The sequence below is a fragment of the Drosophila elegans genome, unplaced genomic scaffold, assembly GCF_018152505.1.
Source record: "Drosophila elegans isolate 14027-0461.03 unplaced genomic scaffold, ASM1815250v1 contig_208, whole genome shotgun sequence".
NCBI classification, from domain to species: Eukaryota; Metazoa; Arthropoda; class Insecta; order Diptera; family Drosophilidae; genus Drosophila; species Drosophila elegans.
Genome location: NW_024545578.1, coordinates 1,696,831 through 1,818,726, shown reverse-complemented (window position 1 = coordinate 1,818,726; position 121,896 = coordinate 1,696,831). Strand labels below are relative to the sequence as shown.

Sequence of the window (121,896 nt, the reverse complement as noted above, 5' to 3'; positions counted from 1 at the left end):
TTTTACTGTGAGCCCATTCATTTATAACGAAATATTATTATTATCAATCGAAATATTTATTAAAAACTGCTGATTGTAAATTTATAAAGGCAGATAATAGTTAAAAATAAATTACAATTATTTTAAAAAAAGCTTAAGGCTTGTATCTAAATTTTTATTGCTTGTTTTTGCTGGGAGCTAATTTCTAAGTGAATAATATATGTTTCACATACATCAATATTAATATTTTTTAGGGTATTGGTGATTGATGTTAATAATTTTATAGACATACAAATAATTGCCTATGTGTTTAAATTGCAACAGTTTAAAGAGCAATATTTATAAAAGCAGGTACCTTATAAAATAAATAGTGTAATTATTTTGAAATAGTTTTTATTTATTAAATCCTTTGCTTCTAAAACCAGTGCAGTGACATTATTTTTAATAGCTTTTCGCTTGATGAGCATTGGCCACTTAACCTTTAGGTGACTTTTAGCACTCGACAGAGAAACAAAAAGTCAAGATCAAAAGTTGCAATTGCCAATTCGAAGAACTGGGGACATTTAAGACCACTGCCATTGTATTTTTTGTGAACCAAAGAAGGTGTATTGTATTGATAAAGATGGACGGCCAACAAGGAAGCTACTCACCAGCGGATGGTTCGTTGAAGTTCGTTGATGGATGAGCTCTGGTTAAAAAAGTTTTCTCGGCTCGTTCGATTCGATTCGATTGCAGATAATGCAGATAATTTGATTAGAGTTTGTTTTTTTGGTTTCGGCACTGCTCGCTTCGGTTCGTTTTTGTTTGCTTTTTGGGGTTGATTGAGTTGTTTTGTTTTTTTGGTGGCAACTGTACTTGATGAGCTGCCTTTTCGTTAATTGATTAATGGCACAATTGAGTTGAATTAAAGTATGGCAATCTCAACTTTTATTTATTTGGCCGATCTAAAGGGGTGATAGCTAAATATTACAAGACCAACAAACAAAAAACACTTTCACTTTTAAGAATTAAAAATTACACATACGCCTGGTTAAACGCTAATTGCGTTGTGTCTTTTGTGTCTGGGAAATCAACTACACAGCTGACTATATATATATCGGTTGTATATATGTTTGGTGGATAGTTCTGCAAGTGGAATATATTTCTCGGAGATTGCACGTTGAATGCAGCCTGACTCTCGTCCAGTGACTGAGCCCAAGTTGCACGACTTTTGCATCGGAGCTGCAGCCTCGGCCGAAGATGGCCGACAGGATGTTCGTTTTTTGGAGGGGAATCCCCATTCGTCAGCCGAAGTCCCCAAAAAAGCACGAAATGTGTGGGCTTCGTGCGCTTCGTGTGCTTCGTGTGGCATTCGTTTGCGATATTTCCGATTTCTGCAGGACTAATCCTGGCTCCTGGCTGCTGGCTGATGGCTGCTGCTCCTGTTCCCAGAGCTCCCAAACTATTTGCATGGCCCACCCTCCCATTTGGCCGACACCACCAATGGGCGCTCGGCTTTCAAGGTCATCCGTTTTGACGGCCATTTTGAATGCACCCACTCACACACGCCTGCATTTCCTGGCCCAATGAGCTGGCCTCTACAGCCCACTCAGTTGCCTTGGCAACGACCTTCGGTAGGCGTCGCCTCGACATTGGCATTGGCAATGGCAATGGCATTGGCAGTGAATTTCCACTTGGGGGTTGTTGCAATTACCCCCCCAAGGTCATCCTTTCGCCATCAGCTGTTCGGCCAGAGTTGCCCTGCTGCCGCATAAATTCAAAACTTACCGCTAACCAAATGAACAGATCACTCACAGGCACAACAAAATCATTTCATTTAGTGCCCCATAAATTAATCAGTGAAAACAATAAAGATTTCAATATAATTTCCAACGACATCCGGTCGAAGGCGGCACCAAATTTGGCGGAGAGCAGCCACTTCGCCAAGCTCCACATTTGGTTGAGACACATCAACATATCTTTATATTCACACATATATACACAGACATATAGATTTAATTGGTAGGTATAAAAATGGAGCCTCAGAACGTAGAAAAAAAAATAATTAAGTCTAACAAGAAAGCTTGTGACTTAAGTGGCTTAAAAATGTTTACAATATTAGTAAAAAAAACAAGTCTTATCAGAAAACTATTTGCTTAGATGCTTTTTAAAATATAATTATGTACAAAAATATTTTCTAACTTTAAGGTTCATAAGCGAAGCGTTAGGAAGCGAAGCGTTAAACATATTTGTAAGTCTTACATTAAGGTAAGAAATATGTAACATAATATGTTTACATTAATCGAAACTTTAGCAATATACTAAATATTGCAAAAAAAAATTATACAACTCTTACACTGACTACAAGTATTTTTAATACTTATTTTTTTTAATAACCCATCCTCCTAAATATGAGTATTTAAATAATTATAAAATATTATACATTTATGTAAGAAAAATGTAACTTACATATTGTACTTAATATTAGAAAATACAATAACAAAATAAATTAACAAGCATTTACTATATATATCAATATATTTGGGGTACCCAAAAAAGTCACGATCAAATCAATTGCCTCAACTTACTATAAAATAAATACAGATTTAAATGCAATGTTTAAATGTCTATAATTCCGCTTATAACGATATATTTAACTCTATTGTAATGGTTAAAGCATTTAAACAAGAAAACGTGCAATAACAAACAAACCCATCCCCTAAAATAAGAATATTTCGATTGGAATTTCATTCGAATTGCTGGAGAGTTGGGCAGCTGGACAACTCCCATTGTTTGGCCCGCAAATTGAAATGCCAACAAAATGTGAATCATCTGATCAGATCGAACTGGCCCAGAAAAAGTGGTCTGCCATTCAATAAAGACACACAAAACATACACACATATATGTATGCCGAAACATTTTGGGCAAACATATACAAATATATACGTATGAATGCCACAATGGACAGAATAAAAATAAATGAAATTTCATTGTGGGATTTCATTGAACGCAAAATGCTCAATGAGAGAAATGTATGAATGTTGTTAGCTTTGATGGCTTTTTTCGTGCAGCCACCCAATCCGCGATAAATTTTCCACCCCAGACCATCAGTTTTTCCTGCCTGACGTCACAAGTGTCCTAGATTATCGCCGCAGTGGCAGAGGTAACACATCGGCCTCGAGGTGAAACGTATAAACATGAACTTTGGGAGGCGATTTCAGACAGTCAGTCCAAAAAAAAAAAAAAAACAAAATAAAACCGAATATCACAGCAGCACAAGTGGCAGCGAAAAGCACGTGCAAAATATATTTATTTGGAAGCCGTCTGCAATTGACGTCGCTGCTATTTGCTATTTTCGTTATTTTCGCCTAAGCAAATCCGTTCCCAATCCCACTTCCGTCCGACGATTGATATTGATGGCTTCTGCCAATTACTCGGAGTTTTAATTTTGAATTTCCGGAAAAAAAGTTTTTTCTTAGAACCAAAGAGGTCAGGCAATTTAACCATTTCCGATTATTTTTAAACTTTTGCGCAATATTGGGAGGTCGCAAATGTTCCATGCTAGATTAAAAGTAATGATGAATTAGCTGAACAGCTAATCAACTGTTTAAAAGAGAAAGACAAGATAAGCTGGCTTCATATTTAAAACCATATTTTAATTAAATTTTATTGCATTGATAACATTAAATAAGGTAAATAATTAACGTGCTTATAATGGTAACTTTATTCACAAATTTTCAAAGATATTTATACTGTTCAACAAAAAATATACACTTAATTTTCTTACTAAAGCTTAAAAAGGAACATCACAATTTTAAAATTAATTAAATTTTAAAAATTTACAACATTACAAGCTAAATATAATTTTAAAATTGTCCTCCAGACTTGAAGACATTTATACTATTAAATATAAGTTAAAGCTCAATTAAAATAAAATTAAATACTTTAAATCAATGAATAAATTTATTATTAAAATATCGTTCGAAAAGGACATAATTGTAATATTTTTAAACCAACCTAAAAAACTACTTAACATTGTAATGTCCATTTTTCTTTCTTTTAAATCATTAATTTAATATTGTGTAAATACTTCGGTCTTTGTAATCCTTTGTAAATCACATTTCTAACCTATAAACTACTTCAAACTTCAACATTATATTTTTTTATCTTTTAAATTAAGAATGTAAAGGCATTTAAAATATTGTATAATTACTGTACCTTTTTAATTCTTTAATTAAATCACATTTTTAAGCGGAGTATAATTTTGAGCATAAGGACCATGTCAGTTTGTCATTTAACTTTTATTTCACCTCATCAGAGAAATCCAAGCAAGGGCATTCAACTGACCATGGAGTCCCTCGCCAGGCGATTCGTTTTTCTCAATGAACCAAAAGCCGCCCACGCGAAAAACACATCAGCAACACGAACAGCAGCAGCAGCAGCAACAGCAACAACCCGCAGCAACATCAGCAACACCAAAGGACGTAGGATAAAGGATGGTGAATGGTGAATGGGGCGGCAAATGGGGGCCAACACTTACCTACCACAGCCGCAGAGAATGTTGCCCTAGTTCCACACACAGCCCGTGCTTCGTGTGGATGCCATTTTGGCCGTATAGGTTCGCCTTGTGAATGAAAATCCTTGTTCGCTTTCGCACAGGAGGGTGTATTTTCCTTTTTTAGCCACGACGGACGGGGAATGCCATTCTTGAATTCTCCATCCATCTTCGCGCATGTGTGTGCGTGTTTTGGCCAAGGCAAAAGTGGCAAAGTTGGCCAGGAAAATCAATGAATGAACCACAAACGAGACACGTAGCCAGCGAAGGATGTTTATATGTTTAGATTTCTACATATTTTTCCTCAATGAACGTTGAGTTTTACTTATAGCAAAGAAAATCTAATTTCCTTAGCCATTTTTACAGCACCTCTTGCCATTTAGAACGCAATTACGTGCCAGAAATAACGTAATGCGATACGAAGGCACTTGCAAACTTCTACGAACACTAGGTGCTTTGAACTTTATTGCACTTTTACGAGTCGGTTTTGATTAATTCATTTGGGCAACACATCCGGTCATTTTTATAATTCCTAGAATCGGTTTTTAGCAGGTGAATTGGATATAAAAAATTATCAATTGAAAGGCACAATCTAATAGCAGAGAAATTTGCAAAAGTTGCAAAAGAAAAACCATTAGCACTATTTTAATTATTTCTTAGAATATAATACTGCTATTGATTGCACTTTTATTGTTAAATGTAAAATTTTTATAAGATGAAATGAAATATGTTAATAATATAACTATAAACTAGACTGATATGTTATTGTGTTAACGATAAGATGATATGATATAAGATAATGATAGCAGTAAAGTAAGTCGCTTAATAAAATTTTCTGCGCTGTGGCTTAACAAACCAACAAAATTAATAATTACAATTTTTTTTTAAAGATTTACGAGGAATTGTTAAACAATTCTTAACACAACAAACATAAAAAAATCTTTAAATCAAAGGTCGATAAAATTATTGAATAATAATTATTTATACTGAGTTTATTACGCGTAAAGAATGTTTCCTATAGTATTAATATTAAATTTCATTCATCTATTGTAAAAGAAAGTCGTTTTATTTTTAATATGATTACGCTTAATATGTCATTAGTTCAGCTTACCTTAGTCCTTAATTGACCCGCTTAAGTAGCTTATCCCATTTCAATCGACAGTTTTTCCTTGACAAAGTCCAACCCCTCCGGCAATAGCAATATCTGCCTGAAGTTGGCACTTGAGAGAACATTACCACGAGGACGAATGGATGCATATATCCTGCAGCAGAGCACTTGGAACTTGGAACTCAGGGCACTTGAGCCCATTCAGCCCAGCAGTTTGAAGGATACTTGCGCTGGCAGCATTTGCGTCATTCACAAAACTGCGGCTCGTAACTTTGCCACATACATTTAAGAGTATGCAGAGTCCTGCGACACAATTGTCCTTCCAGCGGCAGTCGGGTGAATGAACCTGCTCGGCGGATGACCCAGTTTTTTGGCTGCAGTAGCAGCAGCAGCAGCAGATTCTCCTCCATTCATCGGCATCCTTGTCGCGTTCAATGACACAAAACACAAAACACCAAGCACAAGTTGCGCATGCCAACTAGGTCAATATCCTTTGCCGTGACGTCACCAGTGACACAGTTAACCCATCCCAGCCCAACCCAAGCCCGTCTGCATATTTTACTCATTTCTTTATCCGTTGTACAACATTTTTATGCATTTTATTCTAAGTTGGCTCTAACAAAAATCGCAGGCTAAAAATGGATATTCGCCATAAAGCGTTTTACAAAAATTTGATTTAAAACCATTATAACAGAGTTCTTCAAGCGACAACTGCGATATGACAATATACGGCTACACAGCTGTAAACCATAAAAATGAAACTAAGCTTAAGAGAAACGATCCTTCCTCTTTTCTTTAAAAAGAAGGACACACCACAAGCGCACAGTCTGTAGTTTTTGTAGATTAGTTTTCTTTTTTAGCGAAAATCTCTCGTCCCGTTGTACGTTTGCAAAATTTGGCAAGCGAATTCGCTTATAAGATCTCGAAGAGCTTCTTCAGCTCCACCATCAGCGACCAATCGGCCTTTATTAGGTCATCGCGGAAGTAATCCTTGCAGGCATCAATGCTCTGGCGAGAGATCTGCAAGGGAAAAGACAAGAAAATGATGTAAAAATGTTGAATATGAAATTCAAATTCATAAACTAACAACTTAAATGTTGTCATAGAAATTTTATAATATATATATTTTTATAAGCACCACATAATTTATGACAATCTTAGATATTTTGTATTTAACTTAAACCAGCAAATACTGCTACTTAATATTTAGGTTACGCAATTTTCTACGAACCATGCTTGCTGATTGTCAATTTGATAAAATCAAAATAATTAAAAGTCCATTAAAACTCATGAAGACAGACCCAAAGTGAAATTGTAATAATATGCATATTAATAACACGCTGTGCTACACATAAATCATTTGCATTTTGAATTCAGCAAAAATGTATAAAATTGGAACGTGCCAATTGTCGTAACTCCAAAGGGAGATTGGGGACCGGGGACCGGGGATCGGGAATCGGGGATGTCTGCTCCATCAATCAAACCACGGGGCGGCACGTGTCTCCAGTAGTTTTTTTACCCCCTTCCCCCCGCAAACCCGACATATGGCGCATAACAATTAAAATCATTTTCAACAATACTTTTTTTCAACTTATTTCATATCCGATTCAATCCGAATTTATATACTTTATGCGCCCCTTGGCAACGCTTTATCGAAGCAATTTTAGTGTCGCCATTTTTTATGGCGCCTTTTTAATGCGTTTTTTAATGCCTGGCATTTATGGCCTGAAGTCTGAAGACCTCATGAATAGTTCCACTTTCAGGCCCCCCAAAAGTCTGATTTCTGATTACAGCACGCCCTTGATAAAGACAGCACTCTGTCCTTTGTCTGTTTTGTTGTTGTTCCCCCGCTTAATTATTATTTTTATTTTCATTCTTATCCCTTTTTATATTTCGATTTCTGTTTCTTTTTTTGGCGCAACGCATATTAATTAGGCTCTCGATCAATGGTTTTGATTATTGGAGCCGTATATATTTATGTACAAAAGATTTCTCTAAACGATAAGCGCGGAATAATGCCGCTCAAGGAGTCCGCATTTATGGCCCTGCATATTAAATGGGTAAATGGCTAAATGGCTAAATGACGCGTATTTTGTCCGCCGTCCCAGAGTTGAAGGATATCGTTAAAGACAGAGCCTGAATTTAAGTAGAATTGATTGGTTATCTATGCCAGAGAATGGCAGAGTCTAAACGGAAATTTATTTGACTTGCTGATTTAGTTTTACAGCCCATCAAGTTCTGGACTTCAGAAAATTTTTTGCGTAAGAAAAATACATATGATACTGAAAACATAAGTAATTAAAAAAGCATTATTTTTTAATTTTGAAAGCATCGTCCTTAATAATGATTTCAAAGTTACAAAAATATAATGCTTTTTTAATACTAAACAACATAAAAATATTACATCTATTATAGCAGATAAATAAAAAAAAGATCGTAAAGATTAAATGAAATGAATAAATTAATAATAATATTATTTAAGCAAAAAAATTATCACAATTTTCTAAATATGTACTACAAAAACATCATTTTTTTAACTTTAAAAGTAAGAACATGATCATAAATTTAATGTGTACAGCAAATACCAAAAAAAGACAGTCAAAATTCAAAATCTTAACTTAAGAGATGATTAATGTAGAAATAAACCATTGCCTTTTAAGTGTTAGGAGTTTGCTAAATTCGAACTCATATTTTAAATGCTAATTAATAGAGAAATAAACAATATCCGTTAAAGGTTTATCACTGCAGACTTGAATATCAAAAGCCTTTCTTATATAGAACAGATTTTTCGCATTAAAAAATCAAGATTATTAATAGTAACAACTATATAAAAAAAATTCAAAAACTAATACACTTAATGCAGAAAAATATAGAACAAGATCAGAAACTTTAATAGATATATTGCTATGAAACAGGAAAAATTAAAAATCATAATTTAAAAGAAAATGAAATGAGAACTAAGCCATAAACATTTAAAGGTTTATCCCTGCATAATAGGACTTCAATGGCCTTTTCTGCATAATGGATGCATTTACTCGATTCCAGTGAAATTTACCCCAATTAGTTTCCACTGAAAGCCCATTTAGTAGAGCTCCCCCCCGCACAATCCTAATCTCGGCTAATTGCTGCTATTTTTAGCTCTGGCCAAAGGCCTTGTCCAATTTGGCGAGTTTAACCCGCAGCCGCAAGGCCGAAACCAAAGTCGTCTATGGTTGACCTCAGCTCCAATTTTCAATGGAGCTTTGGGGGGATTGGGTGCTCTGCACTATGCTCCATTTTGGGTCGCCGAATGCGTCATAGCTGATAAAAGGCAAGTAGTGCACAAATTAAAGCCAAAAAAAAATGAAAAAAAGAAAACCGAACCCACTGCAAAAACACACACAGCTCCACACACACAACAACTGGGTCGACATCCGAGGAAACTGGGTTAGCTCGATGATGGTGACGATGCTCGGAACTCAGAATTCAAAAGGTCATTGAACTATGCAAGTGCATTTCGTCGTGGAAGGTAAAACGTGACGTCAGCGGGCGACTCGACTCGGGTCAAATACACACCGCTATATATACTATATTTATCTGGGTGATGGGATCTGGGAGACATGGCCGCATGCATAAGTTCGTATCATCAGGTCAGCCATGACATAATACCCTTTCATGGCTCCCAGGTTCTTGCCAAGGCATTAAGTTCTATAAATAGACGGGGAGTGTGTCAATTGGGTGGTGGCTGGTTTCTGCTGGTGGCATCCAACTTGATGGCTTTTGACGGAGGCTGCACTGCGAAGACCCCAAGAGGTTAACGACAAGACCACAATCCAGCAATAAGCCACAACCATTGAATAATACAATACATTATCGAAGCATCATTTTAAAATTTCCATTAATTAATTAATAAGGAATATTAAACGAAACTATTTTTAGGAATAAGGAATTATGGCTTCTGTGTTATTTATACCCATCTGCACAAAACACATAACTATTAAACTGTATAGGTATTTTTACAATCTACAAGATGCAGCTAATAAACGTAACAATTTTTGGGCAGTGCAAACTTTATCATTCAATTTGTGGGCCTAAAATACATCTATTCATCTTTATTTTTACGCAGCATTAATTGAATAAAGCGCGCTGGCTGGCAACTCGATGGGCAATTAGCGACGCCTGGCCTTTTGACGTCACCGATGTCACCCGCTGATAAGGGACGAAAAATAAATCGAAAATTAAGTTAGCTATCGATTTTGGTTTTCAGCGAAACACCACCACCCTCCCTTTTTTTTTCCACCCAATCGCCCACTCTCATCAGGGGCGCTTGACGTCAGAGCTGGTAAGTAATTGTTAATCAAATGATTGAACGAAAGGAAGTTGCAAAGACCTTTCAACGCCACTTAAGCGAGTTAAGTCATCTCGTCGAATGGCAGTTGTCGAACGGCATTCGATTCGATTCGATATTGTTGCCACTTAACACTTAACACACAACCTGGCCATGTAATTTGATAAGCCAAACTGGCCGAGGTGGAAGTGCCCAAGGTGAGGTGTTTTTGTTTTTGGAAGTGGAGTGGGCTTGCACCTGGCCAGCGATTCCACCCAACCACCAAAACCACCCATTCACATTCGCCCTTCCAATTGACAACTGCTGTTGAACTTAAGTGATTTGCACTCGAACTTGTACCGAATATTAGCCAGACCCTCCCAGCAATCAAAGTAAAATGATGGTAATTGGCTTTAATTCAATATTATTCTTGTATCTATTTCAAATTTGATAGTAGGACTTCTTAGTCAATTGGCCTAAATGCACTATTATTCTAACAAACGTTTTAATTAATTTGGAGAGTGTTTGGTTTCTTGATACATTTATTGCAAATTGAATGGGAAAATAAATTGATTTAAGTGGAAAGGTTATTGAAAAAGGTTAATTAGAATGCCAAGTGCATTTAAACTTCTGAGGGAATTCTTTTAAAATTAAGTAAACAGGCATATTTGATTTTGTCTGATGAAAATAAGAGTTTTTCTAAATGTCATTCATCTGGAGATATATTTATTGGAAATTGATTGGTAAAATTAGTTACTTAAAGTGTGAACGCTGAATAACGATTGTATTTGGAATCTTGAAAAAAGTATTGAGTATAAGAACATATATTTTGAATACTTAAAAAATTGACCAACAAAGCCGCTAAATGAATGTAATTGTTTTTCCCAATAAATTATATATCTCAACCAACTTAAATGTATAGAATATAACACTCTTTTTAGCTAAAACCATTAAGAAAGTTCTATTTTTAAACTAGAATTTACTCATAAGCATTTAAAAACCAATTACCCACTGTTTGATAAACAACAAAGCGCTGTAATTAAAAACGAACAAAAATGAGGTTACAACAGCCCCACTCCAGATATCTAATCCAGCCATAAACATCTACCACATGCCCCACAAAGCGATGATATTGCCGTTCCCAACTTCCCGACAATAACGCACTCGAGTCGAGTCTATCTTGAGTTCTAAGTTGATTCTTCCGCTCCCGTATACTAATAAATTTATTGCCAGTCTTTGGTGGTTTTGTTTTGCAGCCAAGGAACCTCAAGTGGCTGGCTCTTCAAAAACGATTGATATTGATTTAAACTTACCTTGCTGATCAGCATGTCCTCGGCCTCAAAGTGGCGACCAAACATTTTGGGCGATTCACCGGGAATCGGATCGATCTTGACGCAAATCTCTTGACCCTTGCGCGCCGATTCGATGTTCTTATGATTCGATTCGATGGAAGTCACAATTCCAATGTCCACAAACTGCAATCACATAAAAAAGAAACAAAGAAAGAAAGAAGAAATTAGTCAGAGAAATTGTGAAAGTGTTTTGCATTCGTGGCTTAAGGGGCGTATTTGAAATATAGCGGCAAACTAGAGAAAAGGGGGTTTTATGGGCTGGGGACTTCCGCATGTCATCTACTGAATCGCTGATAAGTTTCGCCAGCTCATTTCATATGCCAAAGCCGTAAAATAACTCCACGTTAAACGCTAAATAAAAGGTTTGCAAAAAAAAAAATGGGGAAAAAAAGTAGAATAGGCCGAGTGGGTGGGTAAATGGATGGGTGGGCCTTATCAGCGCATCTGGCGCGAGTTTCATGTGCGGTGACCTCTTCCTCAATTCCACTGATAAACTTGTGGGTGGATAGTTGTCTGTACACTGCTCTGTTTCAATGTATTTTTTGTGGAGTGTAGTTGGGTTAACTAGATAGCATTTAAACCAAACTCTGCCAAACTCACTGCTAAAAAATCTTAAATTAAAAAAATAGTAACAACAAAAATTGGAAACAAGATCAATTGAAAATAAACAAACAATTTAAAAAGTCTTTGAAAATCTAAGCAAGAAATTTGTAAAATAACATTTGAAGATTTGAGAAAATTTTTTTTTAGTCTTGATAATATAAGTAAAAGCTGAAATGAAATGAAAATATATACATTTTAAAGGCTTTATTACCAAAAATAAATTAGTTCAATGCTCTATAAAAATTAAAGCAATATATATTTGTATTTTAAGCTTAAGTTAATTAAATGCGTAATAACTATAGACATTTTTTGACTACTATAAATAAGTTCTAAATTCTTTCTAGAACCAATAGTTTTCTCAATGTGCATTGCGCTCCTATCACGATGGCCTAACAAAGTCATTGAACCAAATTGTAACATGTTTGTTGTCGTAACCCGTTTGCACTCGACAAAAGCAAAAAGCAAAAACAAAACAGGAAACTGTTGCCAACGTCGCGTTTCCTGTGGGCGCCCCAATGGCGGTCGACGTCGCTGTCGCTGCCCTCGTTCGTAGTTCGTATTTCATTCAAACCAAATAAATTATTGAAATTTTTTTCTCTTCTTTTTTTTTTTATTTGTTGTTGTTGGCCTGTTGCTATCGGTGCAAATAGCTACATAGCACATTTACACACCCTCTAGAAGGAGGGTGAAAGAGAGGGGGGCAGCATTTGTCACCATTTCCTGTCGTTGATTACTCATACGCCCCGTTCCACGTCTTCCGCTGCTGTTGCGACGTCTTCGTGTTTTCGCGCGCGCTCTCTTCGAAAAATTTTCATTAAATGTGTTAATTTATTTCCATTTCCACACAATTTTTTTCTTTCAACATTGCGCTTCTGCGGTGCGAGCCGGCAATTTTCGTCTTTTATGAGAGCAACGAAATCATCCCAGTGGGGGATATTTATGATATACAGATAGATATGGTGTATGGCGCGTAGGAATGGGGTGAAAAAACAGCCCGGTCCATACCAAAATCGTACGAAATGATGAGAGGAGAAATTGATGGGCCTGTTGATGCAAGTGGCAAAAAAAAACGACTTAAAAGGAGATATATTCCAAATTTACTACACACATTTAATTCTGTACTAAAACAAAGGAAAAGTATTTAGGTTTTAACGACTCTAAATAAATAATTGACTATTAACAAAGCACAACAAAGCTTTTAATAGAAAATATTTCTAATTGATGATTTACTCTCAAAAAAAATTAATTAAGCAGACTAAAAAAAAAAATAAAAATAATGCCCTTTTTATTTAATTAGTCTGCTTTAACCACAATTAAGAATACTTGTAAAATAGTTAACGATCCTCTTTGTATATTTTAATTATCAAATAAAATAAGTTTTTAGCCCATTTTTATTGAATTACTCTATTTAATCACAATTTAGAACAACCAAAAATAGTCCAACTAAATGGGGATATATTTTCTGATTTCGATGCCAAAGAAAACAAATTCTTTATTGGGCATCGAGAAAAAATTCGATGGCCGTCTCGTGTCGCCGAAAAACCCAAACAAGTTGACTACGAAAACAAGATTTTACATGCAGCTTTTTTCGGTTCGTTTCGATTTTGTTTTTTTTTTTTTTTACAACATTCTGGCCGGCAGATCGTTTGACTGAGTGTGTGTGTGTGTATTGGCGTTTATCTAAAAATATGATTTATATATTTGGTGCAGACCGGATGTCGTCTATTTTCGAAAAAGCGCTGCCTTGTATGAATAAACGTATGAAAACAACAAATCGAAAGCGAACACAAAACGAGATTGAAAACAATTTGGCTTTTTGTGAAATGTGTGATAGAGGGATTGTCTCTGATATCATTATTTCTTTTTTTTTCATTTTCGGGTAACGCTAACATTTTAGTGACACAATTCTCTGATTTCTTTGCAGCTTGTTTATGCTGTTGTCAGCAGGAAACACTAAATTAGTTGACCGTAGAGGGAATTACCCCATATATATATATGCACACATTTATATGTGTCAAAGACGAAAATTCGCAACATCCGTCGAGCGGGGTGGCTCCAAAAAATTATTATCTTTTTTTTTTGTCATGGCCTTTCAGTCTGAGCAGCTGCAACTTCGAGTGGCCTCCGAAGAAAAAAAAAGGAAAAACAGTAGCCACATCAATTCTTCCAATCTCGGCTGCCGGTCTTGGATTTTACCCAACCAACTGATCTACGCTTTTCAAATGAGCCCACAAACTTTTGCCTACGTCATGCTTTTCAAAGGAACAGAGGGAAAAAGAACTTGTCGAGTTAAGCCCGCAAGCCCCCACAATTTGAGGAAGCATTTATATAGTCATCATCTCTGTGATCGCCATGAACATGATCACGATCCATCCGTCCACGGACCACCAGATAACCCCACTCATCTGGCTGCCCACAACATTCGAAGGAGGAGGAGTTTTCAGATGGCAGATGGAAGATGCAAGACAACCTGGTGAGATCTTGGTAGCCGAATAAGTTGGCAGGGGAAATCTCGAAAGAGTAGGTGTGCAGCAGGGCTGCAAAGTAAGAAAATATGATAGAAATGCTTTCCATATTTAAATCTGTTTGTGTCGAGGAACATAAAAACGTTCAGGTATTTGAGCTGTAAATATATATTCAAGAATAATAATTTAACTAGTCATTAAACATTTCCAAATTTTAAAAGTTTTCGTTATCTAGTGTTGAAACGTTTTTAGTGGTTCAAGATATTCCAGTATTGAACAGGGGAAAGAAAAATGAATTAATCCTAATCTAGTGTTCAAAATATGTTATTGATAAGAGATTGGATGTTTGCGCAAGCAAGTCATTCATTAAGCCTTAGAAAATGATAAATAAAAGTTAAAGAGTCACCAGAGTTTAGTGTTGCTTAACTCTCAATAAAAGTATTTTCGCAACTATCCTATTTTTAAAAAATGTCAAACAATCTTTTTACTTTTAAGTTTATATGAAAATAAGTCTGTAAGGTATTTCTGTCGTTATCCATCCCTAAGATACTCCCAAACTTGGCAGACTCGACCGGAGCCCATCTGGAGTCATGCAACGCCCAGCGACATGGCTTTCAACGGCAATAACAATGCCAACAACACCTACCAAATGAGCCAAAACAGACCACTCTGAGCCATCCATTCAACGCCATCATCGTCATCGTCAGCAGAAGTCTAGTCATGCTCATTAGCATCTCGAATCTTGAGTCTCGAATCTCGAAACTCCAGTGCAGCGGACGCCCACAATCAACACTTGGTAAGCAAAACTCGTAGGAGGCCGAAAAGAAAATCTTTCACTCACAGGAAGTTGGTGGGCAAACCTCATCATCATCATCATCATCATCATCGTCATCGTCAAAATTCAAACCTAGGCAAATCCCAGGTGGGTGTTTTGTTGCCAAGGTGCTAAAGACCTCCGCTGATTAGAAATGATTAGCGGACGGAGTAGAGTATATCTGTATCTGGTTGTTGTTATTAGATTCGTAGTTTGCGCCACTCGAGAAGCGAAAATTAAAGCCCATTGATTATTGTTTAATTTGTTTGGGTTAACGCCGTGTGTTATCGGACATCGGAAATACTTGATAGATACAGGCCAGCTGCGCGGCATATGGCCATTAATCAGTTGTGTCAATAAAGTGAGCTCCATCCTCTAGCCTCGCCTCTATGTATATTAATCCGAGTGCAAAACAATCAATTATGCGGCCAGGTGAATGAAATTGATGCATCAGTTTGATGAACAGCGATGGCAATCGAACAAAGCATATATAAAAATACACCAAATGCGATAAGAAATCGTAAATGCAAGTCCAATTTGGACTCTGCTCTGGAGGAAGTGAATGCGAGTAGTTGAGGTTGAGTAGGTGAGTTATCAGCCAAATTCGTATCAAGTTCAATGCCTGACTTAATGGCTATTATTAATATTTTCCTGATTGGCTGGCCTAGGAGTCGTCTTCAAGGTTCTGGCGCCTCACTGAGCGACCATAAAATATTATTCCATCGACGGTTTTTTCCCTCCACGCCATATAAAATAATACATCAAGTAGATTTGCCCTGTTGGTTTAAAGTAGAGTGTGCGGAACTTGCTTATTTCACCACCCACTTGAAGTTGAGGAAACAAATAGTAAATTTTGTCTGGAGATTTAAGGAATTTTTATAATAGTATTTATATCTAATGGAAATTTTATTAATTAAAATTTCAAAAATTTAAATCTTACTATTTAATCGTGGGATTAATTTAATATTCATCTTACTGAGAAATTTTTAATTTCCAATAGTTAAAAATTCATGTAACAATAGTTTAGTTTCTATAACAATTTTTTTTTGGGAATACCCTCCAGTATTTGTAGACAATTTCTTTATCCTGACCTGTACTAACCCTTTTATCTGTCAACATAATCGGCCTTCTCAAACAGATGTGAATTATTACGACAACTGAAAGGAAATCGCAATTCTAGAAAAAGTCATCAGCTGAATCTTGCCAGACAATTTGTCAGCCCTTTTCTGCTGCCGGTTTATTGTTCCACTTAGTTGGGAAAATTTTTGCGTAGGTGTTTTATGTCTGTTCTTTATAATATTTCTATTTTTCATTTAGTATTTTTTTCTCCCCACACCGAACGCTTTTTATTATTTTTATGGCCTGCAGCCCGAGAACATTTAGCGATTAAACAAACGTCAATTAAGTGTATTTATTTTGGGTGCGCGTGTAAATGGGTGGAAATGGGGAAGAAGCAGCTGAGAATATGAACGTTTATATGCCAGTTTTCCGTCGGTTTTTGTGCAAATTCAGCATTTCCGGCCAAGAAAAACTGAAATGTGACGAAGGCGACCAACTGACCGAGCAAAAGCGAAATAAAACCAACAGAAAACAGCAGAAAACGACGACGTCAATTTCCAAGCCGCAAAAACAAAGGCAAAGACAGAAAATACAAAAAAAAAAAAAGAATATAAATAAAAAAAACAGAGAGCACCGAGTAATTTGCTAATTACGCTAATTTCTTTTGTTGTTGCTGGTCGGTCTGCTTTTATTGCAATTGCCATTTGTAATCGCAGCCATTGTTGCTGTTCCTCTGCCTGTTTATTTTCATAGTAAAATAAATATGTAAGGCAAGCGTACACAGAAAGAAAAAACTTATATTATAAGTTCATAAATTTGATGATTTTATTTATTTAAATCTGAGAATATTAAAAGATTTAAATAAAATATTAGGCAGCAGTAGTGTTCGAACACGTCTTTCTTCTAAAATTCTTTTAAATTTAAATTCTTTTGTTCTTTAAAATTTTTTTTAGACATATGTTATTTCGATTATATATTTTAAAAATATACAAAAATATCAAAAAAAATTTAAATATCTAAAACTTTCTTAATATTTTGATTTGAATTCAACTATCTTTTGTCTGTGTAAAAGCAGACACATGAAGACGGGGCGAAAAAAAAGCGCGTATCTAAGCGGATTTTACTATCTTATCGTTTTGCCTGAATGCTTGTATGTGTATCTGTGTGTGCCGTTTATCCTAATGTGTGTGCATGTGTTTTATGGCCGTCAAAACACGAAACTCGCCCCGCCACCCACCAAAACCCCCCACATTCACAAATGGCCTAGGCAATAGTCAAGGCAACAACAGGAAATAAGCATTTTTATGAATGAAACGAAAGCGAGACACAGACAAACAAACAAACAGAGAGACACACAGAAACACACTAATACACACACCTATTTGAACCCATACATGGCCAAAGGCACTTACAGCTATGCGCAAAATATTTAGCTAAAACAGAGTAGGTTACAACTTAGTATGAAATGGTATTTGTTATTCATTACAATCATGAGTTTTTTAGAATTTAAATAATTAAATTGTAAAACAATTTTTAGAAATTTAAAGAAACATTTTAAGAAGCATGAAATTTAATATTTTCCTATTTTTATTTTCCTTTTATTTCCATAAATCGTATTTTAAAAACATTTCTTAATAAAAATCAATCCTAAAATCCCCGTATCTAAGTATGGCAACAAAAACTTAAACACACTACCCACTTTTGCCACTCCACCCAAACGATATAATTTTTTTTTCCATTTTGGGAAAATACTTTGTTGTATAATTTGTATTTGTAGTTTCCATTCATGAGTTGCGGGCGCTTTGTCGTGTTGTAGCTGCCACTATTTGTTATGGTCTGTTTGCTCTATTTTATATTAAAAGCTTTTATTATATCCAATAGATACAGGCGCACACACTTTCAGATACATTTTTTTCGGCACGGCAGAGTGCGCCCACATGTCTTCCAACTGTTCTTCTATTATGAAATCTCCGACGCTGCCCCTGCTTATCATAATAAGATACAAATGTATCTCGTAGCTGCTATGAGAGCCGGGTTGGCCGCCCATTTCCCATTCATAAAAATCCGATTTCATTCATAAGCAGAATTTCCGCTTTCCCGCCGTTTCGGCACGTTCACGTTCAGAGGAGCACACCTGCCTTATCTCGGGGGTAGTTCCTCTGCCCATTCACTTACCACTATTCACCGGCATTAGGTGGCACTTCCTACTCGGATCCTTCCTGCACTTCCGATTGAGGATTCTCCTGACCCCTGACACCCGAACCCTCGACTCCGACCAGCTGGCAACCTCAGCACACTTCTGCCATGAGCACTGAACTCCGCTCGCTATCTTTACCTATTTCATTCATAAAGTTGTGGGCATACACTAGGGAAAAATACGTATAAAACTAGGGTACAAAATGCTATATTTTTATTTGAGATCATCGTCTCACAATTGACAATTGTTTTAAATGTTTTTTGTTTTTGTTCTGTTTTCCTTTAATTTATAATTTTGTTTTTTCTTTCGATTTGAAATGTATAATGTAAAATTAGGAACAATTAGGACAATGTTGTATAATATCTGTTATTTTTCTTGGTGCAGCCAATTATTTTGTTCCTACGTGCGGAAGTATTCACTTCCGTTCTGCTTCCGCTCTGCCTCAGCCAGCTGAAAAAACTGGAAAAAACTGCAGCTGGCTGGCCGTCTTTGGAACGCTCTTTCTCCATCTATAGTACACTTACCCACCCCGACTTCTTTTGTATTTAATTACTGGTTCCGGTTCTTAGCGCTGTTTCTATCGCTTCATCACCATTCTCGCACTACCATTATTATTATTACAGCCCCTTGTTGTTGCATTGTCTAAAGTAGTCTTTTGTCGCACACGTATCCGTAAAACCGATTTGAATTCTTAGCAATCCCAAATGGCGAAAGATGACGCAGTTCCCAAAACCATGGCAAAGTGTCCGGAAATCATCGATTGTAATCTGAATAGTGAGATACTCCTCACGGGTTCTCAAGTTCGATGGTTAAGCAAATCTTAAGAGATTTTGGGTTTCCAAAAATAAATAAACAAGATGTTATCTTAAGTGTTATATTGAGATTTATATTTTTATTTGTTGGGACATTACAAAAACTTGTACTTCATATTAAAGTTAATATTATTTCAAAAGATAAATTAATAAATTTAATTTGGAATTGTTAGGATATTACAAAAACGTTTGAGGTATACGTTAATAGATAGATAAAATATTACTTTAAGTTTTATAAAGTTGGAATAGAAACAGAAACTTGTAACTAAACTATAATTTCTAAGAAAAGATATTTGAGATTTAAGTTATTTGCTAGTCTCATAAGCTCCGCAAAAAAAAATAATTTTAAGTTTTTTAAAGAAAATCTATATTTAATGTCACAGAAAGCCCACCTAATACCATTTTCCCCCAATACAATGCCAAAGCTTATAAGACTCTTTTCAGTCAGCGGAGAATCATTCATTCACAGAAAAAGAAACTCGTAGATCAACTCGGTTCTTATTGCGGCGACAACGGAAGTCGTAAGCCATGATGGCTCAACAATTGAGGCGACCGGCGAAATAAAAAATAATACTTAAATCTCGCACTTAAATGCCCCAGCAGGTCTGAGAAAAAGAAAAAAGAGGGGCAGCACAACACCCTTACCTACTTAAACTTAACTCACAGCCCATAAATTAGGCAAGATCACAACAGAATGAAGAAAAAATATATATAAAATGGGCGGAGGCAAGGCAAACTGCTACTATAAAAATATAAAACGTGTATATAAATCGAAAAAGTGCAAGAGCCCCGAGGCCATTTAATTAACAAAAACCAGCAGTAGCAGCGCACTGAATGAGCTTTCATTTCCGCTACAGCAGCCAACCACTGGGGGCATGAATGAAAATATTAAAAGATATCGATCGCTTTTCGATCTCACTCTCCTCTCCACTCCACTTCACTCCACCCGGTTGCAACCGAAAACTCAGACTCAAACTCAAACTCTTTCTGCCACCAGATTTCTGGTTTCCCTGCGGTTTGGGCAAAATAAAAACAAGAAAAGCAAAGGCAACATAATATCTATATACACATATGCAAGACGATCTGCAAGTGATCGGCCAGAGTCTGTCTGCCCGGCTTTAAAGACCGTCTTTAGGAGGCAACAAGATTGCAGGCAATTACAGTGAAGACTCTACACGGAAAACGAATATATTTATTTTTCAAAATTATATTTTACGACTTCTAAAAGTATATATTTTGTATATTTTAATTATGTTTCAAATTTTATAGGTCTGAACTATTTAAAAACTGATTAAAAAACTCTTAAATAGCGGTCCATTTTGGTATCAGAAAAACAACATAATTAATACTACAATTTTTAAGGCTCAAAATAACTTATTAAATAAAATAAACTTTGAATTTCATGTTATTATTATTTTGTTGACAATAAAAACAAAGTTTACTCTACGAAAGAGGAACTGTAAAACCCTTAGCTAGATGTTTTTCCTGTAAATCAAACATTTGCAAGATAAAATCCACAGATATATTTATCTTTACGAAATCACAAAACCACAAATATACACCTACTACTTTATAATACTGTATTCTTGAAGCTCATGCTATTAAAATTAAATAATTATCGAATCAACTGACATTTTTTATTCCTCGGATCTAATTTAATGATTTAGAAAAAACAGCTTTATGGAGTTGGGACTGTAGTAGCCTTAGCTAGATATTCCCCCGTATAAATTTCTCTACGAACACGTACACACTCACATCGCAACGTCCATATGTTAAGTGACTGACGGATTTGGATTTGGCGCTGGGTAACGCCTCCAACTTCCGTTTGCTGTTTTGGTTTTGGTTTGGCTTTGCTTTTTGGTTTTAAGTGCAGGCAGGCAGTCGCGAAAGGGAAAAGCGAAATAAATGTATTCCCCGGTAGATGGAGATGCAGATGATCGCTGATGTTGATGGTGATGGTGATGGTGGTGGTGATGGTGATGGTGATGGTGAACCTCCATTCGGCGGTGGTTTGGATGATGGTGATGTCAGTGGGAGCGAGTCGAGAATCGCGAATCGCGGATGAGGATGTGCGAGAGTGGGGCGTGTTTGGCTTAGATTGTGCCTTCGATAAAGTGAAACTCTTTGATGTACGAGCACGGGGGCTGATCGAGGCGCATCTGATGGTACCGGAGGATAAACAACGACCGCAAAGGTATTAAAGAGCAGCCAATATACCCAGATACTCAGATCGCTGCTTAATTAGCCACGACGACCCTCAAGGCTAACGTAAAGGTGGGCATGATCATGAACAATTGGATTGGCAATCGGGGGAAAAGCGGTACACATTTTAATTGAATTCAATGGGGAAGTTTTTTGTAATAAAAAAGAGGAAGCGATCCTGAGATCATCATTATTTCCCTTAACATTATTAATCAGGCAATGGTTTACCTTAAAGTGGGGAACATTTTATAACAAAAAAAAAATGTGTATATATTTTAGATATACCATTTTAATTGAATTCAAAAGGAAATTAATTTTATAAAAAAAAGGAAAACGATCCTCAGACCAACATTTCCCTAAACACTATGTTTTTTGTTTTTGATTTTTACCTTAAAGTGGTGGAAATTTTAACAACATTTAAAGTGTTTACTTATGAAATTTGTTTAAAATAAAAATATACCAATGAGATTAACTATGGAGAAAAGCTAAAATTAAATCAAATTCGATGAGTAAGTTATTTTTGTTTAAGGGAAACGATTTTTTAATGATTATTACTTGCCTACTTACTTTATGGCATTATTAATTTTGTAAATCTTGAATAAAGAAGAATAATAAATCTTGTCTCTAGAGTTTATGGGTTTTTGTTTAACTTATTAAAGATTTTACAACTTTTCAGTGAAATAATGTTACTTCTTAGAATTTTTGATACATCAATCTTATTCTTAAATAAACTTCCCTTAGAATAAGGTTACTTCTTGTTACTTCCCCAGCCTAACCCCAAATCCAATGAACCCTCTGACCGACCATTGATCCCTCACCCTTAATTTAACCCCATTGAACCGTCTGCGGGCATATCGCGTTACCACATTTTGACACTTGCAGTCCCAATTCTCAGGGGTTAAGGGTTGAACTGGTCACCTGGTCAACTGGTCACCTGTTTAACCCCCGTGGCCAAAATGTAATGACAAACCCCAAAACGGGAAGTGGAAGTGGTTTGGATACGTTACGGATGTTTTGGCCAGCTCGAAACAATTACGCGGTCCGTAAAGACAAAGGCCAGCAAAGCAAGTGATCGGAGTGGCCTGCTATTACAGATTTAATTATATAATTAATAAATGTAATCAACGGCCAATGGCAAAGACAAGGGCCAAAGACTGAGACTGAGACTGAGACCAAGACCATCTGGTGGAAAGACTGGCACGCATGCGCAGCAGAATCGAAAGGAAGTTGTCGCCGGGAGAAAAGACACTGGTAAAACAACGGTAGTAAGTTCAACCATACAATAAAAATAAAAGAAAATTTCGGTTATTTTAAAAATGGAAATATAACACATGGAGATTAACATAAAGAATAGCATAATTTATCTGACATTCAAAGATAAGTTAATTCCACCGCATATGCAAGATATAATGATGCTTCTTTTTTTATGTTTCTATAACCATAATTATTTGCCAGAGCGTAAATAAAATATAATAATTTATTTGCAACTTCAATTTAATAAAAAAAAATTTATTTTTTTGCACCATTTTTGTTATTTTTACTTTACCTCGATACTTAAAAAATACCTTTCCCTTTTTTATTTATCTACTTATTCATATTTATCAAACATTATAATATGCTTCGTATTTAACAATTTTAATAATGAAAAATTCAGATTTTTATTTATACTATTCCATTTTTTTTATCAGTGAAGATGGTTTTGAAGAACTGGATGAATCCCCAACCCTTTCGAAGAAGAGCTCCCCCAGCTGCAAGTCAACGGAAATCGCAAAGGCAAAAAAGCAACTTGGGCAAAAAGAGGCAAAACGAGGCAAAAGCGACAAAACAGCCACGACGACGATGGCCCAGCATTCTTGGGCAGAAATGAAGTGCAGATCTAAAGTAGAATTGGATCAGGATGGGGGGTTGGGTATGGGGATTGTGAATGGGAATGGGAATGGGTATATGGGTCTGGGGCAGGGGTTAGCATACGATCACATGTGTCTGTCCGCGGAGTGTAAGCACAGATTGTGGGGACTTGGTGGATGAACTACCCTAGGATTAAATAGAAAATTTCTGCTTAACTCAGGGTTAATTCAACTCCTAGGCCTTTAAAAAATTAAGAGAAAAAATATACTCATACAGATTTTCTTAAAAAATGAAAAAGAATCATTAAATAATCAGGTCACTTAACTCAGAATATAAATCCCCTTTATAAAAAAAACCAAAACAAATAGCAAAAATGGAAACAGTATTATAGATTTCTAACATTTAACAAATGATAAGAAAAAAGGATATTTTTACAGATTTACTGTATATATAAATGGTCAATAATTCATTCAGAATATCAATCCCTTTAAAACCATCTAAATAAATAACAATTTAAAAATCACACTATATATTTTCCTAAAATTCTCTTTATCTAAAATTTTTTTTTTAACTATACAGAGATCTTTCTGAACAAATTGTAGTGTATTTCCTGGACAAAAATTAATATTTAAAGAGGTGCAAAGTTTGAGCAAGTAATAAATGTTCTTTAAAAACAAATATATTTCTTTGATAATTGGATGAAAAATTGTAGTAAATATTAATTCTGTAAGCAGAATTAAAACACATTTTTAATGAATTTTAAATGAATAAGTCGAAACTATGCAAAATTTGTATTTATATCTTTTAGTTCTTTATAAACTATATAGTTATCTATCTTATCAAATCGAAGGGTATTTCTTGGACAAAAATCAGTATTATAGCTGGACAAAAAGTGAGAAGGAAGACCCCATTTGGTAGTGGGGGGGGGAGAGGGAGAAGGAAGACGTTAAAAAGAATGACGATGAATGACGGGAAGCGCACAGCTTAGCAGCGCTTCTCTTGGATAATTGAGGAAGTTATAATTGCCAATGACTCCTGGTTGAAAGTCAAGAGCGGTACGGGAAGCAGAACATAAACCCTTTTGCCATTTGCCACAAGATCGAAGAAGCGACAAAAAGCGACTGAGTTGAGGTGGAAAGGAAACAGTTGTTGTCTTTGGCAAACGGGAAACAGGACATGTCGGCGCATAAATTGAAATGAGTGTCGTCGTCGTTTCTTCTTTTTTATCCCCATCAACGGAAGGACAATAATTGAAGGCTGGTTGTTATTACGTTGGAATTCAGAAAACGTTTTGCGACGCAATTCGTTCGGCCGATGAGCTAATAACTATTTGTGCATCACGCACATCACACATCCAGAGAGAATAATATAATAATGAATATAAAGCCGCACCACCTGTGTCAACAATGAAAAGCTGCCCAGCCAAAGGTAGCAAATCAAACAAACAACTCATCGTCGGGCCTCCTCCTTCTTATTGTGTACCTAAGAATACTTGACACGATTTCCAAGACAACACACCATATATCCATAATATCCAGAGACAAGGACTTCCATTGTGCGCATAGAAGAACCCAGGTCCCCAGCAATCGCGATCTGCAGCACTCCTAAATAAATGTGTGCCTATTGAACGGAACCTTTTGTGGATGGAAACGCGCAGAATAGTCAAATATTTGCCAGCGAATTGCAGCCACACAGGAAGAACATTGAACAATTTAATAGATTTTTATCCCATTAAATATGTTTCTCATAAATAAGTGATTTAAACAACAATGGGTTACAGAATACCACAAAGATATTGTAAACAATATTTGTTAAAAAATATTTCAATAAACAAAAAAAATAAAAAAAACAGTATAACTAACTTTAAGACATAAAAAATAATTAAATAAATCTAGAAATTTATTTTATCATATTAAAACTATTAATTTAATTAAATTAAGACAATATGTTTTCATGTGAATATTTCATCCTTATATATATTAATCTTATTCGATGACTATCACCATAAAAATTATTTTTTAAACCATTTTATAATTAAACACTTGCTAAAGTACTGATATCTCCATTTAATCTCCATTTTAAAAATATATAGAGTATATTGCCCACCAACAATACTAATGATACAATTTTCAAATCTCGTAGGACTTGCAAACAAGTTGTGAAGAACGTAAAATATTTGACATGATTATTTTAAAGTATGTATTCTATTTTTTTGAACAAAGCTGTTTTTATGGTACTTATAAATATTTCTCAGTGCACTTACCTCCTTGCTGGGCACACAAATTGGAGTGCCCACTTTGACAATGCCGTTCTCCACCATCACGCCCATCACGATCGGATCTCGGCTGTTGAATATGAACTGTGGCAGTATCTGTGGGATGGAATCACAAAAAGATAGACACAGAGTACGGAGAATTAGATCAATGACTGTTAGATAGACGATGATTTTGTGGGGTATAACTAATAAGCGGCTCAATCGGGAATCGGGAACGATCGATAACGATGGGCCGGCTCTTAACTACTTTTTAAATAATGCCCGATAATTATGGTGGCTTAGGCGATGCCAGCAACGGATTTTGTAAGATAGCATAACAACTTTATGTCAGTTGAAGTACTCTAATAAATGGGGTATTACGTTTTATGGGTCTAATCTTGAAAATTGAAATGCAAAATGGATAAATTTAAATTTTAGACGACCAATTCATACATGAAATGAAAGTACATGTTTTTTATTAATTACTTCATATTTTAACTTGTTTCTTATATGAAAGAAATAATTTTAAATATTAAAATGGATTTTTAGTCCTTATTTTGACTTTACAAGTTGGAAGCCATTTTCTATTATTAAATTAAAAATTTCTTAAAACATCTTTCATTTTACGTTAACTTTACTTATCTGAAAAATTCATTTTCAAGCTTAAAAAATATTAATTTTGAAAGTGAAAACATTATTCAAACTTAATTTCAATAAAGTTCCTGTTTTTTAAAATGAAACTCGATTTTCTAGTGCATTTTCGTATCGTTGTGGCCCATTAATAGAGTGCACAAGCAACCTCCGACTAAAAACAACTTTGACTACGCCAAGAACAACTTAATTTCCGTTGCGTCAACTGTTGAAGAAGGCCTCAAATGGGTTGCCGCCTGCAGCAGCAGTTGAACAGTTGAAGAAGCGGCACAATCAGAATCAGCCGGCATGGAAAATGGATCGTACGTTGTCGGGAAAAACGAAAAGTGGCCGAGAGAACACGTTTCTCCAGCTTCAAGCTTCAGACTCAGCTCCACTTGCACATGACCACATTTCCCCAGCTCCACAGCTAAAACTCCTTAAGACAGAAGGCGAGTTAATAACTCAAACTAAACAACGTCATTGTTATTACAAGACCTGCGACTTAAACTCCAGAGAATCTTTGTTTTTTTCAGATGGCAGTATGCACTAAAAAAAAAAATTCTTGAGCCGTAGGCGTTATTAAATTTATTATTTAATTATTATTTATTTTATTAAATTTTAAAATATACGGAAATTTACTAATCAGAAAATAAACTTCAATGTTCATTAGACTACTTGGCATTGTAGTAAAATAAGCACAATTAAAACGCGTAGATAAAAATTTTAATAGAAATTTATGTTTGCCCATGCTAAAACTGTAGGAATACAGTAGTTTTTTATAAAAAATATAAAAAAAATTTACGTTTATATTAGATTAAATTTTAGATTCTAGAAAAGTTTAACAGTTGTGATAAAAACACCGACTTTTTAAAATCAACAAACAAATAATTTGTAAACTTTTTGGAACAAATTTTAGTTTGATTCTTAATAATAACAATAGGAATGACGTTTTGTCCATTGTAACCCTTAAAAATATTTTGCTCTAAAATGATTTAATTATATGCTTTTAAAAAGGATACTAGAAAGGTAACAAAATTTCGTACAATATTTCAATACTCAAAACGTAATAGTTCAAGTGTAAAAGATCGAACGAATGCTACTAACAGCTGTGCGCTGTGTGTCCAATTACCAGCACAGTGGGAGCCCAGTGGCTAGAAGTGGTCTAGAGTGGACCACAGTGGACCAGAGTGGACCAAAGTGGCCCCGAGTGGAGAGTGCAGAGTCGAGTGGAGTGGAGTGTGGCGTGTTGGGTCCCAACATTGCATACGACCAAAATCTAATGATTGCCTATAAATCAAATACGCTGTTTAAACATTATTTGAGCAGGAAGTGTGGACGTGATGCAGGCGTCTGCTGGGATCTAAGGCTTTAATCGCTTGTTGAGTGGATGTCTTGGCCTGGCTTATACAGTTTACATCGTAGTATATCGTAGTAGCCCCCAAGCCCGGACTTTAGGCCCGCTCCATTCTTGTTGGTCAGCATCATTAAGCCAACGTCAAGACGAGACAAGCCCCAGCTGGAGATCCATTCTGGCTTGAAGTTGCAGGCAAAGTCTCGGTCTCAGTCTCGTTCTCATTCTCATTCTTATTTTCCGTTCGCGGCAGATTGCATTTTACACCTGTAGCTTTCGGGGGTAATTGCAGGGAGGAAATGGAACACGAACATGGGCACATTAAAATAATGCCCATAATGACACCGAATCTTTTTAGTTTCCGTCCTTAATTCGTAACAACTGATACCTACACCTAGGAAATTACTGCAACTTTCGAAAAAAAAAAACAAAAACTATTCAATTGGCAATTAGCTTTTTGAAAAAAATAATTCTTTTAGTTATCCAGACTCGTCTAATAGTCTTTAATAGAAATTTCTTAAATAAAAACTGGGTCTAAGCCAACATAAAAATTATCCTTAAGAAAGCAATAATTCTTTAGTCTACTTTATCGCATTAAGAAACAACATTTTTAAAAACTTAATTAAGTTAAGTTAAAGCTTTTATATATCTAATATAAAAGATACTACTAAGTTATAAAATAAACTTTATAGTGCACTCTTAGCAAAGCACATAAGCCAGCAAAAAAATATCGTAGTAAAGCGAAAGTTCCTCGGATAAAACCCGACCTCTTTTAGGTATTTAATTAATTTTGGAGTGTACTTTCAATTTAACATATATTTTAGTAAGCAACCAATATAAAACTTTAATTAAAGCTCAAACGATATTAGATACTATTTAGTTCTCAAATAAATTCTAGAGTGTATTTTAACTTTAAAGACAACATAATGTAGATGCTATTATTAATTTGTTTCCTAAGTTTCCAGTCTAATTACCGGCTTATTTATTTTTAATAATTTTTTAATAACTTATGAATGTACTTACTCTTAGTTTGCAGGGAAAGACGGCTACGGAGCGGAACTCTTCGCGCTTCTTGGCCTTGAGTTCCTCGCGATAGGCGGTGAACTTATCGAACAGGTGATAGATAATGTCCGCTTGGAATATTTTGACGCCCAGGGAATCGGCCATTTCCTGCGCCTCCCTCTCAATCTTAACGTCGAATGCCAGAATTGTTGCATACCTATGGGTAGAAGATTAATACAAAAAATACAAATAAAGATCAGTGATTTAAAACAATTAAAAGTATATGCAATCAGAGGGAGGGGGGGCGATCATCCAACGAGCATAATAATAATAACAATAAGCATAATGACACTGCCTCGCCGCGTTCTTGGTCTTCCTGTCTGCAGAAGAGTTGAGTTGGCCTAATGATCGGGCCACATGGCGATCCGTGAGGCACCAGGAAGCGTTAATAATTGAAATCACAAACAACCAGCAACGCAACGCAACGCAACGCAAGATGTTGTTTGTTTAGCTTGGTTAACTTTTGCCGTGTGGGGCTTTTTTTCTCAATGACAGGAAATGGTTGGCATTTCGAGAATCGAAACTCTGCGTCGACAGGAAAAGGGTACCAATCCAAAGTGGAGTCAGCTAATGAGGGGCACCACTTTTTGGGATCTCTCCCATAAATACTCGTATATAAGAATGAAAATGGGTTGGGTATTAAAATTTATTCGGGTAGAGGCGAAAACAGTTTAGGATAGAACCCACGACTAATCGATCTATGAATTATGGGGCCATTTGTGGAGAGAGGGGAACTAATATGGAGAAGATTAATAAAAGGAGAACTGAGAACACTATTAAATTGTGATATATGGGTTGTCTTTTAGGTATGCAGAAAGGTCTCGGGTGCAAGGGAACACCTCAATTTGTTAAACACCTTTCAATTAAAAAATCGATTATCAAAAATAGTCTGAAACATGGTTTATAAAATGAGGTTTTCATTTTGTTAACAAATTTATTAGTCATCGAATTCATAGATACCTATATTTCCCAAATAATTAAAGTAAGAGAAAGATAACTGAAAATACTATAAAATGGTGATACAAGGATAAAGGGAGCAACTTAATTTCTAAAATGCAAATTAAAAAAATTGATTAGATATTTTATAAAATATGGTTTATAAAATTGTACAATCTGAAGCGGTTTTCGTTTAGTTAAAATCCATTTACTTTCGTGTAGTTTAGATATTAATGAGTAATATAATTTATAAATATCTTTTACGAGGATCGATTGGGTACCTCTCAAGTGGTAATAAATAGCCCACCTTTGTTGGATCAGACCACTTTCGAGTGGACGATGCATAAAAGATCACATAAAAGCAGTTAAACATTTTATGGGACTCGTAAATGCGACAGAAGGGAGATACGTATGCACATATAAAGTAGAACCCATTGAAGGCACTCATTTTGTTTCCCCCGTGGGACAGACGATTTTTATGGTCACTGGCTGGCAGCGTAAAATGCGAAATTTTATGGTTCGAAAATTCCACACGCGTAAAAATCATAAATAAATGAAGAGCAGCCCAGCCACACATAGTAAAAGATAGTGGGGCTTGCATAAATATTTCAGATGGGCGGATATGTGCCTAAAAGTGGACATAACTTAAGGGAAAAGTCACGCATGCGCAAAAAGGGCCGGAAACGGAAATTCTCTTAAATTTCTTAGGCGCAGATACAAGCATACGCAGATACAATTGCACCTACATTTCTATTCGCGCTTGTAACAGCGTAATTTGAGTGGGCCGTTAATGTATCTGTATCTGTATCTGCATCTGCAGCTTTTCTTGTTGCCAAGCAGAGCACAAAAATAGTTTTGCAATTGGAGACCGGCAAAGTAAAAGAGACAGGACTGGGACTGGCGGTAGAAAAAAAAAATAAAGATATAGATACTCGGACTGGACTATTTGGCACCACTTAATGCCCGCTAATGAGACAAAGCTGCCGGCCCAAAGGTTTCGCTCTCTACAATAAATCATGGGCATCCCGCTTAGCTTTATCCCCCCGGTAAAGTGCATTTTGTGATTGCCGCTGCCGCTAAATGAATCACTTAACCCGACCATCGGCATCAGCTCCTTCCTCTTGGTCGGCTAATATCACACACAATCTTCAAAGATCCGACCATATTGCGTTGTTTATCGAGTGGCGGGTGGAATACGGGGCGTTCCGTGACGGGGAATTGTGTTAATGAAGTTAAGCGGCAATAAAATTGCATTGTCCGTTGTCATATATCAAAAAGTCGTTTATTCTCGCTGTCTCGCGGACCTCTTGCTGCTTTAAGTGTTCGAATATAAAGCGGCAATGGCCTACAATGTAGACAAAAATGGATGGGGATACTGCGGGTACTACTAGTGTGTGTCGAAGTGTATGTGTGCCATTGCAAATGGACAGGAGAAGATGTTACATGTAAGTTGGACACGTTCTTGAGAGGAAGTACTAAAGATATACACCGAAAAGGTATAAACAAAATATAAGGGTTCATTGAATGGAAACCGAATTTGTTGGAAGTGTACAGCAAAAAATCCTTTTACTTGGTTTTTCATAATTTTAGAAAGAAATAGTAAAAGTGTAGAAAAAAGCCTTACTAATTCTGTAGGGGACTATGTTTTCATTTAAATTTAAATTTTAAAGTTCCCGAAAATCCATTTTTTTCAAGTAATTAATAATAAGCTGAAGAACTTTGACTTTTTATTTCCGTTTGATAACTCGAAGAAATTAATCAATGTTCGGTATTACCCCGATTCATATTAATGTTGATTCATAATAATTAGAGTAAAAAAATAATGTTTTCCTTTGTTCAAATTAAATTACTGATAATGAGTTCAAGAACTTTAAACTTTTCATTTCCGTTTCTTAACACAAAGAAATAAATGAAAGTCCGATTCATAATAATGTTATTTCCCCTACTTTGGTGTAATCTTTTAACCAGGAAGTTCGAATAATTCTGCTGAATAATTTTTAAAAGAATTTACCACTCATCACTTTCGTTTGCCATTCATAGAAAAGAACCAGTGGATCAATTTCCCAGCTGTCGACACAATTTCTGTTTTGCGAAATACCCCAATGGAGGAGTTCAATAAACCCCCCTCGAAAGTGAAATTGATAGTGGAAGTTCCACTACTCCGAAGTCTTTTTTTTGGAGGGGGAACTCGGCTGTACAAATTTCCGCATTCAGCAAATTCCCAAGAACTCTGATATTGTATAATTTCATATGACACATCCGCAAACAAAAAAAAAGAGGGGGAAAGTGAACATAGAAACGATAAGTTTGGGTTTACTTACTGCGCCTCGTGTTCCAACATTGTGGAGGCCTTCATCACATCGCGTTTCACTACGGGACCAATCCGAATGGCAGAGTACTGGAAAAAGTAAACAAAAAGGGTTTGGATATGTTATAAGTGCTGGTTTAGAGTAAAATTTAATAAATAGCTTGTTTTCAATTTTAGTAAAACAAATTAAACACTTGTCATTCTCTAGAAAATTATTTGTTTTATAAAACAAAATTCCAAATTTAAGGTTGGTTTAAGTTGTGGTTTATATTCATTAAAGTTAAATTTTAATTTTTAATTTTTAATTTTTTTTTTTTCCTTTAATGAGTTCAATAACTTTTATAACCATCGAAAACGATTCTATAACTAAACTTTTACATATTCTTTACAATTCTTTTCTTATTTTTAATTTTACAAAATATTTAGTTGCGCTTGTTCGTTCGTTTAATGATTTCAAAAAATTGTATTACTATCAAAAACGAAAAGAAATAATGGTACTTAGTAAGAAACATTTATTTTCAACATTATTTTAAATCTTCGGATGGTATAACTCAACATTTAATCCTCATATCTTTCTTTTTTCAGCAAATGTACATTGTGTTAGTTACTTATAAAAAACTTTATTCATCAAAAGGCAGACATGTAAACATACTTTTGAGATACTATGTTGTCAACCATGTGTGGCTGCAAAGAGTTTTCTTTTTTTATCTGTTCTTCCCTCTCTTTTTGTTGGCCCAAAAGCATTTGACCCAAAGAAAACTTTGGCTATTTTTAGTCACATGGCCATATAAAAAATAAACAAAATAGAAAAAATCGAAAAATCGAAAAGAGGAACACAGAATCTAAACTAAACAAGCAGTCCACTAAAGTGAAACATTTTTAAAATGGCCAGGAGACAGTAGAAAGAGATGGGAAACCATGACGATGGGTTCATTCACATCGAAGATGTTCAATTTTTATTTTATTTGTTTTTTTTTTTTGTTCGTCGCCAGATGATTACAAATGATCATTGATAAAAATAACAGCAGTCTGACATGAATGAATGGATGGATGGTCGGCTGGTTTGGATGGTTTTGAATGGTCTGAACAGTCTGTATAGTCTGTATAGTCTGTATAGTCTGTATGGGATGGATGGTTTTGGGAGGGGTCTCCAATGAGTGGGGCAAATGGAATTTGCTGTCGATAGCGACTTAATTGCGCCACCGGATACGTTGATAAGACCAAAATAATGAGTGGCTCCCGCTTGAACCCATTAACAACTGCAAACACACAGTGCAACTCGTTTTACTCTCTCTTTTACAGCTGGCTGATAAATTGAAATGTCAGCTTATCGGCTAGATTAATCGGATTAATTTAAATGTCAGTTTATCGCCTGGCATAAGTTAAACATTATTATAAGGCTGAAACTGAATGGTTTAATAAGCATTTGCCTAAAATGAACTACTGGTTGCAAGATACAATATTATTTAGAAAAATAAAATATGCATTTTCGATTTTTAAAAATATTTGTTTATTTAAAATTGTCAGTTTGCGGCTGTCATAAAATAAACATTATTTTAAGACATTTATTTTTCATAATTACAGATCGATGCATTTTTAATTGGATATTTTTAATAAAAAAAAATAAATATGTATTCTTAAGCAGTTTGTTATAACACCCTTAGCCTGCTAACAATACTCTTATTTCTTTCTTTTTTCTTTCAAAGCCTTAAAAATTTTTAAAAAAAATATAGCGAGACTCCATTGATTCTCCGCTGACGTCATATAAAATTGCTGGCTTTCTGCTGAAGTGTTTCGATTGTAAATTGAATTCAATTACAGCTTAACCCATTCATGAGCATTTCATTCATTACTGCGAAACGCCACAGCTGCTGACGCTGTTATAAAAGAAATTGTGTGTAACTAACGGAAAGCAAATAGGAAAAAATAGGAAACAAAAAATGCGAGAGAAAGAGTTTTGCAATCAGCAAAACAATGAATGAAATCGGAAGTTTATTGTTGTATGCAATTGTGGCATACAGTAGCAGTAGCAACAAAAGCGAGCAAGAAAACTCATAGTAATTGAGGAGGCGATAATGGGAGAGCAGTCGTCGATTGCATGTAAAAAGCGGAAAACGGGTGCAAACGGAAGTGATAGCCAAATGGCCCCATTTCTGCACTCAAATATTTATTTTTACAATTATCACACTTTTTAAAAAACAAAAAAATACATATTTATACCAATTTTGTATTAAGCTCACTGTTGTTTTTAATTGGAATTAATATTCTAAATAATATAAAATTTCAAAAGTTCTATTGGTCAAAGGTCAACTAAAAACTGCTATATCAATTTTAAAACTATTAAAATATAAAACTCTTCAAGAAATTTCAAATAATTTTAAAGAAAAAATGTAGCATAGCTTTAAAAGAATAATACAACATTTCGGAATAATTTGCAAAGTATGAAACAATTGAATTCATCAAATACGATATTTCCTATTAAAAAAATGTTTTTTTGAAAAAAATAATTCCCTTTAAATAGACACAATTTATTTCCCGAAAATAGACAAACATAATAAAACTATACAACTTTTAATTTAAATTAAAAACGCTCTACTAAATAAAAAAAACTTGGTAAAATTAAGTCGAATTTCAAAGGTATAAAATTACAAGAAAGATCGGAATAATAAAGTACAATATGACAAAATTGGGAAATAATTAAATGATTTATACTTAAAAATATGTTAAATTAAGACATTTTTACAATTTTAATACAATTCTAAAACTAATTTTAAAAGAATAATAATATTTCTTTTTAAATTTCAGAAAGATTTGAATAATAAAATAAAATTAAATAATAAATAATTCCCCTTATTTAACATCTTTAAAAAAAAATTAAATTTTACTTGATTTAATTTTCAGTGGGTTGCTAGGGGAGATAAAAAAGGTGTGGGTGTGTGGGCTTTCCACGTGGCAGCCGGCGTTCGATTTTCAGCTGAATATCGTTTCGCACGAACAATCAGTACGTGCGACTGTGACTGACGCAGCAGCATCCACAAATCCACATTTCCACAATTTCCCCAATCGGCATCAGCAAAACGGGCAGAAAAGCCAGAAATCGGAGATGAGAAAAATGGGTTCGCCTGTGCTTTTGCGCATGGATTTGTGGGCGGGAAGTGCGTAAGTGGCAAATGACAACGCAAACGAACGTTGAGCTAATTAGGAAAGCTTGGAAGCCAAAGGTGGAAGGCAACGCCCACCGCCCACCACCCACCTGCCGGCTCCTTTTTTGCTGACGTCAAGTGGCAACGCCACTCAATGTTATCGATGACACGGGCGAAAACCAAAGACAGGTGAGTACACTTAACAAAAAGTTTTAAAATAAGAAAGTGTAAATGCATTTTAATGATAATATCTTACAAATTATTTAGTAGACCAATAAAAATACCAAATTTAAACATGAATAAAATTAAAATAATAATACATTTCTTTGACCAAAAAAGGCTTGGAAAGAAAATTGAACCCACTTTCAAGAATAATCTTTTAACATAATCCAAAAAGTGTAAAAGTTAAGTTAGTGGGACTTTTTAAAATATCCTTTATGAAGATTAAAACGTTTTTGCATTTGTTTGAACCCACTTACAAATACTTTGATAGAATATTAATAAAACATATTCAAAACAGTGTTAGAAATATAAATAGTGGATTTCTTAAAATATTCTTGATAAAGATTAGGGCATTTTCTTTTTCGTTTAAATATATATGATATAAGAGTCTACTTCCAAATCAGTAATTTAACTTTTTCTTTAGCAAAACTTATTTTTTTAAGTGCACAAAACGATTGTTTATAGTTTTTTTGGTAAACGCCGTCAATGATGCCAATTTTGATGAAAATCAACTAAATTAATGGCATATGTCGACGCGACTGACTGACAGACAGCCTAAACAGCTGATTAATGTCGAGGGGTAGCCTTCGTTACGGAATTGGAAAATTGGAGCTCATTTCGAGAAAATGCCGCACGTTCCTTGTGAACTTCCGTTTTGCTTTTGGGTTTCTTAAATGCAAACACATATCTATTATTTTGAACTTCCTTAGCTTCCAAAAAAGAACGCGGTCGCGACGTGTTTATGAATGAAAATTAAGCAATAAGCTCTGGAAAGTATCTGAGAGATACTCTGTGCATTTGTGTGCGAGTGATAGTGTAGCTGTGTGTGTGTGGGGCAGGAAGAATTGCTTCCGTTGTTGTTTTTGTTTTCGCCTTTCCATTTATACATTCACTCATTTACTCATTCACTTGGGTTCACTCATTCATTCATTGTTTTTTTCCGTTTCTTCCTTCCTTCTGTTTTTATACTCTTAAAGAGGGTATTATAGTTTAAGTGAAAGGTTATGTTTTACTTAACAAATCATATATATTCGCTATATTCGATACGCAAGCTATTCTCTCCATTTTAAAGCTCTAAACATTACTATTTTAATTTATAACTTTATTAATCAATATATATATATAACTTTTAATAGGATTTAAGCTACCTGTTTTAAATTTTTTTTTAAATCTTATGTCTATATGCTGCATTTGCTACAGGAAAGATCTGCACAAGCTTAAATAACAAACTTTTAATTTTATTATATTTAAAGAAAAGCTATATATTAGATATAATCATTTTAAGTCATCAAAAAAGAAAATTTATAATACCTTTTTGGATGTTATAAAAGAGAAAAAAGGATTGTTTATTAATAAAATTATTGATTAATTTTTCTTATCCCTTTTGTTTGTTTACCTTTGCATTTAAAATTATTTACTGTATTTGTAAGTATTTTTAAATATATATTATCTAATTCATTTTGCAGGGTATAGAAACTTCAGATTGCTTCCTTCCCCGACTTATTTTTATTTTTTTCTTTTCTTGCCTGGGGGCAATTTGTTTTTGTTGTTTTTGGCAACTGCGTCGCATTAATGAAAACATTGGCATTGTCTGCTTCTTACCTCACTTCCTTCCTGCCAAACCGCCGTAATGCCCATCTAGTACTACGAAACACGCTAAACATGAGAAAAAAACAAGAACCACGACCGCAGCGAAATTAAATTCATTCATGAAATTCAACGAAGAGCGTCCAAAAAAAAAAAAAAACAAAATAAAACATAAAAAGGCGGAGGAGAGGGTTTAGCACCCAACAATGGACATTTTCTGGGTCCGGTCTTTTCTTCGGGGTCGCATTTTACACCCCTCTCCGTCGAACTATTCATGAATGGGCCTCCGAAGACGAAGACGTCACGCTACTCGATCTAGCCATAAGGCATCCAAATGCCTTCAATTTTTCCCAAGTTATTTGCGTGGTATTTTTGTTTTTTGCTCATTAATTGCGCAGTTTTTGCGCCATATAAAAACGTAATTTAATCAGCAAAAAAACAAACACTTACTAGGATTATGTAAATTCCTAAAATATTTTTAGATTTAATCATTTTAGAAATAACAAGAGTAGAGTTGTCAATAAATTAAAAAACGCAAGTTGAAACTCATTTGTGTGATACCAAATAAAGTTATCACTATAGAAGAACAGAATAAAAAACTTATTTAAAATATATTAGATAATTGTATTAAAATTAAATGTATAAATATAATTCATAAATAAATATAATTCATAAATAAATTTTTATAAACGCATAAAATTGATATCGGTTAAATTTAGTCATTTTTATTTAAAAAGCTAAGATTTCGGCTACCGAAAATCAGGTCCATTATTAACGCACCTGCTGCGATGTAATGTTTACATAAATTATTTACGAAGTTCTTAAAACCCTTTAAACAAAGAAACTTACATTTTTGTAAATTAAAAAAATGTATACAAATTATTTTTTAAATAATAAACAAAGAAACATTTAAATAATTTTCTTTTGAGAAGAAAAAGTTCCATTTAAGCGGTAGAATTCGCAAAGAAAACTGTCCAATACGGCTAATTATTTCCACACCTGCTGCGCTTTAACATTGATGTCCACCCAGACGAATGCGAATATGCCGGCCAAAAAGTGGCTAATTATCTTAACTGCAGAGCTTCTGCAGCGAGTGGGCGAAAAAACCGCAACCGTTGGCAGTGGATTCGCATAGTTTCGAATAGTTTTGCGTTCTGCGTTTGGCATTTTGCATTTTGCATGCAAACGTGCAAGTGCGGTGCCAAATGGCGGCCCCAAACGGACGACAAGTCGCCGAGCATGACGAGCTGTATTTGCGAAACTTTCTGTTGTTTACTTTTAATTAAAATGCATGTGGGAATCAAATTACGTTGGCCATACACATTTGCGGCTGACTGAGGGACTACCGCGTAGATCTGTCTGCCCACCTGTCCCACCTACCAAAATCCGATTCCGAATACGTATACGACTACGGATCTGAATCTGAATCTGAGCCCGAAACCAAAACCAAATCCAAAGCCAGCAACAACAAGTGGCACACAATTATGGCAAAGGCAACTGCAGCACAATGAATGCATAGGAATAGTTGATGGCCACATAATTACATTTTCACCCAAATGCAGTTATAAAGCATCTGGCAAAGATGAGGGATATACATTTAGATATATAATTGAACATTTAGTTTAAATTCATAAAACGTTTATAAGAAAAACTAAATCTTTTCAGAATTTTGTAAATTCTAAAATACGTCGGCTTTGAAAATGTTACAAATTGAGTCTTTTATTTTAAACCTTAGATAAATTACAAAAAGTTCTAACAAGCAGCTTAGGATGCTTAAGAATTCGCGTTAGGCCAGAAAATACAACTACTTTATAAATTTACTATTATAAATTAACTATTTTTAACCTTAGATAACAAAAAAGTTGTAACATGTTGCTAAGTGTGCTTAAGAATTCGCGGTATTACAAAAAAAGACAACTATGTATATTATAAATTAGCTGAATAAAAAATTAAAAATATGTGTATGTAACTTAATGCAAAAACCAGATTAATACCTGAACTTATAAAAAAAACATATGTCTTCTTTAAGTAATGAACTTCACGAAGCACTAAAAATAAAATGCATCTCCTTTCGGCCTTAAAAGTTGCCAACACTAGTGGCAGTTGAAAAAGAAGAAGACAGCCAGAGTCTAGCCAATTTTTGAGTGCGCAATTTTTTCATTCATGAAAAAATGCATTGAAGAAAAGGTGCAACAAGACAAAAAAGAATTGCGGGAAGCATTGTTGTGCAAAGAAAATACAGGTAAATGTGAGCGAGTGGTGTGTGGATTGCAAAATTGAATGAATGAACATGAACCCAGCCACATTGCGGGTGTACAAAAACGGCAACAGCAAAAGCAAATGCAGCCTGTTGTATAAGCCAAATAGCAAGCTAACCAACTGAGAGAGTTGCACACACAACAGCCTTTTTATGAATGGCAGACAGCAGCAACACCGCTATATTTGGCCGTTGATGGCTACGAGGTGCAAATGTTAATGAAGCCAACACTGCAACATCAACAGCAAACAGCAACAGTGATGGTATACAACATTAATATATTTTATTTTTATTTTATTTTATTTCGAGAAAATGACTTGAAGAATTTAATTTATATAAGCCAACAACAAGTGTTTAACAATTGTTGTACTTGCTTTCATTGTGTTTTAGGTATTTATTACTCCAACAACAAATTATAAAGAAAAACCAGTTCTTATATATCAATCAAAAATGCTCAAAAATTCGCGTATTTCTCCTTCAAGAAATAATAGAGAAATACCAATCCTATATATCAGTCAATCAAAAATGCTGAAGAATTTGCGTTCTTGCTTCAAACAATTTTAAAAATTGAAGTTTGTTGGCCTATATTATTATATAGGTTTTGCCATCTCTGAAAACGGATAAAGAAGTTGCAGGCCAAATGCATAACGGTGTTTGCAATGGCCCAAAGAGGGAGACAGGGTGATTGGAGAGTGGTAGCAGCCTAGCAGCCGCTCATTCATGTCTTTGGCTTGCTTTTTCCGGCAGGCGATCATAAAAATGTGCAGCCAACGAACCATAAATCTGGCGAAAACATTTTCCATGACGTAACCGAGGAATGTCTGTTGACTGGAGGCGGAAAAATGCATTTTAACATGGAGTTTTTATCGAGTTCTGTTATTTGGCCCAGAGAATACATTTTTCTTGCACATTGTTATTTTAAAGCAAGTCTTGGAAAACGCCAACACAATTTTGGTCTTAACGTCTTAAACGTTTAAAAAGCTGATAATTTATATGGTATATATGATAATGTGTATGGTACTGCATAATTTATTAAATAAATTTAATTTATCAAAAAATAAAAAAACATAACATGACATTGAGAAATCGGGTCTAATTTCGTTCAGTTATCTACAAAATTTGATATGGTTTGGATTTGATGATAATCTGTTATTATTTAACTTTATTTTTTAATTATGACAGAATTAGACATTAATATTCAGTTTCCCAGTGGGTAGTCTGGAAACTGGACAGATTTTAAAGACTTTTGGATAAGGTTACATTTTTTAATACGAAATCCAATTGAAAATAATATAATATGTTCCAAATAAAAAAGGAGGTATACAAAAATGATGCTGATGAAAGATGGGGTAATGGTTAATCGTGATTGTGACGCACACTCTGCGCAAAACACATGGCCACGAACTGCTGGGCCAACTAGTGCAATCAATTTTTATGAATGAATCGAAAACGCGGCATTGATCAGTTGCTCTTGTTGTACTTTATTTATTGTGTTTGTTGTTATTGCTACTGTTACGCCCTGCTGTGCAAAGGGGCTAGAAGGGTGTATTTAATTTATCGAAATGTATAGCAAATGTTTATTTGATCAATGAAATGAATTATTGTACGAGCACATATGTATGTGTATGTTTGTGTCTCTGTACAATGAATGAAACAACAAATAACAACTATAGATATAACACATCCATAAATGCAGCTCAATATGTGGGATGCAATTAAAAACAAAAATAAAATAAAAGAGGGAGAGCACAACACATTTGTAATTGATTTGTTTTCCATGCAATTCATTGTCTGGTTTGTTTTTATTTTTGCTCTTTTCGGGAACTTGTTAGGGTTTTTTCATACTCTTACTTATTTTTTTTTTTGCGGCTTTATTGTCCCATAATTGAATGCACAAATTAAGCAGGCGTACAAACTCAATCAGGCAAACAAATAAGGTTATAACAATAAACTGAGTTTTTTTAAGGCTTAAGGAAAGTATAAATTCAAAAACATCATAGAACCAATATAAATAAAAAATACCTATTTTTTAGAATGAGCTTAACACAAATCTTTTTGTAAAAAGTTAAAAACTGGTCGTTTTTTGAATAAAGCTTTTCTTAAAATAACGTAAAGAAATTTGGTAAGCAATATTTTACATTTCAATCTGCCTTACATTTTCATTTCCCATTTAGACTTAAAGTGTCTTTTTTAAAAACATTTAAAACAAAAAAATTATTCTTTAGATATTTCAAATAAATTTTGTAAAATTTACAATTGTTTGACCTTTTTATGTCCCATTTGGAATGAGTGGATTTATTTGACGCCTCGGATAACGTTAAGGGTTCAGATCGGTTGAATACCAATTAATGGAACACCGCAAGCGTAAGATTGATTGCCAAATCGCCAATCAACGCAACCTGCGACGTGTCAGAAATTAATGGGCTAAGCGAGACAAAACTTTTGCGCGGTTTTTCTAGACATTTTTTGTTGTTTGTTTGTAAAACGGCAGCAGCAGCGACCACTCAAATGACAATTTCCGGCCGTCAGTTTGGCAGTGCCAATAAATTGGCAACCCTGCTCGTATTTCAACGGCCACGCAAGTAAAAAGCCAAAGCAAAAGCACCGAAGCTGAATCTGAATCTGAATTTGAATCCAATTCCAAAAGGCCGTATATGTGGGTGCCTAGAAAAATGACTCTGGCAGCGATAACCATAAAGTTTTATGGCATTTTACATAGCATTAGCAATAGTCGGGGTCCAAAAAAAAAAAGAAGGTAAACTATGAGAGTGTCTGTGAATGTTGTTAGCCAGTTACTAAATTTGGCTTAAATGAAGGCGAAACTTGTTACGTAGCCGACCGGTGGTCGTCGATTTGAGCCCACATGGTCAGCATCTCTGGTTAAAATCATGAATGAATATACAGTCTGTCACTCTGTCCGTTTGTCACTCATTCACTCAGTCAGTCAGTCACTCACTCAGTCAGTCAGTCAAGTGAGCTGGCCATAATTGATTTTCGAAACGAGCGCAGTAAACATGACGGCGACAAATTTTTCGTCCAAATTGTGACAAAATCGGTGGTGGGGCAAAAAAAAAAAGAGCAAAAAAAGACAAAAACGTCGCGGCCATATGGACAACATGTGCATGCGACTGCAGAAATTGTTAATTCATTCATTAAGAGTTCAAGTGGACGTCCACCAAAAAACAATACCAAATCTAATGGGCGCGACTCAGAAAAACGACTTGGAAATTATTTCAGTGGGCCGCAAAGACAAAAGGAAGCTAAGATGGTCCAAATTTAACTGGAGCGGAGCTTGGTTTTGTAAGGGTTTGTGAAAATCGCAAAAAAATTAGCTAGAAATTGAATTAAATTCAAGTTTAAGCTTCTATTTTATATAAATATATTAATTTTTGCACAAATATGATTAGATAATTTAAAAGTTAAAACTCTTAAACTCATATATAAAAGGTTTAGAATAAAATTATATAGTTATATCATTAAAAAAAGTATAAAAATACTCAGTTGAAAGCAATTCTTCAATGAATTTTCTCTCCTTTCAAATTGTATTAATCAAATTTTTACAAATATATGCACAACTGGTCCAATGTAAATTTTAATATTTCAATTTATTCTGTATTGTATTATCTTATCTTAGTAATTTCCACAATAACTGGCATCTTGTACAAGAACATCTTAATATCAAAACAGTAAATGTAAGACCTCTTTAGACAGACTGCGAAGGAGTATGCATTAAAATGTTAATAGCCAACTTCCATTAGTCCACTTAATAAGCCACCTAAAATACAAGGTGTTACCACAGACAGATTTAGAATATATATATATCTGAAAGATGACCCCTTTGTGGCTTGAAACGTCCCTGGCCTCATCTCGTCGTTCAGTCAGTCAGTCGCTCATTCATTCATTCAGTCATTTACTCATTCAGTTCACAACCACGCGCCCTGTGGCTGCATTTGGTGGCTAATTTGCATAGTTTTTCAGCTCGGTGTGCTTTATATTGCGTTGGCGTTTCGGCCCGGATCGTATTGGTATCGTATAGGAACCTTAAGGCCTGGGAAAGTGTTGCGGCCTGCCGATGATAATGATGGCAACATGGAGATGATGATGACACTGTGGGAAACCTTAGCAAATGTGGGCTGCTGTCGCTAATGAGCTTGTAGTTTCAGCAGAAACAAAAAAAAATGTAGGTAGGGTGTTTAGTTAATACCACTAAGGTATGAATATTAACAGTAAAGTGCCGAATCACAAGAAAAATGCTTAAGAATTCGTGAGAAGAATCTTCCTTTATTATGCTAACTAAAGATTTAATTAATTGATTTCAAAACTAAAAAATTCGTGTAAAAAATAAATTCTTTATTATAATTAGGTAAGGAAATGAAAGACTTAGAAGAATCTTCTTATAACTTTTTAATTAAAATAATGCTTAAGAAATTCCGGATCTATTTCCAAATAAGAATTAAAAACAACTTAATTGTATGAATTTCAATTTAATATTCATTTATTACAAAAGAACTGTCCCTACTTTTATTTGAAATAATCTAAATAAACACCCTAATAGTGTGTGGCAGAAAAAAAACTTAACTGGAAAACAGAAAATTGCTGAAACAACAGAACGCTCAAATATCGGGGTCTTGGATCAAATGGCCCATATGTGTTCGTCTGTTTATTGTTTTGTTCACTTTATCCGCGCTTCCGTTGCAACATTTCCGCAGCTGAGGCAAGCGAAAAAACAAATTAAATGAAATAAAGCGAACACTTCTGATTATCTAATTCCCATTAAAAGCCAAGCAAACTCGATTAATTCATTTCATTTAAGGCGTGTGAAATTGATTAGGGGCAAGAAGCGTTGCTAGAAAATAAATATTTGCTAAATTGGAATTTGAGTTGTCATATCCGCTGCTGCCATATATATACACCGACGGAATATAAATATATATATATAGGAATAAACATATATCTGCGAATGCGTGTGCGTATCTACATGGTGGCTATATAGAGCGGCCAGTATTTTTAGTTGGGTGTTCAATCTTCTCGAGACTTTGAGACTGGGGGGCAGACAGCGAAATGAAATGGTTACAGTGCGTGTTCAGTTGGCTGGGCGCCCGCCATTCGGCTTCTTTTGGCATGAATCATACCCATGATCATCATTATCATCACCATGATCATCTTGGTGGCTAGAACGGCCGGGTTTGCATTTTACAAAAATACGCATTTTTATGTTTACGGCGTAGTCTGCCAGACAGGAGCATAGAAATCTCGTCGTCGTCCCCGCCTTCTCACGCACTCATAATTCCCAAATCCAAAATAGTTTTTTGGCCAGCGACAAAATTTACAACTTTGTCGCCACACCAAAACTCAATTTACCAGCTATCGAAAAAATAGCCAGGGAGGGAGCTTAAGAATTCGCAAGAAAAGTCGTCTTTTAAATTGTTAACGATTAGAATGCTAATAAAAATTGCGGATTTATTTCCAAATACAAAATCTAAACAATTTATCTGTATGCATTACAATTTAATATTTAGTATTTTGGCCAACTCAAAATTTAGACATTTTCATTAGCCAAATTAGCCAAGGGAGGAGCTTAAGAATTCGCCAGAAAGAGCTAAAGAATTCGCGAAAAGAACCTCCTTTTAACTGGTTAATTATAAAAATGCTTAAAAATTGCTTATTTGTTCCACATAAGAAGTTAATACAATTAATTGGTAAGCAATAAAATGTAATATTATAAGTTTTGAACAAAACGCTTTATATAGCTTAAGAATTTGTGTGAAGAATCTTTTTTTCATGGTTTATAATAGGAATGCTACAAAAATGTACTTCCAAAAAAGAATTTGACACAATTCATTTGTATGCATTTAAATGTAATATTTATAGTTCAAATTGACAACTTTGTCGCCGCCCCAAATTCCATTTGCCATATAGCCAAAAAGTAGACAGGGAAAATGGGTAATTTTCCGATCTGCGTACTAGTTTGTTTTCCCGTTTCTCCGACTAGCTACTAGATTTTGTTTATCGCCCGACTTACGAGCTGTTAGAAATATCCCGCCATGGGCAGAAATAAATAATGTGTACATAAATTGCAGAGCTCACCTATTAAAAGGTTATCTCTCCCTCCGTTTTTGGGATCTATGTGGCTGCCCCGAAAATATTCTTTTGGCTAATTGTCTAAACAAACGGTGCTAAATTATGTTAGCGCTTCGTCTGAGATCTTTCTCTTGGGGCGATTTTTCTTTACACCCATGTTTTGGTTATTATTCATTTGGGACTTGTTGCACGGGCACGTGTGGTCCATTATTTGGCAGGGAACAGAAAGGTATAACGATGATTTAAAAGGGCCTCCACCAATTTATCAGAAAGTAATGCCAAATCTGGTTTGCATCTATATGCCTTTTGTGTAAATACAATTTTCGGAAGTTATTGGCAATCCTAGTATGTGTTTATTTTTAATTTAGAGCAAACTTTTGCGACTTTATATATAACATACAGCTTAAAAATAAGTAAATGACTCTTAAATTGTTACAACGGGAAGAGGAACTTTTTTTACTTAAATAAATTAAACAAGGTAAAAAAATGTGGTGCATATCGCACCCTTAACACACAAAACTACTGATCCCAAAATTTTGTGAAGAAAAATATTAAATTTTTTTTTTGACCAGAAGGTATTAAAGATTTTTGCATTTAGACATTTTCCATTTTTAAGTCTTGTAGTAAAACCAAAGTATAGTGTTGAAAGTAGCAAATTACTTACCGGAATTTTAGATGTACGCAGGAACTCCAAAAGTGCCTCCAACGAACCCAGCGTGGAAGCCTGGACATGAACGCCTGTCTGTGCAAGTTTAATGTGGCTAAGGGCGCTCTTGAGCTCCCGGGCAACTTCATCTCTGAAAAACACAAATAAAGAAGAGCAAGTAACATTTATAACATAAAAAACTACCAAAACCAAAATTATATCGATGGTAAATAGCTTAAAATGTTCTGTCATAATTAACTAAATAAACTATATATGAAAAAATACAAAAAAACGTATCTTAATAGGAACAAAAATTGTTTGAAAAATAGCAACATTAATAATTGTATACTACTATACTAAATATTTTCTAACAAAACATTTCTACAGTTCTAAGAACAAGCAATACAAGCACCCCAAATTAGAAGTAAATATATCAAGTAAACGCACGTGCAAATCTCGACCTCATCCGGCTTGTGGGCAATCAGCAGATTGATGCCTGCAATGGCCTTCTCCAGATCCTTGGCAGCGATCTTGACGCCCTGCGCGGCCTTCACCTCCTTGTACTCCACATAGGCGTTCTTCACGCGCAGCTCCTTCATGGGCTGTGGCATCAAAAGCGAACGGATCTGCGTGACAATGGGTCCATCTGTGCCGGCCACAACCATAGTTTGGCCCTCGCGCAGCTTGCCATTGATCAAAATGGCATCGATGGTGGTGCCCAGGCCGGGCAGTGCCTTCACCTCCAGCACGGTGGCCTGCAGCTCCTCGGAGTACATCAGACGCTTGGCCAGCATGTTCTGACAGAAGTCGGCGATCATGAAGAGCAGATTGCCCATGCCCTCGCCCGTGATCGCACTGGTTGGCACCAGTGAAATATAGGTCTTGGGATCTGTGTTCTCGTAGAAGAGGGCCGCATTCAATCCCTGCTCCGCGAACTCCAAAATCACTTTCTTGGTGCGCTGCTGGAACTCCAGCTGTGTGTTGCTCGCCTGCTCCTTCAGGACATCCCTCACATCCCGCCGGCCCAGCTGCTTCCAATCATACAAACGATCGATCTTGTTGAGGGCCACTATAAATGGGCACTTCTTTTTCTTGAGCAGCTGAATGGACTCGATGGTTTGTGGCTCCAAGCCGTGCATAATGTCCACCACCAGGATGGCAATGTCGCAGAGCGAGGAACCTCGGTTCCGCAGGTTACTAAACGATTCGTGGCCAGGTGTGTCGATGATCAGCAGGCCAGGCAAGCGATGCTCGAAGCCAACAGCGGACTTCACATATTTCGTCTGCTCTTTGATGGCATCGATGGGCACATTTGTGGCTCCAATTTGCTGTGTGATGCCACCCGCTTCGGAGTCCTGGACATGAGTACGCCTCAGCTTGTCCAGGATCTTGGTTTTGCCCGTATCTACGTGTCCCAGGACACAGACCACTCCTGCCCGCAGCTCATCGGTGGTTCGCTTCTTTTCCGCCTCTTCCTGACGCTTAAGGATTCTGGCTTCGGCGCGTAGTCTTCGTGACTCCGGGTCATTGGCCAGTGCCGTTTCCTTTTCCTGCGAGTCATCGCTTTCCTCATCGGAATCATCGCTGTCATCGTCATCCTCATCGTCATCGTTATCCTCGTCGGTGTCCTCATCCTCTTCGTCGCCCGCCTTGCCATTGTTGGTGGCCTGCGAGGATTCCTCCTCGGGTTCCGGCTCCGCCTCGCTGTCGGTGGCATCCCAGCTCTCCTTGACCACCTCCTCCTCGACTTTTTGGGCCGCAGCTGCAGCGGCGGCAGCGGCAGCCGCTTGGGCCTCCGCCGCCTTGGCCTCCTCCTCGGCGACCTCCTCTTTGGGACCCTTTTTCTTGTTCGGACGGATGCGGGTTCCTGGAAAGGATTACTGGGTTAAATATGGTGACAAAAAGCGGGAAAATATTATGTTTACTGAATTGTGGTATGTTGTTTATAAAAATAAACTAACATACTTCTTACTAAAAGTTAAGTTTAATAACAGATTAGTAGTTTTGGTTTTAAGTTATAAAAAGATTAAAAAGCAAAATAATATAATACAAAATAAAGACATTTAAGTAAAGATATTTAAATAAATACTTAAAAATACGTTATTAGTTTAAGCTTTCAGTCAAAAGAGGTTTCTTTAAAACTTGAATGTATAAAAAATTTTTATAAAAGCCAAAATTCATATGACATTTAAATTACTATTAAATTACCATTACAATAAAAAATGTAGCAGTTTAAACACGGAAACAAAGAAATCAAGAAGAGCCGACAGTTGCATACAAATTTAAAGAGAAAGTTTAACTATTTATATAAAACGTGTTGCACAATTTTCTACTAATGTTATTCAGTTTATGAACATATGCAGATTTTAAATATAACTTTCACTACCAAATATAACTAAGTAAAAAATCTAATGATGGAGATCACTAGCAATATTAATAATAATATAATTATTAATTACTGGCTAAAAACCCAGATCACAAAGCCGTAACAAATTGCAATTTCCTGCTTATAACAAGCGCAGAGTAAGCCAAATCACCTGGTCGCGTGGGTCGCTTGTCGTTGGGATCGGGAATCTCCAATCCTTGGGCCTTCAGAGACTCCAGCAGAGCTTGTGCCCTGGCCCGATCCTCCTTCTGCTTCTTGGTGAGCAGTTTGCCCTCGGCCTTCAGGCGAGCCTTGCGCTCCGCCTCGCGCTGCTTCTTTTTCTCCTTCTTCTCCGCCTCCAGACGCACTGCCTCCAGGCGGGCCTCCTCGCGCTCATCCTCCAGACGTATGCGCTCGGCCTCCTCGCGCTCCAGGCGCTCCTCCTCCTCCTTGCGCTTCTTCAGCTGCTCCTGCATGGCGGCCACCATGGCAGCGGACATGCCCTTCTTCTTGGTGTCCTTTTTCTCCTCCTCGACCTCGGCCTTTTTATCTTTTTTGCCCTTCTTCTTCTGGGTCTTGCTGGTCTTATCTTCCTCATCGCCGGGTACCTCCACTGGGATTTCCTCGGGAGCTGGAGGTTCTGTCTCGGGAGCTGGTTTCTCTACAGTCTTCACTTTGGGTTCCGTGGCTGCCTTTTGCTTGGCCAGAGCAGCCTCCCTCTTCTGGCGCTCCTTCTTCTCCTTTTTCTTCTGGGCAGCCGACTTCATGGTGCTGCCCTCCTCATTATCATCGCTGCCCTCATCCTCTCCAGCATTTTCCGCGGCAGGAGCTTGCTTAGCCTGCTTCTTGTTCTTTTTCTTCTTGGAGAACTCATCGGCCAGCTCTTCGGGGGAGACAACGGTGGCAGGAGTAGCCTCTCCAGCGTATTCTGCTTGAAGTTCAGCCAAAACCCTGTCCAGATCTTCATCGTCATCGTCTTTGCCCTTGCGTTTGGCCTTCTTGCCCTTCTTTTCCTGCTTCTGCGGTTTGGCAACCACTTTTTCCTCCTCCTCTGACTGGCTTTCCTGGGCAGCCGGCTCATCCTGATCGTCGTCGTCCATTAGCAGTTCAAATGCGGACTTTTTGGCGGGCTTACCCTTAGGGGCCAGCACTTCCCCGTCATCGGAGTCCTCATTCTTGGCTGCCTTGCCTTTTCCCTTGACACTGAGCTTGCCAACACCTTTGGTCAATGTTTGGACATCATCCTGGCCGGCCTTGTTGCCCTTCTGGGGCTGGTTCTTCTTGTTGTTGAGGCTCACCTGGTCGCTGTCCACATCGGAGCTGAAAGAAATGCAATGGTCTTTAGAAAGTTTGCCAACTTGGCAGGTGGTTGGCAGACACTCACATTTCATCCGCCGAGGAGCCGCCTTCGACCTTGGTCAGTATCTCTTTCTTGCCCTTTTTAGCTTTAACCATCTTCCCGTTTGCGACTGCAACACGATGCTCCTCCGCTGGCCAAAAACCAAGAACCCTGGGTTATTCACTGCTGAAAGTGACGCCTTGGCAGTCAAAAAGAGAGAAAAAAACTGAGGAGTAGGACTTTTCTGCTGGATGGGTGCTCCTAGTTGTCCTGCTACTGATCTGCTGATCTTCCGGTCGTGATCCCAATCCTGCGGTTCGAGGCACTCTAATCCTGAATTTGGCACGGTGGCTGGCCAATTTTCAAGCGGTTTTTATTTAACCGTAGAAATTTTGCACACAAACACGTTGGACGAATGGGTGGACGCGGGGGGGTTTCAGTGTGACCGTTCGGTGGTTCGACTGAAAATCACAAAACAAGTTATCGATTATCGCATACCCTTTGCTGTGCACATGCGAGGTATATTGGATTTCAGAAAGCTATGTTACAAAAGTGTATGACCCCCGATCCATCAGGTCAATCCTGATGGGGTTAAAAAATCAAAATTTCATAATCCCTGAAGAAAATTTAAACAATTTTAATTACAAGACCACATATGGTTATTTGTTTGATTTCACCCACCTATTGGTATAGCTTTCTAAATGCATCATTTATTTATGTAACTGTTAGCCCCGACCTCATATTGCGTTGAAAGAATATATAATTTAAAAAATTCACTTTGCAAAAATAGAAGCAAAATGTGTTGTAAAAATTGGGTTACAATTTTTTTTATAAAAACTTTGTTAAAATAAGTAGAAGTTTTCAATTGTATATTGGGGTTACTCTAGATCTATGTTTAAATTAAGCTTTTTATTATTTACCGTCGCTTTTTAGTTGTCTTGGAACCAGATTTGCCAAGGCGCCGGCGTGCCCTTTTTAGGGTGGACCATTTATCGCCGTAGTAAATATGTATTTCTATTCATCACAAATATTTAGACGACGTCTTGAGTTGTTGATTCACCAATTTATATGTGGATCGGTTTGAAAATATTATTGGACTTCATTGACGACTAAAAATTATACGGCGTGCAATCTATATGGTGGACCATTTATTAGCTTTGAATTTTTATATATAATACATTCGTCACATGTGTCGCAGAGGTCTCTTACGAATTTAATGGTCGGAAGTTTTAAACATAATATTAAATTCTTAAAATCACATCGATGGTATAAGTTTAAATAATTTGGAGTATAATTTTTGTTTTTCTGACAGGTTTTTGGTTATGCATTAATGACATTTAACTGATTGTAATGTTTGATCCTAAAAGTTATAGCAAAAAGCAAAAAAAAAACGGTATCATCAATTTATGTTGAAATTTGCACAAATAATATATGAAGGGTTATAAAATTCGTAATAACATTTTTTAATTAAAAACAGATATGCGGATATTTAGCACAGCTTAGTTGTAATACCCTCATTAAGGGTATACAGAAGTATACTTTTTAAGTATATACTGCAAAGCCGCATAGGTATTTTCTAGAGTTCAAGATGGGGCCACACTAAAATTCCTTTGCTTAAAAAGTTCGCGGAGAGGAAGACGGTTTGCCCTTAATTTCTATTCAGAATTTTTTTGAATGTGCATTTATTTACTATCTGATTTATAGTAAATTCTATAAAGGTTCATTCATTAATACAAGAACGTTGCAAATTTATGTGAGTTTAAAGGAAGAATGAAAAGCCGGCAGTAAAATCGGCAAAAGCCGGTTGGAAACTGTAAACTTTCCTCTCTTCTTTAAGTATAGCTTGGCATTCCAGTAGAATTGGGGATTGGAGGATGTCTAGCGAAGCGTCTGGAAGTATTACGATTAAAGAAGAAGCATCAACGAGTGGTACGGCGTCCAATATTCCTGTAGAATCCACCGAAACGGAGGTTTGTTGTTGTAATCAGTATGTTGCTGTGTGAGTGCGAAAGAGAAGACTATTGAAAGGGATAACTGTAAAAGCGGCAGCATTGATATTAATTTTGAAAGTTTTACAGTTATCTTAATTTTACACTGAAAATTAAATATGGTTTAAATCTAAACAAAGATTTTATTTTAAACTAAACACGCGACTTAAAAACAATGTTGCTAAGTTTTAAATCTCTAAGATAACACAAATTGCAGACCCGATTCAAGTAGTTAAAAGCAAACAAAACAAATTTTGAAAAGCTTAATTTAACATATTTTTAATCTTTCGATCTTTCATATTTTGTAATTTTTGAACAAGCCCTAATGTTTTAAATGCTCTTTATATTGCTAACTTAATACATATTTTGTGTGATCCCTTAAATATGCTTAGTATAATTACCAACTAATTGATTAAAAAATCTATGTTAAATAAAATTTTGTAGTGATATCTACTGTTTGTTGACCCTTCCGATTCCCACACTTATTTTCACTTTAATTTGATACCGAATGATTTCGGTCCATAACTCAAAGTACCCTATTTCGAAGTCTCCATGAAAAGCTATTATTTTTGAGATTAAAAATTGTGTACACCTCAAAGGCCTTATATATATTTTATAGCATTTCTTAAGTGGACGGATCATTTTTCGAACCTTAATGGCGATTGTAAATTCGAAATATCCTAGAATCGATTATAAGATTGAAAACTGTAGGATACTTGAGTGTTCGGTTTCCGAAACGTCAGTGTGCAGAGCCCCCACAAATGTTTATAATAACTTATGTCCCCAATTTCCCCAATTTCAGGCTAAGAAACCAGAGATCAGCGCTGACAAGGCGCAACTGAGCGAAGCCGAGGGCGGAAAGGAGGTGGATTCGACAGAGAGCCATTTGAAACGTCTGCAGAATCTGCGCAAGGAATTGGGCTACCTCAGCGAAACGGACTGGATGTACGACAGTCTGGACAAGAAACCCGCTCAATAAAAATAGAACCCAAAACCATAAACCCTAAACCCCAAAATGTTGACACTCGTTCGCAAACTTTTCGCCAATGCGGATCGCGAGCGGGAGTTTCTTGAGGAGCGTATGGAGCAGGAGAATCGCTTCTTGGACCAAAAGCTATTGGAAGAGGAGATCGATCGGCAGCGTCAGGCGAATCCATCCGAAATGGATGGCGTTATTACCAACAAGATGGGTGAACTCACGCAGGGAGTCGCACGTATGGAAATAGGAAACTGTTCATCGAGAAAGGGAGTGATCACCAGTTTGACCAGCAACAGTGGAGCCATCGACAAGGTCCATTTTTTCGATAGTAAGGTGGCAGAGGATATATTTCTGGAGTTGCATGTCGGTTGTGTGGTGGAATATCTAACCTATCAGCAGGAGCACGAGGAGAACGTACGAGTGGTCAAGGTGAAACGCATCCTGGAGCAAAACTGGGAGGATACAAACCATATTCAGGTGGGCACTTCATTTGAATAAACCCAGAAAGCAAATTTAAAGAATCCTTTTCAGATCGATGAAGCTGTGGACAAACTGAAGGACGAGAAGCCCACCTATTTCAACACCCAGATAAGAAGCGTCCTGGGCCTGATTCGCCAGCGCCTGGCTTCCTCCATCGACGTGGAGACGGAATATGGACAACTCACTGTGGAGCTGGACAACATAGAGATGACCTTCATTCCCAAGACAGGGGATCGCGTGCGCCTGGAGTGCAACATTCAATTGGACGACGGTTTCGTGGACAAACAGGGTGAAATTCTGCAGGTGACCAAGGTCTTTCCCACGCGCATCGAAGAGGCTGAGAAGTGTGTTGTGGAGCGCGTTTACACGGATCTGGCGCTTCTGGGTCCGGAAATTTACGTCCTAAAAACGGACCTGCCCACGGGAACAGACCTCCACTTGGGTGACTTTGTTCTCGCCGATCTCATCGAGTGTCAGTATGTAAGTTGCAGGAATAATAATTTAATGCCATAAGAATTTTCTCCTTAACTAAAGTATCTTTATTATTTTCCAGTCCAAATTCACGAGACGCGCCATTAAACTTAGACCCCTGGAGAAGAACTTTGGAGAAACGAGGGTTATGTCCCAGGGTAGTAACTCAGGATCTTCGAGCAGCGGACATGCAGTCTCGATAACAGGAGCAAACCGCTTCATCACCACTGAGCTCTGGCAGAAACACACAATTTCGCTGAAACTGAGCAACAATCTGAACAGGATGATCCGCCTGGAGAGCATCGTTGTCTCGAACGACAGTGAATCCCAGTTGAGCGTGAAGGAACCGCTGGAACCCATGGAAATTGAATGCGGCGTCGAAAAAACAATAGTCTTCGAGATTCACACCCAGTTTATGGGCGAAGCCAACGAGAAATACGAGCTGAACTTTGGTCGTTTTAGAGTTAAGCGCTCATTCACGGTCATCGTTTGCGAAACCAAAGAGGCAGCCGCCGAGGCCGAGAGGCGACTAATAGCCGCCGAAAGTCTGATGGCAACCGGACGCACGATCCACCAGAGATCCCGCTTCTATGCCAACCAAGTGTGGTCCAACAAGATGGATGTGGTCCCGGGCGAACACGTGGTCACCAAGCGCAGATTTTTGGCCCTGCGCTTGGGTTTCTTTGAGGTGAGTAGGTCTCAACACAAAATTTAAACTCAGAACAAGAATTTCAGACCATTTTTTACGTTAATAACCAAGCACTATAAACTCTTCTTAAAAAATCTAGGACAGAGTGTCATAAAGTGTAAAAAAATGTTTAAAAAAGTTGGGATTTATTTTGAGAGAACTTGTTTATTATTGTATTATAATAATAATATACCCAATAATATACCCAAGAAAATTGTACGCAATGTAAATTAAGATTTTGATTAAACAATTTTTAAATAATTTTTTTTTTTTTGTGATAATTTCAAGGTTCCTGAGAAGTTGCGTAAAATCTACTTGACCGTTGAACGGCGCCAGGAACTGTGCGATATTCTGGAGCAGCACTATTCCAGCATGAAGGAACCGCTGGACTTTCGCAACTATGTGCAGCGTTGGGGTTTGTTCCTGCACCTGGAGGAGATCGAATGCTTTGTGAGCTTCCGCAACTTCGACCGGGATCGAGCCCATTTCCAGCGAGACGGGGAGTTCCTGTCGCTGCAGATCGAGAATCTGGCCGAGCGTCGTCCATCGCTGGTCGTGGGCGATGTAGTGCGGGCCATAAATCCCTGGGCGGATGCCGATTCCAAGGAAAACAAATGCTACGAAGGCATCATCCACAAGGTGCTTTTCAACAGGGTACTGCTGAAGTTCAACGCCAGTTTCCAGCAGAAATACAACGGAGAGGATTACCGACTGGAGTTTTATTTCTCCCGCTTTACTTTTCGCAAGCAGCACCATGCCGTCTCGAAAATTGGCAGCGTGATGGGCGAACACTTTCTGTTCCCCAGCAAGGTGACCAAGCGCGAGAATCCCCAGCTGGAAGTGCGAATGGAGGGTGAAGATATGTACCTGTACGATTCGAAATTGCCCTGGTACAATCCATCGCTCAATATCATCCAAAAGCGGGCTGTTTATAATATTTTAAAAGGCGAAGCAGAAGACATTCCTTATGTGATCTTTGGCCCGCCGGGCACTGGAAAAACGGTGACGCTTGTGGAGACCATACTGCAATTGGTGCGGAATCTACCAGGTGCTCGGATCTTGGTGGGAACTCCCTCGAATAGCTCAGCGGATTTGGTGACCAAGCGATTGATCGATTGTAATGTGTTGCTGCCGGGAGATTTCATCCGTCTTGTGTCGCACAATCAAGTGGAGAGGGATGCAATCCCGCCCGAACTGATGAGCTACTGTGCCACGGTGGACCACGGAATGGTCGGCAGCTGCGAGGACAGTGTGAGTACACCCAGAAAAATATCATGCAAAGTCAAGCACTAGAATCTCTAACAACCTATAGAATGTAGGTAATTGCCATTAAAATATAAGTTTATTAACAAAATTCTTAAGAACACAGAAACATAGTAATTGTCCAAATCAGTCGTTCTTTAACTATTCTTTTCAAAAAAATTTTTTACAAGTCAATTTGTTTTTCCTATTCTAATGGCACAAATAATAGTTCTTTTTTAATTTTACAAACTGAAATATTGTAACATTTTTTCTTTGTTGATTTTAAACATGTTTTTTTTTCTGTGAGTAGTATATCCTTTTGAAATGACACAAACTATAGTTTACCATGTTTTTCCGCAGATGGTGACCACCGAATCGGGACTGAAACTGCGCTGCCAGATGAAGTTCATTGGGAGTCACCGAATCACCATCTCCACATGCGCTACTTTGGGTAACTTTTTGCAAATGGGATTCCCGACGGGACACTTTACCCACGCACTTTTCGACGAGGCTGGGCAATGCACCGAACCGGAGACAATGGTGCCCATTGTGATGCTCACCAAGAAACGCAGTCAAGTCATTCTGGCCGGAGATCCTCGCCAGCTGCAGGCCGTTGTGATCAATAAGTTTGCGGGCGAAAGGGGATTTTCGATGTCCTTTCTGGAGCGATTGCTGGAACGTTCGCCCTATCGAAAGGATCTTCAGCGATATCCCAATAGCTCGGGCTACAATCCCGCCGTGCTGACCAAGCTATTGTACAACTACCGGGCATTGCCTTCGATTGTGAGCACTTACAGCAAGCTCTTCTACGACGACGAACTGATACCGATGGTCTCCGAAAAGGATTCGCGGGAATGTCAGCTACTTTCCAAACTACGTGTGGTTTTCGAGCCCGAAAAGGATATGCCGCAGGCGCATGGCACGTTCTTCTATGGAATCACTGGCGAGAATAGGCAGGAAGCGGACTCTCCATCCTGGTTCAATCCGCAAGAGGTAAAGGAGGTGTTCCTCATGACCATTGCCCTGTATCGCGCCAATGTGACGCCGGAACAGATCGGCATACTCACGCCCTATGTGAAGCAGGTGAAGATGCTGCGCAACATGTTCATTGGCACCGATGTGGCCATGCCGAAGATTGGCTCCGTCGAGGAGTTTCAAGGACAGGTGCGTCTGGATCGGGGTGTCGGAGAACTCCTGAATTTGCTTCTTAACAAGCCCATTTTCTAATTTCCAGGAACGCGACATAATGCTGATTTCCACAGTGCGATCGACTGAATCAATCCTGCGGATTGATGCCCGTTTATCTCTGGGATTCGTACGTTGCAACAAACGTATGAACGTGGCCATTTCCCGGGCTCGAGCCATGATGATTGTCTTCGGAAATCCTTATCTCCTGGCCGTCGACGAATGTTGGCGGCAACTCATCTTATTTTGTGCCAACAACAACGCCTACTTTGGATGTGAACTGCCACAAGCTGTCGTTAATCAGGAGGATGAAGATATCGACACATTCATCCCCTAACATTATTGCCAAATATCCTTAAGTCTACCAGACAAGTGCATATTAGACAATAAATTTTTTCCAATTGAGTTGGATTTAATTGAAACAAGGGTTTTGTTTTGTTTGAGAAATCAAAGATATTTGCCGAATTTATATAATACATTTTTAAGAACTCAAAGTGACCTCCGATTCCAAATAAATATATATTTATATTCGAAAAAGGTTGAAAACACAGTGGTTTTATTTCGCAGCCAAATATTTTGGGGATTATAACTTGTGTACCTAAAGTTGGCTCGTGGATTGGTATACCTCTCAGTTTATTGAGTACGTCAGAGTGGATTCAACAAATAAAAAAAGGAACATTTTGAAATTTCTCAAATGATAAACTCATTTTATTGGGGTTTACTTATTCACAATACCCTATTTCTATGCTTCTATTTATACAAAAAAAGATCGAACGAGCATATTAATATTATTAAATTTTAATTAATTAGCTTTGTACTATTTTTATTTTTTTGTAGAAGTTTTAAATATAATTTTTTTGTCTTTACAGTTCCTTTTTCAATTTATTTGGAATTTTCATTTAGAAATCAAAGAACAAATTCGCTTTATTTCTTCAGTCGAACGCATATACTTGAGTTTGCTATGTGTCAACGGTCATCCCGCGTTAATTCCGATAACGATAGGTGTAAACAGGCTTTTGCGTTTTACTAACGCAATATTGCCATTTTGGAAATTAGGTTATATCTCAAGCTTTCTTAAGTCTGGCAACTCTGCACTTGCAAGCGCCGTTATCCTCGCCATATTTTTACGTGTTTTGTTTTCTCTTCGTTATTCGCATACTTCTTGGTTAAATAGTGAAATAATTAAAGATTAATATCAGGAAATTGCAAAAGAATGGACCAGAACCTGGCTGCCGAAGAAAACATCTTTGTGGTCAATGAAAAATCGGAGAAGAATCGCTATCAAATTGAAAACGAGGTAAAGGAATTTAATGGAATGGTATTTATTCCAATGGACTTACACATTTTCATTAACTTTAGCGCCTGGCAAAAACCCATTGGCTCAGCGATTATGCCCGGGATATATTTTTCACAATGAGAGAGCAGGAAAAGCGTCGGCTGCCGATGTATTTTCTTTCGCCGCAAATTGATGAACGCCAAAAGATGCTGGAGTTGCTCCAAATGGTGGCCAAAACACACAAACTCAGTCGATGTGCCTTGCATTTGGGTAAGCCACTACAGTAGAGCCTCCCTAACGGGAAATATAAGAGATGTCTAAGGAATATTGTTCGGTAAAAGCGCTATAACTTGAATTGCTGTAGATCTTTACCAAAAGATTCTTCTATTTTCAAATAACTAAGAAATTTTAATTTAAATTAAAATTTAATCATTTTAACTGTTAAAAAGCTTGAAGAAGTACAGAAAAATCTTAGTAACTGCACTCTTAAAGTAGTTTATAGAAAAGAAAATAAAAATGTAAACTCAATGTTATCTAAAATATCAAATAGGTAAAATTCCTTATTGTGTGATAGTGATATTCTTTCATTAAATTAAATATTTTGTAAAACAAAAGTTACAAGTTAAATTGCTGTGCTTCTTACTTATATGTGCACTGTACTATAGAGCCTTCCTAATTCCAAATTTATTAAATATGGTCTTTAATAAGTTAGAATATCTCAAATTGCCGTATTTAAAGATTTTTTAAAGTTCAAAAACTATTGAATTCACCGTGAAATTTATTTAAAATGTCCTGATAATTCTAGGAATGTACTACATGGATCGCTTTTCGGACCACTACAAAATCCGTGTGGACAAGCTGTCTTTGGTGGCGCTCACCTGCCTCCATATTGCAGCCCAGATCGAGAACACCGATGCCTTTATACCGCGCTACAGCGAAATGAACCAGCTGGTGAGGAATGCCTACACAGCCTTCGAGTACAAGGCTGTGGAGCGGAAGCTGCTGTGCTTCCTCAACTTCGAGCTAGTGCGTCCCACAACGGCCAGTTTCGTGGAGCTCTTCGCCTGCAGTTTCCTCACTCGCTGCGATTTCGCGGCCTACACTAGGATGCTGGACGATTTCGAGAGGAACCAGAATCTCCATCCATATCAGCGATATGGAAGCTTCGAACAAATGTTGGCCAGTTTGGCGCAGTTGCTGCTCCGCATGGCGGATTATACATTGACCAGTGAGTGGATGATTTACTGTGAGAAACTTATAATAGAACACATCTCCCCTTAGTTTTCAGATTTGCCAATGAACCACCCTCACTTTTGGCCGCCGCCTGCATTGCAGCAGTTCGACAGGTGAGCGGGGTGAAGCGCTGGTCGGGCTACCTCATCGGATTGACCGCCTACACCGAGGCCCAGGTGGAGCCCTTCATAGAAGTGATAGCCGGCTACCATTTCTACCAAACCATCCAGCCCATTTGCGAAATTTCCTCCTCTGGCCAAGAAAGCAACCAGAATTTATCTAGTCCCGACTCAGGATTCGAGCAATCGCTCACTGAAAGCACGGATTTGGTGGTCTCCGATGAAGTGGTCAGCGTGGGAGTGGGCACCTATAACATTATCACTGTTCAGATGCAGGACTCAAGGGCTTCCGAAGCTCAAACGAATCTTAAACGTTCGCGGATCGAAGATAATGGCGAAACACAGCCGGCCCTAAAACAAGCCAAAGTTGATTATGAACCCATAGATTAGGAAACCTTAAAAGTCAAAACCAGTTTCAAGGTGCCTAAATAAGAACGTAAACACACAAATATTTCCTTGCTCAATTGATTTGAACCCAACACCCTAGATTAGTAACCTAAAAAACTCGAAACCAATACAATTTGGAGCTAAACCAAATAGTTTTAAGGTGCCTTAAAAAAATCGAACAAAGATATGTCTCCGTTCAATTGATTTGAACCACCCAACATATCTCGTAATCGTTATACTCTGCTTTAGTATATTATATTTAATATATATTTGAAAACTATGTTATAAACTTATGGATACACAATGTCAAAAACTCAACAAAAAAGAAGCATTATCAACTAAAAACAATAAAGACATTATTTATAATTTGCTTCAAAAACAATGGCCCTTGTTTAATTGTATCAGACATTTTGTGAGCTGGTCAAATTCAAAACTTTCTATAACTAAAAGAGGGTTTACAGTTAAATTTTGCGATTAAGGAACAATAAAAAGGTCTTTAAGGCATTCTTATTTTTACATAGGATTTAAGACTTAAGAGGCGAGTTTTTACGAACAAAAAACGAGATAGTTTTTGGGACTAAAAGTCGTCATTGGACAAATGTTATTAATTTATGAGTCAAAATTGAAGTGAAGTTTAAAATAAGTTGCAACAGATTTATTAAATTGTTTCATATGTATAGAAAGTGGAAAAGGTGTAATTTTAACTTGAAATTTCAGTAACTAAAGTAAATGACAGTATATTACATTGTCCAAAGATAACATTTCGTCCCTTGGAATGTTTTTTGTACCAGGATAGCTCACACTTTTCAATTTGATATATATGTCATAAGTCTAGCCTAGCTGCCAAATGCACAAAGCGGCAATGCGTGAAGGGAAAATCGTGGAAAATCTCAAACTAACTGAATACTTAAACCTGCATTGCTATCCCAGTAGTTTAGTAAGTAGTTTTCTCGTGGGGAAAGTGGCTTTGTAAACATAGAGTTCGTTTGAATTTATACAACATTTACAGGGACATGTGAGCAGCGAGATCGGCTTTCATCGCTGCATGTCGCGTCGTTTCAGCACATCGAAGATCACATCGGAGGCGTTCTGTTTGCTGCTGTTGGGATCATGACCCGAATCGTCCTCGGAATCGGTTTGCTCCAGCAATGGCACCGTCAGCGTGGAGTGCGATTTCACATGGACACCCACAATGGCACTGCCGCCCTCGTTGAATTTGTACTCGCCCGGCGATGTGGACTCCTCCACATCGTTGTCCGACTGCAGGTCCTTTTGCAGCCGCTGAGTCTCCTTCATACTGGTGTACTTGTGCAGCAGGTGGCACACAATGCCCGCCAGGCATATGACCAATCCAATGTAATTGATCACACTCAAGTGATCGTTTTTGAGGGTCACAGCCAGGGCCAACTGGCAGATGTCCTTGAAGATCCCCGCAATCGAGAGCGTTAGGCTGGATGTCTTGCAGAGAACCAAAAACTCCGAGAATTCCATTAGGAAGGCCAGCAAAGCGCCAGCTGTAATCCTCGAAATGGCCCAGGTTATCTTAGTTGAGGTATGATTGTGCAGATCCGCCAACACTTCTATAAGTTTGGGACCTGTAAAATGTACATGGAGTTATTAGATGCATATTTTCACTATTTATATCCAATATATTTAGCGATGAAAAAAATACTCAAAGTTGGCCTTCCTCGTTCTTATCAGCTACATAGTAAGACCTGCTCGAAACCCACCTTCGATTCCCATAACCAGAGGCAACAGCGAGGCAATCATCCACGGCTGCATGTAGTATATCATGTCGATGGGGTTGTGCAATCCCAACTTTGACTTCTGCATTATGAACTGTGCGAAACTCCATCGCAATCCGCTGCTCAGCGAGGCAAACAGAATGAAGAAAAAGCCCAGGGCATTGAACTGCGTGGACTTGTAGGTGAACATCACCAGCCCAGTGCCTATCAGGCCCACAATCGACACCAGATACCAGCTCTGAAAGTAAATAATGGCATCAATCACAATCATCTTTATGGGGGTGCGAAAAAATCACATTCGCTGCAACGCATTTTGGAGAAACCTCACTATACCCCTAATAAGTTTAAGTCACTTTTGAAATCTTGGGAATTATCTCAATTATTTGTTGGATTTATTTATAATTTTTAACTTTGTATAATTATTAAATGCTGCATAGGATTTGAATAAACATAATAATAAAGAGACATTATTAAGGTTTTGAGGAATTTTTACAAATAATGAAATATTGTTATATTGATTTTAAACAGTTGAACTAAATTAAAACTGTTTTAAAAATAGCAATAATGTTTTTAAGATCATAAACCTAACTTGATTTGGATAAACACAATAAACATAAATCCAACCTGTTTAAAGCTATTTATAACCATTTTGTATAATCTAGCTGATAAGTATATGCATTAAAAATAAAAGCAACATCACCCCATGGTTATAAATTAATAAATTATTCCTTATCTAAAAGTAAAACAAACTTGTTATATTCATATATGAAGTTGGTAACAAATATCTGGTAATCAACAAAAACACTTTAATACATATTGATTTTCATTTTATCTTTAGATAATGATTACTCATTAATTGGAATTTTGTTTTGATTTAGAAAATAACAGCAAGATAGAAAGAAATATTTTATTGGGCTATCAATATAATTAGGAAGAGCATGTAGTAGTATTTAGTTCCAAGTCAATAAGAAATGTATTACATATCATACCTGTTGAACCCACTTTGAAAAAGTTGAGTTGACACACAAGAAAATAATCGTTAACATTTGATAACAAGCTTAACAAATTGTGCAGTTTTATCAGTTCTTTATAGATATGGGGATTTTTTTCATTAATATAATTGAAACCAAAATGATAAAGGTAATTGTTATACAGAAAAGCGTATTAAGCTCGACGAGTAGCAAGATATACATTTATATGGGTTCATATCATTAAACGTTCTCAATAATTCAAAAACACTGTCTATCTATATATACATTAAAATGGTTTCACATATTATTATAACTTTAAACAGTAAATATTAGATAGTTCTTCTATTGAGGCTTATAAAAATAAAAAACATAACGAAATATTATTATACTTATACAACTGAAAGTTCTCTATAATTAAATCTTCTATTGTTAATGGTCTTCAGATTTGTTTTTATATTGAAAACAGAACTGTTAAGATAAAGGTCTACAAAAAAAGTTCTTCAACTCGAAACTTTAAGCTATTTAAATGGTTATTCTTGATATACTATATTATTATTATATCAAAGTTTCAGAAAGTTTATATCCGAAAGTTTATGTATGGTAAAGGGTTTCCAGGTTTGCTCACCTTTTTCTCCAGTCCCAAAGCGATGGCGAAGAGCAGGATAAACACAATGGTCGATGACTTGGTCATGGTGTATAGCGAAATGGGCACCAAAGCCAGTCCCCAGTTGGAGAATCCGATATCGATGGCACTGGCGACACCCGTGGGTGCCATTTTCCTGAGGGACACCCGCCAGTCCAGTTGAACCCTTGACCTGCCCATCCACATCCTATAGATATTTCTGGCCAGGGCGGCCAACAGGAATTTAACAACCAGATGGTAGGATACAATGGCCAGGGGAAATGGCATCTGCCGAGTGATGTCCGTTTGGTAGAATGTCAGCGAAATGGACAGCGTTAGATACAACAGTATGAAGAACAGAGTGCCCACAGCCATTTGCATCAACATGTTTTCTTGGGCCATAGTTGAGGCTTCCCTGATTTCCGGACCATTTCCCGATCCGGATTTTGCACCATTGTACGTAAAGTTGCTCGGCCGCACGCGATTTGCATTATTTAGCTGCGATTTCTGGGCAAGATCGAGCTCAATTTCCTCCTCATCCGCATCGCTGGCATTTCCAAGGGCACCAACTTCACCACTGGAATTCAAACGCTCGTATTTGGCAGCCACCATTATATGATATTGGATACACGCTCGGGAATTCCTGGAATAATAATAAATACTGTTAATACATATGGAAAACGCAAACGCAAACGCAAACGCGGCAACTTTACTTCTTTTTTCTTTCTTGTTATCTTGAAGTCTACGTCCATATGTTCCGGATATTTTACGCCTTTCCTCTTCTTCGTTTCTTATCTGCTACGTTTCTATATACACATGTATATTCCCGGTGGTTTGTGCAATAATGGAAATGGTTTTAATGGGTTTTACCCTGCCATTTCAACAAAAAAAACTTATGTTTTTCGGTTTCGTTTCTTGCCAACTGTTTATACACAGGCAGTGGTGGCGCGGTGGCTAGGTTCTAGCTGGATTTGGCTTGCGTGGTTGCGCGAGTACAGCGAGATTAGCTAGAAGTGACAGCTCTGGCGGCTGGTGGGTGTGCGGTCATCGATATATATCGATTGCGACAACTTCGCAGTTTATTTAAACAGATTTTGTGAACAAAGAGAGTTTCTTCATTTTTGTTATTTACATTTAACCCTACATGGCATTTGGCAGCTAAAATGTTTAATTTAATAAGATTTTGTTTACCGGTTATTTTAGATCTTCGATGATAATAATGAGAAATCCTGAAGTAATAATAAATTTTACTAGAATTTGAAGCTTTATTTGCTTTTGTTTTATAAATTAAAAAAAATAAGAATAGAAAAATGCATATTATTATATTGTCATAGAATTCTCTTCCTGGATTAGGATCACATTAAAATATCAGAATCGAATTGTTTCTAAATAAAAATGATCTATTTTGACTAATTAGAGGACGATAGATAATGTAATAAAGCTTATAATTTTATCTATAGAATTATAAATAATAGTGTTATGTTGTAAGAGGAGTCATTATTTTAAAACGTCTGCTATTAAATAAACTTCACTTTTTTATCATGAAAACTAAACACCAATGGGTTTTGAAGAAGGTATGTCTCGTTTTTATTCACTTTCTACATTTTGTATAACATTATTTTTTTTAGGAACGTCCTTAATTTATTCCAAACTTAAAAAATGCCTTGATTTAAACGCTATCCAATTGCCAAAGTGCTTTTAAATAAATGCAGTTTGCGTGCCAGTTGTTTAGCAATTTACCAAACTTGCTTGAGCAACTAGATGTTTGATAACTTCTTGATACAGTTAAACTCCTTTATATAGTTAATTTTATTCCTATGCCGTATTTAAATGCTGTAGGACCACAGGAGCTGTTTATAATAAAGAAAACCACTGTTTAGTAAGAAGGTAGAACAATTTACATAAGAATTGTGATGTACCCAATCGAACAGCTGCGATTATAGCTCCAAAAAGGATGAAATTGAAGCGGACTTCGGATGCAACTCGTTTCTGCTCTTCGGCGGGATCGGGCTGGGATTGTTGCAGACGAAACATCTTAGTGTTTTATGAATTATTTATTTATTTACAAGAAAAACGTGCGGCACGACGGCACTGAAAAATTTAGATATGACCGTTGCTTAAGTGCTGAAATATACCATGCGGCAATATACAAAAAATACTAAATCAGAAATATGCCAAAAACTAAACATTTGTAGATTTAAATATATTGTTATATATTTGTTTTGTATTCTTATTTTTTTTTTATTTATTTATTACAATTTTAAAATAAAGCATTATTTATATGTTAGTTATTTATTAGGAGTGTAGCCATAGCTGCTGGGATTTTCGGCTGTATGTTAGTTTTTGTCAAGAATATTAACAAAAATCAAATATTTGTCAGAAAACAAAATAATATAAATAATAGGGTAATTTTTTCAAATAAAAATTTCAAAATACAAAAGGTTCCAGAGCTAACGGTATTGTATCGATGTTTTCCACCTAAATACCTCCTTTGACACATTTTGGTATATTGTTTAGGTTGGTCACACTTAACTTTTAGGCAGGATACAAATCCGTGAGTATCCTGCTCGCCAAAAAAAGGATTTTTAGTTGATTTCAGCAGCAGCAACTCGTCGGATTCGTTGCGTATCTTAAGTTCGCGAATTTCCCCTTAAGCTCGTACAACTAAAATCGAAGCAAAATACAAAATAAAAAACAAAATGCGGTGCGGTTTAAAAAAATAAATTTTGTAATCTTTTTAAAACAAAAAGTGCAGAGAGCACAGCGACAAAGTGAGACAAATTTCGAGACGTGCAGTAAATAAAGAAAAACATACATCAAAATGTCGACAGTTGTTGAACAGGTGAGAAGAGAGAAAATAATACTTATAAAATGAAGGAAAAGGATTATTCCTAGAACCCTCTTTATTTTATAATTTCTCGAGCTTATATAAACGAAGATTATCAGCCAATTTGCAAAATGTTTCGGTATTTTGCCTACAAGACCGCCGACTGCGTAACATTCAGTGTCAGTGTCTGTCAGTCAGTGTCTGTGTTTCTGTGTGCGTGTATGTGTGAGTGTCCTTTAGGGTGGCTCAATTCCAAAGGAACAATAATAAATGGACAAATAAATAATCAATAAAATATGTATATTTTTAAAACTTAAATCTGATTTGAAAATGTTTAGAAAGTTACCAGAATTTGCCGAGTTCAAAATAGTTTTATTTTTAAAACATATCTTAAGTCTTAATTGTAATTCTTGACAATGTGGTTTTTAAAAAAGTGGTACATGTGTTAACATTGAAGAAACTAATAATATAGACAGCATATGCATAATTAATTGAGTTATTAGAAATGTAACTTTTTAGGTTTTTACAAATTTATATCAACATAAATCTCAGAGTTTGCCCAATGTTTATTTGGAGTCACCCTAATTCGCAGGATACTCCCGCCTTTGTGTCTTAGTATGCGTGCGTGTCTGTGTTTGGTTGTTTTTGCATTTCCATGGCAACGTAACGCGAACTTCCTGAACGCCCGCCGCTTTCGATTTGACAGTAAAATTCGATTAATTTCTAATCGGCAGAAATCAGTGTGACAAGTGCAGACGACGACGACGGCGACTCCTGGCCAAATATAAATAGCTGCCACTTTGCAAACCAATTTCAATTCCCCATTCACACATCTATACACAGTACAAACACAGTGGCGCGACATAGCATGCAAATTTGGTTTGCTTTCGGTGGGGTGTATGGGTACATGGGTACAGGGGGTGAAAGTGTCCTAGTGTCGGTGATTTGTCATTTTGTTGCACAAAATCCTTCATCCTTCACCCTTTCAACTGTCGGTGAGCGCCTTGGGCGATTTTCAAGTGCAGGCACACTCTCCGATCGACGTCATAATTTCAATACGAAGCGGTCGCAATTTTAAGTACAGTGGAGCTTTGATTAGAGCATCACAGTATAGTTTTACAATTTACATTAGTCTGCTAAAAATTTTGTTTAGATAAACTGTTAAGTAGGTTATTTAAAATCTGACATTGATATTCTTTTTAAAGCGTATGTTTTGAAGATTCCGGATAAAAGTAATTGGTTTTCTATTTATCAATCAATAATTGAACAAAATTAGTTTTAATCAAAAAAGCTTAATTTGCAAAAAAGATTTATAGAGGAAATATTATGAAATTGAACAAATATTTTTTCATTTCCTAAAACCAAACACTTTTCCCCTTTATTTGTAAATAAATGCATCAATCAGCAAGGGTTTTTTTTTACTTTGTTCGAAGCAAACAGAGAAAGTCTAAATATAAACAAAGATTTAATTAATTGAATACATTTTTATCTGACCCTCCATGACCTCAATTGTTATTAACATTCATTTAGTGAAATGGCAAATGCCACAAGCTTTTATTATTTAATTTCCATTTGATTGCATTGCAGCTTCTGTATTTGTCATTTATATTAAAGAAATATATTTGCCGTAAAGGTCAAATTATCTTTGAAAGTTATGTTGAATAAATATACTATTATGTAGTTCTTATTAAGTTTATTTATGACAGTTAACCGAACCACTTGGCATAACAATCAATGTTTTATAAACAAGTAAATCCCATTACCCCACATTAGCGTAAAATCATTGGTGGCTTGGTAAATTACCCACAACCTAATCTGCTTTAAAGACTTCCTTGTGTGTTTGCATTGCGTTCAACTTTTCCAATTCCTGCCACTGGTGGCTTTAATCAATTTGCCCAGCTGGGATTCGTGTAAAACTTAATATTTTCCTGCTGGAATTTCCCAGAGTCCTGTGCGCTCTCCTTGATTTTCATCCTGTCAAGTCTGAAGTCAGTGGAACTTTTGTTGCATACTTTTCTGGGTGTGCATGTAGCGCGAGTCATTACGTTTTATGGACTTTATAAGAAGTTTCTTTTCGTTTATGCAGTTTGCTCAAAAGTTTTCACCTAGGCAAATGCATGTATGTATCTTACGAAATTGTGGCGGCAAGATAAACATTTCGGCGAGGTTCCTTATTTTTTTTATGGCCAGCCATTAAAGTTTTTCCTGCCAACAATGCTGATGGATGTAAAGTCGAAAATCGGGGCGATTTTTCATGCCAATGTGTTGAAGCCATAACATTAATTTTCAGACAAGGTAGGTTTTGGGATCGACAACAAAAAACCACTTCATAAAAGTAGTTTACAAAAGTAGGATTAAGGGATTAAAAGCTTGCCTTTAATAAATTATTGTCTTTTGCCAAAGCAAAGTAATTAAGTACTTACAACAAGTATTTCAATTATGAAACTAAGGTTTTAACGCTTTTAAGGGTTCATGATTTATTTCGAGGATTTATAGAATACTAAAAACTTCTGAAGGTATCGAGAAATAATAATTTATTTAGAAATCTCATTTAGTAATAATAACAAGCATGAACCCTATGTTCTAGAGATCTTAAAAAGATAATACGTTTGAAAAATCCTGTAATTTATGTCTACATTATTATTAACAAAAAATTCTGTTATTTATTTAACATGTAATCTTGACTTATAACTTTGACCTGTTTGTGTTGCTCAACCTGGAGTTTTCGGGATACCTTAACTTATAACAAAACATTTCCATTCGTGATGCTTTAATTTATGCGGTCATAAAGGCCAAGCTCCTGTTATACATATATAAACATAAATACATAAAAGTAGCTACCCCGTCAAGTGCAACACATAGGCTAACTATGCGCCTCTTTTTGCCCTCTTTTTATCCCCCTTTTTGGCCCCCTTTTTATCCCCCTTTTTGGCCCCCCTTTTACCCACAATTGTATCCACCTTTTCACCCCCATTGACGTGACGTGAGAGACTTCTTTCCACCCCCAATTTTTTTTTGTGTGTGCGCCATTTTGTCAGAGCATAAATTACAACTTCAGGTGTAGTTTTTCGCAGGAGGAGAAAGGTGAAAGGACTACTACCGTCTGTTGCTGCTGTCACAGTCGCCGGTTGTTGTTGTTGTTGCTTACATAATGTTAATGATGCTGATGCCCCAGCCGGCTGGGAAAACGAGGGGGGAAATCAGGGGGGTTTTCCACGCTCTCTACCAAAAACAAAAGTCTAAAGAAGAGCAGAAACTGTCGCTTGTGACCTACGTGTGTACAATGGCCTCTAGTTTACAGGACCTGCATCCTCCGGCTGGATGGTGTCCTGCGTCCTTGTCGTTGTCATTATGTTACCATTTTTATACTTTTTCTTTTAAGGGCTATTCTGCCAGAGTCAAATATAAAATAACTATGGCTTAAACAAAAAAACAATTGTGTATTTACCTTTCTTTAAAAACTTTTAATTTTCTAAAATTATATTATATTTATACTATAAAATATTAAATAAAATTTCATACATGTTTTTTTTAATTCCTTGTACATTTACTATTTGTTAGTTAAAATATAGTTAAGAATCTGTTGTTCTAAAATGTCTAGCTTAATCTATTAACATAAATAATTATAAAGACAGAATAAATACATTTTGAGCTTCATTAAAAAGTATTCAAATATTTTTTAAAAATATGTATAAATTATTTGTCTAATTAAAATGTATGGTAGCTTCATAACCATAACTAAAAATTATAATTTTTTCATTATTTAGCTTTACAACAGCTAATTGTTTAATGCTATTTAATAAAAAGGCACAAACACATAAATTGTTTAAGAGAAAACAAATAGTTCACTTTTATGAAGAGATAAAATTCTAGGTCTGCAGAAAATTCTGCTTTTCTGGCATTTATTAAAAGCCACATTTCCGTGAGTATAAAAACATAACTTCCCTTTTTCAAGCGACCACATCACCCTTAATCCTTTGGCCTCACATCCTGCTATAAGTGTATATAGTACATATATAGCATCTGCTGACTCATGCTTTTTCATCTCTAGCTGCTCGCTGCTCGCTGCTCGCTTCTCCATTTCCTTTTCATATTTGCTGTCCCTTGCATATTATTTCAATTTGGCGGTGCAACAAAAGACTTTTCCCTCCATGTTTTCCGTTGTGAGTCACATAGCGTATGCGTAATGCAAGAGCAAGGCTGCATCCCAAACCAGTTTCCCCAAGGATAATGCAGCTCGTTATGCTTATTTGCCCGCCCACAAAAACACACTCGTATTCGTATTCGTATGTATGTTGCAAAAGGAAATTGCCCTCGAGGTCCTGACATCCGCACACACACCCCATAACACACACACACACACCCCAAAACACACGCCCACCCACAAAACGAAACGATATCTGCAGGGTTCATGGCCCTCAGCTGACCGCCAATGGACTGCACGCCCTAAAATTGCTTGCCCTTTGTGCATCCTTGATGTGTTCATCTGTCCCTGCCACTCAAGGTCAAATCCTAGATGTTTTGATTTAATTTATTGCCGCATACATTTGAGCGCTCGTAAAAAATGGGGTTGAGGGCCAAGGAAAAGTCTCTAAGTCGAAAATACCTGCCGGAAAAGCGGAAAACATTAAGTAATATTTATAAGATTCACAATGTTTACAATTAAAATTTGAAAATGAAATGAAATGAAAATGAAAAGGAGGGCGCTTTTTGAGAATCTAATAGATAAATTAAATTATTATTCTTAATTATTTAGTTTATAATTAACTAGATTATATATATTTTAGAATCATGCTGTTCTGTTTTTGAAGTTTCAGTTCGTTTATTTATTGTCTTTATTTTAATACTTGCGTTTGAAAATCTTAGCATCAACATTTAATATTACTGTTCTTAAACATGCTATGCATATGTCTTATTTATAAGTTTATTAATTAGTCATCTCTTGTGCAAGGTAACACGTTCTGATGCTAGTACTTGAATAGATGTCTGACTTCATATACGTTTTTTCAAAAGGTGGTTTTTCCACTCAAGCTCTTCAGATTTTCTCTGCCCCATTTCCACTGCGGTATATGTATCTCACTCCTCTTGTTGCTGCGCCGCAGAAAAGGCAATATTTTGCTTGTCTGCCTCTATTTATCTTCGCCTTTGTCTCTGCCGTATTTTGATTGCTTTTCCAGCCTTTCCACACTCCCACAATTTGAGGTGACTCAATGTCTTGCTCATTTCCTTCGTGCGGCCGGAAAACTCGGAAAACTACAAGTGTGTCTGTAGTGTGTGTGAGTGTGTGTGGAATTTTCTTTATCTGCTCTTTGTGCTTTGGAAAAGTTCCAAGTTTCTATGACTTCATATGTCTATGTCTCCTATTCGAATTTCTCTCCAATTTAGGTTTGTTTTGGCCGGCTTGATTAGCATTCCTCTTTTTTGGCCAATAGAAATCGTGAAAGAGGGGGGATTAATCTGAAAATGGCTTTGTCTGTGCGAGAAATCAATTATATTGAAGTTTGCCAAAGCGAGAGCTGCTTAAGTTGATGGGAAATGTTTGAATGAATTTCGGGCAAGTGTTCAAACCAATTCAATTTGCCAGGCATCATACATATATAATGTAGGAAATGCATTTGTTTGAGGGAAGACAATAAAACTAGATGCTTTGTTTTTGATCTTAACTTCATATATTTAAGAATTATAAATGTCAAATTGATTTATTACTAAATTTGATTCACAAATGTAGGCCACATTTAAAATAAACAAATTTAAAAGTTAGAACCATTAGCACAATAGAAATAATACAATAAAGCTAATAAAATGAATAATAAATAATTTCTCTAACTATATTCGCAAATTAAAAATAAACAAAATTAAATAAGAGACATACGAGGAAAAAGAGGAAATTGTAAGTAAAGTGTAATTGGATTTCTTATTAAATATATTTATCTTTGGTAACTCAGCCTATTTCTTTATAAAAATATACAATTATATATTTACCGAAAATGTACAAATGTACAAATATGTTTCTTCATTTATTTCCGAAAGAATAAAGGTTTCCCCAACTAATTCTGCTGAGCCAAAATCAATATTTTCATAACTTGCCTCGTTTCCAACATTCGTGTGCCAACATTTACTCATTAATTTGTGATGTTTTCCCCCCATTTTCTTGGCTTTTCTTAATCAAGGTCCTTGGCACCACTGTTGGCACCGCCATTTCCACCACATTAAACGTTATCTCACGCTCTCAACTTGGCTTTTCTCCCCAAACTTTTCCCTCGAAATTTTCCTCACTCTTCTCAGTTACTTCGAATGCGATTCTGTTTGCTGTCTGTATTTGATAGCAACGAGTATTTTCATTTACCCATCATTTTCATCATATGTGTGTGTGTGTATGTGTGCGTGGTTTCTTTTCTCATTTTCGTGATTTTATTACTTTTACTTTTTACGATTTATTTGCTGAAATTGCTTATTTCCCTTTTAGCCAAGAAAAAAAGAAAGAAAATTGGCATTTTGGGGGCGGGGTTGATTGTTATTATTGCTGCTGCCACTGCAATGCTGCTTTGTCTTCGGCTTTTCTTCTTGTTTTCCTCCTCCACTCTATTTCCCATTTTTCCTTTTGTTGGTCATAACTGCTTTTGGCTTGGGAAAATTCAATCAACGATTTGTTTTTAATCGATTCCTATTACAATCCCCTATTTTCCACGTTTTCCCCAGACTTTATTTATTTGTCAGTCGCATTGTTCGCAACTCAACTTTGTCCATATGCGTACTATGTGTACATGATGATGCACTTTTCCTACCCCTTTTTCATTAATCATACGCCACGTTGCACCCACATAAATACTCATAGTTGCCTCTTCTCCATCTTCTTCTTCTTGGCAACTGACATTGCACACGGATTTTCCAAGTCCCTGAACACTCACAGATAACGAGCGGTGCAAAAGGGATATGGAAATGCCGGAGGAAAAGCTGGAGGAAAAGCGGCAGCGGAAGGAAGCTGAAAGACAAATAATATTCTACAACAACATGTAGAATGGCAACACAATTTGCATAGCAAATATTTTAAATGCCAATTAAAATTATTAGAAAAGTTTAGCTGCGTTGCTTGCAGCATTATTATGTGCAAACAAAAGAATCACAAATTGTTGTTTACTCACAAAACTAGCAATTTATTTATGAATTACCAAAAATAATATGTGTACTTTTCCGAATAATATCATTTTCATTCGTTGGTAACAAGATAAAAAAATCAAAACAATACAATTTTCATTGAAAACTATTATAATTTGAATTTATAATGTTTCAGAATTTTGGTTTCCATTTATTGAGAAGGAAAATCTAAATGGTTTGATAGAAAAATTATTAAATAAAGAGTAAATGCATTATTACTTATATTTAGCTTAACATAAATGAAATATGTTTTGATATTTTTTTTCTATTTATTGTGAGAAAAAAACACAAAATTATTAAATTATAAATACTTGCATTTTCACAAAAGATATACGGCAAACAAATTATTTGTTATTAGTCAACTAATCTAAATTTCAGCTAACATGTTTGCTTTTAACGAAATTTAGCAAATTTTAATTTGCCCCAGAAATGTTTGCGCTGAAACAAATTGAGTTTGCTTCCCCTCAAAAAAAGATGACTCTTTAAACATTCAAAATTTGCGTAATTGACTAGAAATTGGTATTAGCCACGCACATACGTGGTTTTCTTTTGCCCCCTGCGTACAATTTGCCAAATTGCATGGATACTACTAACAAAAATAAGAGAAAAAAAAACACCAAAACACCCAGAAATTTTCCCCTAAAAATTGCTATCTAAATTGCAAATTTTGCGGCCGGCGTAATTGAAAAACATAAACCGCTAGCTGGTTTTTCCTGTTGCTGGTTTTTCATGACCCTCCGTTGGATTTTAAGCTTGACTACCGTTCGCCGCTTTTAGTTATGCAGCATGGGCAGCAAATTAAATGAAAATCGAGCTAAAAATAGCCGGTTGAATGTGTCGCAGAAATCCTTGCCGCCTCCCATTTTCTACCATTTTCCACCCATCCACCCATTCCCACCCCCACTCACCATCACTTTCCATCTTTCAGCGGTACAATTACAAGAGCGTTGGGGCAAAATGCCTCAATTTACGGCAAAATGGCCGTCATCGATTTCCGCTTTCGTGTTATTCGATATGTATTTCACTACACTGAAAAATTCAAAACTTTAAGTAGTTAATAAATAATAGAAATCTTGGTGATTTTTGAAAAATACTTGTTTAGTTTTTTTAAATTTAAGTTGTTAAATAAATTAGTTATTTTTTCTTGTTTAACACATTTATAAGAAGTTTGGATTAACTAAAGCCTTTATCAGTTGTCTAATTTAAGCGTCTGAAAATGTTTTAAATTTTAAAGAGCAATTAAATTTTCTTGTATAAACGCTTTGACTAATTTTTAAAATTTTTTTTGGAACATTTTTATTATATATTTTTTATTTCAAAATGATACAAATATTTTTATTTTATTTCATAATCATTTCTAGAATAAATCAGTTTAAAATATTTGTTTCACTGTAAAAAGGGGACATTGGCTGATATTTGGAATGTGCGTGCATTGGGTTTACTCCTTCACTTCGTTACTCGTTTTGTCGGCTTTCCATTTTTATGTATTTGACATTTTGCGTTGTGCGTTCAAAATGTCATCAAAATATGCATAAATTTCGCATGTCTTTCGTGGTACGTGTGTGTGCGTGTTTTGAGTTGAATACATGTAGCTCAATATTTGCCAGCATTAAACTACGAGGGTATTAACATAATGTGTCAGGCTCAAAATGTACGGCATATTCCACCAGACTTACATACGCACAATAAGAAATATATGTAATATATATAATTCAAGTTTGGTGTCATTCTGTTTGGGGGCTAACGATAATGTACAGTGGGTTATGTTTGGGTTAATGGGTTGAGAAACAATTATTTTGTATTTATTAGGGTGGGGCCTATTATAACATTATAATAACCTTAATAAAACATAGCTTCAGGAATTTTTATGTTAAACATGGGTTCAAATGTAGTTATTAATTTCAAACATGGAAATATATGATTTCGATTAGATTTTACTATTTTTTGCTAAGCTCTTATATATCCAAATAAAGTGGTTAAATATTAAATAGTATTACGAAGCAATCATTAATAAATAATCGCTTAAGGAAAAAATTAAAAAAATAGTTCATGATGATAAATATTTTTATTTAATATTATCATGGAAACATCTGATTTCGCTCAGATTTTAAATTTCAAATTTGCTAAGCTCTTGTTTATCAAAAACAAAAGTCTTAAATATAATTTATATTACGAAACAAGCATTAAATGTTAAAAGCTTTTTGCCCTTGAGTTGTTGTATAACATATTATTGGTATAATTAAACACATTGCCACGCAATATATCAGATAATTGATAAAATACTCAGCAACAGTCATAAATTTTAAATAAACGTGCCGTAGTAAATCGTCCTGCCAATTGCGAAAGATCCTTAAGCGATTGCGGTGCTTAATCTATAAATATCGTATTGAATGTTGGCCAAACCCCCGATGGTTTGCCACTGCAACCATTATCCTAATTACACAAGCACACATATACAAACGCACACACACATAATAAACATATATATCCTTAAATCGAGAAAGTCATAGAGAACTTTCAGTTGACTGAAAAATATGACGACAAGTTGACGCAACTCGGCGAACTGTCAGGCCAAGATGAGGCATTTTTCCAGCTGAGGGATTTCGCTTCTCCCGCCGTCAGGACCTCTCGTTTATTCGTGTTCCTTCAGCTGTCAGTCGGTGCACATCGCTTCCGCCGCTTAATGGCACTGCGAGAAATTTTAACGCACTTAAAAAACATTTTGTATAAATTCTTTAATTGTTATAAATTTTTAAATTTTTAGATCGATTTGGTTAGGTTTGTGTACGTTTTTTTTTGTTTTAAAAAAATAATATTTCATATATACTTAATATATATTAAGAATATGTTTAATTGTTGTAAAACAAGTTTTTAAGTTCAATTGCCAATTGCTTCCTAATCGTTTAAACAATTTTTCTGAGTTTTTAAGTACATGGATTTATAATAACGCATCGTATCATATATATAAAAAAATGAAAAATACATTTTGAGTAATTAAAATGCTAATATTATTCATATGGTTTTTAGATAGAATTAAAAATATTGAGTTATATCACAAAGATTTGTCAACATGTTGGATATTGATTTATACTTAGAGAAATGATATGTGTTTGAGGATTAAATGTACTAATGTAGTGAAGATTTTTTTCGAGTGCGGGACATACATGAATAGAGAGGAAGAGCTTGGAGTCAATGTGAACAAGATGGGGATGAGGACAGAGGCACGTCACGTATGTTTTTGTGCCCAAGCATTCGCATAAACATTCCTGGTCGGGATCTCGAGTTGCTGCGTCTCCTTTTCGTCTTTTCCCCATTTCCCTCCTTTTCCTCTGAAGCCAGGACTTCTCATCCAGGACATTGGCATTGACAGGCTCGCGTCGTTTTTCGTTAAATGTCAGCGCTGCTTTTGGCCCCAGTTTTCTTTTATTTTTTTCCTGCTTTTTGCCGGGGTCACGGCAATTGACCTTCCATTCATCATCCAACGAGGTTGTTTGCCCAAGCACTCTTGTGTGAGTTTCCCGCTGGGTCCTTTCCCGCTGTCCATTGATGTTTACCGCATTTGTTTATCGATTGAGCCGGGGAAAAGTCGCGAGTTTTGGGTTACTGAAACAACAATGTAGAAATCGTGGTGGCCGGAGACCACTGCTGATCTGTAATTATCCCTTCAAATGATGCTGAACCGTAAAAGTTAGTTCTTTACGGGGCAAATTAATGTACACATTAAAAAAACGTTATTTTCCATTTCTTACTTTTATGGTAACCGCAAACCCTGATGTTAAGTCGAAGTAAAATTCCTTTTTCGATTATCTGTTGCTGTACTAATCAAATACAAAGCTACAAACTCGTATGTCTGCCATAGAACATGTCAGGTATAAACTGATTGTTTACCTAAAAAGTTTAATTGATTATCCCAAGTTAAGACAATGCCATTTGATTTAAAATTGTTATTTCGGAATTTTAGTTCTTAAATCGAAGTATGTCTAGTATTATGTCTAGTATTATAAATGCATTATTATAGTTTTGTTAAAAAACCACATGTTAACTTCGGCCGCACTCAATGAGTTCAAAATGAACCTCAAATTTTTAATGATGGGAATTATTCTTATATTCAAAGTCTACACTTAGGCGCCATACTTCCGGTTTTCCACACGCATTTGTTTTTTTGTAAGCCTTTGTGTGGGTGAGAAGAAAAATGGCGGAGAAAATAAGCAACCGAATTACTGTAAATAAGCAGTGAAGGAATGTGACAACGTCCCCAGTTGATAAGAAAATTCTCCCTCGTTTCCTTGTTACATTTCTTTATTTTTGCTGTTTTCGACACAAAGGCAACAAATGAAAGACAGAAAAATGCTTGTGTAATGAAAGACTTGAGCAACATAATAAATAATGACAAGGACACCGAAAAAACTCCCCATTTTTCCTTCATTACTTTTTGGGTTTTCCAATGCACTCCAAGCTGAGAAAAGGATGACAATTAGAAAACGGTTTTTGGAGAGTCATTCACGTGCATGGGAAAACTCTTCAAGCAGCTTTTCCTTTCCCTTAAATGTTTTGCTAACCATGAAAAATGAGCAGCGAAAGGATTGAAGAGGGAATTTTCAAGAAACAAAAAGGATTCCCTGTGGTTGAGACAATTCTTCTGCCACAGCTTTAACAAATGGAATGTGATAAGAAGTTAAAAAAAATTTGACGGTAATTGTCAATTAATTATCAATTGAATTTTCAAAATAAAAAAAAAATAAGGTAATTTGCGACCTTTTATTGTATTGAACTTGTATCATAAATAGGTATCATATTTTATTAATTTTCGTTTTACCAGCTGAAATTTATTAGTAAGGGCTATATAATTATTTTCAATTTTTAAAAATATTTTTATACCCTTGCAGAGGGTATTATAATTTCAGTCAGAAGTTTGCAACGCAGTGAAGGAGACGTTTCCGACCCTATAAAGTATATATATTCTTGATCAGCATCACTAGTAGAGTCGATCTAGCCATGTCCGTCTGTCCGTCCGTCTGTCCGTCCGTCTGTCCGTCTGTCCGTCCGTTTATATGCAAACTAGTCTCTCAGTTTTAAAGCTATCTGCATGAAACTTTCCCAAAAGTTGTCTTTCTATTGCAGGTAGTATATAAGTCGGAACGAGCCGGATCGGACGACTATAGCATATAGCTCCCATAGGAACAATCGAAAAAATAATTGAAAAAAAATGATAACTTTGCTGTTTTTTAATTTTTTGTTTAGTTCTTCGACATATAGCAATGGTTAAAAAATTCAGAATTATGGTTTAAATTTCATCAAAATCGGACGACTATAGCATATAGCTCCCATAGGAACAATCGGAAAAATAATTGAAAAAAATTATAACTTTGCTGTTTTTTAATTTTTTGTTTTGTTCTTCGACATAAAGCAATGGTTAAATATTTCAGAATTATGGTTAAAATTTCATCAAAATCGGAAGACTATAGCATATAGCTCCCATAGGAACAATCGGAAAAATAATTGAAAAAAATTATAACTTTGCTGTTTTTTAATTTTTTGTTTAGTTCTTCGACATATAGCAATGGTTAAATATTTCAGAATCATGGTTTAAATACGCAAGTAAATCATAATTTTAATGTTTTCAAAAATATTTAATTCTTGCGATAGCTGCAAGGGTATATGAACTTCGGCTTGCCGAAGTTTGCTTTCTTTCTTGTTTTTTTATTATTAAAGATTTGTTTTTTGTATTACCAAAACAGAAAAATCATTTTAAGTAATTTAAATGTACTTTATTCGCTTGAAATTTATCTTATCCCTGCTCTGATTTATGGTTATGGTCTATATTATGTTTAAAGCCTATTAAACGATTAAGTTGTCACTTTATGTTAATAATAACAAAATAAGTGACAGTATAAATTGAAAACTTGACAGGAAAATTAAAATCGTTCTCAAAAAATTTACAAACACTAAAGTGAAAATAATAAATAATATCTAGCCCATTATTCAATTTACAACTTAATCCGTAATAATATCAATTAAAAATGATTAACAAAATGCGATAATAAAAAAGGTAATCGCCATTTAGGACACGGAAAAGCCCACTCGTTAGGCATGTTAAATCATTTGCTGAGCATCAAAACAAAAAGCATTTGCTAAATTATTGAAAAACAAGCCGCAAGCAAAAAACCTAACATAAATGTCGACATAAAAGCAGAAAAATGTGGGAACACGAAAATGGTTTTAATGACCCAAAGGCAAACAAATCATAGGGGGGAAAACAACTATCGTATGTCGGGAAAACGTGTGCCTGGACCAGAAAAGCACACACATTTTTCATCATTTTCGGCCCCCCAAAAAGTTCAACCAGCAGCACTTTAACCGGTTCCGTTTTAATTGTTACCGCCTTCTTTCATCCGGCAAAATGCTTTCCAAATTAATTAATAGCATTGTCTGTCTTTGGCAATTTGCCACGCCCACACACACACACACCCACACATAAACTATAAATTGAATTTTCTTATGCGTTCTCGGCAAAATTGGAGTGCGAAGAAAAATTATTTGTCTGCGAAAAATCCAAAGAGGCCAAGTCAGCGGAGAAGAAGAAGCCAAGCAACTTTAGCAGCCAGGCCGAAAATCCTTTTTTAATTAAATTTTCTGTACATTTTGCAGTTTTTAGGTTTGAGCTGGCGACTTTTCCCCATTCCCAATCCCCCGGCAATTCATGTCGTTCTCATATATGGTGACGAAAGGAATGGAAAACCCATGTGGTTTTCCCACAGAGTCGAAGGATTCATTCGAAGGAGTAACCAAAGACAAAGTTTCCACTGGCGACATTCTGGCTGTGCAACTCCTTCTCGTTTTTGTGTCAAGTTAATCCAATTAGTTGTTTGCGAACGTAGTTTGCACTTTGCTACTCAGCCATCAGCGTCGAGAAACCCCCGTTCTTTCTAAATTCGAAATTCCCAACTAAATTGGACGAGTCGGAGATGGATGGGTATTGAAATTGATAACCGCATTATGGAACGAGGTGGAGTCGTGACTTGGGTGATAAGAACAAGTATTTGCCAAGCTCTTTATTTATTTTTTATTTATTTATTTGTGACAACACATTAGTGCTATAAGTTTTTATCAAGGCAATAGTCACATTGTAATGACCGAGGAATTAATTATATTTTTAAAATTACAAAATGAACGATAAAAGATGCAAAATTTAAGGTTGCCATTTATTTTTACTTTTGTTTTTCTGTTTGGTATTATTTTTGCTATCAATTTTGTAAGTTATGATTTACACGTTCAAGGGTTCTTCTAAAAAACTTCTAGGTAATTTATATATGCAGATATCTAAAATAAGTTTTTTTTTCGTATGATAATATTATTTTATATGCTGAATTATGTTGAATTTTAAAAGAAACATTTTATGTTGCCTTAATATAATCAAAAAAAGGATCTAAAAACTTTGTAATATTTGTAATGCTTATAATTATAGTGTACTTTAAAATATAACAGATTTAAAATAGTTTATTTTTATTTTGTTAAGATATTTGCTTGTTTATTTATTTTTCTAAATACCAAACAATTTTTTTAAGTTTGTTAGAATTAATTTTTTTTTATTTGAAGAGGAATGCATGCTTCGGTTTTTTAACTTATTTAAAATAATACTGTTGGAACTTGCTAAATATAATTATAGTTATTGTCATAATCGGGTTCGTCACGGCAGTCTTTGGAGTTTTCGTTTAAGTTTTTTAATTTATCGACATTGTTAAGCTGTTTAGCATTTTTAAGAGCTTCTCTTTGTTTTAAGTAAAACTTTGAGCATGCGCCAGCGGGTTCGAAAGTGGGAAGAAGATTATTAAGACGCTCTATGCGTGCATCGATGGCTGAGTCAAGCTTCGTACGCTCCTTATTGTATGCATTGAATTCATTTAGTGATTTTAATTTCCAGCTGACAAGCTTCTTGTCCAATTTTAAAGCCATTCGAAGGCTGTCAAGCCAATCGGACAACTCCTGGTTATCACTGCATAACCGATCATATTTATTAAGGACGTCCTGAATATTTTCGTTTGTTTCTCTATCTAGTTGGGAAATGGGATCCTCGGTAGTAGTTGAAGGCTCTCCTGTGGCTCCACAAATAACGCTCAGGAGCAAAGAGCTCAAAATCCAAATCACTTTCATTCTCGTTGGTGGTTGAAAACTTTTTCACTATTTGTTGAACCAAGAAGAGGGTTTTTATAGGTGTCGGCAATGGTAGTTTTTAATAAAGATAAGCCAAACAGGAAATGTCAAAAGTTGTACTTTATCGGCCACAAAGATATTGCTTCGTTAACATTGTTAACATTTCTTAAAGAATGCAATACAGTTTAAGCTCATTTAAATGAATATTTGATTTTATTTTGTATGTTTATACTTTAAATTCCTTTTTTAATAACTGTCTTTGGATAAAAATGAAATTTTCATTTAAGCTTTATGACTTAGCAGATAATGTGGAATGATGCTTTGCATTTACATATGCATACATATATAGGTATGTATTAAGAACCAAAACCAAGAACCAAAGCTCTCTATTATCTGTTCTTTCAGTTCTCTTCAACTGATCTCTTTTGTTTCATTTCACACTCTCTGATTTTCGAATAACCCACTGTTTGCGTGCTGTACAATCCACCGTTACACTTTGCTTATCAGTTGTCAACAGCCATAGATCCATGCACACTACTCTACACACCAAATTGTGGGGAATATGGATTCTAACTATTAATTTAAAGCATTAAGCTATTTCTAATGCAGATAATTCCGATGTAGTCCTAACATTTTATTTATAAATTTAAAGTATGTAAGGAAAAATTTGAAATTAAAACAAAAAAAAAAAGGAATTTTTAAATTATGAATTAAATGATATTATAATTTTTATAGATAACGAGTTAGACATTGTAGTGGGATTAATACCAATTCTAAGCTAGATTTTTATAAATTGTTTTGAAGTTCCTGTTACTAAAAATGCTTTCTTATATTTTACTATATAAGAAGGCATATAACAGGCATTTTAAAAAAGGTTAGAAAACACCAAATAATATTTGGTATTTTTATATGGCTGATAGCGTTCTTTATTTAATAAAGTATCTATTTAATAAGAGGGTATTCCATTTTCCACCGTAACTTAACCCATTATCAATAAACAATTCATAAAACACCAAATAATAGTTGATATTTTTAGATAGGTGATAGCGTATTAGGTCTGTTTAATAGGGTATTCCATCTTTCACCCAAACTGAACCCATTATTAATACCTTATCAGCTGCAGATGCTGTACGTTATGGGTTAAGTCGGACCCTCGCTCCGCTTGTCCACAAAATTCTCAGGCATGACGTGCATTTTTATGACACGGCACGCTCAAAGCTTTATAAAATACTGTTTTTAAATTTAAGCAGAAAGAGATCCGCTGGTGGAATAATGAAGCTGTCCGGAGCAGCCTTCTCCGGATCCCACTTTGTCCGGGGCTCTTCAGTACGGGCTTTGCAATCGAAAGCGTGTGACACTTTGCGTCCGGTATGCGTTGTTCGTTGCTCTCCCCCGGAAGCAAAATTAATTACAAAATATTTGTGCAGCTCATAATTTCATTTTGTGTGTGTGTGTTTGTGTGTTTATTTACTCAATTTGCAGGCGGCCACCACAGCGGGCACACCGAAAAAACCAGCAGAAACATCAACTGCAATATCCACTATATCAACGGCAGCCACGCCCCTTGAAAAGGCGACAACTTCCGCCCCCACAGTGACGGAAATTGAGCAGCTGCAACAGGCACTAATCGAGAAGCAAACGCAACTATATGCTTTGGAATCGGTCTGTCTGAGGGAATCGGAACGGCAGGTTGAACTGGAGGATAGCGTTATAGCGTGGCAGGATAAATACGATCGACTCTACGAATCGCACAAGCGGGTTCAAAAGGTCAACCAGAGTCTGGAGGACAAGATGCTCAAGCTGGTGGATCGCAATGCCGGCGAAAGGGCGCAGTTGACCAGCGATGTGGCCACTTTAAGTGTGAGACTGGCCCAGGCCAACTTCAACATCGCCAAGCTGCAGAGGGAAATCGTGAGTACCAACCAGAAATTATATATTCCTTAATGATTTACACAAAATTATTTAAATAACAGTGTTAGAAAGGTTAAATAAGCTTAGGTTATGAATTTTTTTAGGAATTAGGTTTAAATGTCATTTAACATATTCAAAGTATAAAAAAAAATAATTCAATTTTTTTTGTAAGAGAACACGTTTTTAAATGTTGTTATTTAAAATACAAGCCCAAAGCCACACAATCAAATTAAACATTTGCACGACAAAGGTCTTGAGTCATTTAAAATGTTTGTAGGAAGCTGTTAAAATATTCTCAAAGTCTCCTTATCTTCAACAGAAATCGTGAAACCTGTTGTCATTGAAGAAATTGTTGATGATTGCTCACAGATACTGAGAAATGACGAATTAAAAAGCTTTTAAAGCGCTTTAAAGTCGAATTGCTGTGGATGAATTAGAAACTAATAAGCCGGTTAAAAGTCAATAAAATATTAAATGTTTGAATGGTAATTAGGCAGTAATATGTAATTTTAATAAATTGTTTATTTTTTTATATTTTACATTTGACAGATTTGTTTTAGAACAACATAGAACTTGATACTTTAGATGAAATATACATGGTTTTCAACATAGATTTTGAGACTTTAGATAGAATATGGAATCATTTTTATTCAGAGGCATATGGTTTTTTTAATCGCCATACTATTATTCTAATTAATGGTTAATAAGAATTTAAAACGTTCCATGAAAAGTAAAATTAACATTTAGTTTCTAAGATTTGTGCGGAATAACTTTAAATTCGTTTATATAAAGGTAATTTACATATGTATTCCAGTTATATTTTGAGCAGTTATTTTAAATTGTGTCTTTATAATAATTATAAGATATATCAAAATTTTGAACTACTTTACATTTCTTTATTTAGAAAAGCCCCAGCAAAAAAGCCCCGACTTCCTTCACTTCGTTTGATGACAATTTTGCAATAGCAAAAACGCGGCAGCCCAAACAGCTAAGAGTAGATTTCCGATTTGGCCAAGTCCAAGTCCCAGTCTCGAACATAACAGCTGGCACAACCAGTTGAAGCCCCCGAAATCCCACACTTAACCCGGGATTTCGGTGCAACAAACTAATTGGCCGCCAAGTTCTGAGAGGAAACACAAACACACTTAAGTCTGGCTCTGAATTTGGGGTGTTTTTCCATAGTGTTTTTTTTTTTGTGTATTTTAGGTGGGAGTGGTATACCACTGGAACTTAAAGCTTTCTAGGGGGGGAAGACTAAACAAATGAAAGGCGGCAAAGCGTTAAAAACTCAGAGTTGCACTTCTACTTACGACAACTTTCCAAACACCACCCCGTTGTGTAGTGTGGGAAAAACTAGAAAAGTTTTCCAATTCAGTTTTGTTTCTGCCATGCTGCGAAAAATACGAATATTTGAGGGCAAAAAAAGTTTTCAATTAACGCAAAACAGTAAAAATGCACTTTCTATATATGGAGAGATTGGATGGGAAACCTTTCAACCGGAGGTGTCCTGCGGGTATCCTATGTTTTTCAGTTGGGGTGTTTGCCCAAAAGCGATAGACCATGTTGCAAACAATTAGTGGGACATTGGTAAAAGAGAATGCACAAAAAAAAAAAAAATTAAAAATAAAAGTAAGGTTTAATTCATTTATTAAACTATGAGTTAATACAAATTTATAAGTTAAGTTAAAGGCACCCGAAATTTTAATAATAAAAAAAAGCTTTATTAAACATTAGTAATTCAATTAAGTATTAAATTTAAACATTACACTTACCACTTTACAGCGCCCTTAGTACTTTTATTATAATTAGAGTTACAAAATTAATAAAGCCTGGCTTTAAATACGAGCTCTTATAAATATAAAGTACTTTGATATTTTTAATACACAAAATTACCCTTTTCTAATCAGTTATAAAAAAAATAATTGAAATTGTATCAATACAATTTTACATTTTTTAATAAGTGAAAAGAGTTAGATCTAGAATTGGCTAATAATTTTTTTGGCTGAACCAAAAATCTCTGTACATTTTCTGAATTGGAATTGTAATTGTAATTATAATTCTTTCAAAGTATTTACAAATTATTTTCTCGAGGCTTGATCAAAAAAATGCGATTTTAAGAGCAAGAATAAAGCTTTAAGACAAATAAAATCCTTTTGTATGTAAGAGATTTTACATAATTTCTTCGCCTGCACTTTAAAGTCCAAACATTTTCGAAATTGCAATATTACGTTTTTAAGTTTGAGTGCAAACAAACAAGAAGGTTGAAATTGAGGAGGTGCTACAGTTGCAACTGCTTTATTAACTTGTTTTTTGCCTCTTTTGTTGTTTTCCTCTTCGCTTTTTTCGCCTTTTTTCGCTTTTTTGCTGCTGCGTCGAGTGTTTGCGCAAATTAATACTTAAAAAGCATTTCCACCTCTTCATAAGTTGCGCAGTTTCTGTTACGTTCCGCTTGACTTTGCTTTGTTTTTCTGTTGCCGTTTTGCTGTGCAGCGTTTTGTTTTATTTTTGTCCTGGCTTTTTCATTTTGTTTTTCTCAAGGAGGCGCCTGCAAGTATGCAATGCTTTTTAAGCGGTTTTTGGAACCGCTTTCAAGGATCCAATGATGTTTTCAAGGGGTTTTGTCACACACAAGTGGCGAAGCTTGCATTTTGATTGCTGGGCGGCAACTGGAGTGGTGGTGAGCAATTTTATTGGTGATCAAAAACAATTGAGCTTTTGTTTTGAGTGTTTCAGAAATTGATGACAATTTGAAAGTAGTAAAAGCTTCAAGTTTAAAACTTAGGACCTTGCTTTATAATATATCTTAGAAATAAAATTGATATGCATCAAAATATACACGTTTCTAAAAGACTATGGAAATGTTTTTCAATAAACATAAGAGAAGATATAACAATGCGTATGCGTAATATTTTTGAATGAAGTTGAATTTGTTTTTTAAATTGTAAAAGTAAATAATCTTGTTATTTAAATATTTTAATTACATTGATTAATAAACTATTTGAGGGTTTTAAATACAATTTCTTTGACATATGTTCATAAATTTCTATTGATTAAGTTTCAAAACCAAAGACACCACTGTCTATGAGTTCTAAAATTAAGGAGCATCTAAATTCAACCTGGAAATCGAAAATTTAGCTTAAAATATTTACATGATAAATTTTAATACATTATTTATGACTTACTCCATGTGCAGTTTAAAAGCTTTAAATCTTTATATTCATCTTTTAAGTAAGAGTATTTTACCCACCTTTTTTCCCAGTTTCAGATCATTTTTCATTTTGCATTTTTTCGCCGTCTGTTTGCTTGAAAGTCTACGAATTTTTGAAGTGAACGAATCAGACGAGACAGAAATTCAGATGGCGAGTTGTTTGGGTGGCGGAGTGTGGAAACAACAATGTCAATAACCTTTTTGCTAGTTTTTCGTTCAGTTGTTGGCCCATCTTTCTCTCTTCCTGCCACTTCCTAGCATTCCGGTTGATAAAAAATCAGCACTTGGTCATGGACTGTCGCTGCGTCACGTGCCTGAAATGCGGATCTCCCGATGCCATTTACCTTCAGGCTATCTACGTTTTCATCCCCTTTTCACCCCCGATTCATCCCCGTTTATACCTCCATTCACCCCCTCTCTGTTTTGGCCATGGTTCGTTAATCTGACAGTGGCTTTTTGCATGATAGCTCGGCATTTCCGTTGCAAAACACTTAGTCGCATACTCGCCCGATGCTTCAGTTTCAGCTCTTGGTCCTGGCTCTTCATCAAACCCTCTCACCGCCGCCCATGGATGTGTCCTGTAATCCTCGCAGGGCCATCATGCTTCATTGTTGGTGCCTGTTATTATTGTTTACCGCTCCTACGGTAAAATGCTGGCTGAAAAGCTGCGACTACAGGAATTACAGAGCGAGAAATAGACAAATTGTGGTGTGATTTATTCTTTCAAGTCATTAATATCATTATTAGCTATCAATGCTTGATAAACAATATGAGAAAATTTGTTTATATCGACACAACTTATACAAACGCTCAAGTTTTTTAATTTCTTTACTTTTTCATCGAGATAAAAACTTATAAGAACTGATCTTATAATTAATTTAAGATTAATACGGCTCGAAAGACCATAAGTAGAACAGGTTTGCGATATTAAATTAAGTAAGGCAAAAAAAAAAAAAGTCCCTGATTTCTGTTTGTGCATGGCATATTATGCTGTTTTCGTTTATGCTTTTAAGCCTGTCCCCTCCTGCTTTTAACTATCCATCTATCTCCCTGGCTTTTTGCTGCGGCTTGGTTCGAATATTTTAAATCGCCTGCCAGGAGGCAGAGTCACCCAGAACATCAACAACAAACACAACAACAACAACAACCATCACTAGCCACGCCCTCCTTTTGTAATTCCCACTTGCATTAAATGCCGAGCAAATGTAAATATGCTCCGGGGCCGTTCCCCTTCTCTTTCACACAGATGTGTTGGTCCCTTTCACTCTTGGAGGCTCCCAATGCGTCACCTCCGTTGCAACTGGAGCAGATAAAATGCAGCAGGAGTTTTACGTGGCGAGCTATGAAACGATTCCCAATTCCCGTTGGCCTCATCCCTGCGTCACTCTCAATTCCCTGTCCCTTTGCCTCCGCCCTATAACCTCCTTTTCATTTTCCATCTCTGGGTTTCCCAGTTTTCCCTGTTTTCCCTGTTTGCCCTGTTTGGTAATGACGCGCTTGTGGTTTGCCTTCTGGTCTGTCGGCTCTTCATGGCTCCTGTGCTCTGGACTTCGTGCTCTGGACCTCTGGCTAACGTGTGTGTAATTAATGTTTTCCACCTAAAACACAGAGAAAAATTTTGGTAGCCAATACGACTAACAAAGAAAAAATTAAGTATTGGGCGTCAAATTTGGAATGTCTCCTTGGCATATAATGAAGAAGGATTAGCTAGATTAGGCGTTTATTTAAAAATAGAAATGGGGTTGTGAAAGTTTTTAATGTCTATGTCCCAAAATAGGCGCCAATTTAATATGAATTTAATATTCGTTGTGATATTTAATTAGGTACATACAGTTACCTGGCTTGTTTTTATCAATGGCTTTAGGTAATAAAATATATATTTAAAAACAATTAAATTTCTTAAACTTTTTCTTGTTTTGTATCAGTTGTTAGTTATTTTCTCGCAGTGTCCAGCTTCCCTTGGATTTTCCCCTGTTGCATGTCCCATTTTGTTGTCCAACAGACCGGTGCAACATGGCGTATAAGTGATTGTATTGTAGGCCTTGTTTATCGGCTGATAAGCAAGACCCAAGAAAGTGTGTATTGTCTAGCAATCCAGAGTCCTCGTCTTTTGCGTCTCCTTTGGCTTTTTGTGTGCGAGTGCGCTTAATTCCTTAAAAGTTATTTACATATTTGCCTAATGTGGCATCCCCACTAAGCACTCAGCCAGCCGGCTTATGTAGGTGGTTGGTTGGGTGTTTTGGGTGTTTTAGGTGGTTTGGATGGTGGTGCTTTTTGTGGTTAAGTGCGTTGAGTTGGCTGCCGTTTGGCTTGCCAGTTGGTTAGTGGGCTGGTTGAGATGAAATTGCTTTTTGGGCCCAAAAACCCAATCTGTCTGTGATTTAACCGACAATAAGCCGAATCAAATAATAGGAATTCCGGAGTGATTAAATTATCAAATGTTTTAAGTGGGTCCGCACAGTTGGTAATGAGATAGAGCACGGGCCTCAAGATGTTTAATGAAATTTTGCAGAGGATTAGGCCAGCTGGTTAAGGAAATGAAGAGCCGAAAGAACCAAGCTAATTAAATATTTAAGTACGAATTTGGTAAACTAATAGAGCATTATGAATTTAATTTGTGAAAGTCATTCAGTTGAAATCAAATTCCCAATTGGAGTGTTTTATATATCACTGTAGTAAAATACTTTATTCGTATCTAAACCTGCTTTGAATTGTAATTAAATATTTATACAATCTGTTAGCTTCAATCAACATCTATTATTATTTTCATGTTAAAACATTCGGCATTGTCATGGTTTTTTTTGTATTTTAATGTTCAGTTTTAATTTCACAAAAGAGCGTGGAAAATATTCTGCAACACATCTGATCCCTGGGCCCCATAAAGAATATGCGAAAATCCGGCATTCAATCAACGGGCATCGCCGCCCTATAAATCCCCTGTACATATCCCCTATAATGCCCATAACTATCCGCTATCTACCTACGCGAATGGAAAAGTAAACAATTCGGAATTCCTTTCCACTTCATCCTGTGTATACTGCCCACAAACATTTTTCCAGCTCGTTTTGCGTGTTCGCTTTTTTTAATTTCCCCGCGCAAACAATGGAAATGGTTCCGGGTGCATGTGAAATCCATGTGAAATGAACCAAAACAAGGACAGTGGCAGTAGCAACACAACCGGAAAATATGCGGCCGAAATGCACGTTCTACGTGGAGTAAAACCGTAAACCGTTAACCGTAAAACACACGAAGCACCGCCGAAATGAAAGTTGAAACGCTCCAAAAACGGAAAACACAACCTGCACAAGCAACACACAAAAAATGGGTTCATATTACAGCAATAACAGTGCGGAAAAATCAGAGCCGAGTTTTCCAGTCATGATAGGAATCCGTTTTGCCTTTGGCCCGGCGCACATAAAACCTAAATGCTGAAAAAAAATAACATAAGCGGTGGGCAGAAATAAGCCAAAAAACAGACAGGTGCAAAAAGTAGAAGTTAGCCCGAAAGGTGAAATTTTCTATGTAAATACATTGAACGCCCCACGTTGGGCGCCAAATTGGGGATTTCTCCTCGGCTTATTATTACTCGACTAATAGTTAAACGTTTAAATTTATTTACTAAGAAAATATCGATTAGACTTTTGTAACATATTTATTTTTAAATAGGAAGAAAGTTTTTAGATATATACATACCTTTATGTTCCACAATGGTAAGCTCAATATAAGACAGTCATGATAGGAATCCGTTTTGCCCTTGGCTAAAAAAAAATACACCATAAGCGGTGGGCAAAAATTACCCAAAAAAAAAGACAGGTGAAAAAAGGAGAAGTTTGCCCGAAAGGTAAACTGGGAAGCACCCAAAAAAGTCTAAAAAAAGGCGAAGGGAAGCCATAGACACACACTAAATAGCCAAGGCAACTGCCCAGGATGTGCAGGCTTATATTCGACCGAACTTTTCGGGCTATAAATGTCTATTCGGGCGAAGAAAACACAGAAACGGATCCGGCTATAGATACCCAAACAAAAAAAGAGAGAAGAAGTGAGCTTGGGAATGGATAAATGATGGATTCTACCAAGCAGACAGATGGCTTGGATAAATTGCACACATAGTTCGGCAGACTGATAGGTGCGAATATATAAAGATCAGCAAGCAGATTAATAGACTCACAGGTGGATTGATGGATAAGGAAATTTTGGAACAGATTAATTGTTAGTTAAATAGTTAAATGGAGTGAAAATATTCTGCAAAAATTAAACTCAAACACGAACCAATTATAATTAACAGAATATTTTTATAAAATATAATTCTACACAAATTAGCTATATATCTTAATTATCATATATTAAAATAAAAAAAAAAAAATTATGCAATTAGATTGCAAATAATAAGTTCATATAAGACAAATCTGAAGGGTCTCATTAAAGAGAATTTTTCACAATAATTTACTGTACTTTTAGTCCACCTTTTAGGGACAAACAATACATTTAAAAGTATTTATAGCCATGTGTCTCAATTTACCTAAATATAAACGTTTTGCCCGCCTCAAACGCTTAACTTGAGTTCCCTCCCTTATTTTGTTTTTATAATTGCTGAAATATTAGATTTATATATAAATATATATAAATATATCTCAAGAAAAGCGTTAAATCCCTCTCTTGTACCTTTTCTCTATTTCTTCCCTTTCCAGCCATTTTCTTTTGGCCTTTTAAGTAGCAGACTGTTGCTCGTGCACCGCGTTTTTGGCCCAAATGGCGGCCTTATATTTTGAGCCTTTGTAACAAATCGATATTTTAAGCATTTTAATGTCTGCGCCAAACGCAAAATGTTGGCGCCAAGTTCCGAGTTCCTTTTTTTTATTGTTGCCGGGGCTGAGAGTCCATGTCCGTAGCATGTCCATGTCCATGATTGTGGCGCCGTTTATATATAGTTTCATACACTACAAAATAAGTTGGATGAAAGCCAAGATATTGTTCTGAAAAATTTAAATAAAGTAGTGGGTTTATAAGCTATTTTAAAATAAGATAAACCAAGCCGATTTAAATTTATTTTCCTTAACTAAATGTGTATTGAATATAATATATAGTATGTAAAAATAATCAACAGATAACTTTAATTTGATAAATTTTTAGAGTTCTTAGATATTAAGTTTATATTTTTGTTTTTGTATTTCTGCTAGCCATCAAGAATGAAGTTGTAATTTTATGTAGGTAGTAAGTTTATTTCTCTATTTTTCCGGTGTAATTTCATAGCTTTTTTAGCCTTAATTGAGCTTCAACCCTAGTGCCGACTACATGTGCACCTCATATTTTTTATGCAATTAGCCTTAATTTGGTGAATCAATCATGATAGCAGCTTTACTTACTTTACTCAAGTTTGGTCTGACATTTATTTTTAGTAGCTGGAGTTCACATTTTAAACCTCTAATGCCGCCGGGGGTGCTACTATATTTAGTCGGATTGTATCTAACCGTGCATGCGTGTGTCTACATATGCTAGGGCTTTAGTTTTAAGAGCAATTTAAGCTGAAGTGGGTTGATTTTGAACGGTTTGTGGGTGAAGTGGAATGGGGGAGATTTGCATGCCAAAAGCAGAAAATGCTCAAGTGGGTGGAAAGATAAATTAATGTGGCAGGTAGAGAGGAAATGTTCAAGTATACTTTACATAAATGTGGCCAATTTTAGAGCTGAAGATGTTTGGCGAACGCTCATCGAGGGCGTGGGGAAGTTAAAAGCACCTTCTGATCCGGGCCAATTAAAGGGAACGTAAAGTGTAATTGCACAAGTGTGGTTTCTATCAAAGTGGTAACGAAACTATACCAAGAAGAACTACTTTCCAAACTAAATTTGTTATGCGATACCCCAAAGCTTGTCTTTAAATTGATAAACCAATATTTATGATGGCTTAAAGTATAATTAAAGGCTTAAGAAATGATGTACTTATAATATGGAAAACTCTAAAGCTTATTTGTTATGAAAACTCGAAGTTTATTATAAGTTTTCACAAAGCGTGTCAATAAGTTTGGAATTAAAATTGATAAAGTCTATGAGTAAAATTAAAGGCTTAAAGAGGTTCCTTGTATATTTATAATTTTCTCATTTAAATGCAAGTTTTTAAAAGTGGAAAATTAAGAACTTTAAATTACTTACTTTGTTACGGAGTTTGCCAAATATAAATTCGGAATTATAAAGTCTTAAACTTAAATTAAGGGCTAAAGAAAGTTCCAGTATATATATAGAAATTTTTCAATTACATGTTATCTTTTCAATGTGGCACATTGAGCACTCCAAATAATATTCCGCACTTAAACCCAAGGCTCTCATTACCTGTGCACAGACGTTTAAAACTTGCTATTCTCGCTTAAACTTTTAAACTTGTTCAAACTATTTCAAAGCCTCTTACTGTAGCCCTCCAAATTTCTCATAACTCCATAAGCCCGAAATATATTTTTATTTGTTATTTCCTTACAACAGCACACACTGGCTTCGTTTAACAATAAAATCTGCACAATGCAAGGCGCCCAAAATTTTGGGTGTAAAATCTGTTAAGCAAACAAAATGCCAAAAATGAAAAAGGGCCAAATCAAAAGCTGTAAATACACACATGCATATATATCATTGCATGTGCAGCTATATTCCAGGAATTACATGCAACTTTCATGAGGAGAGATGGTCCACGCCCACATTGCCACCCATTTTCGTATGTGTCTGGATTTGTGGGTGGGGTTATGAGCAGCTCGGGAGCTATGCAATTTTCACTCCCAAGTTTTCGCCCTCTGCCATTAATGTCAGTGCCAGTGTGGCCATGTGCACAAATGAGTTTTTGGTGCGGACCATTAGCTGGCAGCTTTTTAATTTGCTCGCTTTTTTTTGTTTGTTGCTTCATCGGGGGAGAAGCGATTAAAGCAAAGTGTCAACTGTTGTTAGCATTCTCCACCGTTTAAGCGAATGGCTCTGTGGCTGATTGTCCTTCAAATTGAAATGACTAAATTGGTGCACAGGGAAACTGAAAGATTGACTGAAAGAGCGGAGTAAAAGAATTAATTTTAGGAACATTAAAAGCATGGCAATTTTATTTTAAATAAATAACATATTAATTGAAAATTATTATCTTTAAAATAAATAAAGGGACTAATTTAATTAATGTGACAAAATTCGTTTGCGAATAATGTGACTATTCCTTATCGTTATTATCGATAGTATTATCGATTATTGCTTTTTGAAGGAACAATCAATTTTAAAGTTTACAAAATGCTTTTCAAAATTATTTCAGCTGATTAACCAAGTATCCCTATTTTTTTTGGTAAATATGTAATTTAACAATTTATATTTGAATAACAGAATGTTTCGTTAATAGCTAGCATCAGAAACTGTTAATACATCATGAATACTTGTAGCCCAACTTTGCAGATCTCATCTTCAAACACAATAGATCTTTAGGCGGATTGGAGTTTCCCCATTAGTAAGCCCCAGCCCCGACCATTTGTCAAATCCGATGCGTACTATTTGCCATGTAACAACTTTGGAATGGGGGTCGTGACCCGGAGGAATGGGTGCGGGATTTGGATTTGGATTTGGCTCCTCGAGAACTGGAGAACTGGTAGTTGTCGTGTCTCTTCACTTGATGTATGCATATCGAATTGCCCTTAGCGAACTGTAAGAGGAAACCTCCTCGACTGCGGCACGCAAATCAGCAATATATCATTGTGTCTGCCGGTGCTCCACTATCCCCATCTCTTTCACGCCAGCAAAGGCCGTCTCTTTCCTTTTGTTCTTCGCTAAGAGAAGGGCTTAAGTGGCATGCAAAAAATTCACAACGTCTGTCCGTCCGTCAGTCAGTCAGTCAAAAGCCAAAAGACAAGTGCTGCATTACGGCGAAGTTTCCTTTGGCTTTTTATTCCTTCAGCCGGCTTTCCCCCGGCGTTTTTATCACTTTTGTTGTCTCTTAGTTTCTGATTAGTTTCCTTTGGCTCCGTGGGGTTATTTATTATCTGGCGCAAAGTGTGGCAATCTTTTACATAAATCAATCTTGATGGCTTCTCTGCCGGCATCGCTCCATAGAATGTCCAAGCGGGTTAAAGTGCCAGTTCCGGTGCACTTAAAAAATAAAAGTTAGTGCATTTAATATTGTACAACTCTATGAACAATCTAATTCGGTACAAAACATGTATTATAGTTAAAACATAAATTTTCTAAAACTATTTTTCAAAAATTAGTAAGAGAAATATATTCCAACATGGGAACTTTAAAATATATATGTAACAAATGTAAGGACACTATAGTTTTAAACGTAATCTCCCAACTGAAAAAAAGGATAAAAGATTTCCAAAGTTTATTAGAACGAAATATTCCAATTTAAACTCTTTTAAGCATTTACGTATTAAAATTTGGAAAGAATTTTAAACATTTTATGTTTTTATGGTAAATGTATTTTTGCTTTTCTTCATTTTAATCCTTTACATTTTTGGTTTATTGCATTGCCAATCCGATTTTCTCTTCAAGTAAGCCTTACTATTTTTCCAAGAAGCTTTTGCAATCCCTTAAGTAATTGAAATGTATTAAAGTTTTTGTAGGCTCTTTCTTACTTTTCGTTTATTTTCTTGTTTTTCGATTTTAATCCCCAATCTTCTTTGCATTTCGTTTCTTCAATTCAATGTAAGCTGCTCTGCTTTTTGAAGAAATAGTATTCGGTTTTATTTGCCAACGCTACTTATACTTTATGCATTTAAAACCTTTGGGAGACGGTCATTGCGCATACGACGCGTTGCACGTGCGTGTTGTAAAACAGTTCTTTCTTTCGTTTAACCGTATTTGTCCGTATTTTTTGTGTATTTCGCTTCTGCTGTAGTCATAAAACTTGTGCAACTGCACAAGATAAGGCAAAAATATCCAGCTTAACTTTGTTGTTTAGTGTAAAAGCTTTACAACTCGCTGTTGTTGTGCAGTTGTTATTTGTTGGTTGTTCGGTCGCCTCTACTTTTACTTTGTGCACATTATCACTCTGCTCTGTGCTGCTTACCAGGATGAAAACTTTGTTCGATCTTTTTCCCCGCAAAATGTGGAAAACGTGGAAAACCCCGAGAAAAAAACAAGAAAATTGTGAGCAAATAGTTTGCCTGCCACTTTAAGCACTTTGGCAACACATTTGAAACACCTTTGGTTGGTCTTTTAGCAACAACTTGCCTCCTCTATATATGTATATATATATATATATATGTATATATATATATATATATATATATAACTCCCACTCTCTTTCAGTTTTTCCTCCACCTTTTTAAGGCTTCAAACTTTTAACCCCCAAAAATGGTCTTTTTTCTGTGGTCCTCGTTTTTGGCATAGAATTTTCCGTGCACGAGTGTGTGTGCTATTTCATTTTTGGCCTTTTTTCAAGTGTTCGTGGCGGCCAGCTAAATAAATAAATTTGAAATAAATATTAAATAAATAGAGCAGCAACAAGGGGCAGTCAACCAAAAAGAGTTATGAATTTTGCCTTGCTAAACTGCCTTGGTTTGCTGAATTTACCATAGATCAATAAGGCTTTCCGAAGGATTTTTGTTTGAAAAATGTGTTATTGTGATTTGCTTATATTGTAGAGAAATTATCTAATTGTTAGGAATTTGTTGCTTTGTTCTTGAGATTTCAGTTTAAATTGCAATACCAACAATTATTTATATATCAAATAATATGATATATAAGATTAGATTAATTTAAGTACAATTGAATGCAGATCTTATGAAATCTTTAAAATGTTTTAACATAACGTTCTTCAAAAGAGTTTCCTAACATTTATCAAACTGTTGCTTTTGCTCCAACTTCTCTTCAGGACCTAAGCTATTCATTAGTTCGATCGGGGTTTCGTACCTTTCCGTTTGATTTATGTTTGCTTCCCAATTCACTCACTCACATTCATCAATTTGGCTAAGTTATTCACACACGCCTCGAATCCTTTTCAGCCATCTCACCGTAGCCAAACACTCCACACTAATTGCAACTGCTTAACGTTGCTCTCACCAAAACACTCGGCGTCCATTTCCATTTCGACAGAGTTTTCTTTATTGTTTTCTATGCCACGCGTTTTCACGGGGAGTTTTCCCTTCTGTTTTTCCCCATTCTGTTCGACACGCAAATAAATTTTCTTTTCCTGTGCAACTTTCGCTCCAGAAGTGACGAAACAAAAAAGCAACCACAACAAATCACATACAATGATGGTACACTGAAAACAAGAAGTAGTGGATGTAGAAAAGCTAAATATGTTTTTAATATAAATTATAATCATTGAATATAAATTATATAGAAATTAGGTCGCAATAAAGAAATTTTTAGTGAACTTGTCAATTTCTATATCATTGCTTGTTCTAGGACTTATTTATAATAAATATAATACAGTCCTATTATTTTACATATTTTCAAGTGATTTCAAATATCCTAAGATTTCTGATAAATTTCCTTTAACATTTTTTTATTTGTCTAAGACTTTAAATGCATTACATTTTGTTGTAACCCAAATTATATACAATAGTTGAACTTGTTCTTTTTCCGTGTAAAGCGTACAATCTCTTTTCCTAACCCTGCAACATGTGCACGTATAAATGTAACAATGCGTATACTTAATCCCGGGGTTTTCCTTCGGCATTTGTAATTACAGTGATTCCTTCTATTCTACTTATGCTATCCTTTTTTCTGGGTTTCACCCCTTCTCTTGGTGTAAATCATAATTTGTTGTGTTGCTTTCATTGCAAAGTTTCATTGTTTTTGACATTTGGCGCCAACTGGCTGCATGATTCATCGAGATATGTTTCCCCGGATTTTCCCCGGTTTTCCCCTGTTTCCCCCACTTATTTTACCATGCTCGGATTGTTCTTTTCATCATCGCTCGTTTCGCTTGCACAATGTTGACGGCCTTTTTTTTATACATGTCTGCCTTTCCTCTTTATTTTATTTCACATTTTGTATTTTTGTTTTTTAATTGAAACGCATTTTAATGGAAAATCTGTTTTTTATCGATCCGTCAATTTAATTTTGACGTGATTCCCACTTTTGTTTGTTTAAAGGGTATGTGAATTATTAAGGAGCAGATTGATTTAAGGTAGTCTATAGACTTCCATGAAAGTTGTATAAGTTTTTAAGTTGTATGCGAAATTTAAAAATTTGTTTATACATTTTTTCTACAGATATGTTTTCTACAGATATGTTTTCTATGCAAATTATGTATAACTTGTTAAAATTGTATGCGAAATTTATTTCATGGCTTCAACTTTATTCTTGTTTATAACGAACTACTTCTCTTATTTAAAGAAATTTAATAAAACTTAAACATATTTTTTCATTGACTACCTCATGGTTAGAAAGACTGCTAATCAAGAGATCCATATAAATTAAGCAATTCATTTGGGTTGCCAAACTTTATTCTTGGTCATAACACAGTCGTTGCCATTATCCTCGCACTTTTTCCACCTTAACTGATTTTCTTGTGTGCGAATTCTGTCGTCCTGAATGAACATCCTGAATGTCCTTGGCTGCTGTTGTTTTATGGGCCAGCTGTCTTCGTCCTGTCATGCAAATATATTGTCCTTTTTAATTAAAACACAAGCCTCAAATTGGTGCACACACAGTTTTCTTGACCTGAAACCATTTAATTTTTTTAATGAAGTCACTGGGTTGATGATGTTACAATATTTGGATTTTAGATTGAAAGATTTGATGCCCTTTGGGGCTTTTGCTGATGTACACACGGTGATTTTCCACATTTTTCACTCTGATTTGTACCTTTTCTTGCCTGAATTTAGGGGACATTTTCCTTTTTATTTCGCAAGACACACTTCGACTCATATATAAACATTTCTTTCGCCCTCCCTGATGTGTTCCATGTGTAATTTTGCAGTCGCTCATTAAAAATAATTACATCTGCTTTTGGTAAGAAAAGGAAAATATAAAAAAAAAGCAGAAACGCAAACCCACAGAATGAAATAAAAGGAGGGTAAAAAGAAAAGGCAAACCAGGTGCAGAAATTCTGGTTTCTCACTTTCGTATTAATCAGACCTCTTGAAAAGGAAATTTAAATATGTTATTTAACAAACTGAAATTGCAGTAAAAGTATTTCATTTTTAGGAGTTTTAAATATTTGTAAATAAAAAAAAATTAAAAATGTATATTGTAAAAGACTTCTTGAAAAGTAAGTATGAGTTCATTATTAGTCGAACTAGATTTGCAGGAAAAAGCTTCACTTTGAATGCTTAAATATTTCAAAAAATTATAAACAATTGAAACTTACAAAATTTTAAAAAAATTATGCTTAAAAATGTCCTCCTCTATTTTGTAATCAAATCGGAATTTTAACTAAATCGGAATTGCAATTAAAACATATAAACCTATCATTAAAAATGCGCACCTTAAAATTCTCTTAAGAATTACACAAAAGTATGCTTTAAAATATTTTTTGACCTATGTTTTGTGGGATATATTAATATTAATATTACTCACCCATTTGGTACTTAAGAAAAAACGTTTTTTAAATATATGAAAATTCAAATGAATGAATTGAATGTTATTTAAATTGCATGACTTGAGTTTCTCCTCAAAATACCCATTTTTTTCTGTTTTGTGGTCAAAATTGTGATAAAGATATGCTTGTATAAATCGCATAAATCAACAGAAACACAGGCAAGAACAATTAGATTAGCCGTCATCTTTTGGGTTTGACTTTATGAGAGTCAAGAAGCTGGGTAACTTTGGCACTTCAGACCAAGTGGATCTTGGGTTTCGGACTTTCAAATCGAAGCTACATAAAACATAAAACAGAAAATACAAAGTACAAAATACAAAATACAAATGCAAACAGTGCATATATATTTATGGCCATTTTCATGAATGACCAAACCGAATGCGAGTGTGCGAGTGTTCGAGTGTTTGGATAAGGATATGTTTTGCGATGTGGAAATAGTGAGGGTGGCACTGGCATACAATAATGTACGACCATGTCCTTCTGTCATTCAGACTGTGCGTGATGAATAAATGATGCGCCTCCATACAAGTTTCAATGGTTTTGCTTTAGTTTCGTCTCTTCTCTTTGCGAAAGCCAGTCGGATTTGGTATGGTTTATATGAAAAGGTACATTAACTTTGTGAATGGGAATGTGAAAAGTTCGCCACGAACGAATCGAAAATGATTCGGGTTTAACTGTTGATATATGGGTATGGCTTATATTGCCATTGATTGCATTCTTAGGAAGTTTCGGTGATAAAAGGAATTTATTTGGGGGTGTTATTGTATTTCAATATATTTTTATAGGTAGCGTAATTTATTCTATGATTATTCGATTATATGTTCAGGTATATTTTTAAAATTTAACGTTCACCATCTTACTAAATTAAAAAAATACTACCAATCATTCCTATGACATTGTATTTATTGTTACTTTGTTTTTAAATAATAAGAAAAAATAAATAAAATAGTTTTTTTAATAAATATATAAGGAACAATATAGCAACACACTTCTTAATATGAAATGTATAGCTGAAATGAAGTAAAAACTTTAAATCAAAGTTAAGAAAATAAATGGTTTTTCCTATTTAAGTGTACCACACAACAAAAACACACAATTTTGTTGTAATACACCTCATGCTAAGCTTCTTAAAAAATACAAAACAACGTGTCTAGAAGCCCCTTGTCCATTATAATCCCTCGTATGGATAAACGCCCATACCAATCATCTTAAGGGTATTCAGCCCTTCAGCCTTCATTAGCTTCGTCCCTTTTAATGCTCGCCATGTGTTGCATAATATTTCACTGGCCGAGAAATAAAAATGTAAATTCTACAAATTTGCCACGCACAAGCGAGCATTAAACCCTTGCCACCGAACAATGTATATGGAAAAACATTGGGGCTAGTGAACCGGCCAATCATCAGTGGGTCGTGATGCTTTTTTGGCCAATTTTATTTGCTTTTGGCAATGCTCAAAAGTCACCATGGCTGTCTCCATTTTGGGCATTGTGCAATTTCTGTGTATTTAATGCAGTGCCAAAATGTTTGACTTGGCCCCAACTCCATCCCCGTTTCAGTCCCAAAATGCCACTTGGCAATGTTTACGCTTATGCTAATTTTTGGGTCCATGTGTGCGAGTGTATTTATGGGGAAATGTTGACATTTCAGCATTTTCTTGTTGTTTGTGCAGAGCACATTTTGGCCACAACACTTGCAGCTCAGTTTTTTCCCTGATTGTACGGTTTTCGATTGTAGTTGGACTATATAATCCTAGCTAAAATGGGGCGGAGGATGCACCTTCAGATTAATCACATAAATCCAAATGCCTAAATGCAGCCAAGCTCAAACTAATTGGGCGGATTCATAAGCAGCAGCTGCAAAACACTCAGAGAAATTGGTATACGTATTCAAAATACATATTATTTTTTATTACATAGCTTATAAGTTTTATTTTATAGCTCATATTAGAAGGCGTTCACAAAACTAAACTAATCTATTATGGATTTATTATGGCTTTTAAAATTAACTAGAAATGTAGGAGCAGTTTTACATAAACTTAAAATAATAAACGCAATAAAAAAGAAGAAAAAAATTTAACTTACGATATATATTTAAAGTTTTGTATTTTAATTTTTTAATACGATAAAATTTGTAATTTAAAAAGATTAAAAAAAAAATGTTAAGAATATAAGTGAAGCTTCCAAAGAATTCAATATTGCGAATTTCATTTTGTTCACAACGATTTTTAAGTAAATAGATGTATAAGTATTAATATGTTATAAAAAAATTAAATAAAACAAATAAATAAAACATTTATTAAATAGAGAGCTTAAGTGGAAATCTTAAAATTTTCTCGCAGTGAAGGACATCATCTCGACGCATCCTGCTGCACTAAATGTCCTGACATGAATGACATGCAGATTCACTTAGCTCAAATGCCTGTCTCCGTCTATCTGCCAGCAGACCATCAACCCACTGGTTGGTGCACTCTACCCACTGAGCCACCCACTGAACCACCCACCCATCGTCTAAAACCCTTCTACGTTGGCAGGGGCTTTTGAGCAACTAATTAGATTCAGCCGCCCCTGAGCCAAAACCCCTTTTGCACTAACTTAATTTACTATGCAATTCTCCTGCCCTTGTTGTTCTTGTTGTTGTTGTTGTTAGTGTTGTTGTTGTTGTCATCTGTGGAAATTAATTTTCTCATAATTTAGTTGACATTTGCATTTGGTTTGGATTTGCGGTTGGTCGAACTTAAAGACAGCAAAACCGCATTCGCATTCGCATTTGCAAAAAAAAAAACGTAAAAGTAAGCGTGGAAATGCAGAGAAAAATGTTAATTAGAGTTGGGAAATTACCGTGTTCTGTGGGAAAACTGTGCCACATAATTAACCATAATATTTGTGCACATGCATCGGTAGTTATGGGTTAACATGTGTGTGTGTGTGTGTGCGGACCAGCGAGCCTTATTTGGGTGTGTGTTTGTGTGGAGCGGAAATCTCTCGTGGACCAAATGACACAAACAGAGCTCCAACTTGCTTTTCCGGGGGGGTCTTTGCCACCCCAAACAAGTGGGAGGGTTAAATGTTTATGCGGGTCTAATCGGAACTTTGTGCGTGGTAGTGAATGGAGATGCAGGGCGAAAATTATGTCTGTAATGTTAATGACTAAAACATGTATAGAACTTGTTTTTTTTATATATACCAAGAAATAAGTGAAATGCTTCAAGAAATATTTGGATCAAAACCAAGCTGACAGACTAGTAAAACTCCTAAAAAATCGATCGACTTATAAATATAAATATAAATTTTCAACATTAGTTCTAAAAAAAATATAGATACTCTAAAAAACGTTGATTTACTACGTTATTTTAATCATTGTTATTGTTATTATTATCAATAAATAAAATGACTTTAATGGAAACTTTTAGCTGGTTTAGTTTTCATAGTCGTTTTAGAACGTAGCAACAAAATATGTTCGTTTAACCGGGGAACTGGAAAGCATTTAAGACTTTACTGAAAACTTTAAAACTCTATGTGCTATAAAAACCCATAGTGTCGGCCAGTTAAACCCAATTTGGTGTCAACTTTAATCGAGGCTATAAACACTTAAATGGTTTATGACCACCCGCGACTGCATTTCGGGATTTTGCCTTGCAGTCCGTTATTTGATTTAACTAATTGCTCAGCCCCCCGAAAACTCGCAGTTATTTCAGTAATTTCCTCTCGCCCAATTTGATTGTTTTTCCCCCTGGTCATAACAAATTTATTATTCATTATGAAGCTGGCACCTCGCAGCTATTTGGCAATTTCGCATGCTATTCATAAACTGGCGCCCCTTGTCGTCTGTCAGCGCGTTTTATTGGCGAATCAAAAGGCCACCGCAAATGGCAAACACACATGCATGTTTCCTTGCTTTTCCCGCCAATTTTCCCGTCCGCTTTTCCTACTTTCTAGGAGCTCTGGTTTTCGCTTGCGGTCAGCTGTTGGTCAGCAAACAAGCGTGAAATTGCACCAAAGCCGTGACGGACTCTAAGCCACCGAAAAAAAGAAGGAAATCAAAAAAAAAGAGTGTGCTGAAAAAACTGACTGGAAGCCACACAAACAGAGGGACAAAAGGCAATCAGACTTGCGGCCTACGAATGTGCCACGCTTTTCCTTTGCTTTCCGAGCATCCCACTCTCGTTTTTCCGCGCTTTTCCTCCTTTTTTATTGCAGGTTTTCCACGCTCCTGCAGCCGCAAAGTATGCTATGAATTTTATGTCGCATACAATATAGAGGGTAAATTAATTAGAGCTACGGTTTAACACACACGAAAAGGGGGATGTTAAAAGGTTTTAAAAGAAGACGTTGGTAAAAATGTGTTAAAGTCAAAATTTTCACAGATTGAAAAGTGCTGTAGAAATAGCAAATGACTAAAAATCATTAAAAAAAAGAGGTAATAAAATTTCTTTGAACGTTAATTTAATAATTTGTATAAAATTTATTAATTTATTACAATAATACAAAAACATTTTAAAATAGTATAATATATCTAAATACAACAAAAATATCAAAACAATCAACATAAATTCCCCAGCATCCTTATATAAGAGCGAATATCCTTTAGCGATATTTTACTGTAACTTTACTGCTTGTTTATTTGCCATAAAAAACCTTTCCTTTCCGCACATCGCTTCCAATTAATCCCGCTTTGATGATGTTTGATTTAGGTACATTGCCAGCATCTATGCAGAGCGTATAAGTGAAGTTCGTTTGGGTAAAAAAGGGGGGATTTTTTATGGGCTGCTAATTAAATGCATACAATTAGCTACACACGCTAATGATTCAATTATCTTTATTACTTCCCCGACATGCACTCTCTGCTGCAATCACACAAAGCTAAATATGTGGAGCAAGGGAGCTCTGCTTTTAATTAAAACCAATTCGAATCGATGGCCAGTCGAGGCACGTTTTAAATTTAACACTCGGGTCCTTGGAATTCTGAGCTCAAAGCTCAGTGCTCGGAGCACTTCATTAAAAAGTGTAAAGTTGGAAATTTATTTTGCATTTGGCGTGCATCGAACGTGTGAAGGCCAGATGCACTTAAAAAAGAGTGAGGCCTTTCTTAACATAAAAAAATGCCCCCTAAAATTAGTGTTCAACTTATCAACAAAGATAAGTATGAATTTTTTAAATTTACAAAATTCAAAATTGAAAATTATTAAATACTTGATTTTTAAAAAAAGGACTCATCTACATACAATTTTAATATATTGTTGGTTTTTTAAAAATTTGAAATCTTAAAAACTAAATTCTTAAAAACACAGAAAATAAAAAAAAAGAAATTAAAAAATTCTACTACAGAAAATTATAGAACTTCAAGCCACTTTTAATATTTACAAAGTTTGTTCAGTGTCCACAAATGGGTTTTGAAGGGCTGCCAAAGGCAGTTGATGAAATGGAAAAGGGGGTTTTCTGGGTGGATTTGTTTATGGCTGCAGCTGCGCCACTAAAATGGATTGAAGAGGCGCGCATCTTGTCCACAATCAAAAAAATGGGTCAATCAAGTTGGCGAAACTGTAAAGGGATCAATGGAATACGATCTATGGGAGTAAAGGCTCGAAGTGATAGGAGTTAAACGACTTTACTGGTTTACTTTTAAACATCCTTACATGAAAGTATACCATTTTACGACTGGAACTTTATCGTAAATGAAGAAAATGAGTCTATTATTAAGTTTTTATAAAACTATTGGTGATCTTAAGGTTCCAGGTACCTAATCGAAGCGATTATTAAATTGGATAAAACTAAACCATTTGTTTTAGAAAATTACCAATTTCAAAAGATTTTTTTGAATTTCCTGTATAAGTTGTTTTACGAAAATTGGCGTATGCCAGATATAATATATAGATATAATTTCAAAAGATTTTCATGACATTCTTATATTTTCATTTTAGATAAAATTGTTTAAGCCAGGTATATGGCAATTGAATCAACTAAAAAATAGATATTATTTAATCCCTTTTTAAAATTGTGTATGTAATTTATTAAGAATTTTTGAGTCAAGAAGCTGTAAAGAGAATCAAAAACTTCTAACAATAACAAAACCACAGATATCACAGAAAATAATCGAAAAATCATAATGGCAAACAACAATTGCAAACAAGCAAAACCAATAAGCTGTTTCTGTGTGTAATCCATCAATCAATTCGAAATGGAAGTGGAATTCCATTTCCCAACACAATAATGCCCTGCTTAAAGAAATTACTTTCACGCTTTTGCCTCAACTGACAATCAACATTTTCGAGTTCAATCAATGCATCCGCTTATTTAGCTGCCACTTCCAGGCCGGGCCACTTGCCACGCCCCCAATGGTCCGCAAAACGCCCCCCTTCGGGCTCACAGTTGGAATTTATTTCATTCCTATTTCATGCAATTTTTATGCATTTTTCTATTTATAAAATGGCTTGCAGCGAAGAGCCCGGAGAGCACACAAAATAATAAAAATGCCAAGCAAGACGTGCAAAAGAAAAGTAAGAGAAAATAAACGTAAAATGCAAGCGGCGTCATTTCGCAGTTCCTTGCGAGGCTCTCACTTGTATTTTTTTAATACCTCCCCCTTGCTTTTCCTTGTTTTCCCTGCACTTGGAAAATATAACACTGAATCGTAGAGTAGTAACTGAACTGAACAGGCCAAACAAGAGTAAAATATTCAAGTAAAATACTTAAACTTTTAATGTAATGTAATGTCAATCTAAATTTATTTCTTTTTTATTTCATTATTTTTTAACACTGTTGGAAATCTTAATAAAAAAATTTTTAATTAACATATTCACTTCATATATAAATATTTTTAAACATTTTTGTGTATATCATTTTTAAGACATTTTTGGTATTTATTTCATGAAATATTATTTTACAACACTATTGGAAATCTTATTAAAAATATTCAAAGTAAACATTTTTACTAAATATCCTTGTTTACATTTTTAAATGATTTAAGTTCAGTGCATTTTTCTTTCTATACTATAAATAAAAAGGTAAATCAGAAAATTTTTTGAAAATCAGAAAAAAACCACTGATATTGGTAGAAAAAAGACCATTTGTTCACCGTGTGGTTTTCCCTAAATTTTCCCTAGATTTTCCCTAGTTTTTCACTAGATTTCCCCCTGTAGTGTGAAAATGCAGCGTGAGAAACCGAACCGAAACGGAGCTGGAAAAATGGTTGGGCGGTGGGGCGTGTAAGTGTTGGTAAACGTGGTGCAAAATGCCGTTACTGCCATCCTGCATTTTCCATTTTCTTTCCCCGAAGCTGTTGTTGCTGTTGTTTAGGTTGTTGTGGATGTTGTTGTTACTGTTGTTACTGTAGTGGTGTTGTTGTATTTGGGTCACCAATGCAGTTGTAGCTTTTCCCCCGCAGTTTCCCACGTGTTTTCTTTGCTGTTGTTGCTTGTTTAACAAGTTCGAGTGCATCGCATTTGTGAAAAATTTAAAAAGGCATCTAAAAGTTCCCCCTGAATGTGTTTTGTGTATATGTGCCACAAAAAAAAAAAAAAAAAGCAAAACAGGAGCAAACTTTTTGAGGCTCTGCAGCTGACACCAAAGTGCACAAAAGCAACAGTGAAACAAACAAAGAAGGCTGTCTTTATAGGGTTAAGGGTATCGTTATGCATGTATTACTATGTATTAAGAAAAAATTAAAGATTTTTAAGAAATTCGAATTTATCAAAATCTAATTTATAGCGATATACATTTAAAATATGAAACTGAAGATATATAGTTTTAATTCTGGATAGATATAAATAATTATATTTTCTATATAAAAATTTTCTATAAATCTCATATTTAAAACATTTATTAAGTAGAGCCTCCAAATCGTAGATATGCCCCTCGAAAAAGTTTGCTTAACAATGTGTAAAAGGGTTTTTGGGGCAAAGATTCGGGAAGTGAATTTTTCCAGCGGCAGGAGTCGAGTGAAACAAAAACGAACAGCAAACATATTTGACATTTGCATACGAAGAGTGTCAAAAGAAGCAAGAAGCTACACATACAAACTAACCCAAGCAAACACACTTGCAACCAACCGCATAAAAAAGAAACACACTGGGAAAAATTTACTATAACTAAAAAAATTTAAAATGGTTAAGCAATTTATTTATTTCAACAGGGAAATGGCCTGGAAAGAGCATTTCCCGGTCAGAAATACTCTTATCAGGATAACTAAATATTAATCCCTATTTTAAATAACTAAATGCCCGTGATATTTTAGTTGGGTTCTTGAAATTATAACTAAAATGGGAATTTTAAGAACCAAAGCATTTATTTAAAATTAAAAGATGTGGTCAAGGATACACAGAAAAGTTTATATCTTATTATTAAACAATTTTTCTTAGTTTTTTCTGTTTACGCGAAGAAAAAAACAAATGAATATTAAAAAGTCAAATATAAATACAAATAAAAAAAATGCTGGGAATTTCTTAAGCAAATGATTTTTAAAAACCTTAGTGAATATATTTGAACACAATTTTAAGACGAGGTCTAATTGGGGCGTGGTATTGGTTTTTATTACAATTAAATTATGTATTTTTACTATTGAATAATTTTTTTCAGTGTAAGCCTGCTCGTTTACGCCACTTCCGAGTCGCTTTCTTATCTGTGTCCTTTCTCTGCTTCTTTTCTTCCTGCACAGGAACGCTACAAGGCCGACATTAGCCTGGCCATCCAATTGCTGCAGTGCAAGCCGGATAGTTTTGTGTCCCAGAAAGTGTCATCGGTGGGTAGCCCAAAATATATATATTATATACCCTACCATTGGGAAAACCCCACTAAATGAGATTTTTCCATGCAGCTGCCCATTGATATTCAATCGAAGGTGTCGGCTTATATGAGATTGGAGACGAACTCCCACTCCGATTCCGAGTGCAGCACCAGCGGAGTGGGCGTGGCCACCACAGCTTCCTACAAAGTGCTTCCGGCCTCCGACTCGCCGCCGCCCTCCGCCTGCCCCTTCCCGCCCACCGCGATGGTCTATTCGATGCGGGGAATTGGTAGGTGTTAGTAGACCATGCTGAGCCCCTTCCCTTATGATTTTTCCCCTTTTTCTCCTATTTTATTTATTGATTTACGTTTTTCAGCCACCGGATTGAATCACGAAGACTGCGTTAAGTTCACAATTTGATTTCCTTTCTTTGATTTCATTTAAAAATAATAACCATAGAAGAGATGTTTTATTTATCGGAAATATTAAAAACTTTTTTTTAAGAAACAAAAGAATATTTTTCAACCAAGCAAGTTCAAAATTGTTTATTTTAATTTTCATTTTATTGAAGATTATTTTTATTTTTTTAAGAAAAAAAAGTTTTAAATAGGAGTTATAATGAATATTCAAATCTAAATTATATTTATGAAAACAAATATAGTTATACAAAATTAGTTTAAGGTTTTTTATTTTAAATATAATAATGTTTGATTAAAATCATTAGCAAAGTGACTAATTTTGAAAAGTACTTCTGTTTGATATCCTTTTTTATTTATTGATTGGCATTTTTTTCTGGAGACTGGACAAAGTTCACAATTTGATTTTTGCCTCATAATTGCATATATTCCACATCATTGTGCTCTGTATTGGCAATTCATTCCTCTTCGTTTATTGTTCATTTGCATTAATTGCCTGCGTTTCAATTTAATTTGTATATATTATTTCAATTTTTTCGCTTTATTGTTTGCCGTTATTGTTGGCATAATTGCAATTTGAAACTACTGCACAAAATAACTCTCTGTCGAATTTTTTTGTTTTCGTTTCGTTCTCGGAAATATTTACATGTTTGTGTGTTGTAAACATATTGTTGGCCAGAATGTTGCAGAGGCATGGTTGTGGCCAAAAACTTTTTGTTTATCAATTTCGGATATTTTTGTTAGTTTTAATACATGCATATTTGATGAGGCAAAATTTTGTTGTCCAAAATGCTGTTGTTGCCGAAATGTTGGGCATTGTTAAATGGAAGTTAACTGGTTTTTATAAGGCCTAAAATGTTACTTTTTTAGGAGAAAATGTTTTGACTTTGTTTTTTGTGCCAAATTGGTTGAATTTCATGCAATCCATATATGTATACCAACATAGTCAGGCTTATGTTTTCTGTTTCAAATATTTAATCAAACCAAATATATTATATTTATTTCACAAATGATTAATTTTGTTATAAGCCTAAGTTAATTTTTATATTTAAAATCTTGATTTATACCAAATAACTTGGGTTCAAATGGCTCTAAAAAATAACGTAAAAGACCTTTAAGACCCTTTACTAATTTTAAAATATTTTTCCAATCAAATTTAGACGCCGAAAATGGAAATACGGCTACAAATCCTAAACAGCAGTCGAATCAGCCCAATAACAATACAAAGGACGCTCTGATCAACAACAATATTAACAACAATAACAACAACACCAGCATCAATAACAAATGCAACAATCAAACTAATACCAATATTAGCAATAATAATAATGGAAATCAAGTAACCAATTCCGATATGATATCACCCACAATAATGGCAAAATTTCTGGAGGACGAATTAAAGGCGAATGAGGTGAAGCATTGCGATACATGTCAGTGTAGCAAACAGGATCTTCAGGTCCTCGCAGATGTATCTCGTTCCTATTCGGTGGCCACCCAAACGCCCCATCAACTGCAACTCCAGGGATCAGGCCTAAATGAGCCATTGACCCAACTTTGTCTAAGATGCCATAGTAATCTGAATTCGCCATCGCGAACTAATAGTCCATATCTGATGAAGATGGTGAAGTCCAGTGATTCTGTTATATCTGAGACCAAGAGTTCCGTTTCGGATCTGAACGATATGGATAAATTGTTCACGCCAGCCAAAAAAGATGATTTGATGGTTAATCCCATATTGGGACATCATCGTCTCTGCGAAAGAACTTCGATTTCGGCCCAGAATGCAGACTATGTGAATGGAAAACTCACGACCTCCACAATGATGTATCCAACCACACATTTGGGTGCCTATGCGGCCGAGAAATATCTCCTGGAGACCAGTAATCTTGGCCAGCTGAGAAATGGCTATCAGAGGAGGTTTCTGGATGGCGGAGGAACAGCTCTGCAGCTCTTAAACAAATGCGAAGCAAATGCCGTGGGAGTTACTACACTGGTAAAAAAAAATAATGCAGTTAATCCCACTATTTCATCCATAATTTAAAGTTATTTTAAAAATTAAAATAGCTACTTTTTTTTAATAATTCTTTTGATTATTTTCGGATTACATTTAATTATCTATCATTTAAATGATATTTAATTTTTAATTAATTTAAATATTTATCGTTTTAATTTTCATCCTTTGAGGTTTTTAGTTTTTTTAAAATTTTGTTTTTGGCTACTTTTGAAATGGATTTAAAAATCAGAAAATTTAATTTAATTAGCATTAAATTTTTTATAATAATAATAAATGCATATATCTTAATTTAAATATGGAACACAATTTATTTAATATCCACATATACTTTATACTATTTTTTTATCAGTGTACCCAAGATGAGCTTCTAGAGGATGAGTCGAGTAAACCTCTTTTGGCTGGCGTTTCGCAACCCAGTCTTTTGGAAGCGGATCAGACGGATCTTGTCCAGCAAACAGTGCTTCCTTCGAAAGTGGAGGATATTTGCGAGCCACCGCCCACTAAAATAGTGGCTCCTGTGGCTCCTCCTGGAAATAACACTGCTGCTGCTCCATCGGGAACCCAGCAACAACTCAAGTCCACGAATTCCGGAAGTGTTCAGAGTTTGTGGAGCAACAAAACCAGCAGCTGCGAGGGGGCCAAAATGTTCGAGACCTTCAACAGGAACCTCATCAAAACAATTAAGGTGGGCAGGGGGTTCTTTACACTATACAAAATTTACCGAAATTTTTCATAAAAACTATGGGAGCTTAACATATACATATATGTTATATTGTTCTTACAACCCATTACAAAGAAGTACTAATTTAATATTATTATTTGCAGGCGGAGAATCCAAAGTACCGAGGTCCCCGTCTTTGTGCCATGAGAATCCAGCAAAATGGCCAGAGCAACATCCTGCTGGACAACTTGGAGTCCATCGAAACCTACACGCCGGTCATCTACAAGAGAAGGGAAAAGCTGCTGGATGAGGAACTCAACGATGGCAAGGACATCATCACCAGCAAGGAGAGCAATGCCCAGTCGGTGGTGGAGGCGTGGCAAGGACCTGCCAATCCCCACGACAGTGTGGCACTGCAACCCGTGTTGGAACCCCAAGTGGAAGCCCCAGAAGTGGAACAAGTGCACTGGTAAAAAAAACGTTGCACCTCCCAGTTTATTTATTGCATTTATTTTCAATATGGAAATATAAAATGTTTTTTTGAACTTTTCGTTTGACTATTTTGGGTATTTTTTGGCAATTTCGATGTTGATTTGAAATCTTAGTTGAATTTTTAATTTAAGCAGTTTTTGATTTAAAATTGAATATTTTTCACATTAATTTAATAACTGTTATATTAAATCTTTCAATTTATCAAGCGATGTGTTGATATACTTTTTATATATAATTTAAATAGGATATATAACATTTTAAACGCAATTAACCAGTTATTAATTAGTACTACTCCATGTTTTGTCAGTGTGGATATAAAACCCGGTGAAACGCCCACAAATCCCGGAGTAAATTCGCCCAAGCATTCGGCCAACTCCAGTTCGATGAGTGATGCCATTGACTACCAGGAAAGTGTCCTTTTGAGGCGGCAGCAACTCAGTAGAGTGGCCGAATGGGTGCAGCACAATACCCAGCAATTGGAGCAGAGAAACCTGCAACAGGCTCCGCAAGCCAGTGACTCGAACTCGGGAACCGAAAGACAGTCCTCGTACTCCACACTCGATCGCATGGACTCCATATCGATAGAGAAACTCTCCATGGATTCGGGCTATAAAACTACCCCGCAACAACTAACCAATGGCTATCCGGAAAAGTCTACCGAGGATTCTTTGTCACCCAAGACGGATATTACTAGCAATTCTTTGCCGGAAAATCCAGTAAGTAGAAATAACATGGGTTTCACACGAAATTACAATTGTTTTTGCTTTGATTTTGTGGTTTTTTATTATGGCAAAATTATATTTTTTCAATAGTTTTTTTGATGTTTTCGGAATAGTATTAAATTTCTGATAAATTTAAACCATATTGAACTCAAGTAGTAAACCCAAATATTTTGTATCAATGATCAATGCGGAAAATTTAATTTAAATTTGCATTTCGATCTGCATTGTATTTAAAATATAATTTAATTTTTAATTTTAAGATGTAATATGAAATTTGGAGTTTAATAGCCAGATGTTTAATTGAACTATTCTATTCGTGTATCAGTGTAATAGTGCTCCGCCCAAGAAGACGGAAATGTGCACAACATACTATAGGAGAACCACGCGATCGGGACTGCCAGTGGCATATACCACCGTTTCTGGGGCTCCCAATCCGGATCCGGAATCCATTTCGTCTGGTTCCGAGGCACTCATCTGCCCCGAACAGCCCACGTGTGATATACTGAACTACAAATACTATCCCAATGATACGGACAAGACGCGATCCGTTCAGGCGGAGCTGCATACCACAACCCAGAATGTGGACATTGCTCAGATGGAGTACAATGTCAAGCAGTTTTTGCTTAAGCAAAATGAATGGTCCATGAATGGAGGAGGGAACCCGGGAGCAAATCCAACCAGATTGCTGCAGCGCAGGATTTTGGGACCCGGCGTGGGTGAACGGGTGCGAATGGCCACTCCCGGTGGAGCTGTGGCAACCAAAACCACCAGCACCACCACCAGCACTAGCACCACCACCAGCACCACCACCCAGTCATCATCTGGAATCCACCTGCCACCCCACAGAACTGAAACGAATTTATAAGCAAACGGGGTCACCACACAACACAAATTCGCCACAACACATCCAAATCCGATGAGGAAACCAAACTGTATTCTAGTCTAGTTTTGCTACTTTCAATTTCGTCTATATAAATACGATACATAGCAATGCTTAAGTTGGGTGAGGGGTTCTCCAAAAAAACAAAAACAAAATGAATACAAATACAATGCTAATAGCAATGATAACTATACATATGTACGATAAATGTAATACTTACACCACAATCTACAATCTAAGCTGGCTTGAGTTGCTTTAAACTAAGCTGATAATCTGGCTTCTCTGGATTTGCAAAATATTTAAGGCGTTGGTTACAAATTAATTAACAATTTAAGCTCCTCATTTGACTTTATATTGCAACATTTAACTAGAGAAAATTTGTTACACAGTTCGTTATAAAATTAAATTAAAAATGTTAGAGCTTTTCTTAAACCCTTGTTTATCACTAAAATAAAATTTTAAATACTCCGATCAATCAATCAAAAACTATATTTTTGAATAGGATTGTTTGTGCATAATTTTTACAAAATAAAATTAACACTAATTAATCTTTTTCTAATCAATTATAATAGACATTTAAGGAATTTTGATTCTCATTCTGTTATAAAGTTGTTTATAACTATAAATTGTTTTGAAAATCTAAAATCAATCTTTTATGGGACTGTTTGTGCATAATTTTTACAAAATATTATCGAGTTTTCTAAAATCATTTGAAATACTGATACTAAAAAATACATTTATTATTAAATGTTTAAATTGCTCATATGCTTTAAATCGTAGTTACTATATATTTGTTTAAGTGTTTTATTTATCTCACATTTTTGTTTGTCAAAGTGTCTTCCCATAAATCGCATGTTTTTTAATTTCTACTTAACCAACGCCACAAATCTCAAGCCCTCGAGAAATTGCAGCTACAAGCAAAAGCAAATCTAAGACATATGATATGGTTACTCCTTACTATATAACAGAACATTATATACAAAAACTAAAATCGCGTAACTTTTTGATGTCTGCATGTTAATATAACCCACGAAAATCTTTACCCAAAAACAAGCCTAGGTTACACTGGAAATATATAAATTATATTTATAGGGATATACAGATAAATATGCTATATACGATTGATATTTGATAAGCGCGTTATATTTTCTAGATTCCGATTGTGCAATATTTTTTGGTAGTGTGTGTGTGCGTGAGAAGCGAAAACGAATTTTTATTTTTATAAAATGCGACCAAAAACAAGGGGATAACTTTTCAGACCATTGATTTCTATTTTGTATTTATATTTTCTATTTGAGCATTTTGTCCAGCCGCAAAAGCTTGCGCTTTATACCAAAAACCCGATCAGTCTATCGAAGATATATATACAAGTATTGTACCTTTTTGCCGGAAAAAAAACTGTACTCATTCCTGCCCATTAGATGACCTTCATATAGAGAACTGTAATCCTCTGCTAACTGCTAAATCAAAGATATATTAGCCACGCTATATACAAAAATCAGTATCGCGAACAGAAACACTTGCATTATAGACGTATCTGAACAGACATATGATTGTAATACCCACATATATTTACATCTATAGCATAGCATATATATATTCACCTTTATATGTGTATACCCGACCCACAAAAACACAAAACACAACATTCAACGGCTTCAAAAGAACCACAAACCAAACGAAAACTACTTTTCTATGTAATCCCAAACCATCAATCAAAATTATATTGAATGCCGCGATATTTACTCGATATTTACACGCATGTATGGCTGCTATATCTATATCTCTATATATCTCGATTACTTTACCATGTATACACTGAGCGAAATGCTAAAATGGAAATGCTTTAAGACACTGTTATGTTTGGCCTACTTGTATGAACGTTTAATTAGCATAAATTCAACTTCAAATAGAGCAAGAGTAAAGCCCCAAACTATAATTGCTTACTATAAATCTAGGGATCCTCTGCCTGTTATGCACTTTAATCCTACGATACTCGAATCGAAAAGAAATCAAAACTCTTATTAAGTTCATGTGTACCAATCTCGAAAAAGACTTAACTTGGATAAGTAACTAAATCATTTCCGGTAATCACTGCTCCCTCACCTGTAATTCACTGCTCAACGATCCAGTTTTCCAGAATAACTCATAAATATATCAACAAATCTCGCAAAAACAATAGAACACTGCCCCAAAAATCCCAATCACTGCCCCAAAATCCCCTTCTTCCTTCTAAAAATAAAAACCCCAAAAACTAACTTTAAGTAGAACCATTCTTCAGCTCAACAAATCACCAAAAACTTAATTATAAAATCAAGAATCCCCAACAAACCGTAGCTAAAAAATAACTGAAAAAAAAACTAAAAATTTGAAATGGAATTTCAGCAAAAAAATGGTAATATATGAAAAACTAGCTTAAATATTTGGGCATAAGTTAAACTCCAGCTGCGACATCTAGTTTAAATTGGAAGCCTTTGTTCTCTTCGCCTGATTTTGAAACATTTTCAGATACTTAGCCTTATATGAATGTGTACATTTACTGCGCGTTTTGGTTAATGTAACCATTTTTGAGCTATTGAACCACCTTAATGTAAAACTAAAAACAAAAGAAACTCAACAAAAACAAAAAAAAACAACAACATCAAAAATAATAAATCATGAAAACAAATGGAAATAATTCAAATAAATATGAGATAATTTTTGAATAAATTTGACGCTGTTTTAATTTTTTGAGGAATTTTCTTGTTTTGATTGTCTTATAGTTATGTATGACTTTATTAAAAAAAAGTCTTAAAAAAGTCTAATGTTTTACTAAAAACAATTTTGTAATACTCCAAATAAATTGTTTCTTCCTCAACTAAAACGCTTCTGATTTTGATATTTATTTGTTTTATTTAATTATTATATATTTCCAATTTTTCCCCAAAACGGATTTTTTCCCCAAAGTTAAAACGCTTGTGATTTTATTATTTTTTCTTTTATTCAATGATTTGCATTCTCTCATTGTTTTTATAGATAAATTCCTGGGCTGAGTATGAAATAAATAATTTGTTGCGGTGCATGCACTTAGAAAACTAAAGAGGCATTTTCCCGAGTCATTCTCAATTGAAGTCGAAAAATATGGACGAAAATGCGTCAGTCGGTTTGTGTGAATGAATCTAAAGCGATTCTAGAGAGCCACTGCATCGTTGGTTAGTGGCTGATTCTGGACAGGATCGACGACATCGCCGGCATCATCGTTGACCACAATGACCTCATTGGATGGAACTCCGGCCTCCTCGAAGGAATCATCGATGGCTTCGCCACTCGAACGTATTTCATTGTCGGTTTCGGGGACAAACTCCTGCACCTCATCCTTGGCAGGATCGATTTTGTCATCGACAGCGGGTTTTTCCGGGGCCTGAGTTGCTGGCGAGGCTGGTGGTGCATTCTGTGGGCGATTGCCACCCAGGAAGTTGATGATTCCCTGGAGGGGATTGCCACTTTGCTGGGCAGCCGGAGCAGCGGCAGCCGTGGCATTGCTATTTCCCCCGAAAACATTGTTCACAAACTGCTGAATGGGACCCGGTGGACGTGGCGTGGTGGCCACAGCCGCCTGCTGTTGACCCGTCAGGCTGGACAAAGTGTTCTGGAACTGATTGCCCAGATTGCTGGCGAACTGCTGGATGCCCTGGAAGGCCTGCGTGGTGGCATTCACGGCACTCTGGGCTGCATTTTGCACAGCCTGTTGGGCGGATGTGATGGCAGCCTGGGGATTGAGGAAACCGGGAACCGTGGGAGCTGGAGTTGCTACATCATCGGCTTGGGTTTGCAGTGGCACAACAGCAGCAGCCGGAGGAGCAGGATTGTTGGCTGGCTGAGGCTGGAACTGATTCAGGAACTGACCGATGGGGGAATTCTGGATCAATTGCTGCACAAAGTTGCCCTGCGTGGTGCTCTGCTGGGTGGGCGTGGCCTGGGTGGCCTGGCGAACTTGAGGCTGGGCTGCATCCTGGATCTCCTCCTGCTCCGGAATTGCCTCCTTTAAAATAGTTGGAGCAGCTTGCTCTTTGACCTCCAAAGTCTCTTGTTTAATCTCCTCGGGTTGCTCCTTAACTATTTCCAGGGATTTTTCTTTCAGCTCCAAGGGTTTTTCCTTAATCTGCTGCTTAATTTGTTCTTCAATCTGCTCTTTAAGCTCCTCTTTAAAGATTGGCTTAACAGCATCCTTAATTTCGGGTTTAATCTGCGCATTAGCCTCGGGTTTAAGCTCCTCTTTAATTTCAGACTTAATCTCTTCTTTAATTTCAGGCTTAATCTGCTCTTTAATTTCGGTCTCAACTTCTGTTTTAATTTCTTCTTTAATTTCGGGCTTAATCTCCTCTTTAATTTCCGGCTTAACTTCCGGCTTAATTTCCTCCTTCAGATCCTTGGCCTTTTCTTCCTGAACCACAACTTTAATTTCCTCTGGCTTGATGTCCTCCTTAACCAAAGGTAAAGCCACTGGTTGGGCCTGATCCTCGACAATGGCCACAGGGATATTCAGCACTCTGCCTTGGCTTACAGCCAGAAATGCCAGGATCAAGTAAACAGACTTCATTTTCGCGTAATGATTTTCTCTACTATACTTTTGTTCGATTTCAAGATGCGTTCACTAGCGCCTCACGGCCGCAACTGTTTGAAATTTCTTTAGGCCCAACGCATTTTATACAAACCGCCGGCTGCGCAGTCGCAGTCGACTTTGTTGGCAGGCAAACAACAAGCCAACAAGCTAACAGGGCTAAGAAAAAATAAAACAAGAGTTGGGGCGCAAAAGTGGTAGTATCATCGTCTTGGCCAATTCTTGAACTAAATGTCATTGAACTGGTCCAACTTGGACTCGAGTTGGGCATCAGGAATCAGGAATCAAAAGGGTTTTGCCCAAGAAGATGCCCTCGTAATTGGCCAAGAGGATGGGCCAAGAAAAAAGGGCCCAAGCCCGGCGACCATCATCAATCATGTTTGCTTTATCGAGTGTACACGCTATCAGAATTTGGTTTACTTAGCGAAGATCGCAGAATTGTTAGGGCAATTGCTTGAGTTCTTAAGTGGATTATGCTATTTTATAAATAAAAACCATTGAGTGTTTGAAATTACGACACTTTTCTTTTAAGGTTTTGATAAAGATTTTCTGTAGGTTTTTATTGTGAACATCTTCATTGCTTTCAAATACCATTAAAAAAGAGCAAATATTTTATTTCAAAATTGAATGATTTCTACAAATAATACTTGTATATTTGTCCTAGATTTTTAAGTGAAATCAATTTATCTACATCGAAAAGGGCGGAATTTAGGTATCACTTCAATATATTCTAAAATCTCATGAAGACATTAATTGAGAACAAAATATACATTTACTTTAAGATGTTTCTCTTTAACAAAATAAATGATTATTTGAAAATTAGTAACCTACGACTCTCGAATCTTGATTTTAATAGTATTAATTGGTTTACATATTTAAACATACCTTAACGACTGATTATTTAAGCCAGTTCATCATAAAGTAAACTAACTAGTTAAGCATATGTTTAATGTTAAAAGAAAATATGTAGAGACATTTTTTAACACGTCCGACTTGTGAAAAATTTTTAAAATTTAGCTTTAAATACCCATTTATGAAATTAATAAAAAAAACAGTCTGTACTTATTTTGAGAAATATATCCATAACATTGTTTGAAAACTATAAAATGAATGAAAAATAAAAACAGTATTGCTTAGACAACTTCCAAATTTTATAAAAATAAATATCATGGTCCAACTGTGCAGCGACTGTCGATTAGTCTTTATTTCAGTCTGTTCCTGATCATCGACTTGTAAAACTCCCCCTTTTCTGCTACTTTTCCACCTTTTTTCACTCTCATTCCCTTTTTTTTGTTGACTCGATTGCATTTGATCGGCAGATTTTTCTCGTTTTCTTGTTTGGCTAAACGATCCTACAAGAAACCAAGAAATCTTAAAGTCTTTGGCTCTTTGGCTCTTTAACTTTGGAAACCCGTTCCCCAGACTCTGTCTCAGACTTGAGATTCAGACAGAGAAAAAGAAACCTGCTTCGGCTATTTTTAGAGTCAATTAGCTTTGGACCGACTGAAGATGCATCTCTGCGATGCGTTTTCCCCTTGGTTCTGGGTTAATAATTCATTAGAAATGCACAATGCACCGAACGAAACCAAACAAAAAAAAAAAACGCCCACTCTCCAAATGTGTTCTATGCAAATCAGTCCATTTAAATGTAGTTAAATGGGTCAAACGATTTGGTGGAGAAAACGACGCCGCTCTGAATAGAAGGAAAATTTATCTCCTGTTCATATGAGACTTTCATGTGGTCATCGATCGATCCATTTGCGGCTCGATCGGCAAGAAGAACTCGTTCTTGGACCCTTTTGGCCAACAAGAGCTCTGCAAACAAGACAAACCTGGAAAAGGGCTAAACCATATGCAACCAGAGTTAATAAAAAAAATACAAGTGAAATGATTTAAGAGCATGGCTTAAATACCCTTAAAAATGTATTTGAAAGTATTATAACAAATTTAACAAATCTAGAAAGTTAAGATTTTTGAGCCCAAAGCTTTGATCTCTACACGTTGTTAAGGGACGTGATTTTAAGAGACAAGTTTGTTTGTAACTCAGCCTAACATCTACTTTTCACTCTAAATTTATATTTATTTTTATTAACACATTATTCTTGATTAAAACAAACATTTTATTTTGTAAGAATACATCTTAAATCTTAAATATACATTTTAAAGCTATTAAAATAAATCTTATTGTATTCTGTCTAGAAATACACTAAAAGTTTTTAAAGTGAATCTCCGGTTGATCTCAGAACTTTTCTCTTTAAAAAAAATGTAAATTAATTTAAAATTTGCAGCTCATACTTCTATAATAATTAAATAAACAAATGTTATCAGTACTAGCAAGTAAAAAACACTTTTCTAGCTTAATGGTTTTATTTTAGCTTAAAACGAGTGGCTAAATTGATTATGCTCTTTTTAAGGGAATCAAAAGAAATCAAAGATCGAAGTGGATGGCTAAGGACATTGACTTGGTTCTGGGATCTTCGAAGCGATCTTTTTATGTGTTTTTATGACCCCCAGCTTGGGGCTTTTAATTCTGCAGCTCGAAATTGATTTCGGCACGGGGAGAACACGTTTATTCCCAAACTCATTTCGGTTCTGCCGATTTTAATGGTTTTTCTTGGAGTTGGTTAATTGTTAAGCGCTTTTTTTTGTGCGCTGTCTTGGCCCAAAAAAAAAAACATTTTGCTCGAGTTTCGGTTTCAGCTTTGGCATATTATGCAATTGTTAGCAGCACTTTTTTTTTACACAATTGACTGTCGAATTAACACCTCACTCACATCCATCGACAGGTGACGATAAGGCGGTCGGGGCGTGGCATTAACAATAGCAACAACAAAAACATTACTCTAAACGGTGGCAACTTTCACTCAACAATCGTGCGGAATACTAAAAAAATAAAAAAAATAAATACCCATGCAAAGTGGGTGACAAAAAGAGTTAAATAAAAGTACAAAAAAACTGGGAGTGAGTGGGAGAAGTCAGGCGATCTTCGTCATCCGAAATTACCTCACTTATCAAACTAAGCCGCTTGTTGTTGCCGTTTCTTATTGTCGTAATATTTTTGTGTCATATTTTGCTGTCAAGGTCACCGATTTTGGACAAATTGTAAAATGACAATATTTTTGTAAAAACCAATTGCAGGCCAGCGGGAAACATGTTGCCAAGGTCGCTTTTTCATTTAAGAGTTTTTTTCTTTGCTACTTCTTTATACAAATATAAAATAAGAACAAGAACCAAAACATCTAATAAATGAATATCCATGTTATTACTTATCTGATAAAATCAAAGAATAAATAGGAAATTACCACAAAAAGAAGGGGAACCAAACTTAAAGATAAATAAAATCAAAATAAATTATAGACTAGAAACATTTTTGTTAAAGTGACTTAAATATCATTGTATATATCTTAATGAGATCCTTTTCCATGCAGTAAGGTTAGCCACTTCATCAAATATATTGTCTAAATTAAGCCAAAGCTCATTTATTTATATTTGATTTGTAATTTGTAATACTCTACAGCAAATTTTATTTCCGGAAACTGTTTTTTACTATAATTTTATTACTGACTTGTTCTCGTTCATATGTGGTGTTTAAAATTGTATAGTGGCGTTGCCAGATGGATGGATTTAAGTGTACTGTTAAATTGTATATGTTATATAGTTTCATTAGATATTAAACTTTAGTATTACAAATGGTAAACAATTAATCAAATGCCTTTAAGTACCCTTCAAGTTTTTTAAAGTAATTTTAACTATTAAATTTAAACTTACTTAGCGAAGTGAATTTATTTCCAAGAATTCAGTTAAAATACATTATTATTAAGTAACGCTTTGTGAAATAAAAATTATAGAGTCTTAATTAGGAACATTGCTCAATATGGAGGAAATTTAAAACGTATTTTAAATTTATAGCACAACGTAACGTTCTGTTCAAAGTCAGTGCTGTTAAGTGCGTGCTGTAATGCGCAGGCGGTATGTTTTGGTATTTTTCCCGCCCAGTGTAAACTAACATTTCTGTTAAGTAAACGAGGATTTTTAACATTAACTGTTAGGAATTCCAAGTGATGTGGTATTTCCCTTAGAGGTGGATAAACGTAGAAAATACCCACCAAACATCGATACGACCGATGTTTTGTAAATATCGATGGCATTCGATGACCGATATCTGGAGAAATATCGATGGCATTCGATGACCAAATTCGTGCTCGCTCGGCGAGTCGCCGTAAAAAACAATTGCGAAATACCACAAGAAACTAAACAAATAGACGCGTAAAATTAACAAAAACATGTGCAGCGGCTGTTGGAAGAGTGCGGCATTATAGCGGGCCACCGAAAACGTGCAGGTGCGATCGAAAAAGCACGCGTTCGCGTCACTGGCAACAACAACAAACCCAGTGCACGAATACACGCGTATAAAAACACACTCACACACACATGCATAAACACCGACGCACATGCAACAAAAATGTATGATAAAAACAACAAAAGAAAAACCGAAGTAATAACAAAAATAAATGCAAAATTTAATTATAAATAAAGGCAGCTGCATGTGTGCTAGAAAATATATGATAAAATGAAATATTCAATAGAAAGTTGTTCTTATTAAAGTGGAACCAAAATAAGAAGCTAGAAAGTGCCCAAAAATGTCAATATATGGATTTGATTTTCTAAACATTTAAGAATGTTTTGTGAAATACATAAAACAAAACGGAATTAGAAAATCATAAAAACTCATATAAGATAACAAAGGGCAAACATAAATCTCCGAAATTTTTATAAAAAAATAGAACAAA

The 121,896-nt window shown here is 35.7% G+C and overlaps 9 protein-coding genes and 1 pseudogene across 12 annotated transcripts; 5 read left to right on the top strand and 5 right to left on the bottom strand.

Moving 5' to 3' along the window:
* Nucleotides 1-6,205: 6,205 nt before the first annotated feature.
* Nucleotides 6,206-50,716, bottom strand: LOC108146095 (eukaryotic translation initiation factor 5B). The gene is made up of 10 exons (XM_017271922.2): nt 50,385-50,716; nt 49,510-49,925; nt 48,298-49,445; nt 46,208-47,627; nt 45,779-45,911; nt 31,838-31,914; nt 28,542-28,737; nt 25,544-25,651; nt 11,242-11,403; nt 6,206-6,642 (listed from the first exon to the last, which is right to left on the bottom strand). Exons 2-10 carry the CDS (start codon nt 49,578-49,580, stop codon nt 6,535-6,537), a joined length of 3,423 nt encoding a protein of 1,140 aa, XP_017127411.1. The 5' UTR covers nt 49,581-49,925; nt 50,385-50,716; the 3' UTR covers nt 6,206-6,534.
* On the top strand, nt 12,167-15,021 carry LOC108146096 (annotated as a pseudogene).
* Nucleotides 50,717-51,078: 362 nt separating the features above from the next.
* LOC121467097 lies at nt 51,079-52,431 on the top strand. Of its 2 annotated transcripts, none has more exons than XM_041708193.1 (3): nt 51,079-51,217; nt 51,307-51,434; nt 52,255-52,431. In XM_041708193.1, the coding sequence occupies exons 2-3, from the start codon at nt 51,339-51,341 to the stop codon at nt 52,429-52,431; spliced, it is 273 nt and encodes a 90-aa protein (XP_041564127.1). In that variant the 5' UTR covers nt 51,079-51,217; nt 51,307-51,338. The 2 variants fall into 2 exon arrangements, with proteins under 2 accessions (XP_041564127.1, XP_041564126.1); XM_041708192.1 differs by having other exon boundaries at nt 51,302-51,434.
* Nucleotides 52,432-52,467: 36 nt separating this feature from the next.
* LOC108146420 (probable RNA helicase armi) lies at nt 52,468-56,902 on the top strand. Its single transcript, XM_017272424.2, has 6 exons — nt 52,468-52,908; nt 52,963-53,391; nt 53,465-54,070; nt 54,359-55,321; nt 55,673-56,476; nt 56,547-56,902. Exons 1-6 carry the CDS (start codon nt 52,468-52,470, stop codon nt 56,832-56,834), a joined length of 3,531 nt encoding a protein of 1,176 aa, XP_017127913.2. The 3' UTR covers nt 56,835-56,902.
* Nucleotides 56,903-57,472: 570 nt separating this feature from the next.
* On the top strand, nt 57,473-59,678 carry LOC108146329 (cyclin-J). Its single transcript, XM_017272295.2, has 4 exons — nt 57,473-57,794; nt 57,857-58,043; nt 58,579-59,001; nt 59,055-59,678. Exons 1-4 carry the CDS (start codon nt 57,711-57,713, stop codon nt 59,513-59,515), a joined length of 1,155 nt encoding a protein of 384 aa, XP_017127784.1. The 5' UTR covers nt 57,473-57,710; the 3' UTR covers nt 59,516-59,678.
* An 83-nt stretch (nt 59,679-59,761) lies between these two features.
* LOC108146328 (solute carrier family 35 member C2) lies at nt 59,762-63,821 on the bottom strand. The gene is made up of 4 exons (XM_017272294.2): nt 63,564-63,821; nt 62,854-63,493; nt 61,243-61,495; nt 59,762-61,107 (listed from the first exon to the last, which is right to left on the bottom strand). The coding sequence occupies exons 2-4, from the start codon at nt 63,460-63,462 to the stop codon at nt 60,548-60,550; spliced, it is 1,422 nt and encodes a 473-aa protein (XP_017127783.1). The 5' UTR covers nt 63,463-63,493; nt 63,564-63,821; the 3' UTR covers nt 59,762-60,547.
* Nucleotides 63,822-64,413: 592 nt separating this feature from the next.
* On the bottom strand, nt 64,414-64,966 carry LOC108146330. Its single transcript, XM_017272296.2, has 2 exons — nt 64,770-64,966; nt 64,414-64,700 (listed from the first exon to the last, which is right to left on the bottom strand). Exons 1-2 carry the CDS (start codon nt 64,882-64,884, stop codon nt 64,666-64,668), a joined length of 150 nt encoding a protein of 49 aa, XP_017127785.1. The 5' UTR covers nt 64,885-64,966; the 3' UTR covers nt 64,414-64,665.
* Nucleotides 64,967-65,433: 467 nt separating this feature from the next.
* Nucleotides 65,434-115,159, top strand: LOC108146120. Of its 3 annotated transcripts, none has more exons than XM_017271961.2 (9): nt 65,434-65,692; nt 82,466-82,894; nt 107,253-107,336; nt 107,412-107,616; nt 108,898-109,730; nt 110,101-110,436; nt 110,577-110,881; nt 111,212-111,620; nt 111,952-115,159. In XM_017271961.2, the coding sequence occupies exons 1-9, from the start codon at nt 65,672-65,674 to the stop codon at nt 112,489-112,491; spliced, it is 3,162 nt and encodes a 1,053-aa protein (XP_017127450.1). In that variant the 5' UTR covers nt 65,434-65,671; the 3' UTR covers nt 112,492-115,159. The 3 variants fall into 3 exon arrangements, with proteins under 3 accessions (XP_017127450.1, XP_017127449.1, XP_017127448.1); XM_017271960.2 differs by lacking the exon at nt 65,434-65,692 and adding an exon at nt 82,242-82,351 and having other exon boundaries at nt 107,412-107,610; XM_017271959.2 differs by lacking the exon at nt 65,434-65,692 and adding an exon at nt 82,242-82,351.
* Nucleotides 80,440-81,013, bottom strand: LOC108146122. The gene has a single exon (XM_017271962.1). It carries the CDS (start codon nt 80,981-80,983, stop codon nt 80,483-80,485), a length of 501 nt encoding a protein of 166 aa, XP_017127451.1. The 5' UTR covers nt 80,984-81,013; the 3' UTR covers nt 80,440-80,482.
* Nucleotides 115,160-115,467: 308 nt separating the features above from the next.
* Nucleotides 115,468-117,183, bottom strand: LOC108145682 (20-hydroxyecdysone protein). The gene has a single exon (XM_017271239.2). It carries the CDS (start codon nt 117,083-117,085, stop codon nt 115,676-115,678), a length of 1,410 nt encoding a protein of 469 aa, XP_017126728.1. The 5' UTR covers nt 117,086-117,183; the 3' UTR covers nt 115,468-115,675.
* Nucleotides 117,184-121,896: the final 4,713 nt, after the last annotated feature.

Coding starts and splice junctions, on each gene's coding strand:
- LOC108146328 (XM_017272294.2), bottom strand. CDS start 63,462: ATGGTGGCTGCCAAATACGAGCGTTTGAATTCCAGTGGTGAAGTTGGT. Junction 61,496..62,853: donor CTTTGGGACTGGAGAAAAAG/GTGAGCAAACCT, acceptor ATTTACTTTCAG/AGCTGGTATCTGGTGTCGAT. Junction 61,108..61,242: donor TCTGGTTATGGGAATCGAAG/GTGGGTTTCGAG, acceptor TACATTTTACAG/GTCCCAAACTTATAGAAGTG.
- LOC121467097 (XM_041708193.1), top strand. CDS start 51,339: ATGTCTAGCGAAGCGTCTGGAAGTATTACGATTAAAGAAGAAGCATCA. Junction 51,435..52,254: donor TAGAATCCACCGAAACGGAG/GTTTGTTGTTGT, acceptor CCCCAATTTCAG/GCTAAGAAACCAGAGATCAG.
- LOC108146420 (XM_017272424.2), top strand. CDS start 52,468: ATGTTGACACTCGTTCGCAAACTTTTCGCCAATGCGGATCGCGAGCGG. Junction 53,392..53,464: donor ATCTCATCGAGTGTCAGTAT/GTAAGTTGCAGG, acceptor ATTATTTTCCAG/TCCAAATTCACGAGACGCGC. Junction 55,322..55,672: donor TCGGCAGCTGCGAGGACAGT/GTGAGTACACCC, acceptor GTTTTTCCGCAG/ATGGTGACCACCGAATCGGG.
- LOC108145682 (XM_017271239.2), bottom strand. CDS start 117,085: ATGAAGTCTGTTTACTTGATCCTGGCATTTCTGGCTGTAAGCCAAGGC.
- LOC108146329 (XM_017272295.2), top strand. CDS start 57,711: ATGGACCAGAACCTGGCTGCCGAAGAAAACATCTTTGTGGTCAATGAA. Junction 57,795..57,856: donor GCTATCAAATTGAAAACGAG/GTAAAGGAATTT, acceptor CATTAACTTTAG/CGCCTGGCAAAAACCCATTG. Junction 59,002..59,054: donor GGCGGATTATACATTGACCA/GTGAGTGGATGA, acceptor ATCTCCCCTTAG/TTTTCAGATTTGCCAATGAA.
- LOC108146120 (XM_017271959.2), top strand. CDS start 82,256: ATGAAGCTGTCCGGAGCAGCCTTCTCCGGATCCCACTTTGTCCGGGGC. Junction 82,895..107,252: donor CCAAGCTGCAGAGGGAAATC/GTGAGTACCAAC, acceptor CTTCCTGCACAG/GAACGCTACAAGGCCGACAT. Junction 107,617..108,897: donor GATGCGGGGAATTGGTAGGT/GTTAGTAGACCA, acceptor AATCAAATTTAG/ACGCCGAAAATGGAAATACG.
- LOC108146095 (XM_017271922.2), bottom strand. CDS start 49,580: ATGGTTAAAGCTAAAAAGGGCAAGAAAGAGATACTGACCAAGGTCGAA. Junction 11,404..25,543: donor TTTGTGTGCCCAGCAAGGAG/GTAAGTGCACTG, acceptor ATGTGATTGCAG/TTTGTGGACATTGGAATTGT. Junction 6,643..11,241: donor AGGACATGCTGATCAGCAAG/GTAAGTTTAAAT, acceptor TTTCCCTTGCAG/ATCTCTCGCCAGAGCATTGA.
- LOC108146122 (XM_017271962.1), bottom strand. CDS start 80,983: ATGAAAGTGATTTGGATTTTGAGCTCTTTGCTCCTGAGCGTTATTTGT.
- LOC108146330 (XM_017272296.2), bottom strand. CDS start 64,884: ATGTTTCGTCTGCAACAATCCCAGCCCGATCCCGCCGAAGAGCAGAAA. Junction 64,701..64,769: donor AATCGCAGCTGTTCGATTGG/GTACATCACAAT, acceptor TATTATAAACAG/CTCCTGTGGTCCTACAGCAT.